The sequence below is a fragment of the Sphaerodactylus townsendi genome, linkage group LG01 (genome assembly GCF_021028975.2).
Source record: "Sphaerodactylus townsendi isolate TG3544 linkage group LG01, MPM_Stown_v2.3, whole genome shotgun sequence".
Taxonomy (NCBI): domain Eukaryota; kingdom Metazoa; phylum Chordata; class Lepidosauria; order Squamata; family Sphaerodactylidae; genus Sphaerodactylus; species Sphaerodactylus townsendi.
This window is the reverse complement of record NC_059425.1, coordinates 144,938,314-145,082,492: the sequence shown is the minus strand read 5'-3', so window position 1 is coordinate 145,082,492 and position 144,179 is coordinate 144,938,314.

Sequence of the window (144,179 nt, the reverse complement as noted above, 5' to 3'; positions counted from 1 at the left end):
AGTTCCTGCATTCTATAGGGGGTTGAGTTAGATAACCCTTGATGTTCATTTCAGCCTATGTTTCTGAACCTGATAGTGGCTTTATGGCACATCAGGGAAAAGGATGCGGTTTGGCACCTCTCAGCACAATACGTGCAGGCAATGATAAACAAGGCTGGCAGAAGCCACTGGCCAAGTTTGAAACCAAGATGGATTTGACAAAACAAAGGCAACCATGACTATGCTGTCTGGTGTACCCTGCCACTTTTAAATATTAACATAGATAATATTTGATGTTGTAGATCAGCTCATTTTAATAAACCAATTAAACCCATTCTGTGGTCTCATATCTTTCGTTGGGGTGCTGGGGGGAATACCTGCAGCCTTCTTCTTCATATCATACCTAATTTTATGAACCTCTGTGAAGTCCCCTCTTGGGTCTCAAATAGATGAAACAAGGATTGGATGTCTGGTTACCTCCACAAAAAGCAATCTACAGGCTCATCCAGTCTTCACTGTCTTTGGAGCTGAGCAGAGGGAAGAAAGTGTTTAGCTGTTCAGCCTCCATTCTTAAAAACTGTGCCCCCCCCCATGTTATTAATACTTTAAAAGAAAAATAATGTATTTTACTATACAAATACTTCCCTTTCAAAATGTGAACAAAGCAGGGAGCGCAGTTTCAAATAGCTAAACAGAGTAGAAAATTGAAGGTTAACCCTCCCTCCCTCCCCCAATGGCTCCGGAGCAAATTGAGACTGCCTGTGCTTATTGGGTGATCTTCATCATGATCGTCTGAGTCACTGGTTACAGCTGCTTTAACCTTTCCTCAAAAAAGTGATTTGATCTCTTAATCATTTTTATCCAGAATCACCAGAGCTTTCCTGCTCCATATCCTTTATGAGACCGTGAGTACAGGCCTGTCCTTTGTGTACAACATTACAAACGTATCACCAAGTTTAAACAAAGGGTACAATGCTGACCATTTTATTTTCAATTAGTTTCATAATAACACCATAGGTTTTGCCATTTTTGTTATGACATATTTATGATTTCCCACTCATTCATGTGGATGGAACAAGTTTGCCAGTATTACTTCAGAGGAAGACAATATTAGGCCTTGACTGGCTGGAAGCTGCTCTGGGCTTTCAGACATTCAAAGGCGGTGGGGAGAATGGGCCTGAAAGAAATTTGTAAGAAATTCTGTTATATACTCCACTTGCTTTCCTTTCCTACTATCAGATCCTCTGAAGATGCCAGCCACAGATGCAGGCAAAACGTCAGGAGACAATGCTGCTAGAACACGGCCATACAGCCCGGAAACCACACAGCACCCAAGTGATTCCGGCCGTGAAAGCCTTCGACAATACATTCTACTGCTTTTCTTTATCTACCACAGTGGTGGAATTGCCATGCTGAACTAGTGTACCAGCACTGGACTGTCAGACAATCAAAGGAGGTGGGGAGTATGAGCTTGAAATTTTGTTAGGGCAGGGGAGCATGATCTCTGCTGCTTTTCTTTATCTACCACATTGGTGGAATTGCCGTGCTGAAGTAGTATACCAGTTCTTGATGCTTCAAGCCTTTAAAACTCAGAAGAGCTATTGGATAGAGGAATAGACACCAACACATTCTTTATTTATGTGGTAAAATCTGTAAACTGCTGAGCTTCATTCATGAGTTACTGTGTTGCTGAAGTTCAAGTTCAAGTTGATCTGCCAATGCTGAGTCTCACACTCCAGCATATGGAGACAATGAAATTATCTTTTTCATTGACCTTTTTGGTTGTACCTTTATTGAGCTGCCTAAGACCCCTCCCTTGGTTAGTTACTTCCAATTCAGCCCCTATGAATTCTTAATTTGTCTAATATCCTTTTTGATGACCAACAAAATTACTTGTGATATACCAAGTAGAACAGTTTATAAACGTTTCAAATGTAACTAATTGCCTTGGATAATTATAAATTGTTTCTTTGAACTAAATAATCGTATTTTCATGTAAGTACATTGTTAGAGTCATTGCAGGCACTGGATTGACTGCAGCAGAATCTATAGAATGCATATAGAATCACACATACAGAGAGAGAGAGGGTAATTTGATTTAATTTAAAACCTGGAGATAACTAGTGAAAAGCAGCAGATCTTTTTTTTTTGCCATTAAAATCCTTGGTCTTTTTCACCTTCAGTAACCCAGTGAACACTCTGGCAATGCAATCCTGATGGGGGTAGATGGGTGTTAGCCAGACCCGGCACAGCCTCGCTGCCTCTGCAGAGGCTTGTAGTGCCACACAGCAAGAACAGAGGCAATTTCCCATGGCGGTTGTGAGAAGTCCCTATGCAGACCAATGGGCTGTACCACCTGAAAGGCTGAAAAGGCTCAGGAATCCAACTATAGATGACTCTTTCCCTGGGAGCATCCTCATCAGTGCTGGTGTGGGCAGAGGCATAGCTATAAGGGGATGGGGGGGTGCGTCATCACCAGAAAATTGCCCCTGACCCCTCCCCCTTCCCCCTGCAGGAGTTGGGGCTCGCAAAATCTCCTGGGAAGTGTAGTTTCCACCAGGCTGCTTTTAAAGGCTGCTTTTAAACTAAGGCTCATTCCGCACACGCAGAATAATGCACTTTCAAGCTGCTTTCAGGGCTCTTTGAAGCTGTGCGGAATGGCAAAAACAGTTGTGAAAACAGCTTGAAAGTGCATTATTTTGCGTGTGCGGAATGAGCCTAAGGTAGTTCCCACCAGACTGCTTTTAAATTAAGGTACGTAGGGAGGCTGCAGAGGGGGAGCAGAGGGGAGGGGGGAAAGGGGAGGGGGGAGGGGAGGGAGGGCGCAGGGGCGGGGGAGGGTGCCATTTTGCCCTGGGCGCCATTTCCCCCCTATGCCTTTGGGTGTGGGTTCCTTTGCTAGAAGAGCACTGATGCTATGGCTACCTCAGCACACTGGTGCCAAGCAGCTGCATGGCTCTGCGATGTTATTTGAAATGGTAGGGTCTGTCCCTCTTAGGGTGGGGAAATAGCAACATAGACCTTGCTTTGTGAGAAGGGGCAACCACAAAGCTTTGTCATTTTATTGAGAGAATAAAATAATAAACTTACAGGCACACAAATAATAAAATGCAAGCATAAAGCTTATTAACACAGTCCTATGGTTTAAAAAGTGGTGAGGGAAAAGGTTTGGACCAGAGCAAGACATTGGCCCCTTCCGCACATGCAAAATAATGCGTTTCCAAACCACTTTCACAACTGTTTGCAAGTGGATTTTGCCATTCTGCACAGCTTCAAAGAGCACTGAAAGCAGTTTCAAAGTGCATTATTCTGCATGTGCGGAATGAGCCATTGTGAGAAGGGCAATAATTACCCTTTTCCTGAAGAGGGGGTCCAGAAACACAGTCCAATGCCTGAACTGAATTCTGAAGAAATGGAGTAAAGCAGCTGGCACACAGTGCAATAGATACACTGGCAAAGACTGTAGGGTTAGCAGCTCAATTATTGGAAAATTTAGCCCTCTAGCTATGTTAAGAGAGTTAATCTTTTTTAAACAAAGAAAGTTCTTGTCCTCCAGAGAGGGACAATACAGTGGACTTTTGCCTTAATGACTCAAGCCAGGGAGTGTCAAGCAGTTGATTAGATTTAGGGTGGAACTGATGAAATCCTAGTTCCAGGGTTATTCCAATTCAAAGTGAGGTGGTCTTTCCCAGAGGTAAAGCAGGAAAGCAGTGATAGAATTAAAGAGGCAGAGAATAGCTTACAGATAGCTTTGATTGCATTGGACTGAGCATGTGCATAAACTTTAGGCCTTTTCTATGAAATTGAGAATATGTACAAACTGTTAGAATACAGATACACAGTTCATTCACTGCTGGCTGCAAACTGCACATGATTTGTGAATTCAATAATGTGATCATTATGTGACAAAAGAGTTTTAGACAAATAAATTTAAATAAATGAATTAAATTCCCACATTTTTCAACATAGACAGCCCAATATGGAGGGTGAGGGTGAATCCCTCTTTGGTGGCTGTGTGGGCTCATGCTGATGGAAATGCCCTCCTCAGAACATTTACCCCAGCCAAAGGGCAAATCCATTGGTGGCCAGCCCGCTGCGGTGTTCTGAGATGTTCGGCCATGGCGCCCAGCTTTGCATCAGCACTCCCGCACTATCCCCAGCTGTGTTGGTGTGGTGGGGCTATGACTGGAGCCAATGTTGATCGGCTTCCACCCCAGATTTGGTGCCAGTTGTACCACAGCTCAGCCCTGCAGTTATGCCACCTTTTGGGTAACATAAGTGCATAGGGCTCCATTAGGAGAGTTCCATAGGCAGGGAGGGTTTTTTAGTTTCTCTCCTCCTAGCATCACCAGGAAAGCTCATTGGAGGTGGTGTGGCACCACCTGTGGCATGCTGTCCCTGCCTTGGCCGTTCCTCTGGATTGTAGTGCTAGTATTTGTGCTGTGGAGTCATAATAGAAGTATGTGGAAGGGTATATTTTGTGAATTCCTGTTGTAAAAAATACTCCATCCTTTGGGGTGGTATTTCTCACTTTATGATGCTCAGTTCATGATAGGATACAAAAATGTTTGTGGGGAGGAAAAGACATTGTAATTTGCATGACAGTCTTATTCCAGTCCAGTAACTGGTTGAGTAGTTGTTGAAAAACATGGATGGGGCAGTGTTATGTGTGTGGTAGGATTTTAAAAGATTACTGAAACGTCTTTGTTGCATGGTTGTCTCTTTTGCACTCTTTGTCATACTCCCATATGTATTATGTCATTTTAGCTCAAAAAGCATGAATCAAGAAGGACATTTCCATCATTCACCCTGCATCACTTCTGACTACTATTCCATCATTATTACTACCACTGAGCATGTATGAAACAGAATTTGATTAGATGACATAAGGCACCTTTCACATACCTGAATCTATGATTATATATTGCTTTTTCATCAAATATCAGACACAATTAATCAACTTTAGACTTTACTCTCCCTCACTGCAGTCCAAACAAAAGTAATTTCATCAGCCTCCACTATGAATTTGTTCACCGTTCGCTACCTCTTAACAAGCTTTTAAGTCAACTGATATATGATTAATTAAATCTTCTCCCTGACCACCTTTTTTGTACTACTCTGTCTGATATTGAAAAAGATCTCTGATGGAGGTGTTTTGTATTTCTGTCCCTCATAAACTCTGAAAATGTTGTTTTTCTTCCCTGGCAAAGTGTTGTGGGAGAAAAGGGTGATTGTTTTGGGACTGACTTTCTCTAAGGCACATTTGGTAAACACTTGCCATAATGTTTAATGTGTTATTGAACATCCCACGCTAACATACAACCTAAAAAAAAGAGGAATTTCCAGCCTTCCCCATTTTGCCCTGTGGTAATGTGCCCGGGTCCCACATCCTGAGATTAGACTACTGGAAAGGAGTTTGGGGGGAGTTATATTTATATAGGTACCAAATTTGCCCTGCTGTTGGGTTCCTGAAGATCTTCTGATATCAGAGGTTTTGAGCAGCATGCAAATTAAATACATCATAGCTCAATAAATGTCTCAAAATAGAATCTATGCACAGGAGGCTGATTGATGAATATCTTGCTTTACAAGATATTTAAAAAATTTAAATTGTTTTGAATTTTAGCTTGTGTTTTTAAAGTTAATACAGTTGCTTCTCAAATGTTAACCCATTTTAAAATTAATTTTATCACAATATTAAGAAAGCATTCTAAAATCATTTCCTCTACATCCCTGTATTTTTTATTTTGACAATGGCCCCTTCTGCACATGCGGAATAATCCATTTTCACAATTCTTTGCAAGTGGATTTTGCTATTCCGCACTGTAAAATCCAGCAGCAAAGTGCATTGAAAGCGGATTAAATGTGCATTATTCTGCATGTGTGGACAGAGCCAATTAGATGATTTTGGATTTAAGTCGAATTTAAGTTTATCAAATCACTCAGTAAAGAAAGTCATGTCTTTCAGTTTGCAGGACTATTTATCAAAGGACATTTTAAAGGTCACTATTTCATAGGGGTGCCATAAGTTAGAAGTAACTTGAGGGCATGTAATACTCACACTGAGTTTTTTTGAAGTAGGGTAAACTTAAATCTTAAACTGATAGAGTGAGTGTGTTTCTATAGTTATGCACTGTCTAATGCACTGTCTAATCCAATTTATTCGAATTAGAATACTGGATAACTGGCTCTGGACTAAGCAACTTGTAAAGATATTGTAAGGAATGAAGCAGCTGACTCTGCTCTGCGGAAACTTTGCTTAGTGCTGCATCTTGCAAGCCTGAACACTTTCCTCTACAGTGTACTATGTATTAGCATTGTAGGAATATGAGCACAAGACAAGCAGGCAGGTCTTTTCACTGACCTTTAGTTAAAATGTCTTACTCACTTAGGATGCTTTTCCCTTGTTATTGCTATCATGATGGTCACATAGAATGGAGGAGATGATGTCAAAATTCCAATCATTTGTACCAGGGACAGCTAAATAATCTGTATTTGGATAAGCATGCTCCAGTCCTAAGCACATCCGACTTCATGTCTCAAAAGATTTGATGGAAGACAGGGAGAACAGATGAATTCCACTAATCCCTTGTTCAGTCCTGTCCGCTACACAGTTCACAAAATATATTAGTATAACGAGACAATCAATGTAACAATCTAAAAAAAATCCCCTAATATCAGAGATCAGGGGCATCTTGTTGTTTATCAGCATGGTTGTTGTCCTGCTTGACTATGGTGTCATATGCAGGGAATACTCTCATGACTTAGGTGGGGAAAAGGTTACTTTTAAAATGGAAGTTGCCAACTTTCCCAGAGATATCAAAGAAGAATGCTAGTATGTATGTATGAATGAATGAATGAATTAATGAATTAATGAATTAATGAATGAAAATGGTTTTCTGGAAGCATTTCTTTTGTGGAACCATTTTCACTTGCTGTTCCAATGCTGTTCTGCAGTCCCATCACATTGGATCTACAGGTTTTTTTTTTAAAGGAACAGCAACAAAATGGTGGCCAGGAAGCATTTTTGAGGGGATAAATGCAAACTGGGGGCTTGAAAATGTTTTGAAAACATTTGCAAAATGTTTTCAGGGGCATGTGTGGAAAGAGTTATTTAAAGATTGCTGTTTGCTTGCTTTGCACTACTATTTCTTTGCAATTGCTAAACTTTGTGTAAAATAAAATGATTTAGTGTCAACTTTTTTGGAATGCCACATCAAATCTCTATACCTGCAGTATAACTCTGGTTTTCCTTCTCAGATTGCAAATTCCTCTGATTCCCATTCCAGTTTTCTGCCTGCTCATCAGCAGTTGCCAAATACCTCCACAAATCTGCTCTACAGCTGAAAATGTTCTATGGAAATCTAAAGCTTTCCTTAAAGTAAGCCCTATTGAATAGACCTGAGTAGGATTCTGAGTATATATGTTTTGGATAGCACTTTAATTCTTCTTAAAAAATGGGGGCTTTTTACCTAGTCTGCCTGAAATTTAATGGGAAAGATTCCTTCAATAAAGTGGCAGTGTCACTGAGAATTTTCTCAGTTAAATGGTAAAATTAGAAGGAAGTGCCAAAACACATTATGTATTTTCAGTACAATCCTAAACAGAACTATACTCTTCTAAGTATACTGAAGTGAATGGACTATAACTCTGTTCAGGATTCCATCATAAGTTTCCGATAACATGAAGACACTATCTCATAGCTATCTGCAATTTGTGAAAGAGGATCCAACAGATGTGGAAGTTTGTGACAAAACACTGGTTAGCTACAGTAGGCTAAAAAATTGGGTTGTTTATGTGATACAGATCAGCCATTAATAAAACATAATCTAATGCATACTTTAGTGTCTTGAATGTTCATTTCAGGTGCTAGTATGATACCATCTTGGGCATTTTCATCAGTGTTTGAATAACACACATTATAAAAATTGCATGTATCCCAAAAGGTTTAGTGTAAGAAAAGAAATCCCACTGAAGTGAGAATTCTACATGAGGCTAATTTGCTGTGTTCGGCTGGCAGGCTCCATTCCATTTTGTTGTGTAACTGCAAGAAATCCAGTAATTGCCACCTACCTGTTCTCTCTGTTGCTGCAGTTTCTGCCTTTGGCTAACCTGATTTGTATTTGCTGCTACTGTTGCTGATTTTACAGTTCCAGTCCCCTGCCTGTGCAGAATGTCCCCGCGCAGCGTTCCAGTTCAGATGTCCACAACTGTCCATTGGCCTTTCCTACAGATTGGCCGGTACAACAGATGGTGTAAATGTTGTCGCATGTATTTACTGGACTGATTTTTGAAAAGTCTTGCCAGATTGTTGATTTCTTTGGCATTAAGCCACTTGGTGCCACTGACAGGCTGGGGAAACTGAAACAAGAAAAAAAAAGATTGCAAGTAACGTTTTATATTGCTCATCCTTTCATTTAAAAAATAACTATTTTTGACTGTTTTTGAAAAGCTTTCCTCCCAAACTTCTTTCAATTAATAGAGAAGAAGTTTGTCTTAGGCTTGTTATAAGGAACTAGCAGCAAAAGCCCATTGTGGCAGGGGAGGGGGTAAGGATGCAATGGGCTCTAGGAAGCATGCCCCCCCCCGCAATGGTCTGAAGTGTTGGTGCCCTGTTGGGCAGCAGCTGTAGATGCCTTGTGGGCCTGGCAGGGGCTGGCAGCTCCCTCATGGGTCCAGGTGGGAGTGCGTTTTCCGGTACCTATAGGGCCTGGCTTCTGGGGGGAGATGGGATGGGGTGGGGCAGCTTTTGCTAGGCCTCTATGACCCAGCACAAGTTGGGGGGTGGGTGGAAGGGGGCAGGTTGCTCCACAGGTGGCGATTGTCAATGGGAGTGCAGGATGCAAAGGGCTTTGGTCCTTGCGTCCGCCCCCATGCCAGACCAGCTCCCTGGTATACTGAGGAACTGTGATGGATGAAATGGGAGCTGACACAGCTTGAGCGAGTGTGGCAGAGGGGTTTTTGACGAACTGTTGTGTAGGACGCCTATGAAAGCCTATTAGAGAGCTGTGAAGGAAGTGAAGAGAATTTACTTTGCTTCTTTTGTCACAACTACAAGCTCGTGCCCGGTGCGATTATTTAGGGTAATCCAGACTCTTACGACCTCCTCTATAGGTCCAAAATCTAAGGAACTGGCATTTAGCTGTGAGGCATTTGCAAGCCATTTTGCAGGCAAAGTCTTGTCCCTCCATCAAGCCCTTCCTGCCACAATTGATACAATAAGAGAACTGGAATCCCCTTGGCCATCTGCTGGTCCTTTTTTGGACTACTTCAGTCAACTCGGCCCCGATGATGTGGACAGGACTCTGGCAGCTGTAACACCTACCACTTGTTCTTTTGATCCGTGCCCTCTCTAAAACCTGCCTTCTTCAGACTGTACCTCCAAAATCTCCAGGTATTTCCAAACCAGGAGCTGGCAATCCTAGCAGTAGTCATTTTCTTTTCCAACTTTTTTCAGTATACCACTTTCTTTCTGAATTGGGGAAGGGGGGAGTTATACAAAAGTATCAATGAGACTAAGGACAGTGTCCCACAGATGTTCCAAGATCATTTTGTTTCCCTTGCAGTCAGTGGTGTATCCACAAAACATGACACCCAGGGCAAGACCAGAGTTTTCCACACACACACACCCCAATGGAGTCCAGGGCAAGACCTGATTTTTCCGTCTCCCTGTGCCCCCCCCTCCCGCCCAGCCCCACGTGGGGGGCCTCCTGACATCCTGTTTCCCCAAATTGCCTGGCAAGCTGGTTAGCAGGCTGGACAGGGGCCAACTGCCTGTTCTCTCTGGTTCGGATTGCTAACTCTGGATTTGAAAATGCCAGGAGATTTGCAGGTGGAACCTAGAGAGGGTGCAGATTGGGACCGGACTTCGCTCTCTAAAGTATCTATTTTCTCCAGGGAAACTGGTCTCTGTCATCTGGAAGTTCAGATGTCACTTCAGTAGAGCTCCAGGCCCCACCTGGAGTTTTCAACCCTATCTCTGTTAGTTTTCAGTTAAAAAGCTAACTGTGCCCCCGGTAGTCATGCTGGTGACAAAAACTGCAACTGTTCAGATGATAATCCCGTACAGCTGTGCCTTATATCTCCCAAGGGAAGTTTATGCACAGTTTGAGAAACAGTAGTTTAGACATTATGCAGAAAGAAGTATCAGTCAGAGATCTTTGTCTCATGCATATGAAACTGCCTGATACCAGTACAGACCACTGGTATACCTACTTAAATGTTATCTGTGTCAGCTTGAAGCAGCTCTCCAGAGACACTCTCCAGAGAGTGAAAAGAATTTCCCAGTGTTTGCTTTTTTTAAAAAAAAGAGAAGCCAGATATTGATTCAAAAGCCTTCTCCATGCCAAACATGTCCTCTATTGCAGAGCCATACTATTTGTCAAAGTATCTTAATGGGGCATTTCACCACAATAGCATGGTGTGTAAAAACGGTCTCAACTGTGAATGAAAAAAATCATAAACTTTTATGACAACCTGTCAAGCATTCCAGAAATGCATACGAAGTAAAGTGCTCTGTACCATGCAGAGATGGCAGTATACAAGGGTGTTCCCTATGTGAATTGTATTTCTAATGTTGTAGGCAACAAACAGTTGTTATAGCTGATGAGAAATATATGAACTATATTTTTCCACAGCATAAAAGAAGGAAAAAAACCTTGGTTACAGGAACGACATAAGGAATGTAGTACGTTCCTGCTTCACTGGTGCCACTATGCAACTCTCCCATGAGTCATGCCACTATGCAATTATGTCATAACACATTTACTAATTTAACACAAAAATAGAACAGGTTGCCTTTCCTTTAAAGAATAAGAAAAAAATCCTCAAATTCTTGTAATATGTACTTTTTTCAGTGGCATAATGCCCATGGGGCAGGGGAGGTGCAATGCCCTGGGAGGAGCAGTGGTGGAGGCATGGCCGGGCTGTCAAGGGGGCGGGGTGGGGAGGAGCAGGGGCATTCTGGGGAGGGGCAGGCAACACCGTGGCAGGGGCACAGGGCACGCATGTGCCCCAGTTGCAGTTTCCCCTCGCTCCATCTCTGATTTTTTTGCTAACTTATTCCTTTTTTTCAAAAATAAAAACAGTCACTTAGCCATCTTTGATAAGGTATTACATATTTTTGATATTACTTAAGAGCTTACATAGATTACTGGTAGAACATGTTTTGTATGAACAAAATTCTTGGTTCAGGGATACAAGAAGGACCTCTGTGCCAGGCCTTAGAGCTCCTGTCAGTCACAGAGTTTACAATAGTGGACTCATCTGGCCAATTCAGTATATGGCAACACTACATGTATATAGATGCTGCTTATTGAGAGCAATATTGGTTGTAATGGGAAGACAGGCAGTGAATTCTGTTCTGTTTTTGCAGGCTGATCTGTGGCCACAAAAAGGTATGTGGGGAGAGGAGACAAAAAAACCTAGCCCAAAGAAACAGATTAAAACAGAAACAAATCAAAAAAAGGTTGTGGAAGCAAGCTCAAAAAATATATGTAACCTATTCCATTTTAATATTTGTTTTTTTATAGAGGCAGCGTGGGACTGCGCTGATATGTTTGCCCACTCTGCCAGTAGAAGGGGTATTCATACAAGGGATACCCAATTAAGGGAGCAAAGGCACTTCTGGCTGGTCTCCCTGCAACTCCATGGTGGCAAAACCCAAATGTGTGGGCCACCATGGAACTGTGTTGGCCTCCCAATTGGATGTTGGCACGGGGTGGGGGCAGGTCAGAGCATTCCCAGAAGTGGAGCTAATATTAGGCAGCTTCCACCAAAGGTTTGAGACTAGTTGCACCACACCCTGGGTGCTGGACTTACACCACCCTTTTGGGTGGCATAAGTTAATTCAGCCCTAAGGAGGGCTTTCAGGTGGGTGTTGTTGTTGTTGGTTTTTCTTTTTCTCCATACCACTAGAAAATCATCTGGAGGTGGTGGCGTGGTACTGCAGCAACACCGTCCCCAGCTGCTAGGGGCTCTGGATTGGGCTGCTTGCTTATTTGTTTTCATATTTATTTATTGAGCACTTTCTCCTGTTCTAATGTCTTGTTCACCTGGGCCAAAAAGTCCAGTTGGACACACAATAGGCACAAGCAACCTGAGACTGTATGATAAGAGTAATAAAGATAAATGACAGAACTGAGTTCAATAAACAGGGAAAATAAAGGGTAAAATATAAGATTCAGCAGGAGCTTGCAAAGAAAAGTCAGAGACATCTAGTGGAACATTTACATTTCCTAGGGCAAAATGGAACATGCCACTTACAATAAAGCCGTTGTAGCCTGGATGAAGACAAAAGACATTTACAATCGAAAATGACAGTACAATCCTAAAAACACTTTCCATTGAATAGATCCTAGTAGGATTCTAAGGAGACCTGCTTAGGACTGCTTTCTAAATTCCCTAAAGGTAATCAGCATGAAATACGAGTGTCTTGTATTGTGTCTTTGGTATAAATGACAAAATCTATGTTTCTTCTGTAAGTGAACTTGGTGGGCCATGCAAATTGCCTATTTCCACTACCTATATTTTATGTGCCCAAGAGACTACTAAATGCATATTGTCTCCCATCTTGTGGGAACAAGTTTTAAAGCAGTGTATTTCAGAACATTTTCAGTACCACTCTAACAGAACTGCAGCCTTTTAAGACTATTGCAGTCCACTGGTTTAGAAAGGTATAACCCTGCTTAGGATATCCTTCTATCCTGTGTTAATGAGGTATAGACACTTAGAGGGATTGTGGAATTCAGTCTGGCTATGAGTGCAAGGGAAAATGCATATCCTTTTCCCTGTACCTCAAACAATTCAACTACAGCAAAATCGGAGCTTTTGTGAATGTTTTCTTTTTCTTTGTCAGTTCTGCTTCAATTTATCCCCTGATTTCTGCATGCATTTTTGTGCCTTTAGTTTTCACTTTCCCCCTTGTTTTTTCTAAGTTATTTGAGACCACTTTTATCCTGAGCTTGTTCTGGAAGCCTATTTCAAGTAGAGTACACATTTCAAGTACACATGTTCCCAAGTGTATGATGCATCTGCCAGTCTTCTGTGTTGCATCTGTTCCTGCCCACTTCCAGCCTACTTTTCAAATAATTGGACTATCATGATAAAAATTTCTCTCTCCCCTGCCCCCTCCCCTAAAGACCAGTGGCTTAGCAGGTCCTCTTAATTTACAGCCTTCATTTTTTAAAAGTCTCTAGTCACTTCCCTCATGGAGATAAGCCTTTTTCCTTCTATCTCTATGTGGGAAGAATGTAAAGACTTTTAAAAAAATGGAAGAAATTCAGATAACCTGCTAATCCTATTGTTAGGGTATTCTGGCAATATATTGATTTTTTTTAAAGAGGTGCTTTTATTCCACTGATGGTGCCACCAGCAACAACACCAACAATATCAACATCCTTCCATGAAAATCCTCATTACTGAAAGCATGTGCAGAAGAAAATAAACTGACTCCACAATTATGAAAATGCACAGGGATGGCAGATGTGTGAAAGAACCATGCCCAACTGATTCCAGCTTGCGGTTCAATCAGGAGCACGTCAAATATTTAGAAAAGCTCTCTACCAGATAGAATCATCACAGTTTAGAAAATTAATTTAGAACTAACATATCTACGTCGTAGACTCCGCCCTCTTACGCCTTGTTATTAATATATTTTCTTAAAGTTCTTCAATAAAGCCTTCTTTTGCTTTATGATGTGTGTTGCTTAGGACAGAAATGCAAACATTTTACTTTGTATATCCCTAGGCTTTTTCTGCACAGCAAATGTATAAGTTGGGATAAAGGAACCCATTTTCCTGTTTTCACATTCACATGCATCTGTGCAGGCAGCAATTGATGCCCACGGAAAAAATCCAGGTTGCTGTCATGCCTTTGCATGGAGACACGTCTTTTTTAAATTACTCCCCACTCACACAGGCTTGCACAAATGAACCCACACAGTCATGCTGATATCCCGCAATATGAACATCTGCACCTGCATAGCTACGCAGATGCAAGCCACAAAATTTTAAAAAGGAAAAGGGAGGTAAATAAAGTACCTCCCGCCTCACCGTTTGCTTGCTCATGGCTGCAATCTGGGATTTTTGAAAAGACTTTCTGGTTCAGTGATTTTCAAAAAACCCAGATTGTGAAAAATAACATGAGGCAGTTTCATTTTGGGGGTGGAATCTGTGCGGTCCCCCCAAAAATGGGTTTTCTGGTATCCTGTGTCTATTGGCACATGTGGAAGGGAGCCTAGTCATGTTGGCATGCAAGCCCATGACAAGACAAGGGGGTCTGTTTCTGAACTATGCCCTATCAGTCATTATTCTTGGTGCCATAGACAATTCAGACTGAAACGGATGCCAAATCTTAAGTCTGGACTTTGATGCCAAGAAAGGGGCTTCTCCTGAACATGCTTTCCCACTTCTACTCAATATGCATAGCAGCTAGCAGTGCCTTTCCTGCAGCTTTAATTGTTGCCATCAAGATAATAAAAAGCCAGCTCTGGAAAAGACAGACCTGTCCTCTAGCCCGGAAAGGATATGCAAATGCTATGCAGCCTTTAACACAATCAGCTTTTGGGAGCCCTTTCTTCCCTAGCTGACCCTATCCAACTACCTGTCCAACTACCAACTACTCTGAACAGGAATCCCGAGTTGTAAATACATCAAATCTACTCTAAAATCTAATAAAAAATGAACTTTCCCCAGCTCTGATTTATCTGAGCCATTGTCCACTGTATTGTTTCCTCTGAAAACTCTACTTTGTCCAGGAAAATTAGCATTGCTAAAAATTTCCTCTAACTAGCCTGCCCAAACAAAGGGCCCCTGCTCAGTGTTTGCTGAAGTGCCTTTAGTTTGGTCACACCATATGCCCAACATTGCCACTTTCCCTGCATCCAATGCAGACATTGGATTCTGCCTCCTCGGACCTTCATCTTCTGGATCAGGTAAATATTACCCTTCTTTCAACAACTTCTGCTATTTCAATCCTATCTTTAACTTCTATCTAAATCCTAGGCTTCTTGAAACTCTGTGTGTGTGTGTTTACCAAAAACAGCGTGCATGCTTTTTATTATTTTCATTCTTTAATAAAATGGTTAAAACCTCCAAAATCCAGTTTCCTGCAGATTTCTAAAGGGAAAAACGCCTGTATAAATCGATGGGAAAGATCTGTAGCCCATTCTCATGCATTGCAAGGTCTTTCCCTGCTCATTCCTCAATCTAAAATGGGACAGACCCCTTTAATTTGGGTAACAACCATATTATTTTTGTGGCACATTAAAGACAATTAGCTTTGTATACGAGCATATGTAACCCCCATGCCCAGAATGGGTTGGCCCAGAATGGGTTGACCCAGTAAGGGGTGGAGACTCGGAGCAGCAGAGAGGCTGAAAGAGCTCTTTTGCAGAAGAACAAGGCTACCAGACTCGGACCTTGATTTCTATAAGCCCTTAACACCTTGTTAAGGTAATTTCAATATTGTTGGGAACTACTGGGAAGGTAGTTGTTGTTTTGCTGTGTTGTAAATGTTGGAGTTTATTGTTTCAGGGTTTCTTTTGTGGTTGTAATGGGTGAGAGTTCTCCTGGAGACCTTCATCATGTTGCAACCTGTTCATCAAGCCCTTGGAATCTTCAGGAGCCAGCCAACTTGCAAAGAAGAATTTGGACTTGGCAATATCAGTAGACTGTAAATAGAAGGACTTGAAATGCAACCTGAACAGGACCTTGAATTGTAACGTTAAATGTTGATGTTATATGTTATATGTAAAGAAAAGTAAACTGTTTTGTTTAAATTTGGTTCTTTGCAACTCCTTCCAAGTACTGCCCCACAGAACCCACAAGCTGAGGTTACACATACACTAGAGAGTTAGGGTTGGCAGCTGCCGGTTGGGAAATATCTGGAGATTTTGGGAGTGGAACCTGAAAAGAATAGGGATTGGGGAGGAGAGGGATTTCAGTGATGTATAATGCCATAGAGTTCACCTTCCAAATCTGCCATTTTCTCCAGGTGAACTGATCTCTATCACCTGTAGATCAATTGTAATAACAGAAGGTCTCCAGCTACCCCTTATAGAGATTACTTGTGCAGGTGAAAAGGGATATTGTCTGCAGAAGCATATTTAGGACATCGTGGGGAAGAGAAATGAGTTGCACAAGACACCAGCATATCATTTTGCCTCTCTATCTTTGAAGCTTCTCATGTGCCTGTGCTTTGACCTCGCCAATTCCCTTCTCCATTCCAAAAGACATATTTAAATTATGGACTCTGTCTAAAATGTTTTTTAAAGAACTTCACCAGAAGGTGGTTGTTGGATGGTGTGATTCCCTCACTATCCTTTCCCTCACCGTCCTCTAAGTTTGTATCCAGCTTCCTTGTAGCACTTCATATCTGTAATCTAATTCATTTTAGGACTTGTCTTTCTTAAACTTGAGGCACAGTCTGTTTTCCTGCCTGCCACAACACCGCCAAAGTATATTGCCATCTGGATCACTGAATCTTTACTCATTTAAATGTACTTGTTGCTAACAAAGACTGAGTGTTACCCCTGAAGTTATTCATCTTAAAGTGAGTAAATGTAGAAAACATCATATTTATGAAATAAAATAAGACAAACTTTATAAGATTTTCATGGAATATGAATATTTAGTTGTTATTCCCAACATCCAGCCCAACACTGAAAAAATGTAGTTCAGTAAAATATTTTTTTTCAAAAGTCACCATTTGATCAATACCATCTTCTTTCCTAACTACTTTACTTCAGAAATCCCTGTCCATCTGGCCTAGCCCTGGCTATGAAGTTTTTCTTTTTTAAAGTCCCTACCCTGTTCTTCTTCTCCTATCAACCTGTGCAATAGATATCCATTCTCAAACCCATTTCTAGTTAGGACATTTTTACCCAGGCCCATAGGGGGATAAAATGGTGCTTTGGCCCCCCAGCCCTGTGGCCCCACCCCCTAGCCTACCTTTTCCTGCCAGCTGAAAATGGATCAGGCTGGTGAAGTGAGGCCAGGCCTGGCGAGGCAGGTGAGGGGGGAAGGGGGTGTGGTATGCACCTGGTGCAGAGAACCCCCCTTTCCCTTTATAGCTCCACCACTGCCTTTATCCCTAAACCACCTCCCACTCCCCACACACAAATCAGGAACAATTTACACAATTCACAACATTCCAGGCATTATTTACATTATTACATGCACCCCTCAAACCTCCAGGAATTTTCCATTGTAGAGTTCCATTGTAGAGATCTCCTCACTCAACAGCCAACCTATCTCTGTATTTCCTCCTGTATTAAGCTTTCCATCCCCTGCCCCAGCAATCACTACCTTGGAAAACTGCAGTCTCCCCCATGGGGACCAAAGCGTCTTAAATTAGTTTCCTCTCCTTTTTAACTGCATAACAATCCTGAGAGATAGGTTAGGATGAAAGTATGTGACAGTATAAAATCACCCAGTGAGCTTCCACAGCAAGATGTCAATTTGAACCTGCGTGTTACAGATCCTGCTCTGAAGCTCTAATTGCTATACCACGCTGACTTTCATAGGGTGACTGCTGTTGAGCAGTAGCAAGCAGCCAGGGCTAGTTTAGTCTTGGAAGTCAGATTGTATCAAGTTACACAGTAGCAGCAGACAGGCCTAAGGTTGCCAACCTCCAGGTGAGACCTAAAGATCTGCCAGAATTACAGACAACAGAGTGCAGACAACAGAGATCTGTCCCCCTGGAACAAATGGCTGCTCTGGAGGGTGGGTTCTACGGCATTAAAACCCAATGAAGCCTCTTCCCTCACCATACCCCACTCTCCTCAGGTTTCATCATAAAATCTCCCAACCTGGAATTTCCCAACCAGGAGCTGGAAACCCTAGTCAGGACTGCCCCCCAGTGAGTACTCCCTCAAAGGCCAAAATAGGCCAGGAAAGGGATCTCCCCTTGCCTTTTACTCCCAGAATCTGAAGCCTGGAATGCTGTGGTTGCCTAGCAACAACCACTGAGGGAATTTGTTGCTTAAAACTACGGGTGCTCCTTTTATCATTTTAAAAATCTTTTTAAAGATTTTCCATTTTTCTGCAAACCTAGTGTCCTTCTCTGGTTGGTAGAAAGATCTATCATTCCTGTTCAAAGCTCCAATCTTCAAGGCTTTATTAATTATTTTAAAAGATTTTTTCTTAAAAAAAATGAAGTAGGAGTTTTCAAAAAACTGATAAAGCACCCCAAATATCAAAAATTGACTGGTTCATCAGTTCCTAGTTTATGGGCCAATCTCCACACATAGAGGCATAGTCTACACTGGAAATCTCACTGCAGGGAATTTCATGCCATATTGCACCCTCACTTTCCCATTGATTTCTGGATTAGGATTAAAGGAAGTTCCTCCAGCATAGAGAATGTTCCTATGCAGTTATACCCTGGGAGGCAGGAAAATAATATGTTTCGAAGAACTGAAGATGCCTTCATATTGTTACTACCAACGTCTAATCCAATTTTCTTGACCTGGTAAGTTGTTATGTCACAAAGTGATGTAAAGTAAGTTGCACTTCCATTAATTTGGCTATTATTTCATACTTTAAGAATAAAGTCTTTAAAATCTTTAAAATAAAAGTATTTAAAATAAAAGTATGTGGGTACTGTATAATTGAGAGAAAGATTTCAAAGAAAATAATAAAGTCAGTCTACAATGGGAGGAGTTATCCGGTAGTCTAGGAAAGAAAGAATTTAGTCCTTCCAAAGTCTCAAAAGAAATAAGGAGCCTCAGGGATGTTTCAGAGCCCTTAATTTTGTGAGGCTGATATGAATCCAAGACATGCAAATGTGAAGCAGGAATATAATTTATTTCTTACCATAAATTCACCTATTTGACAATAGAGTTATCTCTTAGTGGACGGGTATGGGATTTATTTAAAGTACTTAGTACAAGGATTAAGAGAGTTTAAGCAGCTGTGAGGATTGTAAAATATTAAGTTGGTCTGACACTCACTTGTGGTAGAAAGAACAGTGTAAACCATAATTACACTTCAAAGGCAAGAGAGAGCAGAAGAGTCAATCTCACATCCAGGGAAAGAGTTTATTTATGAGTGGGGGAGTGACAGGAGATTCAGGTGTAACCTGGCAGGTCAAGTTAACTGAATTCCCTTAACTGAATTCAGATGGACTATTTATTTTTATAAATCCAATCCTGCTTTCCCTGTCAGGGTACTTTAAGCACAATTAAAAACAACGTAAATAATTGTAAAATGCCATCAGAAGATAACCACATATTAAAATCATATTAAAGTTTAATCAGTGAAAAGCTTGGGTAAGCAGAGAAGTTTGTCATTGTCTTCCACATTTTAAAAACTTCGTTTAGCATTCTTTCACTGACCCTTCCTGTTTATGTTTCAGTTGCTGTTTTCTATGTTTGTGTGTGTTTGTTTAAAGTTGATTTTTAATATCATTTAAATTTTTCACTGTTTTGAGGACCTGAATTGGGTAGACAGGGAGGATTAAATGTTTTAAATAAATATCTTACTATATAATTGAGCAGTGTGTTCCTGATGACGAAACAGAAGAAGTGAGGGCTTCTGAGAATATAGTCCTTGGTCATCCAGGAGATCCCAGATTGCAGTTCCAAGCAGAGTTATCTTACCCTTTGAATTGAGCCCAGAAGTGACTTGATAGATCAAATCCTTTAGCAAAGGAGAAATTGACTCTATAACTTATTCCAGATTGTTTCAGGGGGCAGTTGTGTCGGTCTGCAGTAGAACACTAAGAACTGAGACCAGTGGCACCTTAGACACCAACAAGATTTTCAGGGTGTGAGCTTTTGAGAGTCAAAGCTCCCATTGTCAAACGAAGGAAGCTTTGACTCTTGAAGGAATCTTTGACTCTCATATCCTGACATTCTTGCAGGTCTCTAAGATGCTCTTGGGCTCAAATCTAATTATTCCAGATAATAACTCTATGCAACCACCAAATAGCTAACAAAACATAGAACATACTGTATCACCCTGGCTTGGATGTGATTGGAGCATGGAAGTTTGTGGCTAAGAGAGCAATCTTAAGCAACAATGCTCAGAATCCTAGTCAAGTATACTTCAATGGGGTTTACTGCCAGAAAAGTGTCCTTTGTGTTGTACTGTAAACAACTTGGAATAAGCTGTGGATCAGTCGTATAACACATTCTTCACAAATTGAAGACCCCAAAGTTCAATACTTTCCTTTTCTATACAGAATCCAGATACTATGTGCTGTTTTTTGCCCAAGACCCTTGAAGTTGCTGCATGTCAAAGTAGGCAATATTCAGCAATTATATAGCAATGAACTAAGGTAGCTTTGTATGGTCAGTTCCTTGTAAAGGGAGACCATATGTTGTGTGCTATCCATTGGCCTGCCTTAGTGCTTAGCAATCATTATTTGAGACCTACCTTGTACACTGTAAGTGATTCCCCCCTCCAGATACAGCATGCTGTATTGTAGTAATGAACATTGCAAACTCTGCAAACAGCTTTTTGATTATTTTTGATGACAAAATTAAAAAGAAATCTTAACATTTTCTCTCTCTTTTTTAAACGCAGGCATTTTATTATCCCATGAGGTGTTTTTTTCCCCCTCTTGGAAATTTTCTTTTATGGCAGTGTTTTCTGCCATGACATGTATTACAGTCAATTGGACCTCTCTACATAATAAGCAGAAAACTTGAAAGAAAATGTCTGAACCGGCTAAACTCTACCAGGATCTTAGTTATAAGGTTCATTAGAGAGAAAGAACATCTCCCGGGTGTGTGGCGTAATGCCTTAATTTAAAAAAGGCACTTGATTTAGTCAGCATGGCAAATATACACCTACATCCGCTTTTATTTACTATTCATTTGCTGCTTGAATGAAGTAGGTGATGACCCTCCTGGACCTTATAACTAAACTAAACAAAACACAATGGAATCATTTTTGATGGTAAAAACATTGGCCATAACCATTTTATTAATAATTATTGATTCAAGGTAAAAGAAGCGTAGGAGGAATGGGGGAAATAAACGGCTGGGCCTGGCCTATTATAGGCTGCCCAGCCCCACCTCCCATGATGCCGGGGGGAAGCCTCACGACCCTTCAGAGCTCACGAGGCAGGGAAGGAGGCTGTCCCTTCCCCGTTGAGCAATGGCCGCCACGGTAAATTGAGGCTGCTCCTTTCTTCCACAATCATTTTTTTTTGTTCTGGCTATTAGTTTGCATCTATTCAACCACATGTTTATGTCTAATTTAAAGCATGACCAGAGGGGAAAAAATCCCACAGAGGAGCCATGGGGGTGGAGGTGTCTATGAATCAAAGGGGGACAACCATGTTAGCAGAAAAATATAAAATGTTCAAATAGTGTTTTTACATTTTGCAACTTGACAAAAAAATGCTGACCATGGTCTCATAGCAGATATGGAGGTGTGGGTGGAACAGCCATATGAGGGTTGGAGAAAGGAAGTCGACACAGCAACAGAAGGAAGGTGGGAGCACCAAATTAGCAGTGGGGACAGTGAAAGCAGGAAAATGAAAGGAGTGAGCAGTAGAGACAGGCAAAGAAGAGGCAGTGATAGAGGGTGCAGCAGGAGCAGGGTAGGACCAAAGGGAGGAGACGGCACAACAATGGAATCCTGAACTCTGGTCAAACCTGCTTTTTACATTGACTCTTTTACCTAGTGAACTATCAGGAAATGTCTTTCATGAATGTATACTTGGGTGTCCTCATTATTTTCAGAGTGCTTTTATGCCTCCCACCTTACAATATGCTATGCTGTAGAGTATTGTTTGAGAGAACCGTAGCCTTTCTGTCTGGGAGTTCCTCTGTGATGTGATCTGTGGTGGTGTATGGATGCTATGGTTGGATTGGCCATCCTTCCTACCTTATGTAGTGCCTGTTAAAAAGGTTGGTCTGTGCAACAAGGGACTTCGACCACACCTGCAGAGAATGCAACAGCAATAGTTTCAGGGCTCCTACTCTGCATGCCACTATCCTGTATTCCATCCTTCATTATGTTCTGCATGTGGGTGGGGTCATGATGATTTCATAGAGACATACTGGAATTGCTTTGTATTAGTTGGCTGTTTCTCTGCATTCTAGCAGGAAACACTGTCACCATGTCAGTGTGAATGGGGCTGGCAGAATTCCTCAAGGGTTCCTGTTCAGCTGCTGGGTATTCAGCTCCTTATAAATATATGTGCCCTTCTGGGACAGCATGGGATACTGACAAGCTTCACTAGACTTACTATTATGTAAGTTGCACTGGCCTTAGGACTGCTAGGCCCCTTAAGCCATGACTGTCCCTTGTTGCAGTTTACTCACATCACAATAGGTAAAGCTCAAGCTTTTAAAAGAGTCTTCAATCTAATTTTGAATTGCTGCTTTTATAACAGTGGAAGAATAGCTCTCACTTGTTCTATATGCAATCTTTTTTAGAAGATTCTGAATTATATAATGTATGTGTTGAAGAAACAGAAATGCAATTTCTTGCAGGATAATAATAATTTATTTTTTTTTAAAAAGCTAGCACCAAAATATTTCCCTAAAGGCAATTTGATGTTTGAATTGTATGTGGCTAGATTTGAGGGTTTTCAGTTTCTGCTAAGAACAGGGTAAAGAAAAGTGCAGAGACTTCAAATAGTGGCAAAGGATCTAGCACTGATTTGCCTGTAAGCCTAGTAGAAGCTCATTGCTTGTTATGTAGTCCTTTTTTTTCTTATCTGTTTCAGCACTGCTATCGGTACAGGACATGATGGCCTTTCTCCTCATAGTTGGAGGGCACTGGGAGTGTGTGACCCATAAACATTGCCAATTCCTTTAGACAACAGTTCAAGAAGCTAGTTTTGACCTTTGAAGCTATAAACAGTAGGGATGAGACACATTTCAAAAGCTGTCTGTTTCAATTATCATTTTTCTTCCAGCTGTGCAGCATTTTTATTCTGTTTTTATTTTAAACATTAATATTCCTCTGCTTAACCAGAAAACTGTTTTTCTGCAGAAGTTTAAGATAAACAATGAGGAAATCAAAATCACAACATTTTAACAAAATTCAAAATCCAGTCAGAGCACAAACACCAATGGATAACACATGAAGCTGCTAAAACATTAAATCAGTGGACCATCATACCCAAAGTTAAAATGCATAAGCAGAAAGAACTAAAACAGATAAGGTAATATTTTCCCTGCAAGACACAGGGAAATAAAATATCCTATAAAAGCCAGGGGAATTGAATTAATAAACAAATCTGGTGTCTAGCTAGTATCTAGGGAAAGTCTTTCTTTTCAGTGTTTAAACATTTCTAACCTCCTTTTGTTCCTTTCAGTTTTTATATGAGCTTTCTTGATTTTCATCCTGTTCCCAAGCCCCCCACCAAAAAACCCTTTTTATCTTATTCAACTGTAAGTTAATAACTGATGCCAGAATTTCCTCACAAATATTAGTTCTGCTCTTCCTGTCTGTGCTCAACCCCGGTGTAATTGTGCCATGCAAAAATGGCCCAAGACTGAGCTGTTCTGATGGTAGTGTATGAGGGACTCAACCTGAAGAACTCCAGAAAGGTAAATGGAGCCTTCCCCCACCCCCCAATGGCAAATTTTGCTCTTGAAGGCACCAGAGAATTGTGTCAAGTTTGTCAAACAGAAGTAAAATTTATTAAACAAACAAGATGGGATCAGGAGATATTTCAAATGGATGGAAATCAGGCAAGAGGAAACTAAATACAAATATCAGTTTTGGCACCGGCACAGTTCTTAATCAAGCTTCATAAGCTCCCCCCCCCCCAATTGCTGATGTTATGAGAGGTTCTTTATTTTTCGATGGTTCAGTTAGATGTTACTGGCTAATGTATTCACAATTATTTTGGGTTTTAACAGGCTGGTACTCTTTCAAACAGTACATTAACAGACTTGACATTGTTAGTCATCGACTTCACACATCTCCCTTCTGAGGTAACTTTACCAGAACACTGGGAATCTAACTGTGTGTGTAATTCCATTTCTAACAGGTTTAGGAATTCTTCTACACCCAGGAGATATATTCCCTTCCCTTTTGTTTATGGTCACCTGTGGAAAGTCTCACCACTATTCCACCTTCACAGAGGCCCTTTTCACACTGTGGAAAGGGCGCTCCCCCACCAGCAGGAATTCTGCCGGTGGAGGAGTGGGGGCCGTTTACACTGGAGCGTGCGAGCGGCCCTCGGTGAGGCCGGCGCAAGAGAGGCAGCTCCGCATGGAGCCGCCTCTTCCTCGTCCCTCTCCCACTCACCTCATCACCTTCATCGCCCTGCTGGCCTCCTAAGACCCGCCCATGCTGCCCTCCGACCTCCAGGGGTTGGAGGACAGCGAGGAAGGGTCTTAGGAGGGAACCAGCCAACAAGCGATTAAAACTGCCGAGGTGAGTGGGAGAGGAAGACAAAGGAAAACGAGCACATTCCGCCCGGTGCAGTTCGCACTGTGCGGCCGGGAAGTGCGCTGAACCTTTCCAAAAACCTCCCCTCACAGGGGACGCGTCCTGGGGGGGAGGGGGGGAGGGAGAGCCAGGTAGAAGCGGTGCTCGCGTTTTACGCGAAGCGGCCGCCTGTCTGAAGCTTCGGCAATCCATGGGGACGCTGTTTTTGCCGTTCCCAGGGCACCGTAAATGGCCCGTGCAGAAAGGGCCTTAATAAAACTCCCAGTTCTGTTTATTTTCTGCTTTCAGCATCCACTGAACTCAGTATCTTTCAACTTGACTGAAATTCCCTCAGGGTAGATATTTAACACAAGCAGCCTAAGGGACTTGATGTTACCTCGCAGGAATCCAGATCCAAAAGCTCACAAAAGTTTTCGTCACAGAGAGATAGCTCCTCCTTCTCTGAGTCAGCTGGTTGCTCCATCAATCAGACCGCAGGTAAGCTTACCCAATCAGGCAAGTTTTCCCTATGCTGTTGAATAGGACCTTGTTCCACTGATTGAATTGCACTTTAAACCTCTACATTGCTCTGCAGTCTGTCTCAGTTTGATATTTCATTCTTGACTTGAGGTTTTTTTTTGTTTTATTCTCTCTTTAAAAAAAAGAAAACCCACACAACAGTTTTCTCTGTTTTAATACATTCATATGTGAGTGTTTTTGACACACTTGCCTAGGAGACCTGTTATCATGTCAAATATATGTGTGCTTCAAGACAACAACTCCTTTATCATGGGAAAGAGAGGGCAGCATAAAGAAGGTGTTTTGAATTGAGACCAGATTACAGAGTGTTCCTTATGCAGATGGATGCATAAATTTGTACACATTATTCTTATTCTTATTCTTATTCTTATTCTTATTCTTATTCTTATTCTTATTCTTATTCTTATTCTTATTCTTATTCTTATTCTTATTCTTATTCTTATTCTTATTCTTATTATTGTATTTATAAACCGCCCTCCCCCGAGGAAAAAATGTGTACACAGTGAAGGAAGGACTAAAGCTGGACTAAATATCAATATCAAGGAACTCTGGTCTTCAGATTCTGGGTAGGCAGATAGAAGGCAAACTAGATTTATCTCAGCCCCAACTAGATACAGGGCTCCTTTTTAAACTTGAACTGGGAGGGTGGAAGGAAAACTGGATGGAGGGTGAGTGTCTTATTTTTTTGAGGGTGTTTCTCCTTCTGCAGATTTCCAGTGGGGAAAATGAATAATTTTGATTGTATATAAGGTTTTATTGAGTTCAGCCCAAATCTTATAATGTTGGGTGACTTCAGTATCCATGCTGAGAATTCCTTGATTGGTTCAGTTCAACATTTCATGGCTATCAAGGCAACCATGAGAATGCCACAAATTGTGTTGGGCTCTATGAATAAGAAATGTTCACTTTGTGTGCTAATTTTGCTATTTAAAAAAAGTACAGGGTCATTTAAAATGTATATTTCTACCATAAAATCTGAAGTAACATAATCCACTCTAATATCTCATTTTTTCCCTATAGCATCTGTAGCTTAAAGTCTGGACCCAAGGAATACAAACCTCTGTTGATGTGACTTCCTTTCCTTCCTTAAAAAAAAGTTTAATAGAGGAGAAAGTAAAATGAGCAGATAAAAAATGAGACAATACATTTGCTGTTCAGGCTACATTTTCACATTGGGTTTAAGCTGAAGGTGTCAAGGGGAACTGTGTCCTGGTTCACATATCCTAACCTATAGTCATATAAGTGATGGAATGTCATCACAATGAATTGTCTAAGGGATGGAATGTCATGACCAATGGGTAACATTCCACCCACTCCTCCACTCACCTTCCCCTGACCCAGGAGCCCTCCTATACCCTCTCAGTTCCCCCCACAACCCCCAACAGCCAAGCCTGGCTGGTGGGGCAGAGGGGACCAGAAGCAAGGTGGGGGGAAACAAACGGGCTTTATCCAGTGTGCTGGACTCGGTGTACTCCTTTCCACCCTGTCCCATCCCAAGCCTCACCATTCAACCCTTTCCAACCCCAAGCCTCACTTTCCCATCCTTCCCCAATCCCCGACCACTCCTTTCCACCCTCACCCACCCCAAGCAACACTTTTCGATCCTTCCCCCAACCCAAGCCACAGACTCAGGACCAGATTGGTGGGAAGCATTGTGCCAGGATGGGAGGGGCTGCTATAGCCCCATTAAAGCCCATTGCATGGGGAAATGCTTGCTCACCCCCCCCCATTGCTTGTGCCCATTGCATCTCCCCCACAAGGGCTTTGCTGCTAGTATACAGTAATCACACCCAGAGTGGTAATGCAAGTCAGCTACCACAGAAAATCACTATAGATAGTGCAGAAACTCAAAGACCATGGTTTTAGTGGGATCAATCCACATTTTCAGTTGTCAGTCATGGTGCAGAAAGGTGATGAAAAGGATGGACATGCCCAAGTGGAGTAATGTACATCATGAATGGGTTATCCCTCAGGTTGTCACTACTGCCACAATCTGGGACAAAAGAGAATGATCATAGATGGGAGTTTGCAGGAGCAGCAAGCTGGAGATATCTGCTTATTTGCACGTTTCATAAAGTGTACTTGCATCCTTCAGTTTAGATTTAACTGTATCAGACTTCCCTGTCCTTGACACAGTCCTGCCAATTTCCATTTGCCTTTGACATCAACAACATTATTTTGCTGTACATTAAGACTAGAGTCGACAGTTCAACCTTATGTGTGTTATTATGTAGTGTGGTTGAAAGTAATTTCATTCATTTCCACCACTTCGACTGCAGGCTATTTGGACAAATGCGGTTTGCATTTTATTTGTCATCAGTACCATAATGAAAATCACATTTTGGCAATGAGATAATAACAAAATGTGGTTTCAATAAAAGTAGCCACCAGCTTGTCATCTATGCACCATAATAAGATGTTGTCAATAAGTTATACATTAATTTTCTTATGTTCAAAACCCTGGAAATAGCAAAAGCAGATATATTTAAGAGATATGGAAGATCTGACTGTCATTGACTTGTCAGCTTTCTCAGTTTTATATTAAACAGATGGAATCTAGAAAAAAGTTATTCAGATTTAGAGGGAGGAGAATCTTGGGAACATCTCTGCCTGTTGAGTGAGGTAAATTTCTATTCCCTCCCCTGCTGTAGGTATTTAATTCTGGGCACAAGCCTTTTAGTAAAAGCTGAAAGGCAGGAACAAAAAGATCTTGGTTCCTGAGTCTTGGACCATGGTCACAGCCAGAGGCGGACCCCCCATAGGGCAAAGTGGGCAGCTGCCTTGGGCGTAGCAGAATTGTAGGTCACGTGGGGGCACACCACGACTCCTGAGTCGAAGCCCCGCCCACTCCCGATGGTGGCGTGCCTTTGCGCTGAGAGCCCAGCAGACACTGAGTCTAGGAATGGAGACCTTGCAGCCGCTGGAGCCTGCAGTGAGGGACAAAGGAGGAGGGTGGCTCAGAGCTGCTCTGGCTGTTTTGGCCGGGCTTGGCAGCGGGGGGGAGGGGTGTCCTGCAGCTGAGCTGGGAGACAGCAACTCCTGATGACCGGCGGGCCATGCAAACCTGCTGCTGGGACCCGGGTGTGGGGGGGAGGCGATTGGTAGAGGTAGGGTTGGTCAATACTAAAAAAAATCGTTAAAATTCGGATTTGGGTATTTTGGAGCATAAAATGATTTGTATACCCGAATCCAAATCATAGCCGATTCGGATATGCCCGAAAATTCGCGAGGTAAATCGAGGAAGAAGGAAAAATTTGAGTCCGTTTAGTATTTTTTTTGAATTTTTGGTGTATTTTACATGTTTTTTGGCCATGCAGGGGACGCAATTTTAAAGCTAAAAGCTGGCACTGAAATTTTCAGGATATCATCCTGGGGACTGTCTGATGAGATTCTCCCCAAAAGTTGAGTTGCGAAGTTTGGTTTGGGGAGGCAAAGAGAAGTTATTGACTCTCAAAAGAAGTGCCCCATCCCCATTGTTTTCTAATGGGAAGCCTAACAGGAGATGGGGGCTACACTTTTGAAGGAGTCCATAACTTTGGACCCTGAACCAAACTTCACCAAACTTAGAGGGAGTATCATAAAGGACAATGCTTGCTATGATACCCTGAAATTTTAGTGACAGTAGCTCTAAAGAGTGCACAACCCTCACAATCACCCAAAGAAATTTCCCCAGATTCTGTGCTCTATGAGGTGGCTGGCTGGCTGAAAGCTCCATTTGCAGCCAATGAGGGAAATTTCTGTGGGAGGAGGAGGGGGCTGTGGAGTGCAGCATTTCTCATGGTATGAAGCCACAAAGACTTTCAAAGGAGTGTCTTCAGGAGGAGTCTCTTCAGCGGGCACCATCCAGGTTTGAAGTGACCGTTGCTTCAAAAAGGGTTCCAAAATGTTATAGGTGAGTCCATCTCCCACTGCCCCCATAAGAGGCAGAAGTTCCTCAAAGAGCCTGGATTGGGTGTCATTCAGAGGCTGCCACTCCTGAAGACTCCCTGAAGCGTGTTGTGACTGTACTATGATAAATGTACTTTTACAACCCTCCACCAAGAAATTCCCCATTGACAGCAATGAAAAAGGAATCTTGGAGCAAATTTTTTTGGGGGGTGCTTGCAGGGCGCATTTTTAGACATATCAGCACCAAAGAATATGGCAGTATCGGCATCAGGAGACTGTCACTGATGAAGCACCCCCCAAGCTTGGTGCAGTTTGGTTTAGGGGGGGGCAAAGTTATGCGGGACCCTCAAAAGTGGTAGCCACCATCTCCTTGGCTCCCATTGGAAACAATGGGGAATAGAGACCCCCCTTTGAGGGTCCATAACTTTGGCTCCCCTAGACAAAGCTGCACCAAACTTGGGGGGAATTGTCATCCAGAGACCAGTCTCTGATGTTTTCTCCCTATGAGAATCCAGTGCCACTAGCTTTAAAGGGAATCTACTGGTTTCATGTTTCACCGCAGCTCCCTGCACATGAGAGCCTGCTGGAGTGAGTGGCTGGTGAAACCGCTGCAGAAATAGGCTCAGCATTTTAAAGGCTGAAGCTGACACTAAACTTTCAGAAGAGAGCTAATATCATCCAGGAGACTGTCCTGATGATACCCACGTACAGTTAGGTTGCAGTTTGGATTTCAGGAGCCAAAGTTATGGACTCTCAAAGGTGCTAGCCCCCATCCCTATCAGCTCCCATTGGAAGAGCAATGGGGGGGATAGATTCACACCTTTTGAGGAGGTCCATACACTGAACCAAACTGCACCAAACTTTCCAATAAGGCAACACATCAGGACAGTCACCTGATGATGATACCCTGAATGAATTTGAAGTGTCGATACATCTCAAAGTCACGTCCCCTGCAGGCAGCTGAGGAAATTTGCCCAAGATTCTTTTGTTCTGCAATTGACTTGGCTGTATTTTACTGTCAATGAGGAATTTCTGAGTAGAGAGGGCTGTAAGGGTGCACATTTCTGGAAGGTATGGTCACAAAAGAGCTTTCAGGAATATCTTCAGGAGAATCTCTGGATGACACCATCCAGGTTTTGAGGGAATTTTGCTTCAGGGGTTTTAATTCTATGGGACCCCACAAGGAGTAGAGCCCATCTCCCACTGCCCCCTGAGTAAAAGTTTAGAGCCCACAAATAGATGGTGTCATCCAGGAGCTCTCCTGAAGATACCCTGAAAGTTTTGCAATGGAGTTTACCATGAAATGTGCACTCCACAGCCCTCTATCCAAGAAATTCCCCAATTGACAACAATGCGGCTAAGAATCACCACAGAGGCTAAAAAAAAGAATCTTTAATGCAAAATTTCTGGGGGTGCCTGCAGGGGGTGCCGATTTGTAAGATGTATCCGAGTACCAATATTTCAGGTGTATCATCAAGGGAGACTGTCTGATGATGCCCTCCAAGTTTGGTTGCAGTTTGGTTCAGGGGGGCCAATTGAGTTGCATGGACCACCTCAAAGGGGTAGCCTCATCTCCCTTAGATTTCCCATTGGAAAGAATGGGGGATAGGGACACCTTTTGGTGAGTCCATGCTTTGCCCCCCTAGACCAAACTGGCTTACCAAACTTGAGAGAGTATCATCAGGACAGTCTCGGCCCTGATGATACCCTGAAATTTTGATACCGATATGTTTAAAATGCGCCCTGCAGGCCAGAGCAAACGTGAATGAAAACCACCAAAAAAATAAAAGCGCATATTTGAAACTGGTGATCCAGATCCCATGGATTCCGGATCTGTTAAGAACCGAGACCAGCTCAGATTCGGCCCCTGCTCGTCCGAATCCAGCCCGAGAATCAGTGGGTCAGTAAAAATCCGGATTAGGACTGTCGAGATCCTCCAGCCCTATAGATGAAGTAGAGGAGGCGGGGGGAGGAGGAGTGGCCTGGAGTGGAGTGTGACCTGAGTCACCGAAGCTGCTTGCACGAGGGCTGCTCGGGCACCCAGCGGCCAGCCTGGGAGATGCCAGCTCACCCTCCCCACCTCCTCTTCCAATCACCCCCTCTCCCTGTCCCAGCAAAGCAGTTCCATCCGCACGCCCGGTTGCCAGGAGGCGGAGCTGGCTGCTGGCATCTCCTGGCCACCGGGACCCCCGAGCCAAGAGGGCTGTTGCTTGCAATGCAATCAATGCAGCTGCTCCTGTAGTAGGATCAGCTCTTGCGCTCTCTCCAAGCATGAAGGAGAAGCCGCGCGGCTCTCTGCCCCCTTTCCCCCCAGCAGCTACCCCCACCCCACCCCACTCCCCTCTCAAGCTCAGCCAGCCCAACTGCAAAGGCGCAGCCCACCCGCCCATGGGATCCTCCGTTCCTCGAAGTGGCATCAATGCGGCTCAGTAAATCTTGCAAAAAGACACAACAGAAAAGAACAGAAGCCAACAGGCGTGGGGGGGGGGAATAAAGGCTTTGTGTTAGGGATACTGTGTACTTGATTTGTGCGCCCTTGCCTCTTATAAGGAGGTGGGATAAAGATAGCAGACAATTTAAAAAAACATGCTAACTTTTTATGTCCTCTGCAAGCCTTTTGCTGCTTGAGGTGGGTATGGATTATTTGTTTTCCACTATTATTTCCCACTAACTAGGAAAAGTTGCTGGATGCCGCCTCCCTCTCCTTCCTTTCACTCTTCCTCCCTTGCCCATACACTGCACGCTCAGCTCTCAAACCTTTGCACATCTTAAATCTTCAGCAGCAACAACAGCAGAGCTCTGTGTGTGTGTGCGTGCGCGCGCACACGCATATGTACAAAAAGGTCCCCTGCACCCGGAGCCAAGAAGGCTGTTGCTCGCAATGTAATCACTGCGGCTGCTCCTTTAGCAGGATCAGCTCTTGTGCTCTCTCCAAGTATGAAGGATGCTGAGAGGCTGCCAGTCAGGAGCCTGCCTCGGCCTCCCCGCTCTCTGCCCCCATTTCCCCAAAACAGCTGCCCCTACCACGCTCCCCTCTCAAGCTCAGCCAAAATACGGAAGGGGTGGGAGGGGAGGCAGCAGCTACAAAGCAACACCTATAAAAACCCATCTCCGTGTGTGCACAAAGACACATGTGCCCGTGCTCAGGCATTTCTGAGCTCTCTCCGAAGCGACTCTGAAATGACCAGCCCACCACTGGCCCCCAAGCCAGAAAGGACGGCTTTAAATTGGGTGTTAGAGAATTTCTGGAGAAGGATTCCACCAAGGTGAAAGGGGGGGGATTGGATGGCAATCAAAAAAACACCCTGTGAGCCTTTCTCTGCGGTTCCCCTGCCTCCTGGTATCAAGACTCCAAGACAAGCAAAGCAACTAAGGGGGAACACTTTAGGGGACTATTGTCTGCTCGGAGGCACTTCAACGAGCTGTGGTGAAGCCGCGGCCCTGATCCACTTGCCGCTACCCAGTGCTGGACTCGAGGCTGGCTTGATTTGGCCAAGACAATTCAGGAAAGAGGCACTGGAGCCCAAGAGACCAGGGCAGAAGCTGAGAATCGCAGTGGGAGGATTCCTCCTGAGGAAAGAGAGCAAAGGCTTTACCGGCATGATCCAGCCGGGTCCGTGGGCTGGGAAGGGGCCACCCTAGGGAGGAAATAATCAGCAGGGAGCACCCCCACCCCCCTTCTCTCTAGAAGAGGGTAGGCACGGAAGTTAACAATCTGGGGTGGAAGCAATACAGAAACTCCAACTCCCTGCTCTTTATTTAGACTTGGGGGGGGCACCAAAGTCAGGTTTTGCCCAGGGCTCAAGTTTGCCTAGGAACACCTCTGCTCCCTGCTCTTTATTTAGACTTGGGGGGGGCACCAAAGTCAGGTTTTGCCCAGGGCTCAAGTTTGCCTAGGAACGCCTCTGGTCACAGCCTGTGGTGGATGATCCTAAGTGAGTTGGGTCAGTGGACCTAAAATTAGCCAAGCATGTTGGAGTAGTATAGTATTGTTGTTTGTTTCTCTGTCTATACTATGTTTTTGTGCTTCATAAGTAACTGAGACTCATGGAGAGAAAACAGTGAATGCACATTTAAATAAACAAACAAATAAATAAATAAATAAATGTGGTTATGAGTGGGGGCAGGGGAATATCATTGTGGTATATGAAGTATAATGGTTGATATTTCTGTAGTATGATCAAGACGTTGTCTTGAAATAATTTGTTTTATTTGAGGATAATTTTGATATTTATTAGTGGTGTATAAAATCCACCCATCACAATTTGGAAAGGGCTCGTTCTTTCAAAGCATTTTAGCAATTCCTGGCAAAAGTTCAGAATGATATAACCCTGAAATGCATCTCCACCATTCTTTGTCCTTGTATAAGTTGTAGTGGAAGGGGACCTTCCCAAATGCAGGTATTGATGGTAGAGGGAGGCAATACCAAGAACACTAAGGAGCTAAGTTCTCTATAGAGGTTCCAGGTTTCTCTAAATGAAGGTTTCTGAGCATGTGTCAGAGAACAAAAAAGATTTGTGGACAATAGCAGCTGTATGGAGCCTGATTCAAACTGGGGCCATGATGTAAGACTAGAGGGGACTTCCAGTTTAAGGCATTGCTGGACTGCCATTGGTCTAAAAAATTTTTTGAGTTCTCAAATGTAGCTTAGAGTATTATGGCCACATATGTAAGGACTAGGACCTTGTTTGTAAAAAGAAGCTGCTATCAAAACCACATCAAAAATTGAGATTCAGGACCAAATCTATCATATTTTCTTAAGAAGCTATGGATGAGCAGGTTGATTAAGACTGGGGTTACTCCTTCTCTCAGGTCATTTCCCTAATATGAATCATCCCACAAATTTACATGTATCCACAGCTAGGATAAGGCACTTTCCATTGGTAAAGCAAGGCAGGAACAACTCTTCATATATGCTCCCTGTTCATAACTCAAACTCACAGCTGCTTTTTATAAGATATCCCACCTTAAAAAGATAAGAGATCCAGCCATTGGTCTTCAAGATCTTGCTTAGTTTGGTTCTGAGATTCTCAGCAAGCCATTTTCTCTTGTTTGTGGTTAATTTCAGTGCTTTTCTTATTCTCCATTAGAATTACCCGGCCCCACCAGCCCCACTTTTGCTAAACTAAAAGTTTAGGGTCCCAATTCAATTATAGATGTGACCAAGGCTGTTTCTGCACACACACGGAAACACCCCTCCACCGGCATGAATTGTGCCGGTGGAGGCTCAAGGACTGCTCGCACAGCAACGTGCAAGCAGCCCCGACTTTCTCTGCAGACGGAGAGGTGGGTCTGCATGGAGCCGCCTCTCCGTCGACCCCCTCCACTCACTGTCCCGTCCAACGCTTCTCTGGATGACTGGAGGTCGGAGGAAAGTGTGAGGGTTGGAGGAAAGTGTGGGCGTGTTCCCCAGCCTTCCAGAGCGACGCTGGACAGGACGGTGAGTGGAGGGAAGGGGGAAAATGACGCCTTCCCAGTGGTGCGTTTCACACTGCTCCAGCGGGAAGATGGCACTTTTCAAAAACGTTGCTCGATGAGCAAGGTTTAAAGCACTGGCTTCACGCCACTTCGGGGTGGCCAGGACTGCTTCGCAGCAGTGCCTCCTGTCCGAACGCTTCCCCTGGGACAGCATCTTTGCCGTCCCTGGGGCGCTCTATTCCGCCCATGCGGAAAGGGACACAGATTGTAAGTCTATAAACACTTACTTGGGTGCAATTTCCATTAAATGTAGTGAGAATTTCAAGCGACCATATATAGATTTGGGTTGCATGATCCTCTTAATTAACCAAATTATTTGTGGCTAAGAAATTCCAGTGGGATGGTATTAAGGTTAACAATTGGAAGACTTAATTTCTTAAGCCTGCATTAGTTAGTATTAACAAAATATACGCAATACACATATTTTTGAAAGGCTTCACTTTTGTATAACTTTTAATGTCTCCAAATATGTTTAGAAAATAGTATTTCTCTGTCCTGGTAAATGAGATACATAAACTGAGGTGTGCTATAAAACTTATTCAGTAGCTTTATTATTTGGAACAGAGATAGTTCTTTAAACCACACTCATTTGAAAGATTTAATTATTCTTGTGTTTCTGATCTCTAATGCTATAACAGAAAGTCAATAATTCACTCTTAAATACTGGGAAATCTATAATGGTTATCATGGCTTTTCAATTAATAAGCAAACAAATAAAGAGTAAACAATCAAGGGAATTGTATTGCAGAATGCAGTCTACTAATTTATTTTGACAAACATAATTTAGCTTTAATTATTTATTATGATTGATCATTATGTACTTCCAAATGTGCTTTAATGCACTTTGAACATGTAAAGGTCTCTTATTGATGTCAGCCTGTTTTCTAGAATATGGTATTCCAGCTTTTCTTTCATAGTATTGGCTAATTTTTTCTCATGCAAACCTTAGAGTTCAATATTTAGATTTCTATCCAAGGAGTGGTTTTGAAGGAAGGTCATATCCTTCCCACGGACCCTGCTTGATATCTGCATTGATTCTCTCTCTCTTTTTTTCTCTCTTCATATTTAAAATGAGGGGGCAGCACCAGCTCACAAGAGAACCATCACTGAAACAGACATACATATATGTGGGTATGTATGACAATAAATGCTCTTTTATAATTTTCAGATAGAAGCTGTGAATAATTGCAGCAGTTTTATTATATTTTTAAAGGCAAAAAGTCATCTTATACCTCCATCCTAGATAGCTTGAAATGATAGCACAAAATTCTTATAGCATAGACACTGTCCAGCAGGTGATATGTCCAGTGGTGGGATCCAAACATTTTAAAAACAGGTTCCGATGGTGGTGGGATTCAAACAGTGGCACCGCCACACACACGGGCAGGAAGGTTGCTTTAGTAACCCCTTCTCAGCACTCAGAAAAAATTAGTAACCACTTCTAGAGAAGTGGTGAGAACTGGTTGGATCCCACCTCTGGATATGTCCCATACTTACCAATTATTTACTGACACAACAACTCCTGATATAGGATCATTAATTTCATGGAGTTAATATCCATCTTGTTTTAAGGACATGGTGTTGTTGAATGTGCTAAGTCATGCATCTCTGTGTCATGCCTTGATATTCATAGCAATGATGACACTTTACAAATTGTTGACACAGCTACACAGATATATGTTTTTAAGGAAATCATGTAAATGTAGGTTTAAATGTCATATTTAGATGACACATTGGTCTTCATCAGCTTACAAGTCAAAACTATGACAGCATTCCTGAGATGTGAGCCTCCTGAGAAATTCCTTGTCCTTAGATGATATTTAAAATGACTTCCTATAATTGCATATATACCGTAAGGAACTTTAGAAATGCTTACGTTGATATTTGGATACCTTGGATAATGTTTAAAATGACTTCATGTAATTGCATATATAAGGAACTTTAGAAATGCTTAATTTCTAATGCTTAATGATGTTTGGGTACCTTACCTGTACCTGCATTTTGAAGCTTCTAACTTTATCACTGCTGAATTCTGTCACCTCATTTTATAGCATATATGGATACAACTAAGGATGTACACACCAAATAAAGACAAATACACAATGTAAAGACTAAAGTAGGCTTTATTAGTGATTGCTTTGCATCATAAAACTTCATTGTAACTTTTAAGTGCAGATTACAACAAATTACAGGCTGACCATCAGCATTTTGGGCAACTCCACTCTAGCTCCAAACTTGATCAATGTTATTGCTTGTTCAGTTTACCTTGCACTTGAAATTGTGATGAGAGGTGCTAAGCCTCATTTACCTCTGGCCACATAAGTCAGGAATGGGTTGGCCCTTCATCCTTAGTTGTTCAGAGCGCTTGCCAGTTATCTCTGCCTATGCTTTTTCATCTCTGGTAAGCCCCATAGAATAGGCCTGTTTTTGTTCATTGTACCTTATGAACAACCTGAAGAAACAGAGACAGTTTGAGGGCTGTCCCACATTGTTCAGGGTGAGAAGTTGAGTAAGCAGCCAAATGCATAGTAGCAGCAAAGCAGACTAATAGTCTCTGCAGTTCCCCCTTTCCACGGATGAACTCCAGTCCAAACCTTGAATTCAATGGATGGGGAGAAGGATATTTCTGACTCTACTAGCATCATCAACAATCTTTGAAGAAAAGATTTCTGGTAAGACTAGTAACATTTCTCTAGGAAAGGTGTTAAATAACCCACTGATTTCATTTTATTGACTAGTATACACTTGTAATAAAGAACTAATAGAAAGAGCCATCTTTTTTCTTACTAAGGCCGTTTCCAGACCTTGTAGCCCGTAGGAGGCGCCTCCATGCGGGCAGAGATTCTACCATCCGGCGTGGAAGCGGAGGAGGCTGTCGCATGTCTGTACAGGCATCTTGGCGGGCCGGCCTCTGGAGAGGCCGGCAGAGCCCGGCAAGCGGCGGCTCGCGCATGGAGCCGCCTCACCTACTCCCTTTCCCATGCCCACCTCATCGTGTTGCCCGTCCCTGCTGGCCCCCTCAGCCCCGCCCACGCTGCCCCTCCGACCTCCAGGGGTCCGGGAGGAGGACAGCAAGGAGGAGAGGACTTAGGAGAGCCAGCAGGGCGAAGCGACAGGGAGAATTACATGGGAAAGGGAAGGGGAAACAGCGTCTTCCCGGCGGTGTGGTTCGCACCGCGCCGCCAGGAAAACGCTTTCCCCTCAACAACAACCCTTTAAAGGGTTGTTGTTTAGGGCAGCCTGACGGGTTGTTGTTTAGGGCGGCCTGATGCATTGCAGCAGCGCCGCGCCTGTATGCTTGGCAATGGCGTACAATGAGTGGCGTTTTTACGCCCCCATGAGCTGTCGTTTTTTAACCCCACGTCTTGAGAAGGGCCTATGAGAATTCCCAGTATCTAAACATACAACTAATTAAACAAATGTTGCCAAATTGTAAGCAAGCTTTGGGGGATCCTGTCATATCAATGCTACTCAGATCCACCAGACACTGAGGTAAATCTAAAGGAAAATGAAGTCTGACATGTAATCTGTGTACCTTCACAGACATCTAAAACACCCAGTTTGCTTAGCTCAAGTACACCTCAGTTACAGAGAGGAATCTCAGAAAGTGTCATTTTGTATTTGAAATATGGGTGATAAGAACATGTATACTTTTAAAGGAATTGGTCAAATGGCAGAAATTCCAGAAAGGCAACTAGACATTGTCGGACTGCTCAGAATTAGTATGTCGCACTCCCAGGTGGGATTCAGAAATGGAGGTGCGTGAACAGAAAACACACATCTTGGAATGAAGTCTGAGACAGACACCTTTGTAATTCACAGTGGGATCACTTTTTGAGAGAAGATCCCAGATGAATAACTTACAATTTGAAATATTCCTGGAGTAGAGCATTGACTGAGTATCTTAGAAAAGTGTTTCTCCCTTTTAAAAAGCAGAAGTGGTGTTAGATAGCAAATAAGTACTTGCTAGCAATTTGTGGACTAAATTGGCCTGATTGCTTTCACTTCTAACTGTTTGCCTTTTTGCCCTTTTTTTTTCCGAGTGTTGTGATGGAGACAGAACATTAGCTGAACAAAAAGGAGCACTTCTTAAAAGCTTATGTTGAAATGTGTGCTTCAGGAAAAGGTTGTCATTAAACAGCATGTCGATTTGTATCTGTTAATGCTGAATACTTTCTCCTTGGAGGTTCATTGAATATAAAGAAGGATCAGGTTTCTTGTGTTGTGCTTAACACATAAATAAGAACATGTATCCAAAAAAAGCTAGTAGGCATAGAAATAAATTATTTTTATTGATTTTTTTTCCTTGCAGCCTTTCACACATCTATTTGCCACCTAACCTCCAAAACGAAGACACCACACCAAAAAGTTGGGTTAAACTGGGTTTGTTACTCAACATGTACTGATGAACCACATGGTCCTTAGTGCAAGTTAACCCTATCAACTGAGCTGCCATTAAGTTATGACTGTGTTATGGGCAATCTCACTCTGGCACCAAGCCCAGGCTGGCATTTATGTTGCATACCTGCATACCTAAGAACTAACACTTCAACATAGTTCCCTCAGTCCAGACAGAATAACAATTCAAACGGTGAAGAACCAGGCCTGAAGAGGTTGTTTCTCCAACTGTCCTCCCTGATATACCATGAAAGGCTGGCTTGGGAAACCACCATCACTTCAGGTTGTGCACCAAATATTTTTTATTTAAACAAAACAAACAAATAAAGTATACTATTGCACCTAACCAAGAAAAGAAAACGGGGACAAACGGGGACAGAAAAGAAAACGGGGACATTTTGGGACTCCATTCCTGATTAACCCAGGCGAAATGGCACCCAGTCGATACCATGAGCAGAAAACATGCTTGGGGGAACGTTTCAAGAAGAGTGGGCTGCAATTGTCGACTGCTCAGCAGAGTTTAAAACAGACATGATGTCAGGTGGGGAGATCAGGGGCTGGGAAAAAAATAAACTGTTTCAGCTTCCGTGGTGTTTGCACGGTAGTGGATTCACTGAGGGATTTTTTTAAAAGAATCACCAAATTGGTGATTTTTATAAATCCCGGGAAGTGGGAAATATTGCAGGACAAACCTGCTTTAGGACCAGGAAACATGCAAACTTCTTGGCCAAACCAGGATATTTCTCTTGCTCAACCCAGAATATTTGGACCATGCAGAAATAACCATATAGAGGTACAGTGAATAAAGCTAACATATTGATTCATCAAACTGTGTATCTTGAGGTTAAAGAGTAATATATCAAACCAAAGAATTAATGAAATGTACTTCTGATTAACCTTGTTTTTTTGTAATTTCAAGGAAGAATTTAGCAACTTCACTGCAATGGACATAATCAAAGTTATCCAACAAACGGATTATCAGTTCATCTGCTGTATTCATTTGAAGAAGCAGTAAGGTTTTAACAAACCTCTTTCTAATGTCAATATGCTTAGGGCAGTGCAACAAAGAATGAGTCAAAGTTTCAACTTGGGCCCCATTACAAGAGCAGAATCTTTTATATTTTTCAACTCTTTTATATCTTCCTTGGAATAATGACAAGGGCAAGACATTAAATCTGGCTTACTCAAAAGTACATCTTTGTTCAGGATTGATCAGTTTAGATATTCAGCCTTATATCCTTGTTGGAAAGAAATTGATAAGCACAATGGGGAGCAAGTTTTCCTTGCCTTGTTGTTCTGAGTCTGGAATTCAAAGTCAAGCAATATGGTTTTTAAGCATTTTAACACCTCTTCAGCTGTAAGCAGATGTAAGGAGTCTACTGAGAGGCCAAGATCCTCAATTTTCTTTTCAATAATATTACACCAGTTTGCCATGTTTGAATCAGACATCATCTTAAATACTACACTGTTTGGATCCTGCTGATAATGTATCATGAGCCAGTATTTAAAGGTTCTTAACCAAGTCATGGTCCCCAAGGCATTCCAAGCCATTTCTATGCACAATGCCGCATAAAGGACACAATTGGGGAGCCCCATTATTTTGTGTAAAATTTTGGATTGTAAGATGTTAAGAGATTCTTGATCCAAACTGGGACCCCATAAAGCAACCATGAGCTTATTTTGGCATTATGTTATGTTATGAAGTGTTAAGTGTTATGAAGGAAATGGAGAATTGCTGTAGTGTTATTGGAGGAAACTATTTGCATAGTTTGGAGAGGCTTCTGCCAGGACAGATTATAGTTGAATGGGATCCCCAGATATTTAAAGTGATCTACATGTTCCAGCCCACTGTTGTTAATTTTTTATTTATATATTTTTGGTTGCTTGGAAAACACCATTGTTTTTGGTTTGGCATAGTTGATTTCTGATTTGTTTGATTCACAGTACTCTATGGTGTGTTTTATTAATCGGGTAAGTCTAATTCTTGTTCTAGATAGGAGGACTATATCATATGCATAAAGCATTATTGGTCAGTGGCCTGGGCCTAGCTTAGGAGCATGTCCATTAATCCTAGAAAGAGTGAAAACAAGATCATTCAAAAAGATTTTAAATAACTTTAGTGCTAATGCGCATCCTTGTTTCACTTCTTTGGAAATGAAGAAGTTTCTAGTTAGATGCCCATCTCGAGAATATTTCACTTGGGAGTTCTTATCTGTATACAGCTGTTTGATTAGGAATAGAGTCTCTTATCAATTTTTAGCTTCAATAGCTTGTGACCCATAGCAAATTCCTTGGGACAGTGTAAGTGATGCAAGTCATAATGTTGCCTTTTTCATATGTGTCCATTTATCATGCAACTGATTCAGTTCGAAGATTTGCTTTTGAAGTTTTTCTGGCATACCAAATTCTGATAGGACATCAACGTCTTATGCAGGTCTTTACTAGTGTCCTGTATAATGTTCTTATAACTGCTTCATTGGTTGTGAATTTTTAATGCCATTAAAGGTCATTGAAATTAAAATTGAAATACAAGTGTCTTGAAGAGCACAGGGGAATGCCACAAAAGGCAGCAAATAGTCATATATGTTTGAAAGTGCCCTTTCTGTTAGTGAGTGGGAAATCCTGTTCTTCATTTGCCCCATGGGTGAATTGTGGTTCTTATATGAGCAAGGACCTACTGCATTGTTATAAGGCCATCATGCTGTGGGTCATTTACTAAATCCCCAGTGTTGTAAAATATTGCACAATGACTGAAGAATTCTCAGTTCATTCTGTATTTGTTCAGTGGCCAAGAGCAGTTTGCTGTTTAGGTACTGTCATGGTGTGTAAGAGGACCATATTATTGGTGGATCATATCATATTTGGGAGGATTTTGGGAGAAAATAACTCACACTGATGCTAAGTAGGTCCTCAATTCAGGAAAGGAGAGAGAGAGAGAGAGAGAGAGAGAGAGAGAGAGAGAGAGAGAGAGAGAGAATGAAGTGTCTTCAAATCACAGCCAACTGTAAGTTTTCAAGATAAGAGATGTTAAGAGGTGTTTTGCCGTTGTCTGTCTCCTCAGCTGATTCTGCACAGGGCAAATAGATCAGGTGCAGGATGCTATTTTGGGGGGTCTTGCCCCTAAAATGAACCTGCCCTATTTTATTTCTGCCAACACATTTTTTAAATCACTAAACTAGCAATCCTTTGGAAAAATCACAAGTTGGAGCTAGTCCTGCATCAACGGCTAGGCAGGAGGCCCTTTATTTTCCTCCCTTTCACCGCATCATCCATGGTGGGGGAGAATCTGCCTGCTATTGTCCGGCCATTGCAGGAAGGTCCCTTTTTCTTTTTTTAAACAAAATGTGGGTTATAATATCCAGGTGGTTTGGGGATTCAAGAATAAGTTTTAACGAACTGGTTTGTTTTACATAAGCACCATTTCCTCTTAACAACTGAGTTCTGCCCGAGAAGTGAGTGCGAACCTGCTGCAGATCCTTAACACCACTGGATTTATATCTGGTAAGCTAGCTACACAGGTGCAGCCGGTCACATTGTGGGACAATTGGCATGGCTGTCGAGGTTCATTTCTGCATGCCTGCATAGCTATGCATGTGTTGCAGGAAATTAAGAAAAGAGAAGCACCTTCATGGAAAGGCGTGAAAGCAACCCAGATTATTTCCATGGGCTCCAATCGCTGCCTGCACAGAGCACATGTGAACAGGAAAACAGGAAAAAGGGTTCCTTTATCACGACCGCAACCAGTTATACATTTGCTGTGCAGAATCAACCCTCATCATGTCCCTGGTGTTCCTTGGAGGTCTCCCATCAAAACTCTTTCCAGGATCAAGACTAACAGTATGTGACTGTCAAAAGGTCACCCAGGTGGTTTACATGGCACAGTGGGGATTCGAACCTGGGTTTCCACTATACCACACTGGCTCTCCAGGGAAAACATACAGCAAATATAAATTGCAGTGCAAAAGCTATCTGCGATAAATCATTCAAACTAGCAAATCTTCAGAATAAGCTATGTGATAATTAGGGAAAAAATTAAGTATTCTATCTTGACCATCAGGCAATCTCACCCAGTTTTTCATTATTCAGACAAAGCATTGTGACTGAAATGAATTCATCAGTGTAACAGAGATAAATGATCCAACATGGAACAGACAGAACTATCTTCCTGTTCTTATGAGGAAAATTAGCTCTTTGTACCATTATATCAGTGACAAAGATGTCTGTACTATATAAGCATTTCTTTCCATTTAGTGTGCCTTAAATATTAATGACACTTTGATTTAACCTCTCTGCAGGAGGTTTAAAAAGTGCTTAAAAGTACTAATGAGGAAAAAGACTGCTAGAAGCAAAAAAAAATCAGTTTAATTTATAGATATGACCAACTTTTGTAAGACAGAAATCATTCTAAATTTTGTGCCCAAAGGGAAATTGAAGGCACTGCAGATGCTACCTGACATTTTCTATTCAAAACATAGGGTCCATTCCAAAAATGTTCTTTCACTCTCATACAAGCAGTTTCTCATTCTTTCTGTGAGAGACCTGTCCCACATTAACATCATGTCAATCTCTGCAAACATATCTGTCAAGTATAGTGCCTATGCAACATTAAGAATTTTTAAATCCCATTGGTTTAAATAACAGAGTTACCCACCTGATTAACATGTTTCCATTGAATTCAAAGTAAATCATTGGTTTGATCACAGACTAAGAGGTATTTGCCAGCAAACATCTCAGTTTTATTAATAATAATCTAAATAGAGGTCTATTTGTGTCATTAGATGTAGTGATGTTGTTTCTGTCAACTGATGAAAGTTCTGATTGCATAAAAAATTACCAAAAAATATGCACAGTGATGGTGTGGTAGAAACTATAAATAACAAATCAGAAGACCCTACCACACCATGACTACAAAAACAATACAAAATCATGCAATATGTAATTATGTGCTAGTTTAATCAATTCAAGGAGTAAACAATTAAGAAATCACTTGCATGTAACAATAGCATATACATATTCTAGAACCAAATCAAAGAAGGGCACAAATATGTGCCAGTTTAAGCATCATAGGCATACAAATCTGAAGTCTGTACAAATTTAGAGATGATTTCCCAGGGAAATGTCCATTTGGTGGTAACAAATTGACTTCATCAGTGTCATTGTTCACACTTGCCAATTTTGGGTTCACAAATTCCAGACATCTAGTCAAAAATAAATATTGGAAATATGCATAACACAGTTTTACACAATATAAATGCCATTGTTCATAAACTGTGCAGGCTGGGCAGGGCTGCTGTGCTGCCATAGCAATACACAGCACTGAGGAGGCTCAGAGCAGGGCTGGGCTGACAGAAGTTTAGTCAGCAATAATTCCAAAGATACTATGTCCGGGGGAGAGCCCAGAGCAACGTTGATCAAATCAGGAGTCACAAGTCAGGAATGTACACAGCAACAAGGCATATCCAAGAATCAATGTCAAGAAGCCAGTCCGTGGTCAGTCAGAGTCTTGAGACAACAGTAGCATACAGGCAAGGTCAGGAAGAACACACTTTGCAACCACAATTGAAGTTCCAGCCAAAGGCCTTTTATTCCTCAGAGCTACTTGCCTGGGACTGCTCCTGCAAAGACTCTGGGTAATACCTAGCCTGCAATCTTGCTGAGTGGCACCTCTCCTTTGAGGGCAGTCTCAATCTCCATCTACAATGTCAACTTACATCTGGAGACCCAGAGCTTCTAGAATCTTCCTTAGCCCTGCTAGTTAGCTCTGAACCAGAAGCCTGTGCTGGTTCAGGCACTACTGAGTCAGCTGGGATCTTTCTGCGAGGCTCCATTAATTCTTCCTTGGACTAGCTGTCGACTGCAGCAGGAGGAGCCATGACATAAATACATCTAAATCACATAGACCATATGTTTAAATACAAGATATTTTTAATACAGATGTATGTTTTTCTTTTTCTACAATATACCTACTAGCTATAAATAATTCACTAGAAAATATATGCTGTCGATAAATATTATACATGCCTATAAATATGTGGTTCTGTTAAAATGTCAAAAAAGTGCTCACCATTATAGGTAATTATAAATGTATATAAAATTTACTAATATGCTATAGTTCAATTACTTACTTTAGTTTCCATTAAATTAGACATTCTCCGGTTTGATGTGTCTCGGTTGTCTAGGCTTAGATGCAAAATGTTTCTCCTTCTATGGTAGCTGGGTAAATGCTCAGATAGCTCGTTCTAATGCATGGTGTTAATTAATAACAGCTGGTCTCTTGCATTGCTCAAATTCTTAGTAAACTATGTATTAGTTAACTAAAATGTTCTTTTAAATTTCTTGTAGATCCTGGAGGAACTTATATCTGCCAGAAAATTTTATAATTCAGATTTAACCATCATAATTGTACTACCTTGTCTTTAATAAATGAATAAAAGAACATGAAAATTCTATTTCATTATTTAACCCACATGGTCTGTATCTCTTAAAATTAAAAATAACCATAAAGCAACAAACAATTTAAAAATCACACTGCAGGGGGAAGGCGAAGTGCGGGTTCCTGATATAAACACAATTTACAACTTGCTCTCTAGTTACAAATAATTATAATTATTATTACTAATAAGATTCACTCTTTCCTCTATTATGTCTATTTTCTTATTTGTTTAGTCTTCAAATTCACAAATCATCCATTCATTTTTTTCTTGTCAGGCAAAAAGTCTATCAGGGGTTTCCAGTTATCAATGAATTTATATACATTCTTTTGTCCAATAAAAGAAGTAAGCTTAGCCATCTCCATCAATTCCAGTATCCTCTCAAATCATTATTCCATTGTAGGTATTTATCAAGTTTTCCATTTTTGGGCACATAAAACTCTTGCTTGTCATATATAAAACAATATAAAAACAAAAACAAAGTGGGGTTGTAGCTTTTATGAGTAAAATGGCCACGGCCATGTGTTTGCAAGGGAGTGGTTGCTGATGCATGCACTGGGGACAGAGTGAAACACAACAGTGGGGAATTTGTTCTTTCCAGTTCCCAGCCTTTTGTTGGCAGATTTTGGAGGAAACAATGGGACTTGAAAAAGCAAGCATGTTTGCACTGTTCCCTTCTCAGCCTTTCGGTCTTGGCTCATGAAAAAACAAAAGCAAATTTTTCCTTTTTTTTTTTTTGCTGCAGGGTTTAAGAAAGATAGACAGACTTCTGTTGCAAAAAGGTGTAGAGAGAAAGTTCTCAATGGGACTTCTCTCTCTTTCTGTCTCTTAAGCTCTAGAGCAAAAAAAGGGAAAGATTGCTTTTGTTTTTTCTCGACTTAGGGGAAGGCTGTGGAAGAAACAGTGCAAACATGTTTGCTTTTTCAAGCCCCATTACTTCCTCCAAAATCTACCAGCAAAAGACTAGGAACAGGAAAGAATAAATTCTCAACCACTTCCCTTTTTATTTTCTCCCTGTTTTTGGAGAGTCAGCAATTACTCCCTTGCAAACACACAGTGGTGGCCATTTTACTCAAGTTGATTCTGCATAGTATAATTATACTGGGTTACATTTGGTATTTTAAAAACGAAGTCTATTTTGTCCTTGTTTCTCCCTTTGCATGGGTATCCATTTCATGGAGGAATCGAGTTAAGATCAGGAAGAAATACTCCAATTTGTTTCTGAACTCGAAATGGCCATTTCATGGCCAGGGCCCAAGGTCCGATTTGGGGTATTCCCACCCCCATAAAGGCAGCACCTCTGATTGGTCAACCCACAGTGACTGAGGGGGAAAGCCAAGTCCCCTTTCTCTAGTTCTGAATAGGGGCTGGTGAAACCCACAACACGGCATGTGGTAAGCCAAAAATGTAGAGCAACAATGGGGCAGAGCTTTACATTCCCACTCACATTCTCTTATTTTGCAGAAAACCAGACACTGCTCCACCAGTGATTTGCCCAGTAACATTTGGCCCAAGGTAACGTTCAACCCTAGATATGCACTCCAAGCAACCCGTACGTGTACAGAAAACAGAGGCATTTTTGGGACTCCATTCCCAATTAACCCAGGCAAAATGGGACTCAGTGAGCCATGGCACCCATGAGCAGAAAACATGCTTGGGGGGATGTTTCGGGAAAGGCAGAATGCCACACTGGTCAGTGGCTCAGCAGAGATGAAACTGACATGATGTCAGGTGGGGAAATCAGGGGAGATCAGGTGGCGGGATGGTAAAAATAAACCATTTTTGCTCCCATAGTGTTTCCACAGAAGCGGGCTTAACACGGGATTTTGTAAAAAGATAGCCATTTTAGCATTTTTTTTAAAAAATGGAATAAGGGAAATATCGCAGGATAAACCCGCTGTAGGACTGGGAACAGTGTGAACTTCTTGGCCAAACCGGGATATTTCCCTGGCTCAATCTGGGAAACTGGGAAGGCCATGCTTTACATCCCTCAATTTATTCTGAGATAGTAGTATCTATCCATAGTAATATCTATCTCCCAACTGTCTGGGAGATATCTATCTCCCAACTGTTGTTTCATCAACAACTGGGAACATTTAAAAATTGTTGAAGGATTTTTTTATTCCATATTTTGTCACTGCTGACTGACTATGTTGTTTTATGGATGCCAGTTGTGTTATATTTTTGTTTTGGATCCTGCAATTATTTGTAAACATTGTTTCTGTGACATTGTTTTTCTGCCACCCATTGAAAAGCACCGGGTTGACCTAACCTATGCAAACTGAGTTTTTTTCTTACTGCACAGAAAAACTAAGTAGGTCTATTCAGCAAATGATGCAGGGAGAATCTCTTCAGCTGCACACAAAATGTTGGGTGCAAGTAGAGGGTAAAACTAACCAAACAGCAAAATGGTCAGGTGGGAAACAGCCTCTTGTCCCCTCTGTTGCCTTTGTGGTCTAGAAAGCACCCAGAGGCCACCTCTTTTTAAGACTGTGCATCTTATTTTGCATGTGCAGAGTGAAAAGAGGCAGTTGCCTTTTTTAAAGACATTCCAGACGTCTTTTTTGTTTTTGTGTGGGATGAACCATTCTTACGTCAAGACAGTGCCTTGTTCATTAATTTACAAGAAAATGGGAAACTTGCAAGGACTTGATGGGGTTATCACATTTTCCTTTGCATCTCATCTCCCAATTTAAGGACAATTCTGCATGAGGAACTTTGTAGTAATCTAATACAGACGTTACCACTACTACATACTACCTGACCACTTCTACAACTTGTTTATCCAATATATACAACTTATATGTAACCTTACTGTCACCTTGACAGTTGCTTCCTTTAAGCACTCCACTCTCCAGCCAGAGTGGAGTGACTTCAGACCAAGGAGGAATTTTGGGCGTGCTTTCAGATAAGGTGTTGAAAATGTCCTTTTCCTACTCCACATCACTGCAGTGGCTAATTTAAATAGGCCTTGGTTAGCTGCAATAATCTGAATTCCCCAGATAAGTCTCCACAGCTCAGGCGGCAGAGCGGAGAATCAAACCCGGTTCCTCCAGATTAGAATGCACCTGCTCTTAACCACTGTGCCACTGCTGCTCTGAGGTGGCAGAGGGGGCATCTGGAGACAATTTGTCTCCAAGCTCCATTTATCCCTGGTACACCTCTGGTAATGTGTAAGATACTATTTCAAAATCTCATTAAGGAGTGAGTATAATACAAGCATTGCTCTATCTTTAAAATATTTAATGATTGAATTTATAGCCCACCCCCAGTCCTACAAGCTCTTATATGCCTTATTTGGTAGCTTGATAAAGTAGCCTGATTCCTGCTACTACTGACTAATACTAAGTTTGTAAATAATAGGCTTTGAACTATTTTTACAAACAGTTTGTAAGAATAGGCTTCAGAGATTTTATACAAAATTTGAAACAAACAGAAGACAGCTAATATGACAGTTAAGCAGCCATTGAGCGATAAAATACCAAAACAAGTCCACACTCTAAAACAGTCATTTTCTCCAGGGTAAATGATCCCTGTTTTCTGGAGATCAGCCATAATTTAAGGATATCTAGGTTGCTAATCCTATTCAAAATAACCATCCTGTGCATTTGCGTGTACTAAGGAACAAACGTGATTTCAGTTTGTCACCCTCCATATGAACATAAGGATTACATGTTGTTTAAACAGACTGTATTATATTTAGAGAAGTTGTACGCCAACAAATTAATTATTTTGTCTTTAAAGCATTTTTCTAATGTAGGCTCTTATTAATATTAATATTTTGTATTTACAAAAATCAGGCAATTATTGGTACGAAGTGGTGAAACAAGCGGCTCATAAGAATTGTACGGTTCTCCAATATCTAGAATGCAAAAGACCAGGCCAGCCCAAAATTAAATACACTGAAGTTTTGACAGATGCACTACTTCTCAAAGTGTCTGCTCATCAAAATACATTTTGTTAAAAAAAATACTCACTATATGTTTGCCATGGGGCTGGTGACAAGCCTTGTCACCCTTAAATCATATCAGTCTTCACAATTTGTAAATTGTATAAATTATAAAAACATAAATGGGTAAGGTCATGCTGGTTTTAAATAACTGAAAAGTTTCCACATGTCCCTGAGTAAGGGAAAAATTACATCTGCCTGCTAATCAGTATTGAAGCCGGAGAATGCTATCAAGTTAGTTTGACCAAAGTGGTATTTCTGTGTCCAGGCTGCCTTAAGAAACAAAATGATCTTCATCTTGGCATCTTCTCCTCAATAAGCATATTTTAAAATCATTTTATGATATGCCTCATCAAGCCGCTGCTTCATTTCTTAGATCTGTGTTTGGATTTACTACTGAATCCAATTACAGTGTATTATCATAAAAAGCATCAAAGTGAAAATTATTGATGGTGCTTGTTTAGTGAGCATGCAACTGTTAATCCTAAATATAAATATTTTAATGGCACAATTTCTCACCATGTAAATGAGGAAAGAGTCATAAGGCTCATAACATGGCATGAAAAACTACATTAATTCATATAAATGTTGTTCTTTGGAAATGTACAATACAATAAGAGGGAATTATAACTGTGCACATTATTTATTGGTGATGATTACTTCTAACTTGAGAATACAGGAAATAGGTGTCGTGTAGGTGTCAGCACTGAAGGATATGAATTGATTCCAGCCACAGAAATGTTAGCATCTGAGAACAGATTCAAATATTTTTCTCTCCTTAATGAGACTTGACATTTGCAGGCAATAATTAGTGGGAATCTGGTGAAACTAGGTTCCCTGTAGGGGATCCCTTAGCCTTTGTTAGCAGTTCAGGCATGCATAGAAGGCAGTCTTAGCTGACTTTAAATCTTTATGATGGGATTTATCTTGGGGTGTCCATATTCTTGTAACCCATTCTTTAATATCTTTACAAAGGCACAGAAAGACACCAGCCAGGTGTTTAGAATAAAATGTCATGCATAATCTGACAAAGCTTTGTTTTCTTCTTGTGATCCCAGGAGCTACAGTTCAATTTCTGAAGGTGAAAAACTGAAGCTTAACCCAGACTAAGTTTATGATAGAGAGTCAGTGTGATTTAGGAAGATGATCTGTCTCTTCTATAGGATTGCTTCTTATATGAATGAATCTATCTATTTAGATACCAGATCAAGTGTTTCCAGGTCTCCATGAGTGCCATGCTGTCCACCAACACTTTTTCTGGTGCCTGCCAAGTGTTTTTAAGAAGCAAGTATGGACAAGTGGGGCTTTTGTCCAACAAGACTTCTGATTGATTAGTGGAGATTTGATTGGTTGTGCAGTTTTTTTTAAATTATTTGTATAGCTACTATCACAGCACAAGCATCTACACTGTGTCACTGCAGTTAAACTGGGGCAATCATTGTACAACTGGCTCTTTCTTCTGCAGCAGTCATTTTAACACTGTCATCCTGTTGCCATACCTTACCAGAATTCCAAATGTATCAGCAAGCTCAGAAAGTTTGGGTACACCAATACTATTATTCTCCCCAATGGGTATCCAGACTGGGACACCTCTTCTTTATCTTGCTTCCACTTATCCTCACAGGTGTTGCACAGTGGTTAGAACATCACACTAGGATCCAAGAGGCCCAGGTTTGAATCCCCACTCTGCTGAAGAAGCTTGCTAAGTAGCCTTATCTAATCTACCTCCCAAGTTTGTTGTGAGGATAAAATGGATAAGGCTACTTCCGTAGGCTACTTTGAGTTCCTACTAGAGAAAAAGACAGACTATAAGTGTGACTGGTCCAAGTTCATCCAGCAAGCCTCTACGGTAGAGTTAGGGATCCAAACGGGGGTCTCCTAGTCCAAAACTCTTATATTACATTGGTTTTCAACAGCCTGGGATTAGAGTGGCATCTGTGCCTACATAGAAAGAACAGCAAGATTGATTCTAGGGATGTATCCAATTTTATTAATGGTCAAATTTCTGTTCCAATTTGCGTTTTTTTGCAGTCATGAAACAAAATGGACTGAGCCAGATTTCTACTCGTGTGCTACAGAGTTTAGGTTGGAACAGACATTAAATTCTATACTGCAATCCTTGTAACCTTATTTTGCTTTTCATATGCAGCTGAAATATTGGAATGGAAACAAATGTGTTGGAAGTATTCACTCGCAAAATTCCTTTTCTGTGGTGATACTTCAGCTCAGTTCAGCCATCACATATAACTCCAATTCCTTTTAATTCTGGTGAGTTTGTGAAACCAAGTTCAAACTCTTAGATTGGTTCATTGCTTTTACTGTCTAGTCTTGGAGGGTGTTAGCAAGGAACAAGCTAGGATTAAGTCAGGATGTCTGTGTTCATACATCAAACAGAGAAAAAAACATATTTTAGACTGATTTTGGTTGCTAGAGCACCTTAAGATCCTGGCTTTGGGTGATGGTTTGGGTTTTGTCTGCATAGTCCATAAAAATAAACGCTTCAGGTGAATTTTTTTTTGTTTAAAAAAACATGGATGTGTGGCTTTAGTACTATGAAGAGTCACTATCCAAAGTCTTGCCAAGTTTGATATTGAATCTATGTAGCATCAAATCCACAACACAAAAAAATTAAAAGGAAAAAAATGGTATGTTCATGTAATCGGCAAAAAATAATGAATTTATGTATGTACAGCAATGATGGAAATTGTGGACAGCAACATGGCTGATGAGAAACCATCTGCAAAAAAACTCAGAAAATGGCAGACAGCCAGAGAATCTCTAAAGTAGCAGAAAATGGTGGCCAGGCAAAGTAATGAAAGTAACAGAGTTGAAGAGTTGCTTTCACATCCTGCATGTGAGCTCCCAAAGGCACCTGGTGGGCCACTGTGAGTAGCAGAGTGCTGGACTAGATGGACTCTGGTCTGATCCAGCAGGCTTGTTCTTATGTTCGTATGAAGAGGGGCATGGAGCTTTAAATTCAGGCAGGATAAACAAAATGCTTTCTGTATTGTTGAAGGCGGATTCAACTGGTTGTTGTGGGTTTTCCAGGCTGTGTGGCCATAGTCTGGTAGATCTTGTTCCTAATGTTTTGTCTGCAACTGTGGCTGGCATCTTCTTAAGACATAAGAAGCCTCTCTGTGATACACAGTGTGTAACAGATTTATCTCTGTTACACCTCTGAAGATGCCAGCCACAGATGCAGGCGAAACATTAGGAACAAGATCTACCAGACCATGGCCACACAGCCCAGAAAATCGACAACAACCAAAATGTTTCCTGTTTCTCTGCACAGGCATGGAGGAAATTTTTAAAAAAACATTTTAGGAAAAAAGATTGCTAGTTTACAAGATCCATATAAAATGTTTTGAGGCTGGAATAGAACATTTTCAAAACGTTTTGAGGGGGGGAAACTGCAGAACTCCTTGGAGGAAACATTTTATTTCTTTCCTCATTACATTTTATTTTGACAGTGCAGAAAGGGCCCCTCTATGTTGCTTTTATTGCCTGAAAGAAGCCTGGATCACATCTACTTCTATATGCCTTCTTTGGCTGAAATAGTTCTTATTGATAAATTGTTCACCTGCTCCCTTTTAGGGATGTTAAACCAGTTTCGCTCATGTTCTGCAAGCAAGAAACTGAATTTTTACTAATCAGACTGTTCACAAACATTTCAAGTCTTTTTGTGGGCTTCTCATGTACTGAAGAAGCATAATACAGGACAATCAGAAGCATTTCATATTTGTGCCTTCCCACACAGCCCATTGAGGTTTTTAGTTTCCCTGTCCCTTCCAATCCTTTTTGTGCTGTATGCCAATTAGCCTTCAGTTATTTAAATAAAAAGTAAGCATATCACAAAGTCAGCCAATGACAAAGACTTTCTTACGATTTGATTTTCCAATTCCATGTTACTGGAATAATTACCCTCTCATTTTCTTACCATATCATTTAATTATCTGAGTTGACTATCTATGAATGGCGTTCACCTGCTGTGTAGGTGTGCAAGCACCCACAGGACAAGTAAAAGAAACTCTCCATGACAGCTAGCTATTATGCAGCCACAAAGCTCTTCAGCAGAGGTTTGACGTGGATGGCAAAGAGCGAAACAGACAAAAGGTTTGGCTCCTAAGAGGTTGTGACCCTTGGGCCAGGTAAGCTATATTGCCAAGAGGCAATGGTTCTTTATGAAATGGAGAATGGCAGTGCAAATAATTCTACAGAAGAGAAATCATATTTACAGAAGAACCAATGCAAGAGAATAATACAAGCTCACATCCCTTCAGCTACTTCAAATTCCTAAAGTACAGAGGTGGACGGGCCTTCTGGCAAAATGCATAGCGCTGCTCTGCAGTAGCAGCCAGAGCAAAGATTCACTGTTGCAGCACTTATCTGGTACTTATGTAGAACTTAGGACTTCCCCATAGCTGCCCTTGGAGTGGAGTAGCAGATCCAAAGCCAACCTAAACAATGATACTTGGCAGATGTTCAAGGTAGAGTATCAGACCATCTGCCCTATACTGTGGTGCTAGGGCACTGTGATTAGATAAGTGCATACTAGGGAGGGAAACATTTCTAAGTGAGAGAGAAAAAACACTTTCAGACTTGGCTCTTTTGTGTTTGTGACTAAAGCAGGCAGGGAGAGGCAGTTTTGGCTTGTCTGCCTGTTGTTTTCACATCTACAAAGTGCTCTGTGGAGCTGGTATTGTTGGATATATTGGTTTTATAGCAGCGTTTTTTCAAGTCATGGAGTTGTGATGCTGAGTGCAGTAAAATCAGTCTTCCAAGAAGTAAATTGCAAAAGGTAAAAGTTACATTTATTCAAGTAGATTTTGTTCATGTTCTTGTTGCAGTTGAAAGAAAGATAGAAACCCTAACACAAAGAATATACTTCCCTATACAAGTGGCCACCTATTGTGGCATCATGTGAGTGCAAAGTATGGGATATTTGCTTCTATAGGAGAGACTTGTAGAAGTGTCTGCCTCCATGCAAGTCCATCTGGAAAGTGACAAAGAGCATTGGCTACTGAATCAGAAGGAGGAGGGGTCAGAGTGTAGCTTCCAGGTACAAAGAGAAGAACATCCCAAGAGTTAACACTTATACACTCTGGCCATTTCCACACGGGCGGAATATGGCGGCCTGGGGACGGCAAAAACGCCGTCCCCAGGCCGCCGTTCGCACAGGCGGCGCTGCTGAAACGCAGCTGCGCTGCCCTCGCGCCGCCCGACCGGCGCGAAGCCTGCGTTTCCCGAGTGTGCTGGGAAGCGCACTTTTGTGAAAATGCTGGCTTGAAGCCGCTGCCGTGCGAACGGCAGTGGCTTCAAGGCGCCTCCCCCCAAGGCGCCTCCCCCCACTCCCTCCCTGCACTTACCTTGTCCCCGGGCCTCCGGCGCGTCGCCGAGGCCTGGGCACACGCCCTCCTGCCCTGCGACGCAGGAGCAGGCGCGCAGGGCCGGGGGGGGCGTATCCTCAGGCCTCGGCGACGTGCCGGAGGCCCGGGGACATGCCGGATCGGCTGGGCGACGGCGCTCTGCGGCGCCGTCGTCCCGGCTCTTTCTGGGACCGTTCATGCGAACGGTCCCAGCGTCGTGTCGGCGTGGAGTACGCCGACCCAGCCGCTTCCACCTTTGTGCGGAAACGGCCTTAGAGAGATTTAGTGCCCACCAGTGTCCAGGCATGCTGAGTCACTATCTCCAACAGGTATTAGCTTCATTGTAAAACTCATTTTGCTGACATGTGTACCTGTAAGTGAGATTGACAGGAAAAGGTTCCACCCTCTTTTCTCCCTGTTCAGGAAGTACCAATGGGATTTGAAAGACTGCATAGAATGCTGAAGTGAAGGGGGGGGGGACTCAGACAAGTTAACAGCCAACACTAATGGCAAAAAAAGAGCAAGCTGGGGGTTAGAGGGAGAAAGGATATCCTGGACAAGGAAGGGAGTCCAGTAGCACTGTAGTAATTGATTTTGACAGGCATGGTTTGTTTCCAGGTAGTAACAGTGAAATTCTTCCAGCTGTATTGTTATTGTAACTCTTGTGCATAACACACTTTCCAGCTCTGGTATTGTGACAGCTAGCAGACTGAAGTGAGAAGGAATTACTCATCACGCTTATCGACCAAATAAACTTGTTCAGGAATGAATGGCTCCTATGTCACCCTCAGTCCAGATTACACGTTACACACAGTATAGAACCCAGGGAAATGGGTTTGGATTTGCAGTTGATGCGCTCTCTTTCAGAAGTAAGGAATCACATGTATGTGTCAAAGTAGACATATCAATCAATCAATCTTTACTAGGATCATAGACCAGAATAGACCAGCTTACGGTAAATAAGAGACAATTTAAAAGGGTAAAGTATATTAAAACGGTAAATATATATCTAAAAGAATCTGCTAGCAGAAGAAAATTGGGAATACAAAAAGGTATGGGAACATAAGGGGATGGGATAAGGAAAACAAGGCATAAGGAAACAATAAAATTGGCAGATAAAGACTATATTAGGTCACAGTACACTCTAGTAAGACAACCTAACTATTTATTAAGCCTGTTTTTCAGCAGAGACCATCCTGCGATGTAGTTTAAATGACAGTGAAATATAAAATTGACTTGTGTGATCTGTGTTATTCACAAACACAAGAACTTCTTAATGTGGAGCCTAAGCAGTCACACCCTTCTAAAGTGGGCTTAGTAGGGTAACTGTAACTGTATTGCACTGTTGCTTCTATTTGAAGCACCTGAATTGGAATTGAGTATGTGGTTCTGCTGTTTGTATGAAATGTTCAGAGTTAGAAGAGATTTTACAATAATGAATGTTTTGGAGTGGGTGGATAGCAAAATGGGATGAACAAATCCCCCCTGGTTGCATTATGTCATCTTTTCTTTGATTCTTTATATGTAGGCATTCTTTTCATCTGACCTTTCTTAGCTTATTTTAGAGTTACTTTTTTCTTTTCAGTGTTTTGCATAAATGTGCACATTTGAATACATATTTCACTTCACTAGTTGATATTTTCAGGTGTGCTTAGCTAAATGGATTCTGCAGTCATGCACTATTCCCCAAGGCTAGATGTGTGTGGAAAGGACATGCTTTAGGGTATGTAAAGTGCGGGGCGTGAAACATGAGCCTCGAAAACCACCTACTGTTCTCCAAGCTCTCCAAGCCTATGCATGCTTGTACATACACATCAAGAGAATCAAAGAATTTTACATAAATAGATACATAAATAAGATATGTCTCTACAGCACTGCTCTCTGTGCTCCCAGCTTCAGAGGCAGATGGCCACCAGAGACAGGGCATTTTTATGGTGTCACCTCTTTGGAACACCAAGTCCCCTAAGGCTTACTTAGTGCCTAATGTATTTTAGGCATCAGCTTAAAACATGTGGTTTTACCCAGACTTTAATTAGGGGTTTCATCTTATCAGTTTTTTAATGTGCATGCTGTTTTATGGGTATTTTTATGCTGCTTATGTCCAATACATTGTGTTTTAATGCCCTCTTTCTTAATATTGTGTTTTAAATTGTAAGTTGTCTCAAACAGAACTCTGAAGAGGCAGCATAAAAATAAGCTAATTGTACAATTTTGGAAGTAAAACTTTTTCTGAGCATCCTTAATAGCAAACAAAAGTTTATTTTCAGCGGTAACGAATGGCTTTGATTCCATGGTGAATTTTCACTGATGGACAGAAGGCAATTTTCACCAATTCCCATTGCCTGCTAAGGATCTCTGATAAGCCAATCATGTTGTTTTGGGGGCAGGGATCATTTTGTGCTACACAAAAAACCCATTCAACTGGTGGAAATGCCTTCCATTAGCAGAAATTTACAGAGAGATCCAAACCTTTGTCACCTGTGAATAATTTTAAAAAAATACTATCCAACTGTTATACTTCTCCCAATTGTTTAAATTAGGCCCTATTCATCCAGAGTGCTATATGAATACCAACAGAGCACAGTTTTAGCAAAGGAAGAAGTAATGACTTGGGATACTTTTGTCCTAACAGCTCAATGAATATACTAATGGATTTTCGGAGATCAGTGATAGGAGGCAGAGCAAAATGTTTAACAAATCACGTAAGTATTCAGTTCCATCTCTTTCCATATTTAAGGCATTCTAGGAACTTTAGCCTTCAAATCAGCTGCTGCAAATGTTCCAGCTGGGGCTAAGAGCTTCAGTTGCCTAGCCTAGCTGTCACCTGTGATTGAGGTAATGAAAGAATCTTGTTTTAAGGGAAAAGGACTGTGACCTCTCCCTCCTGTTATGTGAGAGATTTTTAGTCTATATGTTAATGCCCCCACCAACTTATTTTAAGAAGCTGAAATTACCTTTAGGTCACAACTCACCAAAAAAAGAGCATCTCAGGATGTCCTAAGAGTGATATCCTAAGCAAAATCTATAACATGACATCTATACATTTTTTAATTTAAAAAATTCTAACAGCTTACTACTAATGTATCTAATGACAATTAAGTCTGGATCCTTTTGAAATCATCAACAATCAATTTTTCATACACAAATGCTGATCTCATCATAAAAGAAAGTTACATTTAAACCATCTTCTCATCATAACATCATTCCTTGACCAGCTATAGTGTAACCAACGAAGCCTAATTTAAAGCCAACCAATCAGGAGGCATGGACAGGCTATCAAGGCAACCTGTGGCTTTTTCTGCACAAGGAATTTAAAACATTGCTCTATCACCTCAGCCTTGACCCACTAAGTAAAGCAACCAGTTCTCCTTCTCTTGGTATTATGTGCTTCCTCAGCTCGTGTTGAAATGAATCCTCAAAACAGATATGTTTTTAACACAAAATTAAAGCAATAGATGTTCACCTCTCAGGGATCAAAATCCAAAAGCATACTCATCTTTCTCTCAGAGAGATAACCTCCTCCCTCTCTGAGTCATCTGGTGGTTACATCAATCAGAGAGCAGGTGAGTGTATCCAACCATGGTGCTTCATTGATTGTAGGGAGTTTATTTCCTCACTCTGATATATCTTGTATACAGAGAGGCTTACACTTTCAGGCTCTCTTTTACTGCGCAGTCTGTCACCACCTCCCCATTCTGGTTTTGAAATATCAGTGGCTATTTGAATACTACTTTATTTCCTTCTTTCTGCAAGGTTTCCACATACTCATTGGAAGATGAAAGGGAAACCATGTTTTCAATGACATTTGAAACTACAAGGTAAGTGAAAAATGTCCATTAATCTTACAATGTGTCTTGGTGAAAATAAAGGTCAGTCTCTCAGTGCCCAGTATCATCCGACCTGCAGCTAAACTCATTACAAGTACACATTATCAGTTAGCTATTACTGGGACAGTGCAGAATGCAAGGCCTTAGATCCTTATTATCTGTTCCATTTGTTACACCAATAGGGAGGAGGCTGTGATTGTACAAAGGTAGCTGGACCATCCCAACAAAGAATTTTTGTATTTCTAAATTATGCTAACAATATGAGAGGCAGGACACATGACTTCATGACAATGACAATGGTAGATAAAACTTCTATAAACCCAGCACCTTTATCAGATTATTACCAGATCTGTGTATCTGGCTTCTGCAGTTGCAAATCTCTGAGGAAATCAAATTCAACCCCACCCCCCCCAAAAAAACCCTGGGATACTATCATTAATCTTCTATTATCCAAGATCCAATGCTTGGTATGGAGGCATCTCATCATCCTTTGAATGGAATTTGATTAAGGGGTGGGGAACACACACCTCCACAGAGAAATAGCTGAACTGATTTAGAATCGGTAGGAGGTCCTGCTGTGGTTGCTATCAACAATAGAAGAAGAAGAGAAGAAGAGTTGGATTTATATCCTCCCTTTCTCTCCTATAGAAGACTCAAGGGGGCATACAAACTCCTTTCTCTTCCCCCCTGACAACAAACACCCTGTGAAGTAGGTGGGGCTGAGAGAGCTTCGCAGAACTGTGACTAGCCAAAGGTCACCCAGCTGGCATGTGTTGGGGTGTACAGGCTAATCTGAATTCCTCAGATAAGCCTCCACAGCTCAGGCGGCAGAGCGGGGAATCAAACCCCTCCAGATTAGAGAATATCTGGTTCCTCCAGATTAGAGTACATCTGCTCCTAACCATTATGCCACTGCTCAATAGGGGATGAGTATACAGAAATCAATCAATTCACTTTGCTGCTAAATAGCTTTAATATTATGAATATGATAACTGAAAAATTGTGACATTAGGTGATTTCAAAAAAATCTTTCAAAACGTCTATTATTCTGGCACCTTGCTGTCTGCTTTTGAGAACTGCAGGAGATAAAGGAAGATAAATGGGGAGAAAACACTGAAGGAAGAGTGATTCAACTGATTGGGTCTATCTATCATCTACAGGGAATGGGAGAATAAAAACCCAGTACAAGTTTGTAATTTTATAACAAGATACAGATATTGTAATTATATAATTTTATGATTTTAAAATATAACATGACAAGTAGCTAGCAAACTTTTTTGTAAATAGATTTTTTCAGAAAACTTGCTAATTATTTATTGATATTGTTTCATTTCATTTCTTTCATTTCTTTTTTAAATGCCTTTTCAAAAGCCTTTGAGCTGCTGTGGCAATTATTGTGGTATTATATAAAAATACAGTTAAGAGGAAGATTATGTGACTTGTACATGTAAATTCTGAACCCCTCAAAGAAAGGGAAAGCTATATTTTAGCTAATCATATCTATTTCATCAAACTGGGTCAGCAAAAATGGTGCTTTCTGTTTTAGGGAAGGCTTTCTATGTTTATAACAAACATTTGGGTCCTACTAGTTTGTTCTAAGATTGCACTTAGCTATGTGCATATAAGACGATGTTTTCTTTGATAAATTTTGAAAGCAGGTGTGTCAGACTAGGAGAGAAAGCAGGTGTGTCAGACTAGAGGCAGAGGCTACATCTCCTCGGTTCCCTCTATGCTAAGCAGCATATCTGCAAGCTAAATGACAAGTGTTTGCTTTTACAATCTAGAAGGTGAACAGGGAGACTGAAAGAGATCAGGTAGAAGTTGCATTCCCTCACTATAAAACAAGGCCATCTACCTGTTATTGAACCTTACTCTGATGCAGGAAACATTTCTTTCCAGTCTGGACTAACAGCCCTGTCCAAATCTCTGGGTGTCCGGCCACACGGCTGCAACCGCACCAGCCCGCCATTCCCAAGGAGGCGTTCCAGCAGCATGAAGAGGCTGAAAACACACACAAAAAGGGCTCTCTACCACAGAAAGCCGCCATTTGGCTTAATGGACTTATGCCACTGAAAAGGGGTCCTAGGTTTGAAGCCCTGGCTGCTGGCAAAACAGGGACAATGGCTGAATGGAAACTGACAAGAGTAATCTCCCCCAGCCATGCCCCCAAACCACCACCTCTATGCCAGCAGTGCCAGCAGGGGGCACAGGGATGCTGGTATGGCATTCAGCAGCACATCACACCACTATGGAAAGCTGTGGCAGCCACCTGCCAGCAGATTCACCTCTCTTTGCCTGTGGGTCAGCTTTGTACTTATGTCAAAAACTGTCCAAAATTGATGTCTTATTTCATGTACATAAGTGGAATAGTAGTGAACTCCAAGTTATATTTAGGTCACTTCTCATTTAAAGGTAATTAATCTGAATGTGAGTGAAACATCTGCAACCTTGGCCCATTCCTTACCATGTGTGAAAGACTTAGTCTTTCGTTATGGGACTATATTTAATTTTTGAATATGATCGATAAAGATTGAAATTTAATTGATTCAGTATCTGTCCTTGACAAATAATTCACCAAAACAAAACACATAATTGAGTAGAAGTGTTTCAACTTGCTGTGTTTGGTCTGTCCCGAGGGATTGTATTGATTCAGGGAGGAAAGCCAGATGTTGGTAGTCAGGATTGGAATGACACTACTGAATTAGAATAATATGCAAATGCTTAGTTACTTTAATAGCATCTGTGTTTAGAGAATTAAAACAAGTCACTTAAGGCACCACTTTGCCAAGTACATGCATACCTACTGGGATAGAATCAGACTTTTCTATTAGTAAATGTGCATATTAGTCTCCATTTTCTTTAGGTAGAACAGAAATGATGTGCCTTTATTAATGTCACGCAAGTTTCTCTATCATCACATAATATTTATCGGTATGTAAGCATGTTTAAATTAGAGGATTCCGCCTTTCCTCTCAGGATATATCAACATATAGATCTATCCTTTAACAAACACTTTAAAGATGTTACTTGGTAAAGTATGCAGTTATTATATTTTGTCAATTTTTTAAAATAATGACTGACAGTTATGATTTCATTGCTTATTAGAATGCTAGTAGAAATAACAGCACTGGTGAGGAATTGTTTTATGTTCAGTTCTGGCCATTGATTCACCAAGCCCAGTTTTGTCCAATCTAACTGCCCTCAATTCTCTAGTCAGAAGTCCTTCTCAACACTGATCCTCTTGTAGTTCTTTTTACATTGGAGATGCCAAGGATGGAAACTGAAACCATCCATAGACAAAGCATGTGTTCTACCACTGAGCTATGGTGTCTGATCCTAAATGATGAGGCCTTAAACTTAATGTGAGGTCTTTATTTGAGAGGGCACAGCACCCCATGCCAGAATTGAAAAGTAAAGACTTTGTTTTATTTCTAGCGATATTGCCTGATTGAGTATACTAATTTGCACAGCTTGTAGTGTTTGATGGTATTATGGACAGAGTATCTTTTTCCCTGAAGAGTTCTCAATTATTCTGTGTAATGAGGTACAAACTGACGTTACATCTGACAGGAGTCAGATCAAGGTTCCCCTGACATGACTCAGTTCTTTTAGTTAGATGTGATGTTGGGGATAAAAGTTCCCAAGCATGCTAGAACCTAGTCAGCTTGGGAGAATAGTATTGGAGGAAAGGAGATTTCAGTCTTTTCCCCCCACAATTTTCCAGAGCTGAAATGACTTTAACATGCTTTAAAATGCAAGTTTTGTAGTGTTACATCTGACTGAAAAAAACAAAAGCAAAACACACATACAGCCAGTCAGGGGACCCCCACCCTCACTTCTCTTAGACATAATGTATATTTTGGGCCCCAAAATGCTGCCCACTTTAAGCTGTAGGAATAACATCTAATTTTACATTTCAAAATATGAGAATATTGGGCATTTCTCACAACTATTTTACAGTTCTCTGGAACCTTAAAATTATCCTCTTGAGGGTATTTTCCACATCTCTTTTTGGCCTGTGATTAGTGTCTAGAACTTGAGAAATACACATGTGGAATTGAGACTGGCAGCCTAGCAGCAAACTCTTGGATGGGAAAAGTGAGAGTTATTCTTCCTAGGAGTTCCCTGAAAAGCTAATAAACAACAGACTGAGGACAATTTGCCCATCTTGACTTATCTATGGCTATTCCGTCTAGCGTAGACATAGGAGTCCCATGGTAGAGCATATATATTTTATTATTGTTAATAAGCAACAACACATTATTATGTTGCCCTACCCCTCGTGGGTTCAGGAAGTCTTCCAACATATTATTATAGTCAATAGAAACATAAGTTATATTACAAATTTTAAAAACTCAGATGGCAACTAAAACGTCTCATAGGCGTAAAATTCACAAAGCAAAAGAATAAAAAAACTAGAAAAAAGAAGGGGTAGGGAAGAGGAAGGGTATTTGAATAGCATAAAACATAGCTGGCTCAACCATAAACCTAGAAGAACAGCTCTGTGAAACTGTATCAAGTCCCACAGGGTCCTGGTTTCACTGAACAGAGCATTCACCAGGTTGAGGGCAGCAGGGCAGTATTTACAGAAAATTACACCCATGGCAAGCACTGAAATTATGCCCCTCCCCAATCCAACAAGTCTTCACCATCTTGGAGTACCAGCTCTGTGGTGCTGAGGTCTATCAATTCCTTTCAACTGCCAGTAGGCCAGCTTTCCTGACTAGATGCCTTTAAGATTTCGTAAACCATTTGCCCATTACTTTCAATCACAGATAACCAGCTCTCTGGAGGGCTGGTCTACAAGAATTGGTAGACCTGACCTCATTACTTTCAATTGTGGGTGACCAGTTATTTGCAGGGCTGGTCAATCTGCCATTAAGAGGAATTGGTATACCTGGCCTCCACAGATCTGACCTCCATTGTTTTTAATCACAGGTTAACCATCTCTCCAGAGGGCCGGTCTACCTGCTATTAAGTCTACCCATTGCTGCTTAATATCAGGTAGACCAGTCCTCCAAGTGGCAGTGGTTTCTTGCTTTACAAAGGGGTAGACTGAACTCCTCTAAGCAAGTAGTGCTCAGGACTCACATCCTGGCTTGCCCTACAGTAAATATGACAGTAGAACCAGGGCTAAAACACCTCTGTGTACATGGATTTAGCTTCAACCTGATCTGTTTCAACCACTTCACCATGGCCTTCCAGCAACTGGCCAAAAGCCACAGGGTGGTATCTGGACAACCTTCTATCAGCAGATACAGCTAGGTTCATCAGCACATTGATGACACCCAAGCCCAAAGTCCTGGATCAACCTGGCAAAAAGACACACATAGATATTAAACAATATTAGAGAGAGAAACAAAAACTCCACACACCAACAAGTGGGATACAGAGGTTCTCTCTATGGCCGTTTCCGCACGGAGGCGGAAGGGGTCGAGTCGGCGTAGATCACGCCGACCCGATCCCTCTGGGACCGTGCTTAAGTCGTCACGTGCGACGCAATGAAGAGAAGAGACGCAGCGACATCATCCTATGGAGAGAAGCCAGCGGCTAATCTGCCAAGCTAGCAGTCCCTGGCAACTTTTATTAGGGTTTTCGGGAGGCGGGTTAGAAGGCGGGAGAGCGGGAGAATATTGGGCAATACATGAGTCATAGGGGCTGCGTACGTGCAGGAGGAAATGCTCCTGTCCGGGCCAAATCCATACCTGGGGGTATGCACCTTTTGTCCCTTTGTCCAGGACACCTGGTGACCCATGAGTCATGGGGTCTTGTGATCGGTGAGTCTGCTTGCCCGAGGGGTAACAGATGGCGCAGGCATTCCTGAGCACTCTCTGAGACCCCACGAGGTTCACTGGCTCACCCCAACAGTTCGCATGAACGGTCCCAGAACCGGCCGGGATGACGGCGCAGAGCTGAGCCGTTGTCAGGGCGACCCACCTGTCCTGCAGCCCGCCGGCACATCGCCGAGGCCAGGGGACATGCCCCCTGCCCTGCGCGACCACTCCGGAGTTGCAGGGCAGAGGGGGCGTGTCCCCAGGGCTCGGCGACGCACCGGAGGGCTGCAGGACAGGTAGGTCGCCCTGACATGGGGGGAGGGAAGGTGCCATGGAGCCGCTGCCATTCGCACATCAGCAGCTCCAAGCCACCGTTTCCCAAAAACCTCGCTTCCCAAGCGAGGTTGGGAAACGGCAGCCTTGCGCCCATTGGGCGGCTCGACTGCAAAGCAGCTGTGCCCCCTGTGTGAACGGCTCCCTGGGGACAGCATTTTTGCCGTCCCCAGGCCACTGTATTCCACCCGTGCGGAAGGGGCCTATGACTGCTACCCTCTGTCCACAACCACGGAGAAATGATCACAACCATTGTAAGGCTGACCCACATATCCCAGCATTGGTGAGGTGGGAGGGTCAAGATGACATGAACAATTAAGTCAAGATACCATCAACGAGCAGAAATCACCTCCATTAGGTTGGTTAGAATTGACTCTGTTCCATGGCTAGTACAGAAGCCATGTTTCCATAAGCAGTTTCAATATCCTCAGTATTGAAACAGAAAGCCTGTTACCTGTATGTACTCAATGCATTTTGTATTTCCAATTCAAACAAGTGTCTTTCTTGTTATGTACAGCCAATGGCTCAGCATGAATATTATCTAAAAATGTGCACATTGCCTTGCCTTCTTGTCTCCCTGATATTTGCAACTAGATGGGAAATAGGAATTGTGAAGGGTAGGCAGTGATATGGTTCCCATTCCATTAGAGAAAAGAGTGGCCATGTATTTTATTGGGTACTGCTGGAGGACTGTAGAATTAGGGTGGATTGATAAGCAGAAATCAGTTAAGATTTGATGTTGTAGGTTTGGAGTCAGTTGACGTTTGAGAGGAGAGTTCAAAATAAGAGGTTCAAATAAGAAGGTTCACATAAGAAGAGTGTGAGCTAACTCATCTAAGGACAGTATCCAGAAACTAGATCTGTCCTGAAACAGAGTTATGGGCTTATGGCTGCAGGCTGTGGATTAATTGTAACACTTAACTATAGTGTAGCATAATAAAAGACCTGAGCGAGGCTGTTAATGATAGAATGTTTTGGAGGTAATTAGTTCATAGGGTCTGCATAAATCAGGTCACCACTTAACACATATATCACATAGCAAAAGGCATGTCTGAAAAGTTTTTTTCCTGTTGCATGTTACATTTAAAAACTGAAATCTCACTTCCCGATGTTCTCTGGTTATATGTACCTCCAACTGTGTTATTGTGATATTGTTCAGTTTTGAAAATTAAAACCTCTTATTACTGTCAGTTTACCCCTTTTTCCCCGCAGTTGCCAGCTAAGACTTGGGTGAGTTTTATACCCAGACTCTGATCCTATCTCAGAACCTTAATCTCTGTTGGGAATCCCAGTACAGTGGAGAAGTGGGAAAGAATTTATACACATAAAGTTCAAAAGATATCTGAAACAAGATCCTCCCAGAATACATGGAGGGGGAGCAATTTGGATTAAGATTGCCAACCTCAAGAGGGGGTATGGCGTAATCCTGTAATTACAACTGAACTTCAAACTACCAAGATCAGTTTCCCTGAAGGAAATGGAAGTTTTGGACACTGAACTCTATAGTTTCACATCTGCTCTGAGTTCTCCTCCCCTCCCTAAACACCACCCTCTCCAAGCACTGTCTCCACATCAGTAAAAAAAATTCCCAAACCAATAACATTAGGAAAAGTTTCAAGTATTTATTCAAATATTTTTAATGTTCACAAGTGTTGCTATAAAATTAGGATTTCAGTGCAGAACTGATCATACAGCACTAGTCCAAATAAAAATAAGAAAGGAAACTGGGTTTTTCACTGGGAAATTGCTAGAAATTTGGGGGGTGGATCTGGAGGGAGCAGGATTTGGGAAAGAGAAGAATCTCATTGCAGGGTTGCCAACCTTAAGGTGGTAGCTGAAGATCTGCTATTACAGTTGATGTCCAAGTGACAGAAATAAGTACACCTGGAGAAAATGGCTACTTTGGAAGGTGGATCCTATCTCATTATACACGATTAAAGTCCCTCCCCTACCCAAACACAGCCTTTCTTAGGCTCCACCCCCAAAATCTTCAGGTATTTCTCAACTCAAGTTGCCAGCCCTACTTTAATGGGAATGACAGAACAACCATTTTATTCAGGTTAACTGCTCTCTATAGTCTGGAGACCAGTTGCAATTCCTTGTAACTGGAGATCAGTTCTAACTCCAGGATCCACCTAGAACAGTGATGGTGAACCTTTTTGAGACCAAGTGCCCAAAATGCAACCCCAAACCCACTTATTTATCGCAAAGTGCCAACCAACACGGCAACTTAACCTGAATACTGAGGTTTTAGTTTAGAAAAAATGGTTGGCTCTGAGGTGTGCGCTACTCGGGAGTAAGCTTGGTGGTAGTCGGTGGCTTTGCTTTGAAGCAACCGTGCAACTCTTCCAATGGGTGAATCATGACCCTAGGAGGGTTTACTCAGAAGAAAGCCCCATTGCCAGCAACCGAGCTTACTCTCAGGTAAAGGATCACGCTTTAGTTCTTCGCGTGAAAATCAGTGGGGTTTAACAGTGTTTAACAGGGTTACCTACACTCCTTCCCCAAAACTAGGTCTTAGGTTTAATGCTAATAATTGAGCCCAGTGGCCCAGGCCAGCCTAGATGTGTGTGGGGAGGGGGGACTCTGCTTGCGTGTGCCCACAGAGAGGGCTCTGAGTGCCACCTCTGGCACCCGTGCCATAGGTTCGCCACCACTGACCTAGAAGTTGGTAATTAAGTATGCATTTTTCTTGTTCAGTCAGTGAACATTTTTTATATATTCATTACCTGGCAGGTTTTTTTAATGTATCCATGATGAATCCTACTTACAATACTCATCATTTTTTGTAATTTGAACAATCTATTATATAACAGAAAGTTAGTTTGAAGCAACTTCCCATCCTACTGTACACTTGCTAAAATTGCATTCACTATGGCCGTGGTGGTGAACTTATGGCACTCCAGATGTTCATGGACTACAATTCCCATCAGCCCCTGCCAGCATGGCCAATTGTACATGCTGGCAGGGGCTGATGGGAATTGTAGTCCATGAACATCTGGAGTGCCATAGGTTCGCCACCATGGCACTATGGTAATGATTCTTTGAATACATCCTGGCCTATTATATACCAGGTGTCTGCTGCATAGCAAGAGCAAATGCCCCTGGCAGCAGGATTTCTTGTATAGATGTATTTTCTTGAGCCCTGCTTTCAATTTCTGTTCACCCCATGCCAAGTGACACCAGTATAGGTGTGACTTTAATTGTCTTCATTGTCAGAGAGAAGATTTGCCAGTGAGCACAGCTTTTCCAGGGACATTTTCCCTCCACCCACCAGGAGCCCATCCCACTCCCTCCCCCCTTCCCCCATTTCAGATTTGTTATTTATTATATTAATATATTTATATAAACAGAGAATCACTGCAAAAATCTCTGTCTTTTATTGCATTTGAAAACCAGGAAATAAGAGTGCGTGTGCGTGTGTTTTGGAGGTGGGGGAAAGATATCTGTTCTAAGACAAGTTACCCTTCTTCAGCAGAATATTGTCCTGATAATTGCTCTGCCTCTTTCTTCGGGGGAGGGGGCAGTTATTTTTTTTGGAAAGGGGCTACAATATCGCTATAACTGCAATCACAGATATATCGATATAACTGAAATGTAAAGGGCTTTAACAAAACCATTTATTTTACAGCTACTGGGTATGATGAGATCTGTGTCTTTAAGAGGGAGTTGATGGGTCGAGTTAAAAAAAACCACAGGAAAAGCAGAGGTCTGTTGAAACCAGCAATCAAGCTGTGGGGCAAGCAGAGAATGCCTCCTTGCATGTAAACACGAGGATACCACACTATAGCCTCACTGTACAGCTAAGAGTCCCAAAGTAAGTATTCCTTGCATAATGGACCCCTGCAATCAAATCCTATTGTATTTACCAGAGTTTTCATTGTTTACGTTTTACACAGATATACATATTTTTAAGCAAAAAGCAAAATAATGTACTGTTTCTCCTCAACTCTATATCCTGTCTTTTAATTCTTGATAAGGCTGGTGCCAAAAGAATCTTTGTTCCCATCATTCAGTCAAATTATACACAAAGTAATTCCTCTTCTTCACTCTTAGCCTCCAGGAGGGCCATGAGGTTCTTTTTTTTAAAAAAAATCCCTTTCCATCTGTGTTCAGCCTTCCATGGAAAGAATGAGATGAAGAAACAGTGGACATTCTGTTCATGTCCCTCAAGTGTTGTGACTCATTCTCTTCGCTGTTGTTTTCACCTGAGGGGACCCGGCTGCTAGTACTTACCACTTTCTTCTTTCTCTTCTGCATCAATGAAAAACAGCCAAGATTGAGACCCTTGTTTTCAACCATCTGCTCTCCCATTACATTAATAAAGAGGGAGAAACTCTTTGAGGACTTAATTATTAAAAAATTCTGCATTTGAGTTTTATGAAAAAAACGTAGCAAGGGATGTAAATCAAGCATTATTAAAGTTTGCAATGCTGAAAATCAAGAGAACAGAAGGGAAATTATGTAATCATACCAATATAGAGCATTAGAAACTACTCTTAACACATTACTTTATAACCTACTTGCAATATTACCAGTAATTTAATGAAAATATTGAAGTTAGTGTTATGACACAGACTCTAACACCCTTCTCTTTTCAAGGCAAGAGTAAGAAATAACTAAATAAATGAATACCAATTGAAGCTTTTGCAGAGGCAAGTCCTGTCTTACAAACTTACTAGAGTTCTTTGAGGGTATAAACAGGCATGTGGATAAGGTGGGGGACCAGTGGACATTGTCTACTTGGATTTCCAAAAGGCTTTTGACAAAGTTCCTCACCAGAGACTGTTGAGAAAACTCAGCAATGAAGGAATAAGAGGGGAAGTCCTCCTATGGATTAAAAACTGGTTGAGGAACAGGAAACAAAGGGTGGGTATAAATGGGAAGTTCTCACAATGGAGAGATGTAGAGAGTGGTGTCCCCCAAGGATCCGTTTTGGGACCAGTGCTCTGTAACTTATTCATAAATGACCTGGAAGTAGGGGTGGGTAGCATGGTGGCCAAGTTTGCAGATGATACCAAATTATGTAGGGTAGCAAGAACCACAAAGGATTGCGAAGAGCTCCAAGCGGACCTTGATAAATTAGGTGAGTGGGCTCAGAAATGGCAAATGCAGTTCAATGTAGCAAAGTGCAAAGTGATGCACATAGTGGCAAAAATTCCAAACTTCACATACACGCTACAAGGGTCAGTGCTATCAGTCACAGACCAGAAAAAGGATTTGGGCATCTTAGTTGATAGATCCATGCGAATGTCAACTCAATGCATGGCAGCTGTGAAAAAGGCAAACTCTATGCTGGGGATAATTAGGAAAGGAGTTGATAATAAAACTGCAAGGATTGTCATGCCCTTATATAAAGCCATGGTGCGACTGCACTTGGAGTACTGTGTTCAGTTCTGGTCGCCACATCTCAAAAAGGACATCGAAGAGATAGAAAAAGTGCAGAGAAGGGCAACAAGGATGATTGAAGGATTGGAGCACCTTCCTTATGAGGAGAGGCTGCAGCATTTGGGACTTTTTAGTTTGGAGAGGAGATGTCTGAGGGGGGATATGATTGAAGTCTATAAAATTATGCATGGGGTAGAAAATGTTGACAGAGAGAAATTTTTCTCTCTTTCTCACAATACTAGAACCAGGGGGCATTCATTGAAAATGCTGGGGGGAAGAATTAGGACTAATAAAAGGAAACACTTCTTCACACAACGTGTGATTGGTGTTTGGAATATGCTGCCACAGGAGGTGGTGATGGCCACTAACCTGGATAGCTTTAAAAAGGGCTTGGACAGATTTATGGAGGAGAAGTCGATCTATGGCTACCAATCTTGACCCTCCTTGATCTCAGATTGCAAATGCCTTAGCAGACCAGGTGCTCAGGAGCTTTCACATTTTTCACGTGAGCTCCCAAAGTCACCTGGTGGGCCACTGCGAGTAGCAGAGTGCTGTACTAGATGGACTCTGGTCTGATCCAGCAGGCTAGTTCTTATGTTCTTATGTTTTTATCTATTTTGATTTTTCTATTAATTTTCATCAAGGTGCCTCTGAAAGGCCTAATTCATATGAAGACTGTATATATGTGTATAAAGTGCCATCACATTGCAGTGACTTTTGCTGACCCTGTAAGGTTTTCAAGCATGAACTGGCACAGGTGGTTTACCATTGCCTTCCTCTGCATAGTGACCTTGAAGTTCCTTGATGGTTTCCCATCCAAATACTAACTGGAGTCAACTATGATTAGAAGCCACTGTTTACAGACTCCTGATATTTTGCACTTGGTGCCTCCTCCCTTCCTCCTAGCACAAACTCTGCAAAGCATGTTGCTTGCATTGGGAGAACCCAATCCCAGCATGTAGCAGCAGCTGTGGCGGTTTTGCATTTGGGCTGTATTGGCACTGGCACAAAAGGGGCATGGCCAATGGTGAGGCTGGCTTTAGTTGGCTTCCTGAACCCTTTAAGTCTGGGATTGCCCTCATCTTCTGGTGCAGACCTATGCTGGCAAAATCAGTGGGGCAGCCAATTGAGCTGCATAGGCCACTTTCACAGGGAAAGGGACAATGTTGCTTTCACCTTGCTGTCCATAGTACAGCAAGCTTCTTTGGAGATGGTGCATACACACCATCCCTTGCACAACTACTTCCCACCCCCACCTCACATCCCTCAGGATTGCAGGATTTTCACACAAAAGAAAGAGGTGGCGGGATCCCTACAGTAGAGAAGAAGATTGCAATGCCTCACGGCACATAATGTCAATAGAAGTTTTAATGTTCATCCTATTTAAATAGAGGTCTAGAACATCAAGGAGAAAAGTTTTAGCCACTCATTCTGTCTACTCTGCTGGTTTTCTATTTGAAGAAGAGATGGCTACAGATCTTTGGGCTTCCTTGTTGGGTTCTACTTATTTGTTTTCTAGTAACACAATTTAAAGCCTGCTTTTTATTATAAAAGTAGCACTCAACGTAATTGATGAGCATAAAAATTAAAACATCAGACCTTTTAAAAAGTCCATAACCAGCAGATCAACAATAAAAACACTTAGAAAACAACAGTAAAAACATTAAAATGGAAGACATACTGATAATGCTATCCTCTAAATTGCTCAGTGGTTTTAAATTAATGTTAAATATAATGGGAGACATGACAAAATCTTGTAGAAACCCATACATTATAATTATGGGAGATTAGTAATCTCCCAGCATTTTATCAGAATTCTCAGTACCACTAACCCACAATCGCTTACAACCTGTTGATCTAGAAAGACACAACGGCTGATGGTATTTTAAAGAGTCACTGAAAATCCAGAAAAAATTAACAGGATTTGCTTGTCTTGGATGGAGATCTAAGTATCTAGAATACGGGAACATAGTTACTACCACGTTCCCTATCATCTTAATTAGTCTTGGATCTCCAACAATCTGAACCTGTCAGTAAAGATTTTTCTGTGACAATGGAGTTATTGAAAAATTTCACACACTTCATATTTACCATAGCAGAACACTGAGAGTATATATCGCCCATATTTCATTCCCACCTGATTCTGTTGCTTACTAGAATTGAGAAATTGTAACAAGAATGAATGGTTCACATGATGAAGATGCAATTTCTCTCTCCATTCCCTTTCCTCTTCCCCTCTTTTCCTTCTCCTTCCCTTCCCTCCCTCTCATCCTTTTCCCCTTCTCATCCCCTTCTTCTCTTCATCACCTTCCCAATGTGTGCCTATATCTACTTTCCTTTTCCTTACATCTATATCTTTACTATCTCTATTGATGCCCTCTGTTAGAGCTCCACCCAATATAACCAGCAAATATCATTTTAGGATGAGGGCTTGAATGTAGACAAATTAAACTGCCTGCTGAATAAAGTTTAAAGTAAGTTTTTAAACTGTTTATATTGTATGCATTATGTATTGTTTTATTCGAGACTGGAAACTGCCTTGAGCCTAAAAAGGGAAGGGCGGTATAAAAATCTCACAATAAATAAATAACAATATTACATAAAATATTTATGGATGGCTAGCCAATAAAACTGTGGATTGGCTTCTGCTCTATAATTTTCTTGAATGTTTCATGCTAGACCAAGCATCTATGCTTTTCAGTAGTTCTTTTATTAAATTATTACATCTTAAAGTAGAGGGAAAACCCTGCCTGCAAATGAATGCAATTAAATTTGGCTCATTTCTATATATTTTTCCTCTTTTCTCTTTTTACCCTCTCTACAAAGCATTAAATATAGCAGACATTGTCCCATAAGCAAATAAATACAATTGGGGGAGGGGGAAGCTACTTTAGCCAATAGATAACTAAATTAAAGATGCATGTCAGGGAAAATATTCTTCCTGACAATGGCCTGTATTTGAATATGAATTCATTTCCTGAAGGAAAAAGCAGCACAATCAAAACTGGAGTGAATAATGCTCTAAAATGGATGTTGATGGATACAATCCTACTTCAACAAGAAGATAAAATGGGTTGTCAAACAAGGCGTTGCTAATTGACAATGGATACGCAAAGGAATATAAGGATGGTCAATTTTATTGGACAACCACATCTGAAACTGTTGACTTCTCTAAGGTCAAAATGAGGTATTGACTGCTCACAAGATATTGTTTTGTTGCCTTTTTCTCTCTGCTCTTATGGATCTTATAAGAACCTTGACGGTGCAATCCAAGAGGGATCAGAATCTCTTTAATGCCTAAAAACTGCACAAAAGGAGTTTCCCAGCTTGTTTTCCCTTTTGGATCATTCCACTGACTCAGAACATCATTGCATCATTCTGCTGAATACACCTTTTCTTCTTAGCCACACTCCTTAAATGAGTATAAACATGTCACACCACATTGAGGTATGCCAGTTCTCAGCTAGGAATTATCTAACTGGATGAAAAGTTTCATACCCTGCCTCATTGTGCAACTGCCAACAGCCAACTCTAAAGCACAGTAATGAGTAAAGCAAAGTAAGTATTCCTGCATTATATAGCAGATTATGAAAGTACCCCCCCCCCAAAAAAAAACTAAAAGAACACCAGCATAGTTAACTTGCAAGCTGAGAGTGGTAATAAGCACCTAGATCAGGGGTAGGGAACCTTTAACACTCAAAGAGCCATTTGGACCCGTTTTTCATGGGAAAAGAAAACACTTTTCATGGGAAAAGAAAACACTTTTCATGGGAAAAGAAAATAATTTTTGACATTTAAAATAAAGCTAACACTGTATATATTGGGTTTTTTTAACCTTTTACTCCACTCATTCTGAGAAGCGCATGGATGCGCCCGCCCTGCTGCCTGCAGGGCGGGCAAGGATGGGGATAGCGGCTTGGCCTTGCTGGCTGCCGGGAAAGCGCCCACCCCGCTCGAACGGGGTGGGCGAGAGCGGAAGCCCGCGGCACTGCCCAGCTGGCCACGGGCAATTGGTGTGCCTGCCCTGCTGCCTGCAGGGCGGGCAAGGATAAAGCCAGCGGCTTGGCTCGTGGAGCCGCAGTGCAAGGGCAGAAGAGCTGCATGCGGCTCTTGAGCCGCAGGTTCCCTACCCCTGACCTAGATGATACCAGTAGATCTTCTGTTGAATCTAGACTAAATTCACAATGTCCTGAGTCTGTCCCTCTTGTTGCCTACCTCTTCATGTCATTTCTCAGCACCTCCAATCCCTCAGTAGCAGCATTTCATGGATATCAGTGGACTGTACTGAGAGAGGGCTGCAAGACATTTTCATTCTGGCATTACAAGATTTACATCCCCATGGGGGGGAGGGAAGGACTTGAAGGAGCAGCACAGCTTTGCAGTGGTGCATTTGCCCTCCTTGGCACACTTACCTCAGCAGAGCAGGCAGATTTACCAGCAGCTAACTGTCCCTTGGCCCAACCTAACTGTGCTGTCATCCCAACTGGACACCAACACAGAAGGGGACTGGTTGGGGCATTCCTGGGGTTTAGAGCTGGACTGAGGCATCCAGCATTTAGACTTACACTACCCTGCAACCTCAATGTAGAGCCTTCCAGCAGTGGGGGGATTTGCAATTTTTGCTCCCCACACCACTGGAAAGCCCTCTTTGAGTCAATCAGGCAGCACCACAGTGGTGCTGTGTTCCACCACCAAAGGCTTTGGGTGGGGCTGCCTGCCTGGATCCAACTTCATTATATTTGGATCCACCCCCACCCCCATCCCCCCAAAAAAGTCAGAGTTCCTTACCTAAAGCTTGAGTGTAATAGTTAAAAGACACGAAGAAGGTCATTTCATGTATTAGTAACTGGCTACAACAATGAGCTTAAGATGGGAGTAAATTAATAGTTCTTACTATAGAGGTAAGAAAGCAATGATCCCCAGGGACCAGCACTATTTTTTCCCCAAAAATAATCTGGAATTTGGGACAAGCAACTAAGTGGACAAATTTGAGGATGGTGAGAAACAAAGCAGACTGTGAGAAGCATTTCATTTTGTAATAGGAATGCTAGAAAAAGTACAAACTCAGCTCTTTTATTCTCCTTTTACACCTGCTGTTAATCTAAAAGCTGTTTCAAACATTTCTGTTCTGATCCCTACATTATAGTCATAATTTGTGGGGTTAGGGAGAGATGGGAGCCATGCTAGGGGAAAGAGGACCAAGCTATGATGCAAGAGAAAAGGGAGTGCAGTGATTTGAGGAGAAAGAAGTCACCACTGAGAGCTCCATGGATACCCTGTACCTAATGTCAGTCACAACCTTCACCTATGTCTATGCATGGTCCCCAGAACTGCACTAAACTAAACTTCAGACTCAGTTTATCTGTTTTAAACCATAAGTGCACAAATGTTCTAAGAATGGGTGATTCCACACAGGTCAAATATAACGGGTTCAGGGGTGTGAAAAAAAGCATTATGGGGGAGAAGTTCCCATAGAATTCACTCCTCCCCCAAAGCTGCTAACCTATTATATTTGGTTGAACACGGGTTAAATGCAAATTACTAAACTAGCGACTTTCTCTCTAACCCGGGTTTCAGATGCTTCCTGCTTGCCTGTGCAAACTATGGCAAGCAAGAAACATTCTATTTCCTTCCCTCCCATCCACCATTATGGTGGATTCTCCAGGCAGCAGCCATTAGATTGAATTCTCTGCGTAGCCACCATTTTGTGCTGGTAAGTGTGTATGGGTTGGGTGGGGATTCTCAGAGGTGCGGTTTTCAGGGAAACACTGTGTTTCCTGTGTGAACCATGCCGCATCCTGACACGAGGATCCCAGCAATCTCGGATGGTCCCTGCACTCACCATGCAAACAACAACACAGGCAACATAGGTTAATTTAACCTGTTTGTGTTGCCTGTGCAGAAGCAACCATTGATCAACAGTTCTTCTATCATGCTGTCCATGAACTATGACCAGTTTGTCACTTAAAAGTGAAGACTAATTAACAAGTACCTTCCTTTACTTTTCTGGAAGATATATATCTAGTACATTTTTTATTTTAAAATATATTGGTAAACCAGACCAAGTCACCTTATTTTGTCCAGCTATTCTAAATGTCCTTATGAGTTGTGTGTCATGTTGGTATAATATCAGCGCTGTGGCAGTGCCAAGGGACCTGGTGAACTTCCAACACATTGACATTTCCATTAGACAAGCTGACAACTTTGAAGGTTAAATGACACATAATTGAACAAAAAAGAGATTCCTTTCATAAAAAATATAATTTAGCTTCAATCTTGAGTGACACCTGAGGCCTCACAATGTCTGGATGAAAAGTTTCACACCACACATACTGACTGCTTTCTTTTCCAATTTCACTGTTGCCAAAGTAGTTGCAGCTATAATTGTAACCAAACGGTGTTCATGAAAAGAATATTTGATGAGTGAACCTTTGATATAACCTGAGGGAATACAACACATGAATGAAAAAACCTGAATCTAATTATACTGTTTTTGGATAAGTAGTTGGCCTCCATTGAATTCTACAAAAGTTTTCCCTCTCCTTTAACACTGAAATATAAAATTAAGAAATCTGCCTGTGTCAACGTTATAAATAAATAGAATATGTGAAAACCTTGATTTTTTTTTAAAAAAAACCCTTTTAAAATTAAGATATTTAATGGGTCTGTGCAGTGGTGGGATTCAAATAATTTAACAACTGGTTCCTGTGGTGGGATTTAAATAATTTAACAACTGGTTGTTTACAAGCACCATTTTAACAACCAGTTCTGCTGAAGTGGTGCGAACCTGCTGAATCCCACCACTGGGTCTGTGTTTAAAGGTGGGGCTCTTCCATTGGCTTCCTAGTAAACTGTCACACCTAATCATGCAGGACCATGTAATTACCTAACCTAGCAAAGGCTGGGTCAATAACACAGTAACAAGCCATAAGGAAAGCACCATGAATAAGATGGCCCTAACCTTCATAGCTAGCCATAAACGGGGACATACTCAACATTTTTGCCAATGTATATCTTAACGTTTGGACAGGTTATTGAAAGAAGTGGTGATTTTGCTCAGTGGTACTGATCACATTTCTTGGTCAGCACTATTGTAAACTAGGACTTCCAAGAGAAACCATCAACCTCTGTATCTCCTCTGTATCTCCTCTGTATCTCCTCACATAAACAAAGACAAAGACAAAGACTTCCTCTGTATCTCCTCACATATTTAAATAAACGCAAAATAAAGAAGAGAAAATAAGCATGAGAGAGAAGGGGACAATAGAAAATCTCAGGCTCATTCCGCACACGCAAAATAATGCACTTTCAAGCTGCTTTCACAACTGTTTTTGCCATTCCGCACAGCTTCAAAGAGCCCTGAAAGCAGCTTGAAAGTGCATTAATCTGCGTGTGCAGAATGAGCCTCACTGACTTCAATGGGATTTACTTCTCATTGGCCCTTTCTGCACGGGCGGAATATGGTGGCCTGGGGATAGCAAAAACGCTGTCCCCAGGCCGCCATTCACACAGGGGGCGCAGCTGCAGCGCCGCCGCGCCGCCCTCGCGCCGCCCAACCGGCGCGAAGCCGGCGTTCCCAAACCATGCTTCCCCAGCGTGGTTTTTTGGGAACGCCGGCTTGGAGCCGCTGCCGTTCGCATGGCAGCAGCTTCCAAGCGCCTTCCCCCCCCCACCGGGCAACTTACCAGTCCCGCGGGCCTCCGGCGCGTCGCCGAGGCCTGGGGACACGCCCCCTGTGCCCTACGACCCTGAAGCGGCCGCGCAGGGCAGGGGGGCATGTCCCCTGGCCTCAGCGACGTGTCGGAGGGCTGCGGGACTGGTAAGTCACCCGGACGACGGCACAGCTCTGCGCTGCTGTCCCAGCCGGTTCCAGGACCGTCCATGTGGACGGTCCCAGTGTCGTTGGGTCGGCATGGGTTACACCAACCCAACCGCTTCCGCCTCCATGCGGAAGGGGCCATTTATTGCTTCCTCTTTTCATGGCAAGCCCCCACTTCCCAATTCATCAGTCAAGGCAGGAAAATCTCCTGAGGAATTCAGCGTCTAAGATTAACCCTTCACTTAACTGTAAATATTAGATAGTATTGTCTTGCTGCAAGAGGGTAAATTATGCAAGAATTTCAAGTAAGAAAAATGTTCAAGTGAACGACTACAGATTTGTATAGAAGATTCGTGATTTTGTTGAAGTTCCCAGATCAGCCTAGATCTGAAGGCATTCTGCAAGCTATTCCCTCACTTTCTCAGCTGAATAAAATTAGACAAGAGCCCAGGCAAACTTGGTCTAGTGAATGTCTGAGATTACCAAACTTCAGGTGGGGCTTGGATATCTCCTGCAATTATAACTCAGCTCCAGACTTCACAAAATGGCAGATTTAGAAGGTGGAATCTATGCACTGGCGTTCCTGCCTAGGGACATGGGGTACCCCTTGTCCCCGGGCGCATCGATTGAGGTCACGTGGGGGGTGCCAAAACATCCTCCTAAACAGCGAGGGATTGAGTAAGCCCTAGAAAGCAGGCACTGAAGCAGCCGACTGCTCTCAGTGCCTGTCGTAGCCCCGCCCACTCTGTACGGTGGCCTGGAGTGTCCAGGGGGTGGGGGAGAAGTCCCACTGGGCTCCCAGGAGCAGGACTGGGGAGCTCCGCCTCCCCTCCCTCTAACCCAGCATGCCTTATTCGCCTTAAATTAAGTGTGGCATTTCTCAGAAGCCTTCTCCCCGGCAGCCAGGTGCCGGCAGGCACAGGAAAAGGCAAGCTGAGCAGGGAGCCCAGAAGCAGCAGCAGAACTGAAGATGATGCTGACGTTTGCTTGGTAAACCTTCAGATGGGGGGTGACTTGTGAGAGATTTACATGCTTAAAGGTTAATTCCCACTTGCACTGGCTTGGAGCTGTTTCTCAGGCTAGCAGCCTACCTCACAGGGTTGGTGTGAGGACACAATTAGGAAAGTGGTGGGGAGAGAGCCATGCCTGTTTTGCTGGGGGTAGGAGGTGATTTGTGAGAGAGGATGCTGATGTTTGCTTGGTAAACCTTCAGATAGGGGGTGACTTGTGAGAGATTTACATGCTTAAAAGTTAATTCCCCTTGCACTGGTTTGGAGCTGTTTCTCAGGCTAGCAGCCTACCTCACAGGGTTGGTGTGAGGACACAATGAGGAAAGTGGTGGGGAGAGAGCCATGCCTGTTTTGCTGGGGGTAGAAGGTGATTTGTGAGAGAGGATGCTGATGTTTGCTTGGTAAACCTTCAGATGGGGGGTGACTTGTGAGAGATTTACATGCTTAAAAGTTAATTCCCACTTGCACTGGCTTGGAGCTGTTTCTCAGGCTAACAACCTACCTCATAGGGTTGGTGTGAGGACACAATTAGGAAAGAGAGTTGGTGGGGAGATAGCCATGTATGTTTTGCTGGTGGTGGGAGGTGTTTTGTGAGCTGGTGCAAAAAATCATTGTTTGGTCATTGTGGGGGAGGGTGGTCGTCCATACCTGGGGTGGGGGGGCACCAAACTCAGGTTTTGTCCCTGGGCTCCAGTTAGCCTAGTTTCGCCCCTGAATCTATGGCATTATACCGCACTGAAGTCTCTCCCAAAATTCTGCCCTTCCCAGGCTCTATGTCCAAATCTCTAGGACTTTCCTGACCTAGAATTTGAAACTCAAGGATTTTTTTTACCACAATCCCCCATCTGTGGTTCTGCTGGTAGCTGGATTAATTTTTATCAGCCCTCATAGCCACATATAACTCTTTTATGAAAAGGAGAATCCCAGCTGCCATCCCTTGTTGCTCAGTCACTGCCTTTGCTCACTTCTCCTTTTCCTCGAAAGGAATATGCAAACAGTTTTGGTGCATATACTAGGAAACTGGAATACTACAAGGCTAATTAGGCCTGGTAGCAAATTATAAAGGCCTACCCCTCCCCTGTCACAGCTCTTACCATTCTGAGTTGCCAACCTACCTATTCCTGTATTTAGCTGGGTGGGATTAATGGGGGCCAAGCAGGAATTTTGAGGCTCCTGGAAAGTACTCTTTCTAAAGAAAAAAAAGTGCTTCACTTGGCCACTTCACATGGATAAATAATATGCTTTTAATTAGATTTAGTTTTATGCTAATTAGGCTCTTACTGGAGTTGGCCAGAACAGTACAGTCTTTTGCTCAAGTTAAGAATATTTTGGCAAGCAAAGTAAGGTATTTCTTGCTTGGGAGCTTTCCAGGGAGGGGAGTTGAAGGGAAAGCTAATCCCTTTGGTGTTGGGGCTTCACCAATTTGATATCTAGAACTTGCCAGCATGGAGGGGGGTAAAGACAATGTTGTCACAGCTCCAATTAGCCTACTGTTATATTCAGGGGCAGAGCGAGGGGGAACTGTGCCCAGGGCATGCGTGTGCCCTCCGCCTCTGCTAAGCCCCTGTCCACCCCCATCCTGCCCTGCCCCGCCCCAGAACGTCCCCAGAATGCTCTCACCATGCCCCCACAGGGCCACACCCCTGGTACATCATGCACCCGCCTCCACCTCGCCCTGCCCCCTTGGTGCTACTCCACTGATTACATTTAGCTAAGGGAAACCTGAGGCAGTTTTAGGTACTTTGCACTTGGAACAAGAGTTTGATTGCCCTTAACACTGACATGCCTCTGGCAGGTTGCTCACACTGATGGGTGGGTCTTGAACAAGACTCATATCAGTTGTTAATGAGCTGAATCCCAGCTGAATCTATGCAACTTGTAAGACACATTTGTTTTGGGGATGGGAGGAAATAGAATTAAGTGTTATCAGCATACAAAAAACACTTCTCTCAAAATCCCCTGATACATCTTTCCAAAGTTTCATATTGCTGTTAACCAGCTTGAGGACAAAATGAAATCCTGCAGGGTCTCACTGTAAAACTGCCAAGAGGGCCAAGCAGAAACTCAACCATTTTTATTACTATTAAAAGGGCTATAATGATAGCTAAGATTTCTAAAGCACCATTTTTAGAAGGTGTGGACCCTCCACCTCCAGTAATGTAAATCAGCACTCAATTTCTTTAATGTAGACCTTCCAAATCAGATTAATGCAAATATCCAATGGCAAGCCCAGTTAGAGTGTCAGGGCAAAAATCTTCTGAACTCTTGAAGTAAAACAAGATAATGTTTTTATGATTAAAGCTTCAGGTATGCCAAATATAGCTCCATTGAAATAACTAAAATGACCATGATTCAAACCAGTCAAGAGAGTAATGTAAATGCAGTATTATTAAGTCTGTACTACATTTCATCCCTCTGGTGGTGACTGTGGTTCACTGTGGGGTGAAGTTAGTTCATGTAGCAATTAATAAATGTATAAAGCATTTGGGGGATGAAAGGCTCTCCATTAACATAAGATCATTATCATTATGGCAAGAATGGCTACTCTCACAGCCTTTGAAGTCACGCCGGAACTAAAAAAGAATCTCCAAAATTTAAAGTTAATTTGATCTAACTTTACCATTATATTTGCATCCCACAATAATTTTCATATAAGCACCTAAACCTTTCAACCTTTGTGGCTTCCCTGTATAGTCTGATCACATTCTAACTCTCTAATAATTTAAGATATAAACATTGCTTCTTTCTCTGAATGAGCCTGTTTGTTTATCATCTTAATACTTCTCTGCTCTTTTCCCACTGCATATTAATTTTAATGTCTTCCAAAACAGAAGTTTTATAACCAGGCTCATTCAATGATAAATTTCCCTCACATTACCACCTGGTATGAGTGCCTCTAGAAGTAATTTTCTGTGTTGTTATCACCAAAAAGAGAGTCCTCTTTTGTTTAGATAGCACTATGGAGAGCATTTTGCTGCTCTGCAGAACTCTCAGTGGGTTCTGCCTAGTGCAACAATTTTGCATTTGTAACCAGTTTGGTCTCATTGCCCCCAGACATCATACAATGAGGCTGTGTGCCGTCTGTCATAGCCTGCTGGTTGACTATTGGGAGATAGTCCTCTTTGCAGCTCTTCTTTCTTTCTTTCTTTCTTTCTTTCTTTCTTTCTTTCTTTCTTTCTTTCTTTCTTTCTTTCTTTCTTTCTTTCTTTCTTTCTTTCTTTCTTTCTTTGCCTAAAAACATGATAGAACAGTACATAATAAACACAATATAAGTAGTTAAAACATATACTTAAAATTTAAGTTTAAAAGTATGGCACAGAAATTCAACATGGTGTTTTGTCTCATCCATACTCTGGCCCCACTTACTTGTATTCCTTTTTCAAATGGTCTAGAGTTCAGGAGAACTGAAAGAGTTGTTTGTTATGTTTAACAAACATGGTGTAGTGGTTAAGAGCAGGTGGATTCTAATCTGGAGAACCGGGTTTGATTTCCCACTCCTCCACCTCCGTGGCAGAGGCTTATCTGGTGAACCAGATGTGTTTCCACACTACTACTTTCCTGCTCGGTGACCTTCAGCTAGTCACAGTTCTTCAGAACTCCCTAGTTGGGGCTCAAATCAGATATTTTCTCACAACCGAATGGTGTAGGTTAGGCTGAAAGTATTTTGTGATGGGCCCAAGCTCACTCAGGAAACCTCCACAGTAAAAGTTTAGATTTGAATCTGGATCTCCCAGGATCACTGTCCCATATGTCACACTAGCTCTCAAAAATGGCAAATTTATGGTTAACAAACAGGAGACTGAATAATTTTCAGAAATGTGAGAGAAGATATTGGTTATATTTAGAAATATGTGGTTATGTTTGGTTTACTACTATGTATCTACATTCCTGCATATCACTAACTATTCAGCAAAAAGAACCTTGATACACCTGCTTGTGCACTCACATTAATTGTTGTTGCTTTGTGTCTGGGTGGTGTTTTATCAGTACATATAAGAATTTGTGGCAACTTTTATTTTGGCTGCTGCAGCACAGCCCACTTGCTGATTTCTTTGAAGACGCTTTGAAAGCTTTTTACTTCATGGCAAAGGAAGGAACAAAGACAAAAAACAATAGTGTATGGGTTAAACTTTTTCTTAAAGGTTAAATGTCATCCTCCCCATCTACGGAAAATGGAGCACGGGGCAAGAACTGATTTAGCCCCGCCCCCCCCGAGCATCCAGCACCCATCTTTTTAATAACTTTCTGTCAGAAATCAGAAGCCATCTCACACATTCTTATTAGCATCCAGTTATCATCACCCAGCAGCAAAAGTATTGCAATGTAGACCAATGGAGCTGCTTAGAAACTTTGCCTTCAAGTTTCACTAGCACCCAATACAGAATAAATTCTCCTCCTCTGTCCCTCACATTGTACATTTTATATTGAAATGGCTGCTGCTCAGAGGAGCCTAAAACCTGATCCTGTGCAGGCTTTGCTATTACATGTCTTTCCTTTCTGCCAATTCTAAAACCTAGAACAAAGCCCAGCACAGAACCATCTCACCACAATGACCGACCACTGGCTTTGCCTTACCTCCCTTCCCACCTCAACCATCCAGTCCCATCATTTAACTCCACTTCAAATGCAAGCCTAGCTGCTACCTCCCCCATTCCCTCTGCTTGCTTATTGCACCCCAACCGACCTTCTCTGCAGCCAGGCTTCACTGCCCCTTCCTCCTGAACAGGCCCCAGGCTCACCCAGGAAGGCGAGAGGATCCAGGCTACCTTCCCAGGCAACATTCCCCACTGCACTCCGGCTCCGCTTGAGTCGCAGCAGGGTCTTCTTCCCAGATAACTCCAGGAGGGAGTATGACCACTGGATATGCAAATCTTGATGAGGAGTAGCCCGCACAGCGCCTTTCCTTCAATCAAGCTGCCGAAGATGTCTGTAGGTTCTGATCATGAATAATTAACAGCGCTCTCCTCTGCCTTCCATGCCAGGGTACATGAAGGGTACATGAAGTGGCAAAATCTTACCTAATGCCCATCAAGCATCTCAAAAATGTGCCCCACCATCAAGGGGACTTGGTTGTACTGATTCTCTATTATCTTGCTGGCTTTATTCTAATTTTCCTGATTACTTTTAAAGCCCTGCAACATAGACTGGACTGAAGCCACTGCAAAGGCCCTGTATCTCAGATCAGTGGCCATGGTAGTGGTCCCATCTCAGTCATGTGGAATACTCTGTTTCTTGAAGTACATTTATGGATAACTTTGGGGGTTTGCTGGCGTCTAGTCAAAAGATGTGTGGGGGGGTTGGGGTAAATTCTTTTGCACTTGCCTCAGGTGACTTGAATTGATTTCTTTCTTTCAAAACTGTGTTTGACAGCTTTGATTTGATTTTTATATTTGAGGTAAGGGACAGTTACTTTGTCATATGCCGAAACAAGAACAGTTTCCCAATCAAAGTTTTGGAACTTGATCATGGGACTGGATTAGAAACATGAACCATCTACCAATAAGTCAAATGGGATACTTTGGGCCAGCTGGGTCAAGTGGTTACTCTTTGAGGTTTCCTGTGCCACCATTTTTGCTTGTTCTAGATGCATGGATGCTTGTTTTCAGTTCCTGACTGATTTTCAGAGTAACCTACAAGGATTATTGGCATGCTTGGAGGAAGCAGAACACAGGATTTCTGAACTAGAAGATAGCCATAGGGATACTAAATCCTAGCCAGCAAAGAGCAGTAATGGTATTATGAGTCTTAAAGCTGAATTAATTGATTTGGATTGCCACACATGGCACTGTAACATCAGGGCTATGGGTGTCTCTGAGGGCGCAAAAAGAGATAATCCTTCAAAGTGTGTTACAATGCTTTTGAATTATTCTCTTGTAGGTCCAGTATCTGTTTGGCTAGAAAATGAACACACTTGTTTCCTAGACACAATTCATATGTTTGGTATTTGTAGCACACAACTGTCATTGGAGATTGTTGTGGAGATCTTGGGCTTTTGTACACTTACTGTTTGTTGGGCAGCTGTTTTAGTCACAGTGGGGTTTTCCCATGGTTTTTTTGTTTACAGGAAACTCTTGCTGTGAAGTGTCCCCAGCCACACTGTGCAATAAATGTGCAGCAAACAAACAATTCAGCATTGGGAGAGGGGAGATTGACGTCTGCAGGGCTGTCTTTCCTTGCCGTATCTGTGCTTCTCTCAGCTTCTGCAGGGCTTTGGGCTGGCTGCAGGCTGGCCTGAAAAGGCAGGACTTGCCCAGCAACCTGCTCATGAGGTCCAACTGCTTGCAAGGTTTCCAAGCTTCCTTCTGCCCCAGGCCTCCCTTGTCCTACCTGACAGACTCTGGGACCCTGGAGCACTGGAATAATGCCCATTGGGCAAGGTGGGCAGCTGCCCAGGGCATCACCTTGTGGGGGGCATCAAAATGCTGGGTTCGTTTTTGGGTATTTTTAGTGGTTTTCCACTTTTGGCCTGTAGGGGGCGCAGTTTTTAGGCTAGCGGCACCAAAATTTCAGCGTATCATCTGGAGACTGTCCTTATGCTACCCCCCATGTTTGGTGAGGTTTGGTTCAGGGAGCCCAAAGTTATGGACTTTCAAAAGGGGTGCCCCTATCCCCCATTGTTTCCAATGGGAGCTAATAAAAGATGGGGGCTACAGTTTTGAAGGTCCATAACTTTGCCCCCCCTGAACCAAACTTCACCAAACTTGGGGGGAGTCATTAAGGAAGTATCCTGATGAGACCCTGAAAGTTTTGAGACTGTGCCTTCAAAAATGTGCCCCCCCAGCCTGCAACCCCCATTGACAGCAATGCAGAAAACTCAATGCAGAACAAAGATTCTTGGGCAAATTTCAGGATGTTCTTGCAGGGAGGGCATTCTTGGATGTATCAGCAACAACATTTCAGGGTATCATCTGGAGACTGTCATGATGGCACCCCCAAGGTTTGGTGCAGTTTGGTTCAGGAGGTCCAAAGTTATGGACCCTCAAAAGGGTAGCCCCCATCTCCTTAGCAAAGAATGTGGGATGGGGTACCCCCTTTGAGGGTCCATAACTTTGGACCCCCTAAACCAAACTGCACCAAACTTTGGGGGTACCATAAGAACAGTTTCCAGATGATACCCTGCAATTTTGGTGCTGATACATCCAAAAATGCGCCCCCTGCAGGAACATCCCAGAAATTTGCCCAAGAATCTTTGTTCTGCATTGAGTTTTCTGTATTGCTGTTCATGGGGGTTGCAGGCTGGGGGGGGACATTTCTGAAGGCACAGTCTCAAAACTTTCAGGGTCTTGTCAGCAGACTGCCCTGATGATACCCCCCAGGTTTGGCACAGTTTGGCTCAGGGGGTCCAAAGTTACGGACTGTCAAAACTCTGTAGGCACCAATGTCCTGGAAAAAAAAAAAATTTGGGTCGTGGTGGAGTGGCCGCCCATGGGGGGGGCATCCAACTCAGGTTTTGCCCAGGGCTACAGTTTGCCCAGGGCTGCCTCGTTATGCCCCTGCCCTGGAGCTCCCTGGAGCTCATCTGTGGCAGAGACCTGAGGACTTGACTGAGCATTTGTTCTTGGGCTTTCCCTCCTTCTCCTCTATCTCACAGTACCAGAAGAGTTGTGTGGTCAGGGAAAGGCAAGAAACCTGACAGAAGAGAAACACATGCTGATTCCCTTCAAAGTGAAGGTGAAGGAAAAAACACAGTTTACCAGGTTTAAAAAACCACAGGACTTTTCTGACCTGAGGTCCTGTGAGTTCGGAAGAGGCCAAAATGAATCTGTAACTAAGGCCCTTTCCACACAGGCAAAATACAGTGACCCAGGGATGGCAGAAATGCCGTCCCTGGGTTGCTGTTTGCACAGGAGTTGCTGCTGCGTCCTGGCTGCCCGAGAGTGGCATGAAGGTGCTGCTTTAAACCTCACTTGAACCGCACCACTGGGAAGATGCCGCTTTCCCCATCGCCTCCACTGACCTTCATGTCCAGAGTCACTCTGGAGGGCTGCAGAGACCCGCCCATGCTGCCCTCTGACCCCTGGAGGTCAGAGGGCAGCGTAGCAGGTCCCTGCAGCCCTCCAGAGTGACGCTGGACATGAAGGTCAGTAAAGGGGGCTGATCATGAAGCAGCTCTGTGTGGAGCCGCCTCTCCGACTGGGGGGGAAGTGGGGGCCACTCGCACGCTAGCGTGCGAACGGTTCCCTAGGTTGCCCCAGGAGATTTCCTGGATTTACAACTGAACTCTGGATGAGTTCCCCTGGAGAAGATGATACAGTTCATTTACCACCTGGTAAGTTATCATAGTCTATATATCCATTTAGCAAACTAGTTGACTGGAATCAAGTGACTAGAATAATAGTACTACTTTCCTGATTCCAAGGGATTCATGATTGGATGCAAACATTTGGTCTCCACTGCCTGTTAGCACAACACAAGCTACCAGCTCAACAAGTGCCTATCAGCACCATTCATGAGAGGTTTTCACTTCACTGTTATCACATGGTACTATTGTTTATTTTATTTATTATGGAACTTTTGTACCACTGTTCTCTTTTCAGCCTTTGCTCTCTACATTTGTGCTCTGGAAAGAAAGGATAATTTGGAGGACTTGATATCAAAGTTTGTTCAAGAGAAAAGTTTATTTCTTTGAGATTTGTAAAAAGTGTTTTTAAGATGAAGCAAAGAAATAAAATTATATTAAGTGGATTCTCAGAAAGAAATATATTGTTTATTTTATTGCTTTTTCACAGAAGTAGACAGAACAGCAGTGCTCATGCGGAGCATGAACATAAGAAAACTCTTTCAAAGCTAACTCTGCATGTTCTGAAACACACACACACACACACTTAAAAACATTAGTTCATTTTTGACATGCAAAGAGTAGGTGTTGAAAAGTTTTATTTTGTTTTTATGCTGTAAAAGAATAATTATGCAATGAAGCACAAAAATAATTTTCTTTAAAAAAATGCTTTTAAGAATTTAGGTCCATTCTGTACAGCATAAAAAATGTCTGTGGGATGTGAGCACAAAAAAAAAAGCCTTTGAAATGTCATAAAAAGAAGCAACTGCCTTCTTTCAGTCCACACACCCAAAATAAGATGTCCGGGGGATGTCCTAAACAGAGGTGACTTCTGGATGCTTTCAAGGCAAAAACGTTAGAGGGGAAAAGAGACTTTCCCCCTCCTGACTGTTTTGCTTTCTGGACAGTTTCACCCTCAGCTTGCACCGACATTTTGGGTGCAGCTGAAGGGATTCTCCCTGCTGCCATTCGGTGAAGGTTGCCCCAGGATGTTTGCTCTGCAGGGTCCAATCCTTGGTGCCTTTTCAGCCCCAAAAGTACACAGTTGTACTCAGCTGATCCTGCCAATTCTGGCAATATATGGTCTTCCTATCTTAAAAAATTTCCAAGGAGCTATTTTCATAGCTACCCGGACACACATAAGAGTGCCACCCATTGAAAGGCATTGAATTGACATGCCCTCCATGGACTGACAGTTTTTATGTTACTGTCAGTCGATTGAGGGCAGGTCAACCCAATGCTTTTTAGTGGCAAGAGGACTTGTCTTCTGGGCAGCTAAGATTCTCTTCTGTATGTCTGAGTAGCTACAAGGTTAGTTCCTCACAATAAAAAAAAGAAAACTGTAAATTACCAAATTGGCAGAACCAGCTGGGTACAAATATGTAGTGTTCAAGGCTGAAAAGGTACCCAGGATCGGAGTCTGCACAACAAATGTCCTGGGGCAACCTTCAGCAAATGGTAGCAAGGAGAATCCCTTCAACACCACACAAAATGTTAAGTGCAAGCTGAGGGTGAGTAGAATGGATGGGTGGGAAACATAAGACACCTTCTGAGCTCTGCATTCCATATAGTCAGGCAGAAGATGTCTTGCAGGGGCTTAGGGGGAAAAGGAACACTTTGAAGTGTTTTTTTGAAAATTAGACATCTTGAGAAGAAATAAGGTGTCCTAAGGATGTCTTGGGAAAAGGGCTGCGTGGAGTACATTCCCAGGGTACCTTTTTTGTGTCCTCAGGACATCTTATTTCAGCTGTGTGGAAAGGATCATAGAAAGATCCTGTTGAATAAATATTGTTATTTGTACTTCTTTTCTTATGTGTGTTCCACAAATACATCTCTAGAAGAAACCTTGCTATTAGGTGTTGTACTGTGATGGAACATGAAGATAAATTTGACATGGCAGGATGTTGTCACCATTCCTATATATTCCATAGGAAACTGACTTACAGCCCCATCCAAAGCCATCAGTGGTATAAGTTTGAGGGCCAGAGCACCCCGCTCCCAGCCCTAAACCTCGGGAGGGGGCCAACAAATATTGGCTCTAGTCTAGGAATGCCCTGATCCCCCCTGCTGATGTCCCATGGGACACCAGCACAGCCCCACTATCACAGCCCCACTGCAGCCTGAACTTCTGGGTTTTGCTGTTGTGGAGCTGAAGGGTGGGTGGTCGCCAAGTGTCTGATTCCTTTGCCAGAGTAAGGGTAAGGGCGCGCTGCTTCCTCAAGCTCTTTCAGGATCCCCTGCTGGATGGGGCTGTTAATACCTACTTTCTTCAGATTGGTAGTGTAATTGCGCATTCAGGCTCATGACTTGGAAAATTATTAAGTTTTGGACACAGAACCAAAATCCATATGTAAGTTGATAAAAATAAGGGCATAGTATCAAATAAATAACAGTAGTTGAGGAAAAATGAATTATAACATCTTTTCCAGCTCTGCATTGCTAACCTGAAATTGAATCTTAGCAAATGTTTTGTTTAATATTTTTTATAAAATTTTATAACATTTCTGCTGAAACAACCCTGGTGATTTTATAGTAGGTACAATGAAAATATTACAAATGGCAACAGAGACTTCAGAATAAAATTCACATAGCTATGGAGGAAGCTCAAAATCTAAACAAACACATTTCAGTGGGGTGTTGTGTGGTTTCTGAAGATGCCAGCCACAGATGCAGGCAACACTTCAGGAGAAAATGCTACTAGAACACAGCCATATAGCCCAGAAACCACACAACACTCCAGTGATTCCGACCGTGAAAGCCTTCGACAATACAAACACATTTCAATTAAAATGGAATAATAAGAGAATTATGAAAGTATATCTGGAAAGAAAGTGCTTGATAGTATATTTTGGAAAGAAAGTATATTTTGGAAAGAAACTGCTTGATAGGCATCCTAAGGGATGCGATTCTTTGAAATTGTCATGCTCAGATGTGGGGTCCCTATTTAGTATTACTTAGGTTTACAACTAGTTTTATTACTCTCAATCAAAAAATATTTTATTTTTATAATCTTCCACAGTAGGATATTATTGGGATAAATAAGATATATATGGTTATCATTTACTGGACCAGAGCTGCAACACTATGTACATGTTCTAGCAGTAAGGACCTTTGGTCTCAAAACCCCACCCCCCCACACACACCACCAAAAAAAAACTAGGCAGAATTAGACTGTGTCAATCTGCACATACTTGCACATACTAAAGCATTTATCTTCCTTTTGCTGAGTGATTTCTTAAGCCATCTACAAAGTAAAACTTCTTTTTTTAAAATTGTGCTTTAGAATGAAGGCTTCCTGGGCAATCGTACTGTGGTGACTTGGGGATCATTAATACTAGTAAATTTGTGTCACATGAATGGAGATATGGATCTTGCCATGAACTTTAAAGATTCAGAGTTGAATGTGGAAGGAAAGAAGAACATTATTTTCCAAGACAGAGGTGTTTTTTAATAAACTCCATTTACCTAGCCACATTTGTTGGCCACTTAATCCTGAAGACCTGAAGTATTCTAAGAATCTGGACAGAACGTGGTACACTGTCTGAGATGCATGTGCTACTTTTTAAAATATGACTAATCAGAATGCTCATATATAGTAACCTTACGGCCACATTACTACATCTAATAGTTCAAGGCTGGTCCCCAAAGACTTAATCAAATCTTAATCTAATAGTTCAAGGCTGGTCCCCAAAGACTTAATCAAACACAACAGGGCCAACTATGGCTACTTGAGGTTCTGCTATCACAGGGTTATTCTCAAATTTACAGATTCTTCTCCAACAACAACAGCAACATCTGTACAGGCACAAACATCACAACAACTGAGCCATCAGAATTCCAGCAGAACTGCCCCAGAATTACCTCATTGCTTACAAATACTAGACTTGTGCATTACTTGCATTACTAATGACAATGATAATGAAAATGGAATGTTTCACAATTACCATAATCAATACAAAAATAAAACAAATTCCCAATTTAAACAGCCTCTAATAAAAAACTCATTTTTATTTGTTATTTTTTGTTATTTCAGTTTTTAGATTTATTTCAGTTTTAAAGGCAGCAAAATAGAAGGCATAGAAAGTGGTCAAGACTTCAGTGTTCGGTTGGGCAGCAGGGAGATAAGTGGGCCACTAGGAACTAAGTTAGCTGTGCTGGGGAAAAGATCAAAGCTGCGAGCTGCTGGTGTGTTATTTGCTGAGTATTTTTTGCCTTTTCTAAACTGTTGGGAAACATTAACTGAGTGTTAATGAGTGGGTTCTTGTAGCTTGCTGGATAGTTGTTTCTGTTGTGTAACAAGTAATGAGATATGTTGCTGGATGGTCTGACACTTATGGAGGAGAAGTCGATCTATGGCTACCAATCTTGATCCTCCTTGATCTCTGATTGCAAATGCCTTAGCAGACCAGGTGCTCAGGAGCAGCAGCAGCAGAAGGCCATCCTGCTTTCACATCCTGCACGTGAGCTCCCAAAGGCACCTGGTGGGCCACTGCGAGTAGCAGAGTGCTGGATTAGATGGACTCTGGTCTGATCCAGCAGGCTAGTTTTTATGTTCTTATGTTCTTATAGCATAAATTATAGCATATATTACAGATCTGATACTTATAGCATATTTTACTGGGTGCTCCTGGTGTTTGTAATCTGTTCAGAGTGCCTGCAGTTCCATGTTGGTTATCAGCCTTGTAGATTATTTTATACTGGTATGCTGCTATTGTTGATGTCCAGTGTTTTAACTGGGCTGCCGCCATGGTGGGCACACCTTTCCTTTCATTAAAGAGTCCAATCAATGGTTTGTGGTTTGTGACAATTGTGTGAACTGCTTCCCATACAGATACTGAGAGGGGAGGTGGGTTACATCAAAGATAATGGCTAGGTATCACTCTGCTTTATTAAGTGACCTCAAAGCATATGCTAGAGACCAGACCATTCTTCTTGTGTGACCAGACAGCTTCCATGCCATAAGACAAAACATCACAAGACAGGATCAATTCCTTTATAGTATCAAAATGGGCTTGTTGAATTTATGATTTCAGTAGCCTCTTAAACTTTTGAAAGGCTTCTTCTTGCCTCTGTCCTCAGTACTATTATTTTAACTCAAAAGGAAATGTAAGATTTCCAATATGGTTGAGAGAGTCAGAAGAAAATGATGGTAATAATTCAACTTCCCCAAATAAGCTCAGCGTTCTGTTGTATTTTGTGATGCCAGCACTTTTTCAATAGCCATAACTTTATCAGCCAGAAGTTGCACCCCCTCTTTGTTGATTTTTAATCTCAAATTCTGTACTTCAGGCTTCATGAAAAAGCATTTGTTCTGTCTTAAGCACAGGCTGGATTCCTTTAATCTTCAAAGTACTTGCTCAAGTGTCTAAAGGTGTTCTTTATCATCTTTGCCAGTGATAAGGATATCATCAATCCATAGCTCTCTGAAATCCATAGCTCTCTGAAATATGCCAGGGAATGAAGAAATGTCATAGGGTACTTTGTTGTATTGGTACAAGCCGCTGTGAGAATTTATTGAGGTGAATTTTTTGCAACCCTCTTCCAGTTTCATTTGTTGGTAGACTTCGGACATGCCCAACTTACTAAAGTGCTGACCTCCTCCAAGCACAGCCAGTAGGTTCTTTATATAAGGAAACAGGTAATTTGAAAGCTTGATTTACCAATTTATTTGTTTGTTTGTTTGATTTTTACCCCACTCTTTCTCAAAAAGTCAGGCTCAGGGAAATTTCCCCATTAATAAAGCCCCAATGTTGTAAACTCCAATTAATAAATACAATGGTGTCAAACACAACAGGGAGCTCAATAACACCATATCATATATGACTTATATGGATTGCTGTAATTTTATGTAATTTATATATTTATTGATTTTAAATGTGATTGTTATTGCTGAATTGTTTATGATGTTTGTTGTCCACCGCCCAGAGCCCTTAGGGGATGGGGCGGTCTACAAATACAATAATAAATAAATAAATAAATAAATAAATAAATAAATAAATAAATAAATAAATAAAGAAAGAAAGAAAGAAAGAAAGAAAGAAAGAAAGAAAGAAAGAAAGAAAGAAAGAAAGAAAGAAAGAAAGAAAGGAGGGGGAAAAATTGATAGAATATAGATGCTGCCCTAAATGAAAGAAAAAATGGAAAGGGGTGAAAGGGAAAAGGAACAGCCCCCATCTCCTGTTAGCTACCACTGGAAAAATGTGGGATGGGGTACCCACTTTGGGGATGCATAACTTTGCCCCCCTGAACCAAACTTTACCAAACTTGGGGGCATCATCAGGACAGTCCCAGGATCATACTCTGAAATTTTGGTGCCTCAAGCTTTTAAAATGCACCCTTTGCAGGCCCAAATGTGAAAAAAACATTTATTTGGGTATATCCAAATATGTTGTTTGTCTTATTCGGTCATACAGATAATTTTATGCCTGAATAAATCCGAATCCGAATTTTACTGAATTTTTAGGGTATTTACCAAGCCTACATGAATAAGCCCGAATCTGAATTTTACAGAATATTTAAGTTATTGACTTTATAGGGTTCTACTCTTTTTGACTGCATAAAATATATTGTGTTGAAAAAGCTTTCTTCTCTTTCTTCCTTTTTGAAATAGTAAGCTTCCAGCTTCTTCCCCTTATCTTTAGGAGGATGTAAGTCTCTGGCCCTTTCTTTACAAATCTCCTAAATGTTTGCAAAATGTTCAGGGAAGCAATCCCCCATCCCTTTTGTTCTCACTCATCCCCCTTGAAATGATTCCTGGCCACCTTTATGTGATTTTTCTTATCTTTTGGGTGTTCTTTGTTTAAATGATACTTTAATGCTTCACAACCTCATGTTGCATTCTGTACTCGTATTCTCATTGCTTTGAAGGTTTGGCCTCCCAAAAATAAAAGATCAGAAAAATGCTGCAAATAAACAGGTGAGGGGAAACTGAGAAAGTGGCACCAAAGTGGAAGTCCAGGGAAGCAGAGAAGCATGAGAAATTTTGTCAATAGATCACACAGCAACTGAAGATGTTTTAAAAACATTTCAGCCAGAACATCATTTTAAAAGAGGATTCATTTAAAATGTTTTGAGGTTGGGAATAATTTTTTTTGGGGGGGGGGAACGATGTGGTACTCCATGAAGGAAATGTTTTATTTCCTGCCTCAAAATTTTTAAATAAATTGTACAGAAAAGCCTTCTCTCTGGGCCTTGTTGCACTCTCTGATAATTTTTTGGCTAGATGTCCCACTTTTAAACATTTATGGCACTGGGATCTTTCATGTCAACAAACTAAGGTTGAATGACTTTCTCCACACCTGAAACATATCTCTTCAGCAGGTGTCATTTGCCTCTGGCTTTGTATTTTATTTAAGGGGTTCACCTGAATGACCTTGTTGTCTAAGTATAAATCTTTAACATTTTTCATTGTTGCCTCTATGGCAGTTGCCAGTTCTACAGTTTGGCCCAAGTCAGGTTCCCTTCTAACAATAACTGTCTTTGAATTTTCTTATCCTGCACTTCACATACAAATATATCTCTTAACATATCCTCCAAAAAATTCCAATTTAGCATTGTTCTGTGGGTTTTTTTGAGCTTCACTGTGAGTCTAATATAGATTCTCATTCTATTAAGGAACTTAAAATGTTCCACAATTATATTTGGTTTAGGAATGTAATGTTCAGTCAAAGCCTATTGCAAATCTGTTAAGCTTTTGTGTTCATGCTTCTCAGGCCTTGCGAAAGTGAATAGGCTGCCACAGACACTGAGAAATATAGCTTTCTGTTTAGCTGCATCTGTGATCTCATTAGCCAGAAAATAGTGGCTTTCAATATATTGCTGTCAATTCTCTTTTTCTAGATCAAATGCCACAATTTTTCCATGCTTTGTACCCTTGTCACCAATTTTGTGATCTCACTGTGGTAATGAAGTAAATCTCTGTACACACATGAGATGTGGAATATAACACAACTTCTTTATTGCAACTAAACGCAGAAACTTAAAGCAAGAAAAAAAAGGAACAGACCAGGGTATGTAGTTTTCCTTCAACCCACAATCTGGTTCCAGGTAACTCTTTACTAACCATTTTACTGCAATAAGAAAAAAATAACCACACAACGAACAGCGATTGTAACAACAGCCACAGACCAGCTCTTTCTTGTACTCATCTTTATTTTTATCTATGAATTCCAAACTCGCTGTTGTAGCTTAGGGCATGCTACAGAAACTAAACATCTCTCATTTGATTTGATGGTCATATTACTAACATTAATTCAATAGTTATTAAATCCCTAGAAATATATTTTGCAAGGCCAGTGTGCTTCATTCATGCATTGTTGTTCGTACCATTTTGCTACAAATCCACTGACATTGCTTCCAGAATTCAATTTTTGGTTGAAAAATGCCAAGCGACCTGAGAAAAAGATTGAAGGGACACACTGCAAATTCCCACTGGTATCTTTTCAGATGATAGTATAAAATAAACCATCTGTAAGGATCAAGATGAGCTGTTGTCAATATGTCTTTTTCAATATGGCTTTTGATTATGACTCTGTTAGTAAGAGAGCTATCTTCTTGCCCAGCCATGAATCACTGGTAATTATGACAAATTAATCAGGGAAACATTCGAGATATTGGATTTTCAAGCAGCAGAGCATTTCTTGCACAGCTTCAATTTCTCGTCAGTATTTGTCTGTGTCATGTTTATGGCCATATTCTGTTTTGTACTGAAATTACATGGGGTAGAGCATAATACAATGTGGAGATCACAGGCCATAACTTTAAATAATAGATGGTGGATGGAATGTAAACATTAATAAACATATGAATAATCTCCTGCCTCATCAACTTTTCCCTTTCAAAGTTTTGTATTATAAAAGACGTTCTACATTTTGTATGGCCTTCTCTTTAAAGGACAAAATAAAATTCTATTTCATTATTCAGATAAAAGGCAAAAAATAATGAAAAACTTTTCAACATAATTGATTCATTTGTTCCTAGAATGTCAGAAGCTACAGTTTTAAATGATTGATTCATTTGCTTTCTAAATAAATAAAACCTAACAAAATCACAGAAAAGCTTTGAGGAATAAATGTGCATAGACTTCTTTAGTGCCCATATGTAATATAAATTAGGACTTAAATTATTAAGTTAAATTATTAAGGACCCCTCCCCCCCACAACAGCACATTAGGAATTATAAACTGTTCATGGTCATCAGCCGCCAAAACTCTTCTCCCCTTGTTGCACGTGCTTCTCCCCGACTGTTGCATGTGCTGCAGAATGAGCTATCTCTTCTGGGCAATTGAGTCTCCCCACCTTCTGCTGCTGTCCCCTCTCTGCCCCCTGCCCAAGGCACCTGCCCAAGGCGCCTGCCCCTCCTCGCTCCCCAATCTGACTTTAACCCTGCTTTGCAAGGCAAACATTCATTGTACTTAGAAATCAGAAATAACTTGGACGTGGTCCCCCAATTTAGGCTTTGTATCTGCCAGTTGCATGAGCTTCTTTTGTGCTCACCTAGAAATCCTGTAACAAGTTCAGGATTTATAAATTGTTGTGTCTTATATGCTTGGATTCTGATTACTGTGGGTTCATATGCCACAGGAAAAGGATAATACATCTTGACATACCTCCGAGACCGCCTTACCCCATATGTCCCAACCCGGCCTCTCCGTTTGGCTGAGGCAAACTTACTGGCGATCCCCCACCCCACTATGATGTAGCTGGCTTCTACCTGGGCAAGGGCTTTTACGGCCCTGTCCCTGTCCTGGTAGAATGCTCTTCCTCCAGCGATTAAGCCCCTGCAGGACCTTGGTGAGTTCCGCTGGACCTGCAAAACTGAGCTGTCCCACTGGGCTTTTGGGGGAGCTGGCTGCTGAGTAACTGCCCCTTCTCGATGCCCATGTACCATCTGCTGGTCCCCTCCCAGAGTTAGGACCGGGCGCCACCTACCATGTGGTAGATGGGTTTACTGCTGCTATTTTAATTAATTGATTCCATGGATTTTAATGATTGTTTGATTGTCTTTGTGCACTGGTTTTATTGTTTTATTCTTTTGTTTACATGTACACCGCTCTGAGCCCTTTGGGGGTAGAGCAGTTAAGAAATACAACAACAACAACAACAACAACAACAACAACAACAACAATGTGCACTATATCCGCGTAGTGATACTGACCAGCTGTACCTGCCATGCAAATCCGGTGGCAGAGGACTTTTACATGTGAAACAGACTGTTGAAGAAGAAAAGCATGCACTTGCTGACTATGTAAAAAGCAGTGAACAATGGGAACTTAAAGAAGTGAACAATAAAAAACTGCTGAAAGTTGACATCACGAAGAGAGAGTACTGTCAGAAAGTATTGAAAGGACAGAAAGTTGGCAAAACAAGGCACTGCATGGCCAATTTTTGGAAAAGATCAAAGGAAAAATGGATGACTCCAAAACATGGGGATAGTTAACATCAGGGACACTAAAGAAAGAGACGGAAAGCCTAATTCTCGCCGCTCAAGAACAGGCAATAAGAACAAATGCAATCAAAGCAAAAATCGACAAAACTTCAACTGATCCCAAATGCAGACTCTGCCAGAAAGCAGATGAAACATTTTTAGAGATGAGATGGAAATAAGCAATAATATTTCATTTATCTTCTAAGCTCTACTTATTAATATGAATATATCTAGGTGACAGCTCCTTAGTTTGGCACTGAAACACACAGTGGAGAGTTCAGGAAAGATCTTGAGTTCACTTTCTCTGCAATACCTTGTGCTGATCCCAGGAATCCAACCATTATAGTAGTATCGTTCCCAAAATACTCAAAGCACTTTGCACTATCTTAAGGGCCTGCTTAAAATCTGATATGGTCAGGTAGGGGCGGAGCAAGAGAGAACTGCGCCCGGGGCACATGCATTACCTGCACCCCTGCCTTGTTGCCACCTGCCCCTGCCCCGCCCCAGAATGCCCTCAGAACACCACGCCTCTGGAATGCTTCGGCCATACCCCCACTCTGGCACGCACCCGGGGTGTTGCGTCCCTCCCCGTCTCATTGGTGCTATGCCACTGTGGTCAGGTTGTTGCTACTCTTCAGATGCCCCCATGATAATAAAGTCAACTACATCCGCCCTTAACCATAACGCAGGTGGGCTCTATGCTAGTGAATGAGTAGTTATGGTAGCAATGCACCCTCAACTATGAGATCTAACAACATGGCTGGCAGCTGCTGGCAGCTAGCACCTGCTTGCAGGTGAGTGATATGGAAATAGCCACAGACAGCAACTGTGCCAATCTGGTTGATTTTTTAAAAATGCCTCAATAATTCTAGCAATAATCCTTTATGGTTGAATGATATTCTCTCATATTACAGGCAGTGAGAGAGTGCTTTGAATCCATCCATTTTTTAAAAATTGTGGTTAAGCTTAAATCTGACTTAAAAAAAGAGCTCTGCCTGATCAGACCAATGGCACATTAGCATGCTGTTTACTCACGGTGGCTGATAAAATGTTCTGAGATTCCCATCCCATGGGTGGAGAGACCAAAGCCTTTCCCCTCCTTCTCCAGCCTCAGAATCTGACATTCATATTATACAGTCTCTGGTTTATAGTTCATCTATAGAGACAAAAGGAGTTAGATTCTGCCGCCTTTACATAATTTATTTCACTGCTTAATAGTACCTGAAGAATCTTTCTGTTGTTAGTCAAAAGAAGAGTGTACCTTTTTAAAACATTTGACTGCTCAACTTGAAAAGGGTGTCACATGACCTAGAATAAATTGGTTGGAAATATTTAATATGTCTATTTTTATATATACAATGAAGAACTGGATGTTTTCTATAATTATCTGAATTACGCCTAAATTTGTAAAATGAACTGTAAATGTCACACAATACATTCATTAATTAGCAGATTCTGATCCCAGTCCACATACGATTACTTATGATTAAGTTGTGAAAGCAATGAAATTTAGGTTAACGGAAACTACTACTTCCAGTCATGAAAAATCTTTGACTACACTGTACTACTTTGGACTGTAGGTGAAAACTTCCAAGGGTTCTACCTTCCTCCTAATTTTGTTTTGTTTTTACACAAAAGACGATGAGATTAGATATTGAAGCTAATCTATTCTTTGCCATGGTAGATTTCTTTATTCATTATTTTATTTGTTTGTTTAATTAAGGCATTTTAACTGCTTTTCTCTTGCTAAGGACTAAAAGTGGGTTACAACGTTGTTTAAAATAAGCAATAATAAAATCCACTCACATGAGCTGAGTCCTGGAGTTCATGCACTCCCTCCCTCACGTTCATAGATATAGATGAAATGCAGCGTTAATTATGCATAACATAAAATGGCATTCTTGGTCACAAACAGAAAAAATGTTTACATCTCTCTCTCTTCTTCAGACATGCACATACAGGATTTATTTTATTTGCTTTTTAAAAATGTTGTTTTACTTCATGTTATGTTCTGAACTATTTCAGTTGGCCTATTAATTTAATCCCTTGTTGGAAAGACTTTTTATTTTGACTGCACATTGCTGGACTTGCATTAGATTTCAAATATGTTCACTGTTTTAACTTCTCTAACTGTGCTTTTTCTTAGCAATTTTACTTAAACATATCTTTATCTGATTTGTTCCATTGTACATAATTGGATTACTGGGCTAGAAGAATTTCAGTAATGAATCCTCTTCTAGCTGTTAATGGTTGAACATAAAAGTAGTTATTTGAAACATAAATGGGATTTCTTTCACAATTATAAGGTATAAAATATTACTTTACCTGTGGCAGGACCCAACTGGGAGTACTTCTTCGGAAAAAATAGGGCTGCTTTCAATAACATCCTGCATTAGTGAAACTGAATTTGGAAAAATGGCTTTGACCTGTAGTTCAGTTGTTAGAAACATATACACTATTTGCTGATTAGGTCATAGGTGAAGCAGTGTTATATTTTTTTCAAAGACTATTGAGAAAATGTGTCAATAGTAATCAACAATGTTTGAAAAAAATATGTTTTATAATAGTGTTTGTTACTAATACAAATATCTAATATAGGGAGCCTTGGGAATATAATGTGTTGGGTGGAGTGATGCAACGACTCAATTGTATATGGTTAATTTGCTCACTGCCATTCTGTGTAGATGAAGCCTACTCATTTTTCAACTGAGAGAAGAGAGGGAAGAAGTTTTTCAGAAGCTCCTGTGTTTCTTCCAAATAACTGAATTTCTGAAAGGCCCCTGCTAAGGAAGTAATAGTCAAGAGCTGCAAGGAAATCAAGTTCCTTTAACATGTTTGCTGATTTGTTCTTTTTGCATTGCTGAGCTCATTTTTGTCTAGTGCAGGCCCTCCCTTCTAGTCTCTATTTACTGAAAACAGAACTTGTGAGGAGATCCCAGACCCTCTTTTTTTGAACTCAAGCTGATTCCTTACCTCTATTGACAAGGAGGGGGCTCCTGAGAACTTTCACACTGGAGACCTGCTTCTGAGGACCTGAAGCTGGGCCAGCACCAAGAAAATGTCACTTCTGGGGCACTGGCTAAAGAACCACAGGAGCTACCATTTGCTACACCAGATTTTCCTAAGGGTCAGTCGTTTTAAAACTTGGGACACTAGGAAAGAGCTGTTTGGAAGGTGCGGGATCACATGCAGTAAAACTCCCACCTCCCCATATCTCAAGGCAGTAAATGTTCCCTAATTTTCCTAAGATCTTCTGGGCAGCTGCTGGGCAGCTTTTCTATGTATATATAAGCTTTTTGGGGGGAGGGGCTGGATTTCTCTTAAGTTGTCTCACTCTGGCAGATTCTGCATGGGCAAAAACAGCAGTGTGAAAACGGTGTGAAAATGATGGCAACCCTTTTACATCATTTTAAACCATTTTACACTGCTTTCAGACTGTTTTCACACCGCTGTTTTTGGCTCATGCAGAATCTGCCTCCGTTCCTCTTTAAAGTAAAAGTTTAACTGAACCAGCTTAGGGAACTGAGGTGATCTCCCATCCCTTCATTCTCTCTCTCTCTCTCTCTCTCTCTCTGTGCGTGCGTGCGTGCGTGCGTGCGCATGTGTGATTTAACTCAGATAATCATGTAAGAATCTTTTTAAAATGCAACAAATGAATAATATAATTTTATTAATAGAGGAATAGTATAGAAAGGAATATTGCCAATAAGAAAAGAAGCAGGAAGGAAGAAGTGGTTTCAAAATTCAGAACAGATGATAATCAGCATTTTAAAAAGATGTCATCTTGTCTCAGAGTTCTTAATACTTCTAAATATGATAAAGATGTTTCACAGATTTTTCTCAAGCTAGCATCCAGAGGTCCATGTGTTAACTGTAAGATATATGGAAAATAGTATTTCTCCAAACTCACTTTCCATTCAGACTCCCTTTTAAGTAAATTCTTTCTAAAGAACAAACGATGGGAATTCTTCTCTGACACACAGTATAAATTTCCCTTCTGAGTACAGAATGGTTCCTCTCTGGCACAAACACTTTCTAAGTCAGTTCTCTCAGTCCAGAAGACAAACTAGGTCTGGTCTTAGAACCTGAGCTAGGAATTCCTCTCTTCCTAGAATTAAATCCCGCCCTGGTTAGAGTAGGGTCTCTCTTCCCCCAATATTCTCTTCTTGCCAACACCACAGGTCCTTCACAGACACTAAATAGGTCTGTTCTCCCTGGAACTCAGGCCCTTTCCGCATGGGTATTGAGCGGGGGTGCGTCGGCCAGAGCGATGGTGCTGCAGATAGAGGCCAGGGGGCATGTCCTGCTATGTGAATGCCTCCCCAGGGATGGCATTTTTGCAGTCCCTGGGGTGCTCTATTTTGCTCGTGCGGAAAGAGCCTCAGAGTTGCACTCTTTTCTAATCCTGCCAGAAACTCTTACATCCACCTAACTCCATCCCATCCCAGCCTGTCATTCATATACGCAGGCTCTATGAGGGATTAACACTTTACATTCTGGATTTTCTACCTCTGTTTGCACCTTAAACTATCATAGCTGTACTCACAACGAACAGTGAGTCAGTTCCTAACTTAATAGGCTAGCACTCATCTTCAGACTCCTGACCTTTGGTTTGGAAATGGGAAGGTATTTTGGGGGTGGGGAGTACCACACCCGATGGTGCAAACTGTGTTTCCCACTTTAGCAATACATACAGTTATTTTAATTAACCAAGGCCCTTTCTGCATGGGCCAATTAAACCAGCTGAGTGAATGGTTGCTGCTGTGAGTCATGTTAAAACAAGAGAATTCTTGTTTAAAACATACTGCAATTCTTGAAAACCCTTTCCTCAGCTCCCATCTGTGGAGCCCTGCAGGGGAAACAGGTCATATAATGCTCTGGGTGGTGGGGGTGGTTCGGTCCTGCCTGCCTGTGAAGCTGCACTTCACAGGCAGGGGAAGTTAAAAAAATGCTTCCATGCAAAGGTATGAGCCCCTGTAGATGTGCTGGCTGTCCATGGGAAGGTCCTGGGACTATGCCAGGTTAATTCATCCCAGCTGTAACCCACTCAGAATTAACTGTGCAGAAAGGGCCCAAGATGTGCCTTTAATTCTAAAACCCAGGTTACAAATAGGATTCCCAGCAAATGCCAATCAATAATTTTGCAGTAAAATTGAGCAAATTATCTTCCAATATCTGCCACCATTGAAGAGAGGCAGAAAAAAGTGCAATGAAGCACCGAAGCACACCCAAAAGAGAAATAGATTCCATTGCTTCTGCTACAACTGAAACTACCAGACTGAGAGAAGGACAGCCAAAGGGCATAAAGAAAGCTTGTTGTTTCAATGTAAATAGTCTTGTGTGAGCCCCTTTACTTTGTCCCTTCATGTTGGAACCATTATCGTTACCTTGCCCATAGCAATCCTCTATGTTGTTTTCTTTCAGTATTTCCAACAAGGGATCTATAAGTCTTTGTCTAGTTGATTCATGAACTGCCCTGAATCTTAGGAAATGTTATTTTGCACGATTTTCCCCTGTATCTTCATTCACAAATCTTACTATAAATGGTATATTTTCAGAGAAACTTACATCTGGTGTGGAATCTAATATGGCAGAGTAATATTTAGATTTATCCAACCTGTTATGTATGTTTTTGTGTCCTTTGTTGGCCATTAGAATGATCCGTTCATTCTGAATGGGTTTTCCCACAGTTGAGATCATTACACTCTTTTGAAGATATGTGTTGCAAATGCTCGTACTCTGCCTCATCATATTTGCCAGGCAACATTATGAGACCCAGAATATGTCCATTGTTGTCTGTGAAGAGCTTGTCCAAAGATCTCTGGAATGCTAAGTTGTGAGGTGGCAGAAACACTGCGATAGTTATTAAACATTCAAGCACACCCTCCAAGACTGAATTTCTTGCCTCATAATCTGCTGGTGTGCCGCATCAATGCACTTCTTTGACTTAAACCTGGATTCAGTTTCCATCCACTTGCATTATGCAGTCAAATGTCTGGATGACTTTTCATGATGCTTCAGAATATCACAAATATTTCCAATCACTAGTTCCAGTACTCCCAAGTGAAGAACTGGCAGCAGCAACTGCTAGAAATATTTTGCAGCAGAAGCAAAAAAAACAACAACCCATTGGTACTTTTTAAAATATAAACACCAGTGTTTTTTCTTCTTCTGACCAAGTAGAAACTCTTTCAGAAAAACTTTTCAAGAAATGGTATGTTTTAATCTACATACTCAATTTCACTTGGCCCATTGGGAACAAATACTTCTACCCCTTCGGGGATAGGGCGGTATACCAAAATTTGAAAAATAAATAAAATAAATAAATACAAATGCAGGCTGCATTACTTTTGACCACAATATGCAATATCTCACTTTAATATGCAACTTATCCCTGAAATCAGGCTCCATCCCTGAAGACTGGAAGATGGCCAATGTCATACCAATCTTTAAGAAAGGATCTAGGGGGGACCCGGGAAATTACAGGCCAGTCAGTTTGACATCTGTTCCTGGTAAATTAGTAGAATCTATCATTAAAGATAAAATTATAAAACATGTAGAAAAGCAAGACCTGCTGAGAGAGTCAGCATGGCTTTTGCAGAGGCAAATCCTGTCTTACAAACTTACTAGACTTCTTTTCGGTGTAAACAGGCATGTGGATAAGGGGGAACCAGTGGACATTGTCTACTTGGATTTCCAAAAGGCTTTTGACAAAGTTCCTCACCAGAGACTATTGAGAAAACTCAGCAATCAAGGAATAAGAGGGGAAGTCCTCCTATGGATTAAAAACTGGTTGAGGAACAGGAAGCAAAGAGTGGGTGTAAATGGGAAATTCTCACAATGGAGAGATGTAAGGAGTGGTGTGCCCCAAGGATCCGTTTTGGGACCAGTGCTCTTTAACCTATTCATAAATGACCTGGAAGTAGGGGTGGGTAGCGTGGTGGCCAAGTTTGCAGATGATACCAAATTATGTAGTGTGGTGAGAACTGCAAAGGATTGCGAAGAGCTCCAAGCGGACCTTGATAAATTAGGTGAGTGGGCTAAGAAATGGCAAATGCAGTTCAATGTAGCAAAATGTAAAGTGATGCACATAGGGGCAAAAATTCCAAACTTCACATACACGCTACAGGGATCAGTGCTATCAGTCACAGACCAGGAAAGGGATTTGGGCGTCTTAGTTGATAGTTCCATGGGAATGTCAACTCAATGCATGGCAGCTGTGAAAAAGGCAAACTCTATGCTGGGGATAATTAGGAAAGGAATTGATAATAAAACTGCAAAGATTGTCATGCCCTTTTATAAAGCAGTGGTGCGACCGCACTTGGAGTACTGTGTTCAGTTCTGGTCACCACATCTCAAAAAGGATATTGAAGAGATAGAAAAAGTGCAGAGAAGGGCAACAAGGATGATTGAGGGACTGGAGCACCTTCCTTATGAGGAGAGGCTGCAGCGTTTGGAACTCTTTGGTTAGTTTGGAGAGGAGACGGCTGAGGGGGGATTGAAGTCTATAAAATTATGCATGGGATAGAAAATGTTGACAGAGAGAAATTTTTCTCTCTTTCTCACAATACTAGAACCAGGAGGCATACATTGAAAATTCTGGGGGAAAGAATTAGGACTAATAAAAGGAAACACTTCTTCACACAACGTGTGATTGGTGTTTGGAATATGCTGCCACAGGAGGTGGTGATGGCCACTAACCTGGATAGCTTTAAAAGGGGCTTGGACAGATTTATGGAGGAGAAGTCGATTTATGGCTACAAATCTTGATCCTCCTTGATCTGAGCTTGCAAATGCCTTAACAGACCAGGTGCTCGGGAGCAACAGCCGCAGAAGGCCATTGCTTTTACATCCTGCATGTGAGCTCCCAAAGGCACCTGGTGGGCCACTGCGAGTAGCAGAGAGCTGGACTAGATGGACTCTGGTCTGATCCAGCTGGCTTGTTCTTATGTTCTTATGTTCACAATGCAGGGTTAGCAGTATTATTATTAAGTGTGCTCCAATGTGGTTCCTTCTATGGCACTATTCCACTTGACCTCTGATTAGAGGCTGAACTCTCACCATCTTCAAAAATCATGGAAATTGGAACATGTCCATTGTCTTCTCTGAGCACTTCCATATTCACATTAGTGCTATATCAAGAATCCATGTTTCAACTGGCTCCAAACTACCTGTATTTTTCTACAACTGGGTCTGTAGCTATTCTGTGTGTTTTCTGTTCATAACCCCAGACAGATTTTGGAAAGGCATTTTCACAAATACATTTTCACAAATACTGTTACTCCAGTTCTTTATATCGAGGCAATTGCTGTTTTCAGAGTTTGAAAGAAAAACAGCAAATTTCATGGGCACTGAAGCGACCAAAGAGAGCATATGTAACTGACTCACACATTTTAAAGATGGATCTTGGTATGGTAGAATGCCATGCAATCCATCTTCTAAAGCAGTCATTTTCACCAGGAGAAGTGGGATGAATGTTTTAAATACATACATATATACAAAAGGGAAGAAATGATTACTAGAGATGAGTTGTAATTCTGGGAGATTTCTAGCCCCCACCTGGAAGCTAGAAACGCTACACACAATGTGACAATATTGTAAAGGTAGTCCAGGGAAGCAGAGGTAAACTTTGAGGGCACTATTAATCCTAAAACTGGCTCTGGTCATAACTATAAGGGGGACACAAAACCAAGGATGTAGGTAAGGGGTGTTCTCGGGTTCAAACCCCCCCCATTGCATGTCCGAAGCTCCACCCCCCGTTTGTGGGTTTTTTTGTATTTTAAAGTGTTTTTTGGTTTTTGGCCTGCAGGGGGGCACAGCTTTTAGGCTAGTGGCACCAAAATTTCAGGCTATCATCAAGTGACACTCCTGATGATACCAGCTAGGTTTGGTGAAGTTTGGTTTAGGGGGTCCAAAGTTATGGACCCCCAAAGGGGGTGCCCCATCCCCCATTGTTTCCAATGGGAGCTAATAGAAGATGGGGGTTACACCTTTGAGGGTCCATAACTTTGGACACCTGCCTAAGCTCCTGCGCTTTAGTGGCTGTATCATAAGGGGAGTCTCATAAAGACACCCTGAAAGTTTGGTGCTGCTAACTCTTTCTTCAGGACCCCTGACAGCAGAAACACTTAAGAGTTTCCCCAGATTCTCCTTTTAAATCCACCCCCTTTGGCATGGATTTAAAGGGAGAATCTGAGGTCCCTAGATTAAACATTGAAAGTGATGCTGTTTCAGGGTGAGGGATGATCCACCCCAAAACAACATCACTTTCAATGTTGTTTTAACTGGGGACTCCAGATTCTCCCTTTAACATGGATTTAAAAGGAGAATCTGGGCTCCCTAAACACTGTTGAAAGTGATGCTGTTTGGGGGTGGATTCCAACATCAAAACAGCCACCCATGGGGGAGCGCAAACCTCAGATTTTGCACCGGGCTCCATTTTCCCTAGGTACCCCTCTGCCTGGAGGGGAGAGGGAAGGGACTGCCAGCTACCAGTTGGGAGGTCAGCCGGGGGGGCGGGGCAGGCAGGGCAAGGGAGTCTGCCATCCCTGGCCTCAGAAAGCTGCTTTTATAAGCACTGAGGGCAGGGGCGGGGCATGGGAAGGTGTGGCCATGCCCCCAGGGGTGGGTGGGGGCGTGGTCTCACCCCCAACCCCCCATAAAAATTTATACATATGTCACTGCACAAAACCCAACAACCAATACCAAGAGTGGAAAGAAAAGTATGTTTATTTTGCAAAAGGCATTCTGTCAGCATAAAGCTCAAAAAAACAGGAACCGATTATAATTCCTTACAAATTCAGCTGGCATGTGGCATAGTAACAATACCTTTACTGGCTCCTTATTCTATACATCCCTTCTCCTGCAGGAATATTCAGGTTCCTTATATTTTCAACATGCACCCTTACCTTGTATGGCAAGTAGCCCCCTCCCCTATCTCTTACACACCCACACACAAAACTAAAACTCTGACAGGACCTGTAACAATTCCCCTGATTTTCATATTTATATTTTAGATTTATACCTTGCTTTTCTCTCCTAAAATGAGTCTCAAGATGGCTTTCAAGCTCCGTTCCCCTTCCTCTTCCCACAACACACACATTGCAACATAGGTGAGGCTGAGAGAGTTCCAAAGAACTGTGACTAGCCAAAGTTCACCCAGCAGGTTTCATGTGTAAGAGTGGGGACGCAAACCCAGTTCACCAGATTAGAGTACACTTGCTCTGAACCACTTCGCCACACTGGTGTGTAATCTAAATGATTGAATGATCAATTCTTAAGTTTCCCAGGCTGCTTATATTGCTTTTGACTTTATCATGAAATATCAGTGAAGTTCTGTGATCTGAGAGAAGTGTTCTGTCTAGTTACAATATCTTGATATGCCAAGTTAAAGGCCAGAGCAGCCCATCTGAATGAAGTCCCCAACTGTAGCCTGTTTGCTTAACCACATTTATTGTCATACTGATTTCTATGGAATAATGTAAATAAGATCCATTCAGGGAGCAGTTGGATTTGCCTTCTCCAAGAATTGATATTTTTAACTCTTCTCCATTGGTTGTCTAAATGCTGCAGTTTACTGGCTATTACAGAAATTACAATTGATTCCATTCTTTGTTATGGATTGTTGTCAGAGTCCAGTGATGGGACAGTTTCTGTAAAAAAGGCATTAAGAACTCTAGCCGATCAGATTATGGAGGCTGAAGCCAAATACCCTGATTCACTGGTTATTATTTTGGGAGATTTAAACAAAGCAAACTTAAGGGAAGACCTACCAAAATACTTTCAGCATGTCAACTGTCCCACCAGAGGCAAGAATATCTTAGACCGCTGCTATACAACACTGAAAGATGCTTATCGGTCTTTACCACGAGCAGCTGTAGGCCATTCTGATCATTGCATGATTCACCTTGTACCTGCTTACAAACAAAGATTTAAAGCCACAAAACCAATAACTAAATCAGTGAGAACTTGGACTGAAGAGGCAAAGTTAAAGCTGCAGGCTTGCTTTGACTGTACAGGTGACTGGAACATTTTAAAGACACCTCCTGCAGATTTGGATGAACTCACCGTAGATACTGTAACATCATATGTCAGCTTTTGTGAAGATCTTTGTATACCAAATCCAGGAGACTTGCGTATATATAGTAACAACAAACCTTGGTTCACAGCTAAACTAAGCAGTTCACGTCGTTCCAAAGAAGAGGCCTACAGAAAGGTGATAGAGTGCTGTACAATCAGGCCAGAAATGTATTAACAAAGGAGACTCAGAGCAGCAAAAGAAACTACTCTGAAAAGCTAAAAAATCAGTTTTTTTTTCACCAAACGAAACTTAGCAAAGCATGTGGAAAACTCTCAAAATATCACCGGTTACAGCAAACCACCTTCCCAAGCTGAAGGAAATCAGCAATTGGCAGACGACCTGAATGTGTTCTACTGTAGGTTTGAAAATAATCTACAGTCACCTTTCTCCACAACCTCTATTTCAGATGCACCCTGAACAATAGCCAAACTTCCTACAACTGCACCCATTTCATTTGGGTTTACAACCCCTGGTGATCTCTAGAAAAGGAAGTGCAAGATCTATTTCACAGACAGAAGCCTGGAAAAGCACCAGGCCCAGACAAGATAACACCTTCTTTGCTTAAAAGTCTGTGCTGTCCATTATTGGCCCCCCATCTTCACCCAAATCTTCAACAAATCACTAGAGATGTGCTATGTTCCTTCCTGCTTCAAACACTCCCCTATCGTCCCAGTGCCGAAGAAGCCTTCCATCAAGGAACTGAACGACTACAGACCAGTTGCTCCTAACATCATGTAGTTATGAAAAACTTTTGAAAGGCTAGTGATGTATCATTTGAAAACCATCCCCACGGATCCACTGTTGGACCCCTTGCAATTCTGCATACCGAGCAAATAGATCGACAGATGATGCTGTTAATATGGCTTTGCACTATATTCTACAGCATCTTGAATGCGCCAAAGACCTTATGCAAGGGGTCCTCTTTGTTGACTTTAGTTCAGCATTCAATACTATCATACCAGACATTCTTTCTACAACCAGAAACTAAATCAGCTAGCAGTACCTGAGCATATTTGTAAAGTGTGGATCGCCAAGCTTCCTAACAGATAGGGAAACAGCAGGTGAGGCTAGGAAAAATTGTGCATCAGACACCTGTAAAATGAGCACAGGGGCCCCTTCCAAGGCTGTGTAACCCTTTCACCACTTCTCTTCTCTCTGTATGTCACCAATGACTGCATCTCAAACGATCCATCTGTTAAAATACCGAAGTTTGCAGATGATATGCAACAGTGATTGGTCTCATTCGAGACAACGATGAAACGCGCGATACAGATCGGAGGTAAGGTTGAACGAAAAGCTAGCCTTGTAGGTGCCACTGGAAACAATCTAGGAACTGAACACACTTAAAACCGTAGAAATGGTGGTAGATTTCAGGAGAAACCCTCCCATCCTACCTCCTCTCACCAATACTAAGACAACACAGTATCAACAGTAGAGACCTTTAAATTTCTCTAGGGTCCATCATATCTCATGACCTAAAATGGTCACCTAACATCAAAATGTCATCAAAAGCTAACAACAAAGAATGTTCTTTTCTGCGCTAACTCAGGAAGCTCAAACTGCCCAAGGAGCTGCTGATACAGTTCTTACAGAGGGAATCATTGAGGTCTGTCATCTGCACCTCTATAACTGTGTGTGGTTTGGTTCTGCAACCCAACAAGATCACGAATAACAGACTTCAGAGAATACATCAGGGCACTGCAGAAAAAAAAAACAATTGCTGCTAACCTGCCTTCCACATTGAGGACCTGTATACTGCACGGGTCAAAAAAAGGGCTGTGAAAATATTTACTGACCCCTCGCATCCTGGTCATAAACTGTTTCAACTCTTACCCTCTAAACGTCGCTACAGAGCACTGCACACCAAGACAACTAGACATAAGAACAGTTTTTTCCCGAATGCCATCACTCTGTTAAACAAATAATTTCCTCGATAATGTTAAACTATTTATTATATATTTATTATATAATTACTGCACTACTTTTTTTCATCATTCTTATTATCCATCTCCTCCCGCTTATGACTGTATGACTATAGCCTGTGCTGACATTACATTTTATTTCATTTTATTTTATGATTTTACATTTTATGGTTTCGTTACTATTGATTGTTTCCTGATTGCTTACTAGACCTATATGACAATCATTAAGTGTTGTACCTTATGATTCTTGACAAATGTATTTTTCTTTTATGTACACTGAGAGCATATGCACCGGAGACAAATTCCTTGTGTGTCCAATCACACTTGGCCAATAAAGATTCTATTCTATTCTATTCTATTCTATTCTATTCTATTCTATTCTATTCTATTCTATTCCTCATCTCATCTCTCAACCTCAGTGGTAGCTGTTAGTGAAGGGATAGCTACAAAACCCACTGCAGGGCAAGCTTCTTTTTAGTTCTTTCAACCATGACAACAAACTATAGTACTGCCCTTGTTGCTAAAAAAAAAAGGAGTCAGTTCTGGGGGAAGTGGAATTTCAAAGCAATCACCATGTTTAAAAAAGGCTGCCCCCACATTTTCAACAGCAGTGCCCCCACTGTTATCTTTATAGCCCCTTCTATCTTTTAGTCACAGTGGATTATAACTAAGGCACAGGGCTTTCTTAGATGACAAAATCCTGGTGTGATCAAATGAAAACATGAACCGAAGTTATGAATTGTTTACAGGAGGTGAAACATGTGTGAATAGCAAGCATCAGTGCATAGGGAGAAGGCAGCAGCATCAGGTTATTGTTCATGGCAAAGGAGCCTGGAATTCTCCCTTTTTCTGAGAGTTCCAGGTAAAAACCAAAGTGATAGGATCAGAGACAGAAAGGAAATCATTTAAACGGATATTAATGATTCATTATGTGACGACAAAATAGGTCATAATAGTCTACAAATACTTGAGGACTGTTAGCAATAATCAATTATTAATATTTTCATTATTATTAATGGTTCAGTGTATTACTGGCAGGAACAACTAGTTACAGGATTCATTTTAAAAACAGAACATTTACTGCTTCCACTTCATGTTGATGGAATATGGTGCGTGCCTTGGAAAAATGGTAAACATACAATGTCTTCTGATTTTTTAAAAAATTAGAGTAGCCTACAAAAATAAATTAAACATCAACTGGGATTTAGAATATACTTAAGTATTTACAGGACTGCAGCCCAGGGCTCCACTCAAGAGCCCCACCTGCACATGCAACTTTTGTACATTCAAGATTCTTAATTCACATCAGTGGAAGTGGTGGCAGGTTTATGGAAAACAAAAGAAAGCCACAAGTAGAATGCAAAGTAGGAAATTTTATGTGTCTAACAGGGTCTCCACAACTACAGTCTTGCTTGTGCGGCTTACATGGTACTATTAAATTTTTTGTTCATTCATTGTCTAGATTGCAAACTCTTTCTCTTTTTTGTAAGATATCTATTTCCATAACCCAGAGAGCATTATTTATATATTCCTACCTACTCTCCTTATGAGGAGAGGCTGCAGCGTTTGGAACTCTTTAGTTTGGAGAGGAGACATCTGAGGGGAGATATGATTGAAGTCTGTAAAATTATGCATGGGGTAGAAAATGATGACAGAGAAATTTTTCTCTCTTTCTCACAATACTAGAACCAAGGGGCATCCATTGAAAATGCTGGGGGGAAGAATAAGGATTAATAAAAGAAACACTTCTTCATGCAGTGTGTGATTGGTGTTTGGAATATGGTGCCACAGGAGGTGGTGATGGCCACTAACCTGGATAGCTTTAAAAAGGGCTTGGACAGATTTATGGAGGAGAAGTCAATCTATGGCTACCAATCTTGATCCTCTTTGATCTGAGATTGCAAATGCCTTAACAGACCAGGTGCTCGGGAGCAACAGCCGCAGAAGGCCATTGCTTTCACATCCTGCATGTGAGCTCCCAAAGGCACCTGGTGGGCCACTGCAAGTAGCAGAGTGCTGGACTAGATGGACTCTGGTCTGATCCAGCAAGCTCTTTATTATGTTCTTATGTTCTTATATGTTAAATTGTTCCAGAGAACTGATGATTGTACAGATATAGAAATGTGATACTTCACTTTTCTAGAGTAAAACATTTTGTTTCTTGAACATGAAAGTTGTATAAAATCAAAAGATGGTGCTATTAGATTTTTTTGTTCATTTATTGTCTAGATTGAAAACTCTTTCTTTTTTGTAAGATATTTATTTCCATAATCCAGAGAGCATTATTTATTTATATATTCCTACCCTGTTTTTTCCACCCAAACAAAAGGTTGTTTACCAAGAAAATGTGAAAGAACAATGGGTGAAAAATGAGGCCTCTGAAAGGGCTTCATCCCCCCTCCCCTTACCAGTTGTAAAATGGCTTTCTACTGGAAGAGTAGTATAGCCAACTCCAGGTTGGGAAATTCTGAGGCATTTGGGGATGGAACCTGGTGTCCAGAGCTGTGCCCTGCCCTGACTCTGGATCATTGAACCCCACTTGTCCAAAGATGTCCTAGTGGTGAGGAGAAGTCCACATATCTGGAGGCTTCAGTGGAAGCAGATCACTAGATGCCATAGTTGCCATGGCTCAGCCAATGGGATGACAGCAGGTGCAGCCCCACCTGACCCCAAAACAAATGGGAAGAAGACATCCAACAACTCTCCTCACCTGACCCTGGAGAGGTGGAGGCAGAGCAAGTTGCAGCAGTTAGAGCGCTTGGCTGCAAGAGTTCAGGATGCAACCAACTGAGGATGAGCCCAGCCAGACTGAAGCACAGCAGTTAACCCCACCCCTGCAGGAAGAACCAGCAACCAGATGCCCAGCAAGGATGCAGGACTGGGGGATTTGAGGTGGGAGGTGGGCTTGGACAACAACTGGCTCTCCAAGGGGCCCCAGCAGCTGGGAGAAAGGTCAGTGGGCAGCCTTTTGAGCTGGTCCTTCACCCAGGGGAAAATGTGGAGCAGACAAGGTGCCTCACACCTGGAGAGAATTTTTTTTTGGGAGGGTGGGAGTTCATTAATAATGTAACAAAAATACATAGAGTATTAATCTAATGTGTAAGTTAAATACTCCCCAATTTAAGTCTTAGAAATAATAAACTTTGAGATTTTTTTATTAAACATGTATCCAGCTTCAAAGGAAAAAATAATCTACATGTATTAAATATTTTCCTTGGGTGATAGGGGAGTTGAACGCTAACAAAGACACTGGAGAGTAAATATAATACTGTTGGTTATTTCACTTTACTATTCCATGCTTAGCTGTAAAAATGAAGCTAATGATATCAATGTTAATGCTGCAATTTGCAAAACTATAGACGAGGAAGAAGACAGGAAACATTATAGGATAATTGTCCTCATTAACGTTAAGAGATCCATGGAGTTCAAAGTCATAAATGACTAAATGATTTTTTTCCCCATTTTCCCTGTGCTTCTTGGGATCAATTCAATCCCTCTTTAGGTTAAGAATTAACACGGATTTCCAACATATGCCATTAGAAGACAAATAAATGCAAAAGCAGAACAGTGATTATTGGCAGAGTGAAGGTATAGTTAGCTATTTTAAATGTCCAAAAAGAGAATGCCAAATTTGGCAGCTGTGCCCATGGTGGTCAGCATGATCACTATGATTCTGCACTGCATCATGAAATAATAAAATTGGTCTCAATCTTGGACCAATTTATTCTCTGATATTTTACAATGACCTTAAAAAATCACGTACTGTGGCCTCCAGTGCTATTAAATTTGGTTCATCATGATAAAATGTTCAATTTACTGGTTCCTTTACCTCAGTCCTGACCCTTAAAATTTCAGAGATTGTGCCAGATATTCTTCTTCAGGTATAGGTATTAGAGCAAAAAATAAACTAAAAATAGGTGTCAGCTTACTATTGTTATATGTCCAGACTTAGGGTCACCTGAATGATTCTACAGCACTGAAGAGAGAGAGAGAAAGACGGAAGAACAATGTAGTTCTGAATTTTGCTTGAAAATTGACAGGTGGTTGGTTCAAAGGTTGTCCCGATTGCTTCATATTTCTCATTCTCCAAGATCCACACTGCCACTGACTGATCTGCAATTCTTGTTAAAGTCTTCTAAAAGTAGTGGTGTTGTGAGCACTGAGAATTTACCTTTAATCTTTTTTCATATGTTAGAATCTTTTACAAATGCCAAGCCAATTTACTTGGTATTAATAATACCTATTAGACCATAGTGGTGTGTTGATTTTTTTTCCCAAGGAAAATGACCAGCTGGCATTTGCCATCATGCTCCATTAAGTACAAGCAGGAGCAACACACACCCCAACAAATAAGATGCCATAATTTGTCTCCATCCCATCAACCTAAAAGACTGGGAAATAACCTGAAGTAATTTCTATACAGCTTGTGACAGAACCTTGTCATTTGATATTAGTTTTATGCTAACTGAAAATTAATATCTATGGAAATAAGCCTGGCAATTTTGCAACCAAAGGTGAGCACACGGCACTATAATAGACTTGTGCATTACTGACTATTCTGAAATAACCCTGCATATTTAGATTTGGAACTTGAAAGGCTATTTCTAAGCCGAAAGCAATATACTAGTGTACAACTGGGTGCCCTGTTTTGCTAAGATTCAAGGTATAAGAAGCTGTTTATACTGGGAAATGATTTGGATATGATGATGCCATCAGAAGATGCTAAGCTCTTTCCTTCTGCTTATATGTTTTGTTGATGTCTCTAGCAGACAAAAAATGCTTATTATTAGTTCTCAGGAACATAACCAATCAACTGCCTATCAAATTTAATGGCACCCCATTCTACTCACCTATTTCACATAATTCAGCTTATCCTATATAGTGCTGCATGAATACAACAGTGCAAAGAATTGAGGGGGTAAGGGTCCAAGTGCAAGAAAGGAATTTGTTTTATTTCCCTAATGCAGGCCTGGGACCAACCTTGCATTGATCACTTGGAAAGCAAAAAAAAAAGCATTAAAGAAAAAAAGCATTAAAGCATTCAGGTTTCTACTAAGGGGCTGCATTCAGATATCCCCAAGTCAAAATAAAACACAATACTAGAGTTAGCTTGTCAGACATTTTTGAAATTCTGGAAGTAATCAAGTGATTTATCTTTTGGAATGCTGGGATTGATTGGGGGTTGAGTAGGTGTAGGAGCAAGTAGAATGAGAGAAGAACCCCTGGCAAACAGCTGCTGGGTGGCACGTGTGCCTTTCAAGTTTTAAAGAGACATGATTTTCTGTGGGAAATCTGGCTTCCTGCGTTCAGCCCTTTAAATAATGGTCCTTCAAACACGAAACTGACATTACTTGTTGCCTGCTGAAGCAACAAGCCCAGTTGCAGCTTCCCCCACCCCTGCCTTACAGGCTGCAGGAGCAACCAGAGAGCAAGAAGAGACAGAGAGAACATCACTCTTTCTTTTTATTCTCCATAGTCACTTCTGCTGCTGGGGGTGGGGTGGGGGCTGCAAGCAGCTCTGCTGAAGCTTCAGACATTCAAAATAATGTATTAATGTGTCTATTAGTTGAGTCATTAATGTCCAAGTCAAGGTTTGTGATAGATATCGTTAAAATGACATGCAAATGTTCATTTGTAAGTCTTGACCTACACTTGGATTTCACAGTTTTCATCTAGGAAAAAAAATATGTTCACAGACATATGTGGTGCCAAAGACTGTTAATATGCCTGCAGCAAATTTCTTTAGGTTGATAAATATATCAAGTAAACCAGAATAGAAATTTAACAGACTATTTTCTTTGTAAATGTCTCTGTGATGATCAGGGGCTTAGAAATAAATTAATTTCAATTAGTGCATCTTCTGGTGCTATTTCAAATGGATTCTGAAATGTTATTGTTTCCTTTCCATGCTTATGGCAATCAGTTAATCTGTTCTGGAATCCTATGTGCAATAGATCCAGTGTTTTGATGTGTTTTGCAACATTGGATTGTGAATTTCCATTGTAATGATTTAAAATGTTGTCTATGTGTTTCTTTAAAATGAGAGGTAAATTGTAGGAGGAGGGGGGTGCAGGGGAGGAGAGAGCAAGGTGATTGGTTGACACTGGAGAATGACTGTGGAGAGTTTGTGCTGAACTGGGAGAGAGACAGTATTCTGTGCTGAATTGCAAGCCGTACTAAGAAAAAAGAAGCTGTCTGTTTTAAACTTACTGTTATAAGAAATGTATAATTGCCAAAGAAATGGGAAGAAACATTGAGAGACTAGAAATGGAGTCAAATCCAAGTAGGGTCTCCAAGATGTAAAGGAGTGAAAGAGTGGATTGATGTAAAGTGATAGTCATATCAGCAGAAGTTGTTGCCTCAGTTTCTTTTATTTATTGTAAGTTACTTCTTGAAATGTTTAAGCTAAATAACTTATATAAAGTTTTATTTTGTTAAATATAACCAGGAATCCCACACTAGCAGGATCACATAGCCCTTCAAAACTGCGATAAAACTCAGACACACTACTTCAGGAGAAATTATAAAGAGATTTGGTATTACATTCCTGGTGGCAGGGAAATATAGATTGAGAAAGAAAGGACCTATTGTATTTATTATATTTATTTATAAAGAAATAAGATAGTGAGCATCACACCCATTCTTTTTCAATTTTAGTCCACTTCAGCATGAGAAGTTTGAAGCATGAGAAGTTTCACTAAGTTCCTTCACGAAAATGTTTAGCTTTGTTTTAAAAGGTTTCAATTCAAAATACATGTCATAGGCTGTTTCTACACGGCTGCAGAAATGCAACTCCACCGGCATGAATTGTGAATTTCTGCAGTTGTAGTGCCTTTCAAATTATGCAGTACACATAATTCTTCTGTAATTCTGAAGGTGGAGTTTGTCCCGCTGATAAATATTAGTAGTTGAGCATTGCCTATAATGTTATTGCTGTCATCTAATGCCAAAGGATAAAAAATCAAAACACATGTAGCTCTTCTCCAGTTTCTTTTATAAGAAAACACTTCTTCACGCAACCTGTGATTGGTGTTTGGAATATGCTGCCACAGGAGGTGGTGATGGCCACTAACCTGGATAGCTTTAAAAGGGGCTTGGACAGATTTATGGAGGAGAAGTCGATTTATGGCTACCAATCTTGATCCTCTTTGATCTGAGATTGCAAATGCCTTAACAGTCCAGGTGCTCAGGAGCAACAGCCGCAGAAGGCCATTGCTTTCACATCCTGCATGTGAACTCCCAAAGGCACCTGGTGGGCCACTGCGAGTAGCAGAGAGCTGGACTAGATGGACTCTGGTCTGATCCAGCTGGTTTGTTCTTATGTTCTTATGTTCTTCAACACACCTGATGACTGTAGATGCAGATAAACTGACACAACTAACACAGCATATTTTATCAGTACACATTTCTTCTGTTATTTGCTTACCAAATTCTCCATCAGTGAATGGTTTAACACTCTCAGCAACACATTCAGCAATACAGTAGCAGGCCATCAAAGTATACAGCTTCTCCTCAGTGTGCTCACTTAGGCTCATTCCGCACATGCAGAATAATGCACTTTCAAACTGCTTTCAGTGCTCTTTGAAGCTTTGCGGAATAGCAAAATCCACTTGTAAACAGTTGTGAAAGTGGTTTGAAAACGCATTATTTTGTGTGTGCGGAAGGGGCCTTACACTATTTTGCTGCAAAACCTTGATTTTTAAAGAGACTTTCAGCCTAATCTTGGGAGGAGCAAAAGGCATTGTGGAGGCAGCAGGGTCCTAGGCTGTCAGAGTTGCCCTCCCCAGGGCACTTACACTGGTGGAGGAGCACATCCACTGGTGGGCAGCTGAAGCAGCACACCATGATGGTTAGTTGTGGCACTGAGTGCCATATCAGCATTCCCCTACCCACAACTACTCCGCTGGCTTATCAGGGGCATTCCAGAAGCATTGTCAGGGTGGAGCCAAACTTAGTTGATTTCCACCCCAGCTTTGCCTTTCAGGATACCAGTGCCTGGGCCATGGACATACACCACCGTTTTGGATGGCATAAGCCCTTTTAACTCAATGGAGGGCTTTTCAATGATGAGGAGTGTTTTTTGTATTTTGACTCCTCATGCCTCACTTGCAATCCTAAGTACATTAGATACTATATTTCTTAATAAACATACTGTCTTGGGGTTTAAATTTATGCATGCTAATACTGTTTAAATCTACACATGCTAATACTTAAAAACTGGAGGCTCTTCAAAAAAGGGCAAGTAGAGAGAAATAGTGAATGAAAGGGCTGCATGCCACCTGGAGCCATTAAGCTGGCTTCAAATTATATGGCCATTCTGGCCTGCCAACTAAGCCTCAATCATGAGAAGCAAAATGGCAGCCAAAGGAAGGGAAATTTGGCTGGAAGAAGATGTGGGAAGGTAAGGTGTTGTTGTTGTTGTTGTTGTTGTTGTTGTTGTTGTTGTTGTTGTTGTTGTTGTTGTTGTTATTTATTGGATTTGGTATACTGCCCAATCCCCGAAGGGCTGTTAAGGGTGCTCTTTCTCTCTCAACCCAAGAGACCACTCACCAGCTCCTGCTATCAGCGATGCACGAGAAGACTCCTAAGTGGAGTGTGTGAGGGAGGAAAGGCAAAAGCAAAAAACTCAGCAATTGGTTCTTGTTGAGGAAGGAAGAATTGCAGATAGTGCGATTCTTGAAAAATCTGGGTTTGGGGGGGAACATGGAGTGGACTCGCGTTAGGAGCAGGATCTGTGCGAAGTCCCCCCCCCCATACGGGTTTTATCCCATGGTTAGCCTGGGTTTATTGGCCCATGCGGAAAGGGCCTTAGAGGAGCCTAGATGAGTGGAGCCTCTAGAAGTGTTCAGTCTGCAAAACACTTTGTATCCTTTTCATCTTTTTTTTTGCAAAAAATACCTCTTCATTTACTGTCTTTTTCACAACCTTTCAGACATCTCCCGAACCCATTCACAGCTGCTTTGTCTTCCTTACATACGTATAGCCATCAACATGGTAATGCATGGAGGAGTGAAAAAGCTGAATGGCATGAATACCTGAGTTTTGCTGACTAGCAAAGTTCCCAGAATGGCCAAAATGCTAGTATGGAGGATAAGACCAAGAGGGGGCCAACTATTAAAATGCCAACTGTGTTAAATAACACAGCCCGGAAAACCCACAACAACCAAATAATATTGTTGTTGTGTGTTTTGAGAGAAAGTGACAGGAAGAGCAGCAGTAGGTGGTGCCTTTTGAGTCAGAAAGAACTGTGTGGGTGTGAGGGAAAATACCTTGAGGGTGATAGCAGTAAACAAGCAGGTTGGAGGGCTGCACAGAAAGAGCTGAGGGCTGCAGGTTGGGGATCCCTGCCACAAAGTTCACTCTGGGAAGTTGCAATTTCCTCTAGGGCAAAAGGCCTCTGTAACCTGGAGAGCAGGTGTAATTTTGGAAGAACTATATGATCCAATTTTAGCCTGGCAGTCTTAGGCTCCAGGTCCCTTGATACTATAGGAATGTACACCAGGTCTATGGACATTAAGAACTATGAAAACTGTGATTCATGTGCTTCCTGTAAGCTATGGATGCTACTGCATATCCACTGAAGTTTCCAGGGCCACAGACTTGAGTCATTCTGCTGCAGGTTTTTTTTTTTTTGGCCTCCTTGCTATCCACCGATGTTGAGTAAAATGGTCACCACTGAAGGCTTCAAGAAGATAGATTTCTGATCATTCTCAGACTCAGTTGGGAAGGGCAGAATATAAATAAAAGTATAAATAAATACATTTTAAAAATGGATCTTGGGTGTGGGCAAATATTCAGTTTGCTAAGAACTTCAAGATAAACACATTTGCCAGATGAACTTACCTTGGCCAAATCTTCAAGACTTAAATATACAACAACTAGACTATATAATAGTTAAACGAGCAACTCATCATGCAATGATTCCAGTTTTTCTTCCAGTGGGAACAATAAATATCCAGATAAAGTAGAGTCCTCAGCTATTACACTTACACTCCTAAAAATGCTGTGCCTGAATATTATCAAAGGTCCACTTACCACAAGTGTTTTGATGCTAGATTACTCAAAACTACTAGTTATTTATCTCAGATAGGAATGTGAGATATTCAGGAACCCCTCAGAATAAAGTCCCTGCCTTTAATTAATTGGAGACGATAAAGTTATAGCAAACAACTGTATCTTGCTAATGTATAAGAGAATAAAGTGATCTCTTTATTCTGAATTAACACTCATAAATTTCAGAAGAATTTTTAATGTCTTCAGTTTTCAGAACATACAACTCTAGGCTGTAAAAAGGAAAGTCATAATGTGGTTTTGATGTCAGAATAATTCTTTATGCATGGTTTCAAGGAAATTGATGCATTACTCTCAGCATCTTTTTCATTGCTCTTTCTGTGCTTCTATACGGAGAAATAGCTTTTCCTCCCTTTTAGCCAGTGATCTCTTCTTCTTCACAGTGGCATAGATACTTGAATTCCTTCTTAACAATAAAAAAGCATAGTTCATTGATATCAGATGATAGCGGAAACAAAGAAAGCATCCTATTGCTGGGTTATTTAAAGCTCCAGGTCCTTAGGATGATATTCCTTCTCATGTACAGTGAAAAGGAGGATGTCATTAACTAATTTCCACAAATGTGGTCAGATAATCTTTTAGCTAGTTCCAAAAGAGATGGCTCCTGGAAGCCTGGAGATTTAGAAAAAGTTGTCTAAGTTTATTCTCCAATATTGCTTGAAGTCATGCCACAATAAATCAGGCTTCAATCATCTATACTCCTAACAAATACTACAGTTCACTGAATCTTGCAGAACTTACTTCACATCCAATTCATCCATCCATCCATCCATCCATCCATCCATCCATCCATCCATCCATCCATCCATCCATCCATCCATCCATCCATCCATCCATCCATCCATCCATCCATCCATCCATTCATTCATTCATTCATTCATTCATTCATTCATTTCTTAACCCATCCTTTCCTGACCATGTCAGGATCATGGTGGTTTACATCAAAAGTTCACAATTACAACCATATATTTCTCAATTTTGAATATCACAGATTAAAACTCTAATGGTGCCATAAATACCCAATTGGTGACCATTTATAAAGAAATGACAAAGAAGGGGCAACTGAATCCCCTTCTGGTCTCAATAAGGTAAAGATGTCTGCAAAATAGCCATCCAATGCCCTTTCCCTAATTTTTCTGGAAAGATGGGATGGGCTGACCCTCTGCTGCTGCTGCAGAACAGCGAGTTTGAGACTGTGCCGGCCGACTCAACTGTGCCACTGCAAGGGTGCCCTGCTCCTGACATCTGGCTATTGCCACAACCCCTGTTCTGCCTTTCTTTGTCCCCTTTTGCTTTGGCCTGATGGCTCACCAACAAACTATGAACTACTTCAAAATTACTAAACCGCTATAACCCCCCGTCAACTATATGCTAACTACCTAGTAACTATCTAACACTTACTATGACTGACCTAAGTACTTACTCGTCAATGATAAAGATACCCCTTACTAACTTAACAGTGGACCTAATGAACAAAATTAGCTAACTATTAACTGTAATGATTAACTTTTTTATCACACAAGGATCAACTAGAATTTATAACAAAGCAACAGAGGTTCCTATTTATTTTAAGAAGGAGGGAGAGGTTGTTGCTGTTTTGGAAGCAAAACGATCCTATCATTCAGGCCTCACTATTCTGAGGGAAAGTTCTATAAAATGGCCACCCAGGACCTGCTCAGGAGCTCCTAAAATGGCTGCCTAGGCTGAGCCACCACTGACAAGCAAATGGCTGCCCTGGTCCTGAGCTCTGCAGCTCAACAGGGACCAGGGGTAGAGAGGTGGCTGATGACACGGTGAGGAGATGGAAGGTGGAGGGAAGCCCACTGACCACCCCACTGCTCTTTGATTAATTAAGGAGGCTGCGGCTGCCGCACAGGCCTCTGGGAAAAGGCAACTGAGGAGGAGAGGAAGAGCCACCAACCACCCGCCCATCTGGACTCAGCACACAGTGACAATGAAAAACACCCAAGTGAGTGTTCCGTTTGCCCGCTGGCCTCATCATGTGACCTGTACTCAGCATCCGCACTCCCGATGCCTGGCTTCTCTACTCTCCCCTTCCTCAGCCACAACAGCGCCCCCGGGTAAGTCCAGGGGCACATTTTTGTTTTTAATATACTTATTTATTATTAATGTATTGATAGTATGGATTTAGTACTGATATGTATTGATGTAGTGTTGCTGTTACTGTAATTAGCAAATTGTTAGACTTGGAGTTTTAAGTTGCCATCTGAAATTTAATTCTTATTATTCAGTTTTATGGATTTTATTAGTATTTTCTTTGTTACAATATACATTGTTTTATTATGTTGTTAGCCACCCTGAGCCCCTCGGGGGTATGGCGGGGTATCAATTGAATTACAAATACAAAATACTTGGGATATTTCCTTTTCTTCTGGGCTCCTTAAAATAAATAAATTCTGTGTTATAAATCAGGAAAGTATGATGAAACTATCAAAACAAAGGGGAAACTCTAGCAATACTGCAATCTGGTTGCCATCTTAATACTTCCATGTATTGTTGATATAGGGGTGTTGGGTGATTGTAGTGTTGCTATGGATGCATTGTCTCTGTTTCTACCCTTATTACAAGTTTAAAATCATGTCATTTTTTTCAACTTTTTGGCTGGGAATGTGCTCTATCCTCACTATATCCCATTGATTTTAGCAGTTAGTAACACAGCAAGACTGCCCTACTGTACTATACATACTGTTATGGAATAAGCAACCTATTATTGTTAGGTGGCAGTGCATATTATGTGGACAGTGTAATTCTGTATTTCATGGACTTCAGATTTAAGGTTTGTTAAATTTAGTGGTACTCATCAATTATTCACTTTTACATTTTCCCCCCAGTGTCTTCTCTTAATACAGGAATGACGTATCTGAAAATTTCATTGACTGCTGAAAGAACCTTAACAACTGTATGATGCTATGGTTCTAAACCATTTGTACATCATTAGAAGAAAAAATATTTTCTTTCCCATAATCCCAAGAGCAATTTTAACTTAAGCAAAGAGATGTCTCAAGCTCATTGACATCTCCCTGCTTTACATAGTTGGTCCCTTTGTTGTCACCTATCTATTTTTAAGCTCTCCTCAGTAGCCCTATTCAGATGCCCCATCTCTGTGTTTGCACATCAAGTGGGTGGAGCAGATGCTATCCCAGTGGTCCCCTGCTTTCCTGTGATTTCTAAGTGGTCTGTAAAGGGTAAACACAATGAGGATATTTTCCACCCAATGATCAGCAACACTGCTTTTGAAACACTATTAATCCTGGAGAAAGGGTACTTCTCCCGCATATATGTCCTGTGCAGATCACTAAACAATCACATGAGGGAAGAAAGCAGGGCCATTACAATTATGCTCACTCTATCTTCTTGTGTGGATTAGTAATCTACATATGGCTAGTTTCAAAAGCAATTTACTAGGTAGCACGAGGCTGCTGCTTGAGAAAAAAACAATTTTAACCTTCCTGTCTCCTTTGGACTCATCATACTGATTTAATAGTTCCTTTATCCTCTAGTTCATTTTGATTTTATGTGTGTGTGTGTAAAATAAGTCATAATACCATATGCTTACATACAGTTTGCATATCAACAAAGAATCACTTGGGGATAAAAGCAGAGGCATAGCTAGGGGCAATGGAGCCCAGTGCAAAATCTGAATTTTGCATGCCCCCCCATGTTGGTTTGTGTCTTTTATTTTTTTGTGTTTTTTTCAGTTTTTGGCCTGCAGGGGATGCAGCTAGCAGCACCAAAATTTCAGGGTATCTTTAAGAGACCTTCTTGATAATACCACCTAGGTTGGTAGAGTTTGGTTCAGGGGGTCCAAAGTTATGGACCCTCAAATGTGTAGCCCTATCTCCTTTTAGCTCCCATTGGAAACAATGGGGGATAGGGACACCCCTTTTGGGAATCCATAACTTTGGACCCCCTGAACAAAACTTTACCAAACATGGGTGGTATCATCAGGAGAGTCTCCTAAAGATACCCTGAATTTTTGGTGCTTCTAGCCTAAAACTGCGCCTTCTGCAGGCCAAAAACTGAAAAAACACTAAAAAATACAAAGAACACAAACCTGAATTTTTGCGCCCCCCAGGCATGTGGCCAGTGCAATGCTCACCCCCTAGCCCCCTTGTAGCTTTGCCTCTGCGGATAAAGTTTTGTGGGGCTTTTTTTTGAAGTTTCACATTTTTATCTTTTCAACTGACTTCTGCAAATATAGATTGGTTCTCTTGCTACTTTTTAAACAGAAAACACTGGCAGGTGTCTCACTGCTGTGAGAGTCAGCTCTGTTAAAGCCAGTGTGGTATAGTGGTTAAGAGTGGCAGACTGTAATCTGGAGAACTGGGTTCATTCCCCCACTCTTCTGTATGAAGTGTGTGATCTTGGGCCAGTCACAGTTCTTTCTGAACTCTCTTAGCCACACCTACCATAAAAGTTTCCTCTTATGAGGAGAGAAGGGAAGGTGATTGTAAGCTGCTTTGAGTCTCCTTAAAGTTAGAGAAAAGACATATAAAAACCAACTCTTCTGCTGCTACTACTTATAGAAGCATGTTTGGTTTTACGATGGATAGGAAAGATTCAGTCTTTCAAAAGTGAAGATCTGAACCTGTATATTTTAGGTAAAATGTCATTGGACAAATTTTGCATTGTCTTTCTTTGTTGTAAGAAAGATTCGGGGGGATGGGGAATCAAAGCAAACCTGAATAAAGTGTCAGGACCAAGATCCTACAGACTTTTACCCCAGTTTCCATTTTAAGTTTCAGTTTCGTTTCTCCTGATCCCTAAACCCACCTCTCCTTTGGACCGCCCACACACCCTATATATACTGGGACTGAGGGCAAGAACCCTCAGCTCCAGCACCCTGTATCTAGGGTGACATATATCAATAAAGTTCGTTCCTTTTCCATAAAGTCGACTTTGTTTGTGTGTGTTCAGCCTTACAATAAAGTGCTTTCATTTCAATACAATACTCAGGAAACACTCAATGAAAACATTTCAAATCGTTCCTCTTTTTCCCCCTCAGCAGTCATTAGGCCATGCATCCAAATCATTATCTTATAGTACAGTCTTAAGCAGAGTTACACCCTTCTGAGCCTATTGACTTCAATGGGTTTAGAAAAGGATAACTCTGTTCAGGATTGCACAGTTAATCTTATTGTTCAATCAGAAGGATGCTTGTCGTCAACTCGGTCTGAATTATCTCTCTGGGTTGACACTGGCACAGCATCTGATTTGTCTCTGAATAGAAGCTGATCCCCTGGCATCTTTTTTCTCTCTCTTCTTCCTTTACACTCGCTCTGTATGAACAGTTCATGTTATGCCTCTGCGAAAGAAGAAACAATGCAATAACAGCAACCTGCTTTTATCCTATGAATGCTTCAAAGTATAATAATTTTTGTATCTTTTAAATATTGAAGTCTTCATTTCACAAGGTAGCTGCCTTATTTGAAACGATAAAGGTGATATTAGCATTGAATTTAAACAGTGGTGGAATAAAGCATTTCCGGAATATATGCCCCAACAATGTTAAGGTTCACCCATCCATTGAATATGTGATACAATTGGCTCAGACAAAAGCTTGCAGAACATTCTCAGCAGTTACATGGTCATAGCTTCAGCCCTGTTTGTGATAGATTGTTAGTGGACTAATACTTAGCTGGGAACAAAAGTATGAGGTAAATTGCTTTATGGCTGCTATCCATCTGTAAAAAATTCTCCAGCTGGTCTTGATGAAGTGGCTTGTTCCTTACAGCAATGCTGTAAAATATATATATTACATATATGCATATTACAGCATTGCTATAAGAGATTACAGTTAGCATGGTAAATTAGTAATCCTTTAATCTGGTCCTTTAATTACCAACTGAGTTGAACAGTTTATTAAGTAGCCTACTGCGACCGTGTAATTTTATTTTCATTAAAGGTAAACAGTTTTAGTAAGTCTAAGTTCTGTGCAAGTGTGAAATTCTCTTTCAGGTATGCCACATCATTTCTTAAAGTGTACATCTTCTGTTTTCTTCATTAATAGAAACCATTCTTGAAGGAAACATAATGAAGATAGCCCCAATTGAAGATTTCAGTTCAGTAGAGGAGCAGGTGTAGAGGAGCAGGTATATTGTACCCAACTGCAATGGATTACAGGATGCTAAGGGCAATGTATAACTAACAAGAGTGAACATAACTGGGAAGAGTTAAATACAGATAAAAACAAGAGCTAACTTCTGATTGGCTGGAGGAGAGAGTGACAGTTATCAATTGGCGGTGTTGAAAAGAAATAGTTGGAGAGATTTTCTTTGGAGGCCAAGGGTTTTTTTTTAATTATTATTATTAGTTTTATATATTGCCCTCCCCCTGAGGGCTCAGGGCGGTTCACAACAAGTTAAAACAAACATTAAAACATAATTTAAATATCAATTATATAAAAACAGAACCCATTTTAAAATGTGGATGGTGTCTGACTACTCCCCTCCCCCCCTTGTGCCCACAGGAGGCCAGATGACATGGTAGATGTATTTTTTTTAACCAGGCTGGCCAAACGCCTGGCAGAACAGGTCTGTCTTGCAGGCCCTGCGGAAACTCTGTAAGTCCCTCAGGGCCCTGATCTTCCTAGGGAGCCTGTTCCACCAGGTAGGGGCCAGGGCTGAAAAGGCCCTGCCCCTCGTCGAGGCCAGCCTGATCATTTTGGGGCCAGGGATCACAAGTAGGTCCTCCTCCGAGGAGCGGAGGGGCCTACCGGGGCAATATGGGGTTGAGAATATTTCTGTACTCTGAGAGGAGTGCTAATCTTACTGAAGGAAAGTGTTGGACAGACAAGTGGCTAGTCTGGTCTAGACCAGGGGTCTGCAAAGTGTAACTCTCTAGATGGTCATGGACTACAATTCCCATCAGCCCCTGCTAGCATGGCCAAGTGGCAGGGCTGATGGGAATTGTAGTCCATGAACACCTGGAGAGCCACAGTTTGCAGTCCCCTCGTCTATACTAAGCTTGGTTATTCAGTAAATTCAAACCACCCAGAAAACCTGAAAAAGCTTTTATTGGGTTTGGGGGTGGGGGTACTTTACCAATTTTAAAAACTCAGGCTATTTGGCAGAGTTGAATACACTGGGGACTGACAAAGTCGAGCACAATTTGACTTTATCAGTTTTTAGACAGTACAAGTGTGGGGAGAGAAGCTGGGATCCTGTATTGATGTGCTAAGTATCCTGGTATGGAAAATCCACTCCACCTCTGCTGTCCCAGCCCAAAAGGGGAGAGAGGTTGTGAGGTGGGGGAGAAGGCAGTGTGATCCTGGCCCCAAGCCATTTTCCAAGGTTTGCGGGTCTTGGAAAGCAGGGAGGGAAGAAAAGGCAGCATGATTCTGCTTGCGGGACGAAGCAGAATAGGTCCCTCACCCCACTTTCCAAGTCTTGTGGGCCTTTGAAAACAGGGAAGGAGAAAATGCAGCACAATCTTGCTTATGGGATGAAAAGTGCACCCTCCCGCATGTAGGATTGCCTCCCCTGTCCCTGCGTTTCAAGCCTTCCACTGGTGGGGGCAGTTCTCTGGCACCTGCTGTTTCCCAAGTTCCCTAGGGCTTGGGAAATGTGGGAGAGAACTGACAATTTCAGGTTCAAATTTTTTAACCCAAATATCTTTGATAGGAATTGAATAGAGTCAATATCAATTGGTTCTATTCGACTTTACCAAGTCACAAATACCAAAACCCAAAATTTACCGACTGAAACCATCAGTGCTCCAGCCTAGTCTAGACTACCATTCCCTAGTGGCAAGCAAAACACAAACCCGTATGGGGATTGTGGTGTTCTTGGGTGGTGGGAACTCTGAAATGGAGAGGCAGTGATGCTTCCTAGGCAGAGCCCATACAGAGAAGGATTGTTTTTCTGAGAACCAGAAGTGGGAATTGTAAAACAAACAAAAATATTCTGTTTGAACAGGGACTAAAATCCAGGAAGAATTTCCTTAGTGTGGTGAAAGGATGAATGATGATTTCTATCTCAGGATAAACACCCTATCTCAGATTATCTGGGTTTGAAAACTCAATTTCAAATAACAAAAATGTTTAAAAGCTGTTAATTTCTCCAAAGAAAGTTACAAACCTAGTTGGATCTATGAATCTGTTGATGTTTAGAATTATCTAGATTACGTACACACACACACACACACACACACACACACACACACACACACACACACACACATATCTGTGCAGGCTTCATTAGATTCTGTTGGTAGTAATTTTAAAAAGAGAGAAGTCTCTGTTATTCTTATTAGGAAAAGGTCTCGCTGTATGTCATAGCTTTTAACTATCAAATGAGAAACAGACCCTTTTAAAGAAGTTTAAGGTCCTAAACAGCTTCCAGCCTTTTCAATTATGTGTAGAATTTTAAAGATTCATAACCTGTAGTTCAGATCTGTAGGTCTGATTTATAATTAAGATATCTAACAGCTTTTTAAAGAAAAAAGGATAGAAATAAAGATTATTGTGTTCTTCCTTGTATTCTATGTAAACCACTGTCAGTGTTTGCTATTAGAGACAACCAGTAAACTAAATATCAAACTGTAATAAGAGTTTACCTCTAATTCCTCTCTATTAGACTTGGTACTGAATAATGTACACAGAGTAAGCCAGGTTTCATTTGCAGTTACCCAGGTTGTTATTTTTTAACAATATGGGTTGCAATGTTGCCAGACTGACCCATAGTGGAGGAGAGGAGCTCTATTTTAAGCATAGTGATGCCTCAACCCATTCTGCCAACCCTTGAGATGTCTAGCAGTGCAGTGCCAAAATGGGGAGCCCGTTTAAACCATTGGCTCAGTGTACCCACAAGGACATAGTAAAAACCTGTCTGGACTTGCCCTGTATTACTCAGCCACACATTATGCCTCTCACACCCTTTCTGAAGGGATTAACACAATACCCCATATCCAGCCCTGGACCATTTCCAGCCCTGGACCATACACCCTGTGAAGGCAATGGACTTGTTAATTATGATTGAGTCATTTTGTGCTGTACACCGCCCAGAGCCCTTTGGGGGTGGGCGATATATAATCTTTAATAATAACAATAACAATAACAATAACAACAACAACAACAACAACAACAACAATAACAATAACAATAACAATAACAATAACAATAACAATAACAATAACAATAATAATAATAATAATAATAATAATAATAATAATAATAATAATAATAATAATAATAATAATAATAATAATAATAATAATAATATACCAAAGCCTCAACACAAAGATCAATGTTCTACCAAAGCCTCAACACAAAGATCAATGTTGAAAGCAAAAAACCAGAGAAAAAAGCAGCACTTCAGTTTTGGAAAGTTCTGTGGGAAAACGAAAAAGATTACAATAGTAAGGCGCAGTGGATAAAAGATCTTGAGAAAGATGTTGGTCAAAAACAAATGCAAGAGCTGGAAATAACAACTGATATGATAACAAATCGAAGCAAGAAAGTGAAAAATTGGACGGCACCAGGAAATGATCAATTGCATGGCTTCTGACTCAAATACCTAACCAGTTTGCACCCGGCAATGGCCAAGCAGTTCAATGAAGCCATGCAAAATGGTGAAATAGATCAATGGCTATCAACTGGGAAGACATACTTGATTCAGAAAGATCCAGCCAAAGGAACAACACCTGGAAACTACAGGCCAATAACATGTTTTCCCACGATGCTCAAACTGCTCACTGGCATAATAGCAGATAACATCATGGACTACTTGGAAGCAAATAGCATCCTGCCAGTGGAGCAAAAAGGGAACAAAAGAAGGAGCAGGGGTACAAAAGATCAACTCCTGATAGTTAAAATGATAATGGAGAACTGCAAGAATCGAAGAACGAATTTGCCTATGGTCTGGATCGATTACAAGATGGCATTTGCCTCACTGCCCCATAGTTGGATCATGAAATGATTGGAAACAATTGGCATCAGCAAAAACATTTGAGTATTCACTGAAAAAGCGATGAGACAGTGGAAAACTGAACTGACAGTCGGAAATGAAAACTTTGGAACAGTCAACATTAAGTGAGGAATTTTCCAAGGTGATTCACTATCACCTTTACTGTTTATCATTGCCATGATCCCACTAACAGTAATTTTAAAGAAAACAAAGTTGGGCTATCAAATGGCCAAAGACTCAGAAAAAATCTCACATTTGCTGTACATGGATGATTTGAAGCTGTATGGGAAATCAGACACAGAAATCCAGTCACTAGTAAACACAGTCCGAGTATTCAGCACAGACATTTCAATGGAGTTTGGCCTGGAAAAGTGTGCTACTGTGGCAATAAAGAGGGGCAAGATCACCGAGAGTGATGGCATTGAAATGCCTGATAGCCAACTCATCAAGTGCAACCAAGAGGCAGTATATAAATACCTGGGCATTTTGCAGCTGGATAACATCAAGCACGGGCAAGTGAAGACTGTTGTCAGCAGAGAGTACACCCAGAGGGTCAGGAAAATTTTGAAATTTAAATTAAACGGCGGGAATACCATCAAGGCCATCAACACTTGGGCCATACCCGTCATCAGGTACACTGCGGGAATCATCAACTGGACACAGGCTGAGTTGGAAGCATTGGATAGAAAAACTAGGAAGCTTATGACAATGCACCATGCCTTACACCCACGCAGAGATACTGATAGATTATACCTTTCCAGGAGATCTGGAGGCATGGGCTTACTGCAAGTACAGCAAACAGTGGAAGAGGAGAAGCATGCACTGGCCAATTATGTGAAGGAAAGTCAAGAACAGGCATTGATTGATTGATTCTTCAGAACAGACATTTGCTGCAAACCCAGAAAACCAAACAAGAATACAGAAAAAATGTGATTAAAATGAGGATTGAAAGCTGGCACAACAAAGCACCGCCTGGCCAATTTCTGGAGAAAATCAAAGACAAGGTGGATAACGAAAAGACCTGGCTGTGGATAACAACTGGAACTCTGAAAACGGAAACTGAATCCCTGATTTTAGCCGCCCATTAAAACAAATTCGATCAAGGACAAAATAGAAAAATCCTCAGATGATGCAAAATGCAGATTGTACAAAGAAGCAGATGAAACTGTAGATCATGTCCTCAGCTGCTGCAAAAAGATTGCCCAGACTGAGTACAGAGACACAACTCAGTGGCCAAGATGATCCGCTGGAATTTATGCAAGAATTACAACGTAAGAACAGCTAAGAACTGGTGGGAACGTTGTCCAGAGAAAGTAATGGAAAATGAGAAGGTCAAGATCGTGAGGGACTTTCGAATCCAAACAAACAAAGTGTTGAAACACAATACACCATACATCACCGTGATCGAGGACAAGAAAGTGACCATCATCGACATAGCAGTCCCCGGTGACAGCAGGGTCATTGAAAAAGAACACGAGAAGGTCACTAGATACCGCGATTTGAAAATCGAGCTTCAGCGTCTATGGCACAAACCAGTGGTAATCAGCACGCTGGGCACCATCCCAAAAACACTAGGGCAGCACTTAAAACATCTTCGAATTGACAAAATTAACATCTGTCAACTTCAGAAGGCAGCTCTGCTGGGATCTGCACGAATACTACGCCGATACATTACAACTTCCTAGGCCTCTGGGTGAAGCTCGAATTGTAATGAAGGCCAACAACCAGCTAAAGATCTGACAGCTGTGAAATCTACCATAATAATAATGTTTCTGTCCGAAGTGTTTCTGCCCAAGGTTGTATTAACCCAGTACTTCTTCCTCTGACTAATAACTGTCTCATTTGCATTGTTATTGTTTTATAGCTGTAATTCCACCAGCCAATTTTCCCCTTTCAGACATATTTGACTCCCAAACGAAGTTTGAACACAAATGTTTCTGTATTATTTGTGTGTGTGTGTGTGTGTGTGTAATATACAGTACAACTTTATATATAGTTGATAATATCTGTCTTCTTTCTGTTGGTTGATTTAAAAATCATTGAGCATTGCTTTTTAGTGATCAGCTTTATGCCCCTGGAGGTTTTTTTTAACAATAATTAAAATCATTCTCTTATGTTAAGTGTTTAAAATCAAGTGAGTATTGTCTTTACCCCATTTTTAGAGGTGTGAACATTATGTGTTCAGGTGTTCCTTTTTGGTGAATATTTTCTTTTCCTGTCATATGTCTCTGAAACTTGTACTCAAGTACCAGAAAAAAAACTTCCTATGCATGCATGAGATGCTCGTGAGGTTTATGAGATGCATGAGGTCTCATAAGGTTCATGAGATGCATGCATGAAGGATACTCTATTCACTTCAATTCTGTTGCAAAGAGATTCTCACAGGTACTTTACACATGAAATTCTCTATTAGCTCATTTCTGAATCTTGTGGTCTCTTTGTCAATATGAGACATCTAGTCTAGCCTCCTATATGACCTTCTTGATCAGTAATTAACTAAGCAAGCATCTGAAATCTTTCCAGTTAATATGGGTCAGTACATTGTATTTGAAACATGATGATGAAAGCAAAATCATGTCAAAAGTAAAAAGGATCACTTTAACCATAACTGCCTTGAAGCATCTGAAACTTTGAATAAGTGTACTAAAGAAGTGTACTAAAGATGTTCTCACCTATTGACCTTCACTCACAGGTATATATACTCCACTTGCTTTCTTTTCCTACTATCAGATCCTCTGAAAATGCCAGCCACAGATGCAGGTGAACCGTCAGGAGAGAATGCTGCTAGAACATGGTCATACAGCCCGGAAACCACACAGCACCCCAACTATATCCTTCCTTTTTTACATCATACCTTGGTATATCGCAAAGGAAGGAAGTACATCTCTAAAATGTTCTGTGAATTGTATATATGCACAGTATTATTTAAAATTAGGTATTCTCAATTTTAGGTGTTAATTAGACTATAAGTGCAAGGTATTTCTCAACAACATCATTTTTATGATGGTGAATGAGATTCATGATGCTGATCTCCAAGAGAATACAACTACGTTTAGAATTTACCAGACCCAGTGAAGTATAATCATTATCTGTTAGACTAGGATCTGGAGGACTGAGGTATAAATGTCCTCTTTGCCATAAAATCTACTAGGTGGCCTTGTACCTAATCTACATTACAGGGTTGTTGTCAGGATCAAATGGATGGAAGAATGATGCATGACATCCTCAGATCCTTGGGGGAAGGATAGGATAAAAATGTGCTAAATAAATAAATGCTTTTTCTTTTTGCCTTTTTTTTGGCTGCTTTTGTGCCAATTGAAGCTGGTTTTGGCATAGATTGTAATTGCCTGTATTACAAACAGAATAATACTGTTGAGTTAGAAATATTAGATAAGCTGCCAGTTTCCAGCAGCAAATGAAGGCGGATCTGAAATAATAATGACTGTTAATCCATCTTTCAACTACAGCTGTCACAAACAGAGCTTTTTAGGGAATAGATGGAGATGAAGGACCAGCCAGATATCATTAAAACTGTAGTTTAGACAAACATCACCTTTCAAATTACCCTTTTGACATAAATAGATGGTCAAATGAGAAAAATGTAGTTGCAATTAGATCCACTATATTCACACAATGTACTTGGATGCAGCCCAACTCATGGGACTATTTGCTGGAACAGCAGTCCCCCCTTACTTACACACACACACACACACACACACACACACACACACACACACACACACACACACACACACACACACACACACACACACACACACACACACACACACACACACACACACACACACACACACACACACACACACACACGCACACACACACCCCAAATTACTAACCAAACCAGAAAACGAAGAATTTCAATGGAACTATGTAAGGGAGTTTTAAACATGTGAAAGCAAGTAGTTTTTTTCAAGATTTCACTGGATTCAAATTCTTAGTATTTTTTTCATTCTTGAGTTGGGTTGGGAGTCCCATTGAACCCTTGTCTGTAACCCATTTTGGCCTTTGTCTACTTTAAGCTGGATACACAAACTCTTAGGCATGACAGACATCAGGAAATCATTCTTCTCTTGCTCAGGCTACTCAGTGTGAAACTGGGACCAAACTGGAAAAATGAGAACCATTCATATGAACACATGTCAAGGGTACATGTATCCCACCAACTGCACATACTTAAAAACATTTAATATAAACAGATGTAGTATATATCTTGTGCACTTTGACAAAATCATTATCGAAGCCCAACTTATGGGACAACCCTAAGCAGGGCTATTGAGAATGCTACCCAAGTCTATTCAATGGAACTTATTGCCAGGAAAGTGTTCATAGAATGGCTATGTAATAGTCCAATCCTATCTAGAGCTACTCCTGGCTCCATTGACTTGGATAGCCCAGGCTAGCCCAATTTTATCAGATCTTAGATAGCTCAGATAAGCAGAGTTGGCCCTATTTAGAATTTGGATAAAAGACCATTGGGGAATACTAGGGATACTAAGAAGAGGTAGGCAATGGCAAACCACCTATGAATGTATCTTGCTTTACAGAGTCATAAGTCAGTTTGCAACTTGATGGCAAAAAAGCTCATCCAATGAACTTAGAAAGGACAGCTTGTTTGATGCTGAACTTTCTCCCGGAATTTCCTGGACCACAACATGACCCCAGCCTTCGGGCTACTGGAGCTCCTATGACCCAATAGCAAGAACACTAACATGGCAAGGTCAGGCAGTATAGGTCTCCTGCATAGCACTGTATGACCTTTTTAAGCAACTGGGTCACATTGATGAGTCTATCAGACTACACTGACCAGTCTATCAGGCAAACAGGGAAAAGGTGTGGAATGTCAGAAAAGGTTGTTGGGCACACAGGTGACTGGCCTCCCCAAAAGGCCAAATAGCAGACCAGGGAGGAGGTTCCACGAAGATGGATGGGGAGCCCATAAAGCTCTTTGGGAGCTCATAAAATTAGAAAACCTGACTCAATGTTTTCCAAACTTGGGGGCTCTTTTAAAGAGAGTCACCTGCAGCTATGCTGCAAGTTTGGTGAATCTGCCTAAAAAAGCTCTCCAAAACCCAGAAAGATAAGCTATAATGGAGCCATTGTTTTTTTCAAATTCCTGAACACCCCCCACTCCCCCCAAAAAAGAACTCATATTAATTAGCATGTAAATTCTAGAATTTTCAGGACTTCTAAACATTTTTGCTCCCAAATTTTCTGCACAGTCTAGTGGTTAATCCTCTGTATTCTCTGAATCTGAGGTTTGTGTTGGTCTTGGGGTCTTGGCTGGAACCACAGGGAGGACCAAGTAACTGCAGATACCCTGAATCCCCACATTGTTTAGGATTGAACTGAGTATATAGCTTTATGTGGAAAATGCAATTATTACAAACATAAAAATTGTGATGAATTCAATGATGTTGACATCATATCAAGTATCAATGAAACATTGTAATATTTAAATATTTACCATTAGAATTAAAATATGTAAGTGCACTATACCAAATGCTTATATTTGCTTGCTTTTTTCATTGAAATTGTTTGACAGTGCTGCATTTCTACATTTGCCTGGCTGACTAACAACCATAGAGAAACTGGCAAAATAATGTATTCGAACAATTGGCACTAAACTACAACGCTAGTTAACAGCACTGAACCACCTTACAAGTTAGATTACTGAAAAAATTACTGAAAAAATTATTGAAATAAATGTAGTGTATGCAAAAATGTAGTTAAGTGCACACTGAAATGTACTTTCTTACTTCTAAGTGTTAACATTAAAAAGGAATGTTTCTTCATAGTAAAGGAGAGGCCATGAAATAAAAGCAGAATATAAGCTGAGCAAACTGAATTTACCTTTCTTTAAAAAACATTCTTGTTATGCAATTGGGACAGCAGATGTTTATCGGTCATAATTTCCTACCATATCCATAGAGTGGCAATAATCATAGGTGGTATAAACAGTGATTCAAATCCCGCAATGTGTATGCATAGCATTGTGCCCAATCCAGTGCTATCTTGCTATTAGGATGCATACATGAATTTCCCTCACTGATAAAGCTATTTCACTACAACTGGGAGAGAAAGTTTAACTGTGGAAATCTTTGGACAAAAATGAGAAGGTGGTGTGAGCAAATGCCCCATGTGCACCCCAGCATGAATAAAAAGTCTCAATTGGTATTTTATGTCTTGTTCATACAGCATGGACAAATTTTACCTGTTGTTACTATGGAAACTTGTGTCCAAATCTCCTATTGTTTTTGCTTCTCTGCTATCTATAACTAGTGCTGCATTGCACTTTGCTACTAAATATTCTAAATGATCGGTCTAATTCAACTCAGTAGGATTTCTCAAATATACAATTACTCTCATACAGAATGCTTGCTGGATGCGTTCCTGCATCATCAATGCCCTTCCGTTTTCTTAATCAAATGTAAGTTGCTATTGAGCATATAGATATAGAATAAAGGAAAAAATCTGACAATATCTAATTTGGCAGATATCAAATGAAAGATCTGACAGATTTTTTTCAGGAGCTTGAACTGCCTATGTGTTGAACTGAAGCTGGTGCAATATGCAATGGGACAGCCTACCCACCAAGTTAAATGAGATTCCATTATTTGTGCTACTTTTAGTTCTTGTTGATCCTTGTTAGTAACACTCAGATGCACAAAGGATAGCTTGTGTTTCAGAGATTCTCGTTGAAGAATGTCAATGAAGAACAGGCAGGCCAATCTATTTGAAACTTTTTGGGAAAAGCCAGGCATGCATCTGCCTGTAGACAACATGTGTTATTTATGTATATCCACACATACCCTGTCTTCTCTTTGTCTCTCTGAATCTAAGAATTATATGACTTGTGGATTCAGACATATGAGCCCTCACTCCCACAAGGTATTTTTTCTCCTTTCGGGAAATGATACTATGAGAAATCCTTAAAAATTGTTATGCACTGTCTTATTGGAATATTAGAAATCATACTACAAGGGATTAAAATTATTTTGAACATGAAATAAGTTTTATTTGAGTACTTGAGTAAGTGCTGCATTCCTCAGATCTCTGCAGAATACATCTACGGAACAGGTACTCTGAAAAAAGTGAACTGAAGATTTCTGTCAGTGAAGTCAAGAGAGATTTTCTCTTCCTCTCTACTAAAAAAAAAGCTTTTCTGTCATAGTGCTGATTGAAAACTAACTTTAAACACTACATTTTACTTTATTATCCAAGCAGAAAACAAAAGATTTATGTTGTCTCACAAGGCTATTGTAATGTAACAGGTCTGACATATGATTGCACTGATCTCTATTTAGTAAACTAACCTTGTTCTATTGTTACTGCATTGACATTCCGTGGTAAGGCTTTTGTTATTCCCCCAGGCACAATTGTGCTCAAAGATCCTTATTTGAAGTTGACAATAAATACCCCTGGGTATGCTTGTGTATGTGATGTGTTTGCATGAAAAGGGGATGAAGACTCAGAGGCATCTCCCCAAGATGTTCAAGTTATCTAAAATTCAAAAACCTTATTCAAGGTTTTAAATATTAAAAATGATAAATAATTGCTTCCTAAAATGTCATTGGGGTTTAGTTTTGATATTTGATTCAATTGAAGGCAGCCACTTTAATTGTATGGTTACTATAAAGATATTTTATATAATGGCAAGGGAAATTAGTTGGGTTTCTTTCAAGTATATTTTCTGTTCTGCACCCAGAAAATGCTCTCAGTTCCACTCTCTCCCTGTAGTTAAAATCCATGACGTTTATTTTTCAGTCACATAAAATCTATAACAATTCTTTTGGGGTTTCCTTTAATAGATCTTGATGGAGTTGTTTGATATTAGACAATGAGATAATATTTTGTATCACCTGAAGTTTCTTCAGTTTCTTAAATGTTATAAGAGGTTCTATGCTTAGTACTGGCTCATGGATTCACAATGTCTTTGGGTTCTAACAAGCTGGTTCACAGCACATATGCAGCCTACATAAGGCTCACAAAAATTTTCCTCTCAGAGAGATACCTCCTCCCTCTGAGTCAGCTGGTTGATCCACCAATCAGAGCATGGGTCAGTTTACCCAATCTGGGTGCTTTCCCTTTTTTCCTCACTCTACTGTGATAAAACCTCCTTCCACTGACTAACTTGCACTTTTAAACCTCTGGCTTTTTGTGCAGTATGTCACAGTATAATACAAATATAAATGTACAGACAACATTCTAAGGATTGGAGTAGCTCTTCCAAAGAGGGACATCTACACACACACACACTCCTGATTTTTTAACCCACAATATCTTCAAGTCACTAGTATAATTTAACTGTTTAGGAAAGTCAATCTCTGTATTTTTAATATAAGAAACCTTCTGAAAAAAATATCTAGAAGACAGAGCCTCAAGGAGGTTTGGAAGAGAGACCACAAGGGCATCCTATATATGTACATGTACACTGAGATGCTCATGCTTAATTGTTTCATTCTGCATTACTGGCACCTAAAGCGAGATTGTCAGCATGATTAACGTCCACAAAATAAGGTATTTTCTAATAAGGACACCATATCTGTCTTGCATATTCTGGTAATTTCAAGAACTGATTACTACAAGCTGATTTATATGGACCTATTCTTTTCACAACAGTCTGGGGACAGCAAGTGATCCAGAATGTTGCTGCTACCCTATTAAGGGGTACCTGAAGGTTTAGATGTCACACAACACCAACTTTCTCACAGTTACAATTGCCAGAACACTTTTGAGTGCCATTCCAGGCGCTAGTATCATGGATCAAGGATTTATTTAAGGGCTTAAGGTCTCATACGAACTCCCCTCCTCATACCCATCATCTGATATAATCAAGAAGGCGCCTGTTCTGGGTGTTGACCTTTGGTATGATATTTGCTGATGTCTGTAGACAGAACTTTAGTGGTATTATAGCTATGTAGTATCCTTCATAGGGACTTCTGTCAGTAGTGTTTTCTTGCATAAATAAGTTGTATTTCAACTGGCCTCCAATAATTCTACCTTTTTAATGGAACTGTTTTAGCTGCTGCTTTTGTAACCTGATCTTCGTTGAAGGGCCTTAAAGCAAGCTGTAATGGATTTACAGCACCCACTTGGAATTCTTCCACTGACAGCTCTCCAACTATCAAGGGGAGGCCTGGCTTCAGCTAGTTCAGGCCAACATTGGCAGTTGCTGACAAGTGCTCTGGCTGAGGAAAATCAGGTGGACTGAATAAACATCAAGGATTTTTAGGATAGCAGGGTTAGTGAAGAACACAATGTATTGGTTATTTCTCTTTTGTTTTGGTTTCATTTATTTGGGCTCTGAGGGGGAAATATATTACAACGTTTCTAAATTGAATGTCTGTCTAAATAAAACTACTTTGATTACCTTTTCAAAAACATTAACTCTGTGAGTCCTTTAACTTTCTCAGGTCATCTACAATCATGGCCAGGCGAATATAAACAAGAGAGAATTGAGTTTTTCTCACTTACTTGGGGAGATGGTTGTTCTAAGCCATAAGGCAGCCACTCCCTCTTTTTTATGCAGAAGTGAGCAGGTCGACTTTCGGGAAACAAAAATAGGGTCTTGCTGGTGGCAGCCATCTGTATTGAAGGGATCAAGGGTGGTGTAGAGAAGTTTAACTGTCCTTGGGAGCAATCAAGGAGCAAAGGGGAGTTACCATCCCTTGCTGTGAGCTGGCCATTACCCCTAATTCATCACATGGTGGTAGCAGTGGGATCTAAGCAATAGTAAAGTTGATAGAAGGGTTTTTAAAAGAGTATGATTCAATATGCTGATATGTGAAGACAGAACTATAATGGTTTTATAGCCATGTAATATCCATTTTAGGAGGTATGCCAGACTAACATTTTACTGCATAAATAAATGGGAAGTTGCATTTCAACAGGCCTTTAATAATTCTGCCTTTTTGAAATAGAACTGTTTTAGCTGCTGGTTTTGTGTATTGTCTTTTGTAAGCTTACCTTTGTTGAGGGGGATTAATGTAAGCTTGTGCGAAAGTTTTTAGTCTGTAATGGATATTAGTACCTTTTAAAAAAAACCTTTAACTGATGATCTAATGGTCTTGGACCAAACCAGTCTCAGAAATGCCATCCTCTATGGATTTTCAAAACTACTACCAAGGGATACACAACCAATCAAACCATAGTTAAAAGAAAATTCTTGTGGATTTAGTCCCTACCCATTAGAAGTGGAAGATACAACATTAAGAGGTGGTTGGAGAATGGCCACCACGGATCACACTGATTTCACTGTTTTAGGATTGTCAGAACAAAAGTTCCATTATGCTTTTTGCTTACTCTTTGGCCCTTTCTGCATGGGCTGGAATCACTGATTCTGGCCTGGTAAAACATCATTTGGGGGGGCACTCTTGGCACAGGCAATGCTGTGAAAACGATGCAGCGCCACTCTTCCCCCCCCCCACACACACACACAATGTTGGAATATGCCGACTTCCATCTGGTGCCGAGCAAACGGCACTGGGTGGAAGCTGATGTATTCCCTGCGTCGGCCCCAAACAGCTCCTTACCTCCTCTTGACTTCCATCGCTCTGTGGAGGCCAGGGTACATGCCTCCTGGCCTCCAACCCTGCAGCCATCGCTCCAGCCATGGGAACATGTCCCCTGGCCTCCACAGAGTGATAGAAGCCAGGAGGTAAGGAGGCATTTCGGGAGCTCTGTGGCCATGCAGAGCCTGCTCTGCCAGCTGCGCAGCCAGCAGGGCTGTTCCTGCAAACAGCCCCAGGGCTTGCATCGGCATGGACCATGCCAATGCACCCCCGCTGCTCTGGCCGTGCAGAAACAACCTTAGAATCAATTTGGTAAGAAATTCTATCCAAGTATTTGATAACAAGATTTAATTTGCCAGGATTCAAACATACCCAAGGCCACATGGATTTTCCTCATCAAGGGCTGAGAAGTCAAATTAACTCCCTGCCCCTGGATCTGGACCAGATTCATGCATAATGGTCAGTGTTCCTGGCATCAATGAAGCAACCTATTTGTAAGCATGACATGAGAGTTCAAGGAAGAAAAGAATCCCCCTTCGTCTGTTTTGGGCTTGCATATTTTTCTATTCAGGTAACTCTAACATGATTATGACCCATTCAAATTTGAACAATACCCTCTAAAACAAATCCTTATGCAGTCTGCTTGATAGTCTCAGAGATAGAAAATATCACATCAAGTCGATTTAGTTCTTCCAGTTCAGTCAAAACTAAGTCACGGAGGTCAAGAAATGTTTATTCTCTAGGTTCTTTTCCTTTTTTCTCTCCTTTTCACCTTCTTTGTCTTCCAACAATCCACCAGTCTCCGCAACAGCTTGCTGTCTCCGAACAACAAAAAGCTCTGAAATCATGAGGGTGTTCCTGGTTCAGTAGGAACCTGGCCAGAAAAAAAGGAGTTCATGGTTTAAAACTCAGTATGTAGCCACCATTCTTAGGACACCGTTTCTGGGAGCTCGTCTCATCCTCACCTTTGTGAGCTTTGTGGGTCCCTGCCAAGTACTGAGGCTAGCCATTTCAGTGTCTCAAGGCAATCAGTATAGATAAGCTGCAGTTGGTGGGACATTAAGCTATGGTAGGCATGATGAGCTCCAGTCTCAAGGCTGCAAGGCCAGAATCGCTTCCAATACAAGTATGTTAAAAGAAAAAGACAAAAATGTAGCTCATCACAAATAACAGAACAGATAAATAAGAATAGTATGAACAGGCATGAACATGCTTTCCTAATAAAAACATAGCTAAAGAATAATCCAGGGAAGAAAAAGAAGCCTTCATAAAAAGTAATATTGCATATTTAAAACATGTATAGTCAAAAGAGGATATACAGTTTTTGTGAAAGTAGCATTTCCCAAAATGTAATTTTGCATGTTGATGAATATTATTAGCACTGTTGTATGTTGTCCTTCTATTGTGCATAATTTTTCTGATTATAATCATACTCATAGTTCCAAAACAATGAGCAGCTTGCTAATCAGTATCCAACTGGTTTAATTAGAACTCTTTTCACATTCTGTGCAATTGACTTATTTGTGAAATTTTTTTTAATAATACATTACATTAGTGACACACACACACACACACTCAACACACACATTTCCTTTTTTAGGACCCATGATAACTATTCATAAATCTATTCCTTCATTTAGGACTCTTAGCAACATTGAAAATGTAATTTAGTTCATGGGAACAAAAATGTATAGTTATTTTGTTGTAAGTGTTGAAAATATTTATTTTAAAATGAACTGTTCTGCACATCATGTTTTAAATTAGCAATGAGCAACTTTCTCAAACTTTCTTTTGCTTACTATTAGATCATGTGGTCCCTATAACATTGATGAGACCTTTTGTTCCCCTCCAAAGAGGGTTTAGTTGTTGGGCGCTACTTGCTTGCTGTTATTATATATTGAAACGCTGTATTTTAATGGGTTTTTAGTTATTTTAATGCTAATAGAGCCGTGTTGATGTATATTTATATTTGTATGTTGTTACATACTTTATTTGTTTATATGTGTCTATATTTTCCATGTTGTACACTGCCCTGAGCCCTTTGGGGGAGGGCGGTATATTAAATTAATAAATAACAACAACTACAACATAGTCATCAACTTTTCTATGCCTGTAATCAATACATAAGAATTTTACTTTCAAAGTACTAATTCGTTTATTGGGCAAGTCTGGGGTTGTGACATATGTATGGTGGTATACATATTTTTGTGTTTGTTTTCCTTTTTTCCTTTTTTGTGTTGGGAAAATAAAAATTAACTGGATTATTGAAGACTAATTTAATTGTTATTTTTTTATTCGATAGCACAAAGTCAAGATTTCTCTGTTGTCCTGAATTGTTACTTAGTCTAACCACAGGGCTTTTCCAAAAGACTGACTGAAATCATTCACAGAGGACAGTGGGATTTTGAATGTTCTGTTTTAATTGTCAGTAATCTCAAAAATAGAATAGGGGTGGGGTTTTTTTTCAAATTAGGTCAAGTGACCTGTCCTTTCCTGAACAATGAGTATGATGAAATTTACCTGTCTTCTGTAGTAATTATCACATTTAGTCACATGCAGCTACTTCCATATCTAAGGTCACAGGTATAGCTGAAAGTTATTTCTTAGAATATTTACAAATCACAGAATTTTATTTCAACACTGAGTGCCCAACAAGAGGCAAAAAAGCACCATGACAAAATTTACATTTTGTCAAACAGGAGCTTGTGTGAAATTTCAGAAAGCAGCTAGAAAATGAGTATCAAAGGACAATGAAAACAATCACTGGGTTAGTGCTGTCCTTCTGAGGCAAGGTCAAAGCATCTGTGGGTTTTTAGTTTAGAAAAATGGTGACTAAACTTTGACTTTGACTGAGAGAGTTCTGAGAAACTGTGGCTAACCCATGGTCACCCAGCAGGCTTCATGTGGAGGAGCAGGGAATCAAACCTGGTTCTCCAGATTAGTTTGCCGCTCTTAATCAGTATTCCACACTGGCTCCGAATTTTCTCAGAGTAATTGTTTGTTGCATATTCTTATAATACATATTTTTTCATGCTTCTTTAAACTGATGGTTCTGTTTCATGTACATTTCCATCTTGTCATGAGATTTTCTTCTGCACTTCCCATTGATCCCAAACTGAGACTGAATTGAGCTATGATTCATTATGATGTTCACTGGCAAGTTTTCAGTGAGATTTTCATGGTAGTCTTTTCCAGGGCAAATATTGTAGGCGTGATTTTGAAATTTTACACTTGGCTTGAGTTGGACAACCTCACACTTCTCAATGAAGCTATAAGCAAAAAGGAACTATAAGCAAAACTAAAACTTATTTATGAGTAAGTGAAAATATAAAGCTGCTTTACATTTTTTTCAGCTAATGTACTACTACTGTCTACTCCACCTGGTACTTTTGTTTGCCTCTTGACTTCAACTTAAACGCTC